Consider the following 138,420-nt stretch of genomic DNA (forward strand, 5'->3'; position numbering starts at 1 on the left):
TAGACATGGAGAGAGGTGGTGGGTGGGAAAACCTGTATTACTATATATACATGAAGATTCAGAAATCTAAAAATAAACACAAATACAAACACACTTGGTGGAAGCTGATGATCATTGCTTTTATATAGTGCCAAACTGTTATGGTTTCTCAGTAGTGGTACTCTTTGACATTTGGGGGGATATAATTCTTTGTTGTGAGAGGCTGCCCTATGCATTGTAGGTTGTTTAGCAGTATCTCTGGGCTCTACCCATTAGATGCCAGTAGCATCCAGCTATGATAGTAAAAAAGGTCTCCAGACATTGCCAGAACCTGCCCCTGGTTGAGAATCACTGCTGCAGAAGCAACTTGTGTTTGGGCATGGGGGATGTGGAGCCTTGAGCTCGGGCACGGAGACTGGAAAGGCCGAGGGGCAGAAGTGTGAGGGTTGTAAGGATACCTGTGGAGAAATGGAAGGAGATGGTAGATGAAGGAAACTGAATGGAATGCTGGGACAGACTACATATGTAGATTCCTAAAGGAAAAAGAAAGGATCTTAGAGGCTGAGAGTCTTTTAGAAATGTAGGTCAGTAGTTGTAACATTTAAGAGGATAGACTTATTTCTCTTAGAAAGTTTTGTTTACTGAGAGGGAAGAAGAGTTGATCAGAAAAAGAAGTGGAGGGGCTGGGATTGTGGCTCAGCAGTAGAGTGCTCACTTAGCATGGGACCCGGGTTCGATCGATCCTCAGCACCACATATAAACAAAGATGTTGTGTCCGCCGAAAAAACTAAAAAATATTAAAATTATCTCTCTCTCTCTCTCTAAAAAAATAATAATAATAAAATGAGAATATTTTAAAAAAATAAATAAAGGCATTGTGTTGTGTCCATCTACATCTAAAAAATAAATATTTAAAAAAAATAAGTGGAAGTGCCTTGAAAGCTATCTTTCTACTTAAAGTTGGATTGATGTCACAAAAGTAAACTTGAATCCCTTGTCCTTCTCAGTGAAGGAGAATGCAGTTATGTAGTTCTTAGAATTTTTATTCCTCACATCATTTGCATACATCATGTGTCCCATGTGCTGTAATATAAAATGAAAATTAAAAATAAAAAGATGAAGAAATATTCCCTATACAGTATTTACTGTATATTAGGCAGAACAAAAATTTGAAGCTAGTTTTACTGAAAATCTCAACTCCAAAAGCATAAGCACGAGCTGGGCACAGTGGTGCACACTTGTAATCCCAGCAGCTCGGGAGATTGAGGTAGGATGGTGAGTTCAAAGCCAGCCTCAGCAATAGCAAGGCCTAAGCAACTCAAGTAAGACTTTGTCTCTAAATAAAATGTAAAATAGGGCTGGGGATGTGGCTCAGTGTTTGAGTGCCCCTGTGTTCAATCCCTGTACTTGCCTCCACTCAAAAAAAAGCATAATCTGTTTTATATAGTCGGCACTTTTTACAATTTCAGTGTCTCTATATATCAGCCTCCTTAAGTTACTATAACTTTCATTTTAGGTATTAAAATTTAGTCCTAATCATTTAAAGCAATCTCATATTTAGTTAAAAAAAAAATTCAGCTACCCTCTGGGGAAAACTAGATCTGTGTTCCAGCTTTCTTTGCACACATCTCTCTTCCGCATGCCTGCTTTTTTAATGGTGAGGTCAGGAGGCTCAGGAAGAAAAACAGGCAATATCTTAATAAGGTGGTTGTGTAGGTCATTGTAGTTTATTTAGTTTACTCTATTGAAGAGACATGGTTATCCCAGCAGGCCTCATGAGAAACTCAAACCCAAAGCAGCCCCCTTACAAGACTTATATCTGTCAGCTGACTCCCTACTGGCAGTAGTGAATTCTTCTGATACATACATACTTCTGGCCAGTGCTTTGTTCTAGCAAGACTCTAGGCCTCAGTCTTATTTATTCTCTGATCCCAATTTTGAAGTCTGTTGGATCAGATAGTGCTGGGTTTCTGTTCTCGAGACTAAAAGGCTTAGGGGTCACTCCAGTTAAACTGGGCTAACTGGGCTGTGCAAAATAACCACACAAGAGACACAAATACCTTTTTCTTTGGGGTTGCTGTGACGCTCCTCTGACCTTAAGGGTCCACAGAAAGGAGAGAGTGAGAGCACGCTGACCCCTTTTACTGAGGAGAATAAGACAAAAGAGAAATTTCTATGGTATAACAACTATGGATCCTATCTTGTGGGATCCAATCTTACACGTGACTGAGTTGACACTCCCCAGCTGGGGGCTGAGGCGCACATCGCAGAAATCTAGAAAGGCTCAGGGGCAGGAGGCCATTCCCCACGCTTCTTGGGGGGGGTGAGGGTCCGGTGTCTGGTTCCCCATGGCATTGTTTCACCCATGGGGCTGTAGCAAGATACACCCATGAACCAGACACCGACCCTCACACCCAAGAAGGTGGGGAAAGCTCTGCCCCTGAGCTTTCTCAGATTTCTGCGACTGAGCGCCTCAGCACCCAGCTGGGGAGTGTAACTCAGTCACGTGTAAGATTGGTCTCCCACAAGATAGGATCCATAGTTGTTATACCATAGAAATTCTCTTTAGTCTTATTTCTCCTCAGTGCTCAAAAAATCCCTCCAGGTTCATAGCATAGGGGCAGGCAACTTTGATGGCTAAGCAGACATCCAAATGGGGAATGGAGATACCAGTCTTCTTTCCTGTTTTGTTATCAGGGATTGAACCTAAGGTACATTCCCTGTCCATCACCCCAACTTTTAAAAAAAAAATCAAATTTTTTATTTGTTGAGACAGGATATCACTGAGTTGCTAAGGCTGGCTCTGAATTTGGGATCCTCCTGCCTCTACCTCCTGAGTTGCTGGGATTACAGGCAGGAGCTCACACACCTGACACTAGTCTTTTTGTCTTGAAGATATAAAAACTCTACTAGTACCATGTGATATTCACAAATGTCGTAAACAAAACAGAAAAAGTATTAACCATTAATGAAACAAATAATTTAACACCAAGTACTTCTTTTTTTAAGACTTCAGAGGGTTGGGGTGTAGCACGGTGGTAAAGCACTAGCTTAGCTTTCATGAGGCCCTGGGTTCCATTCTCAGTTCTGCAAACAAACAAAAACCATCATCTAGATGTTGTGATATGTATATCCAAGAAAATCTTGCTTTTAGAAAAACATAAAGAACTTTTAATAAGGATGAACAACACACTAAAAAGAAATATGGGCAAGAGACTTGAATAGAATATGAAGAGGAGATCCAAAAAGACAAAATTTATTTTTTAAAAGGTGTCCAACTTCATTTATCATCAAGGAAATTCAAATTAAAATTACAATGCCATGCCATTACAAATTCACCACAGTGATTAAAATAAAAAAGAATAACAAATGTTGATGCAGTTGTGAGCAAACAGAACTTTCAAAAATTGCTGATGGGAGTATGTACAGATAAAAGCACTATGGAAAACTGTTAGTAACTGCTAAAGCTGGAAGTGTGCATTTCTCTGTAATCCAGTAATTTTGGTTCTAGGAATGTATCCATCAGAAATGCACACGTGTCCAACATAATTTGTTAATGGCCCTAAATTGGATATCACCAAAATGCTCATCAGTGGTAGAATGGATAAATTGTGGGATACAATAGAATCCTATCTAGCAAAAATAAAAAACACAATATAGATGAATCCCATAAACACAATGTTGAGATAAAGAAGCCAAACCCAAAGTGTATGTAGCATACAATTTGTGCATACAAAGTCCACAAAAAGGCAAAATTACTCTGTTAGAAGCAGGATTAATAGTACACTTTCAGGGTAGGAGACAGTGATTGCCAGAGAGGCTTCTGGGAAGCTGGCACTGCTGGGTACTGGTTTCTTAGTTTTGTTCACTAGTGAAAATGTGTGCCCTTAAGAATTGCATCTTCTGAATATACTTCAACAAAAAATACCACTGGATTTATTTTCACTTTACCAATGAACTACATCCCCAGCCCTTTTTATTTTTTTATTTTGAGACAGGGTCTTGCTAAATTGCTTAGGGCCTCGCTAAATTAAATTCTAAAAAAGAAAAAAAAATTGAATGAGAATTTCTCTTGGTGTGTCTAACTGTGGTTTCAAGGAAAAAAAATGACTCCACAAATATTGTCTTCTCAAGAAGTACCAAATCTCCATGTTCCGTCCCTAGTTTTTTTTCTCACAACAAATATTACCCAAATGTTCAGTTTCTTTTGTCCCCAAGCATATTTAGTAACTCTTTCCCCAACTGTAATCCCAATCATACTAACTTCTGAACAAAGTGTGTGTGTGTATTTATAAAAAATTGTGACAAAAAAACCAAACAAACCCACAAACAACTTAGAATGTCAGAGGTGGAGGATCTGTGAGAATAACCTACCCTTTTCCCCCACCCCCTTTCTCAGCACATATAGAGATTTGGAGTCAAAGGACCAGAGTCTGATTCCATGTTCTATCACACTCTTCTTCTTTTTTTTCCTATCACATACTTGCTTAATGAAATGGGAGGAAAAAATCTCAACTTCTGGAAAATGAAAGGGAGGATTAGCAACCTGGTCTGAAATCATATCAACTCCAAGTTGCCCTTTCTTTATTTATGCAGGAGAAGTTTGCCTATATGTACAAAATGTGTCTGTGCACATCCACTTTACTTTTGACCACGGCAGAGTGTGACACTCTTGGTAGCCATGATTATCATTTTTATCCATACGTTATGATAAAGGTGTTCTCATGGGACAGCTCCTTCTTTCGCCTGAGGAAAAAGAACATAATGGCAACTAATATATCTGTGCTAAATTTGTGTTTCTGATGTGCCTTAGGATAGCCACTGGATTTATTTTCTAATGGATTATCTAAGTCAGTTTTCCAGGTAACCAGCCAAGTTTGTCTCATGATCTGAATCATCATTTCCCCAAAGCTATCAACAAACAGGATGAAACCAAGGAATAGTCAATTCAGTTTTAGAAGCAAGTTTCTGAACGGTGTTGGGACTTCAGAGTTAATAGAGAACCTTACAGGAGTTATAGTGTATGGAAATTAAAATGACACTTGACCTCTTTCCTGCATCTATTTCCTTCTATCTGACATAACAGTTGTCTATTTTTAGGCATCTTTTTATATCAGGAATCTTCATGAAACTCATACAAACTAAAATTACATTGATCACACATAAAATGATGTTTAAGAGTTTCTGGGAAAATTCTCACTCTTCATCTACATTCCAGAAAAAAATTGAGATCACATTGTCATTCAAATCTTTGAAAGAATAGTACCCACTGACTCTAAAGTAAAGAGTGGAGCTTAAGAGAAAGGTCTTTGTGCCTTAGTTTCTTCATCTAGAATTTGATAAGGTGTTAGGAAGGGTGTAATGGACCTAAAGGTTCAGTAAATAATCAATATTTCTACTACTATCATTATTTAAAATTATGTGTTTAAATTTTCTGTATCAGCTGGGTACAGTCGCACATGCTGTAATTCCAGTGGCTTGGGAGGCTGAGGCAGGAAGATTGCAAGTTCAAAGCCAACCTCAGGAACTTAGCAAGCCCTAAGGATTTAGTGAGACCTTGTCTCAAAAAAATAAAGGGCTGGGTATGTAGCTCAATGGTTAGACACTGAGTTCAATCTCTATTATACCCCTCCCCGCAAAAAAATTTGTTTCCTCCTTCAACAGAAAATAAACTCTATGATGCTGGAATCTTACCTGTTTAATACATACAGGCAAATGCTGAATGTGTGTCAAGGAGCATAAAAGTAAAATTTCTTAGTAAGGATGGGATTTCTCAAAGAATTAAAAGGAAAATTTCCTAAGGAACTCTCAAACTGACATTAATTTTTCAAGACTTGGGAAAATTTTGAAGACTATCTAGCAGGACAAGTATATGATGTGGGTGTAAAGAGCAATATAGAAGTATTTCAAGCCTTGTGCAGGGTTAAATAAAATAATAGTATGATCCATTATTTTTCAAACTTATTTGGCAAATCAAGGCTACTGGAGGTTTGTAAAAATTGTCTACATCAAGTTATACCTGCCTATACCAAGAAAAAGGAGGGTAGAGCCAGGCATGGTGGCACATGCTTAAAATACTAGCAGGTCAGGAAGCAGAGGTAGGAGAATTCCAAGTTTAAAGCCAGCCTTAGCAGTGGCCAGGCACTAAGCAACTCATTGAGACCCTGTCTCTAAATAAAATACAAAGTAGGGCTGGGAATGCAGCTCAGTGGTTGAGTGTTCCTAGGTTCAATCCCTGGTACCCTCCCCTACCCCCCAAAAAAGGAGGGCAGGGAAAAACACATAGTGAAAATTTACTATATATCAGTATTAAGTTCTTCACATCACATGGCTATTGTTAAAATTACTTTAACGCCTACATAAAATACATCTTAAAAGTTTCTTATCAGAAAAGTATATTCCTCTAAGATTAAAAACTAGATTAAAAAGAATAAAATTCCATTGCACAAAACAAAACAAAACTTAAGCACTTACTTTGATCATTAAAATGACAGTGGAAACCAGGACCACTTTAACAATGCAAAACGTTAGGTTAATTTTGTTCAGAAAGAATTATTCATAAATGTTAATGAATATTTTACATACATTTACTATAAAGTTAGAAGCCTTTGTGTATTTTTTTATCATAAAGTTGAAAAAAAAATTTGTATGGAGGATTTATCCCAGGGGCACTTTACCAATGAATTACACCTCCAGCCCTTTTTATTTCTTTATTTTGAGACAGGGTCTTGCTAAGTTGCTTAGGGCCTGGCTAAATTGCAGAGGCTGACCTTTAACTTGTGATCATCCTGTCTCAACTTCCCAAGTTGTTAGGGTTACAGGTGTGGGCCACACACAGAAAGTTGAATTTCTGTTAAATTTACTTTCCATTCTTGTAACTATTTACTCATTCACCTGATTATACTTAATTGGTATAAAAGACTATGTTGATTCTGTTTAAATTAGGAACATACTAATTAAATTCCTCTCTAAGTAGTTATCTTGTAGTAATACAGTTGAGCCACTCAGACTAAAACAAACCATCATTCAGTTTGTGCCAGGCACTGTTTTAGCCCCTTGAAAACAGCAATGTAGAAACGGAGAATTCCAATATCATGGTGCTTATTTTCTACTCCAGGAGGCAGAAAACAAAATAATAAATAATTTCAAATAGCGTTTCGAAGAAAAGTACACTTGGCAACGAGGTACAGAATGACGACACCAGTTACAGGTTGGGTCATCAAAGACCTCTCTTGAATTTGAGCTAAGGCCCTAACAAGCATATCAGAAATAAACAGGCTTGTATTGAACGTTGTTCAGGTTTCTTTCTCCTAGGGACCAGATTGTTTCCAAATTTCCACACCTTCGTTTATCCCAAATTATCACAAACACATAAAATCTCTAATTTTATTATATTACAGACGAGAATCTCAGGTTCACAAATTGGGCAAGTAATTCCCAAGTGCGTACTTCTTACTTTCTTGACATTGATTACACAACGGTGTTACAAGGAGAACGAAGAACCATGAGTTCGAGGACTTCTAGGGGAAGTACTGAGGAAGACTCCTTCTCACCTTTCCTCCCATTTCCAACACCATGGCTCAGGCTACAAAGCCCAGTTAAAAGAAGTCAAAGAAAGAAGAGGCATCGTTCCCAAAGGCCGTCGCTTCTCTCACGGTTTTCGTGGCGCTAAAACGCAAATAAGGGGAGTGATGATTTCCAGCCCAGCGCAAGCAAAAGCACTGGTACGAACAGAATACAGGGCAACACCCACTTCCACCGACCGCCACGCCCTCTCGAGCGGGCCGTTTACATAGGGAAGGCTCGCGATTCGCGCTTAGCGCGTTACGTCATTTCCGCTGTTTCCAAAGCGGGCGTCATTAAATATCATTACGATTTCCGGGTCGTTGAGGCCGCCTTAGGCGGCGTAGGCATCCGTGTTTGCTGGTGTCCAGTCTATGGAGGCAGTTGGTGCTGGCGGCGGCGCCGAGGCAGGAGGCGGTGTCCGAGTAGGGGCCTCTGCCCCGCCAGGATGTTACCGGGCTTGGCCGCCGCCGCTGCGGCCTACCGATGGAGCTGGTCCTCTTTCTGCCGGCTTCATCTGCGCCGCACGGCAGCTGCCCGTGGCTCCAGCGACCGCCAGGGTGAGTGTCCCGTGCTGGCCGCTGGTTCCGCGGGCCGGGCCGGGCCGGACTTAGGCTCGGCGCGTCACTTCGGGCAGTGATCACCTTGCCCTTTCCCAACCCCAGAACCTTTCTTTCCGGACTCCGCCTTTAGGGGTCAGCCTGCCCATCCCTCAACGGACGTGACAGGTACTCCTGATCCTGGTGCCGCCTGCAGCCCCAGCCCCGGCCGGCCCGCCGGTCCCTGAAGCTGACCTCTTTGTAATAAACAAAACCTTAACGTGCGCTTCGTGGTGTCGGGTGATGAGCCCCTAGTCAGTCGGAAATGGCGGATCCGCAGAGTTCCTGAGCTTTTTGATCTCACGAACTCACCTTCACTTAGCACTTTTGACTGAGAGATTCTTTCGCTGCTCTCAACTTGGTTTCTTAAATTTCCTAAAAGAAAAGTGGGAGATGTCACACAACATTACGGATTAAGAAGTATGAGGGCATCCCACAGGCATTGAATGAATCCCATTTTGGAGCGCAAAACAAAAGAACTCTCAGTTCATCTAACAGTCCCACTGGTGAAATATTTCCTGGAGCAGTAGTAACCTAGGAGAGGGAAAGGTGGTTCAGATTTTTTTTTTTCTTACTTAAATTTGTTAGAGAGGTTTCAAATGAACATTGAGCTTGTAATCAATCAGTCATACCCTGTTTTTGCAGTAGCTTGACATCAGGAACAGATGGGAACCCTGAGGGAGATGAACTAAATTTGTCCCTAATAGAATCCTCCAGATACTTGGGAATGCAAGGATTATTTACAAAAACATTTTCAAAAAATTAATGTTTGAAAATGTGTAACATGTTGCCACCTTCCAATAGAAGATGGAAGTTGCAGTAATTGGGTTTGTAAATTGGCTTACGTTGTGTGCTGTGAAAATAAATTAGAATATATTTGTCTTACAACTGTAATAAATGTAAAACCTAGTTCTTAAAATATTAAACGGATTTATTTTAACAGTATAGTTCTCGGTGCATTTTGTTAGTGATAGAAAAGTGTAACTATTGAGTTTTTTTTATAGTGACAATATACCTGACTCGCTAATGAACATAATGAATCATCTGGTTATATACTATACTCCAAAAGTCCTCAAGTAATTGTTTCTATTAATCAAACAGTTTGGCATTTTACAATGAAATTACATTTATTGGTTGCTAAATTTAATCTAAACTTAATGTTGGTAAAATATTGAAATAGTGTAATTTGAAATCCCTGTTCTCTTTAGCTGGAAATTATGTACACTCTTTGTCTCATCCATCTGTGAAACATAGATAATAATTACCACTCTAACTAGTCAGGATGACTTTGCAAAGTTCTTTGAAATGTTTAGTACTACAACAATTAAAGTGGGTTGAAAACACTGGGTTTTAAATATAACCATGTTTGTGGGAATTTAGTTTAATACTGAAACACTTTTTAAAAGGGAACCATAATTATAATAAAATTTAAAAACCATGGGCTGCGATTGTGGCACAAGGGCAGAGTGATTGCCTCACATATGTGAGGCACTGGGTTCAATCCTCAGCACCATATAAAAATAAATAAATAAAAAATAAATAAGTAAAAGTATTAAAAAAAAACATTGGGAAAAAATACTATTTGAACTCAATGCCTCTGAGAAGAAAACACTATTTGAAGAACCTTTTTTTTTTTTGGTTGGGAGGAAGGGATCCAAAAAACAGATGTTTTACAAAGTCAGTTTTTGCTTCGAAAGCGCCTATGTGCCTATGTTGCTGAGGAAGAGAATAAAGAGAGGAGGAAACCTTGAGGAAAACAGTTGCTTGATTTGAAAAAAAAAGATGAGGCATTCCTTTAAAGGCAAAATAGTATTCAAGAGCTTTCCTGTACAAAAACAATGAGAACCCCATTCTGAGTTGTTTGGTAGCCATATTTAAAAATGTAAACATAAATTAATAAAATTTCCCAGTATGTTCAAAACATTTCAACCATACAATCATTTTTAAAATTGAGTTATAGGGAGCAGTTCTCATTTCAGGCATGGGAGAGTGCAGGAAATCAAAGGGCAATTGAAGCCTTTATAAACTTAAAAGTATCTGAATCATGAGTTACAGAGAATGGAAACTCCAGTTTTCTTCAATAACTTGATGTCACTACTCTGAGTTTGAAAATTAAGTCAGCTGTTTAAAGGGTTCTGTGTATACTTTACACATTCAGAAGCATTTTTAGCCCCTTCCTCTCAATTATTAAGCTGTTTTACATTTTCTTTCTTTATTAAGTCTTCAGAATCCAGTATTTTACACTTCCAACAATTCTCAGTTTAGATTAACCCACACTTCAAATGCTCAATTCACAGAGACTATTGGATAGTATATTCTTGAGTCAGTATCCCTAATTTATAAGAATTTTTACAGCTGAGCATGGTGGTGCATACTTTTAATCCCAGCTTCGTGGGAGGCTGATGTTGGAGGATCATAAGCTCAAAGCGATCCTCAGCAACACAGCAAGACCCTGTCTCAAAATTAGGAATAAGCACTCCTGAGTTTAATCCCTGGTACCAAAAAAAAAAAAAAAAAAAAAAAAGAAAGAAAAAGAAAAAAAATAAGAAAGAAAATAAAAGAAACTTGTGAACATTCCAGTAGAAAAATGGTCAAAGAAAATAATAAATCAATAAAGAAATTTTATCCGCCGATAGGAATGTACAAATGCTCCAAACACTGAAAAATATAGACATATACCTTTGAAGAATTTACTACTTATTGTCTAGTATGTACCTCATGGGGTATTTGTTGAGTGGGAATCATTCTGCAGAGAGATGCTAGGCATTGTTTTTGTAGGTAGTATTTAGTCCTGAGCAAGACAGTTTCCATCTTTATTGGTCAGATACCCAAAATATGAAGTCTAAACTGCTGTAAAAGAAAAAAAGCAGAGTGATGGACTAGAAAGTAACCAAGAGGGCCATTTTGTTAGTGCTGGCCTTGGACTTTTCATTTCGTGAAAGATGAAAATAAGCAAGCCAGGTTAAAATCTAGGGGAGTGAGCAAACCAGAAAGCAACGTGGAACCATGAGTACTATTCTGGAGCAAAAAGAAATCTGCTGTGCCTGGGGTATGAGGTAGGTGGAATGAAATGAAGTTTGAGAGTTGTTAGACCCTTTTAGGCCACTAGTTTAAAAACAAAAGGCAGTGTTATAAAAATACACTGTGACTACTGGGTGAAGAATGGATTGGAAAGGGTGGAGTATGGATAGAGGAGATAGGGGACTATGAAGTTATTGAGGCAAGCAGGGTTGTGTTAGGATGATGCTGGTTAGCAATGGAGATGAGAGAATAGATTTGACATATGTTTTGGAGAATTAAGTTGATAGTATGTAAAAAGCCTTTAGCAGGATGAATAGTACTTGGTAAATCCTCAATGGTAAATGTTTTTTTTATTGTTTTTAGTTTTTCTAAATGTCAAGAAGAATTAAGATAATAGCGATGCATGCCAAGATGCAGTACGGGAATTTGTTAGCATCACATGTTGTTTCCTTACTCAAAAAAAAAAAAAAAAAAAAAAGACCTGTTCCTTACTGTGTCCTAGAGAAGTCACATCATAGACTGTATTATAAGTTATGATGATGATAAGACCTTGAAAATTTTCTAGATAATTTAGCAATGGATATATTTTTAGTTTATTACTATAGATATTTTTTAGTACAGAATAGTAGAAGGCATAAAGTAAAAATTATACATAATCACAATATTTTACTAGTCACATTTTTAGTAGTCAAAATCATAGTGTATTAGTCTCATGCTTTTATCCTTCTTATTAGAAATTTTTAATGAAAATATAGGGGCCTGCCTTATGTGATCATTTTTCTGCTAGGGAACATTTAAGTTGTTTCTGTTTTTTCTATGATAAATAATACCATGAAGAATAGTCTTTGCATTCTGTACGTTTTTCAAATTCACACTTAGTAACCTCTTTAGTAATAATTATAATAATTATTTAATTTTTATATGTCAGTGATTTCAAAATTTTGGGTAAAAAACTACTGAACCAGTTTTCTTCAGAAAGGCGACTGACATCTGGAAAAGAGGCTACAAGTTTGATTCTTGTCTTGAAATTAGCCAGAAATAAGCTCAAACTCCAAGCAGTAGCTTGATTCTTATCTTGCAATTAGCCAGAAATAAGCTCAAACTTCAAGCAATCTTTTTGTTTTTAGCTAGTGTTTCTGTAGAATCAACATATACCATAGATGTCACTTTGGGAAAAAAGGAATTTCTTTTTGTTGTTTGCAGTCTAAACACAAAGGCCATTTTTTTTTTTTCCCCTGAAACCTAGAGTAAGTGATGGGTGACAAACCAGACTGGAAATAGAGGACAACTGGTGATCAGGAGCAGTGGTCTTCAGGAGCTATGGAGGAAATAACAGTAAAATAAAAGCAGAGAATTGTTTTGAATGACTAGTGATGTTTGTGACTGGACTGATATTCCACAATCTTGATGAAAAACAGCCCTTACATGTCCAGCAATAAGAAAGGCCTTGTCCAGTTTGGTAGACTACTGAGTGCCAAACTAAGGACTGATATTCCATGCATAGCTTATTTTAGATGTCACCTACAAGAAAGGGCAATAATAGTGGTAGTATTTTTTACTACATTACTGCGTGCTAGAATTAATTAGTTCATAATTCTTACAGCAAATGGTTGATTCTGCTGCTGCTGCTGCTGCTGCTTAGTTACTAACTACATTTGTTTGATTGTTTGACTCATATAAGGTCCTGTTTAGTTTTTAAAATATAATCAGTTTTGTGTCTTGATGCCAAATATATACTTTTAAAGTTGCAGATGCCTGAATTTCTACTGAGGGTAAAAATTAAGAACTTTCAGAATAGTTCATTAGGAAGTTAAGATTACTAGAATAGGGTAAAAGATTTGAAGAGACCCCCCTACTGGCCAAGAATGGAACAATTTTAGCATTAATCCAGATAATGATTGAAATGGATTAAAATATATCAAATAGGTTAAACACCACCTTAGGAATTCAGTCCGCAGGATCTGAATTCTAAGAAACTACCAGGACAAAAATTCAAGACAGCTGGTTCAACATAAATATGTTCAGTCAAAAAAAAGAAAAAAAGAGATTCTGCTGGGTGCCATGGTGAACGCCTGTAATCCCTGTACCTCAGAAGGATGAGACAGGAGGATTGCAAGTTCAAAGCCAGCCTCAGCAAAAGTGAGGTGACAAGCAACTCAGTGAGACACTGTCTCTAAATAAATGCAAAATAGGTCTAGGGATGTGGCTCAATGGTCAAGTGCCCCTGAGTTCAATCCCTGGTACCTTCCCACCCACACCCATAAAAAAGACATTCTGCAACTTTAAAGAGAATTAAAAGACATCTTAATATGCCTCTTAGATATATATACTTAAGTATTTATGAATGATATTATTTGCTGTTTGAGATTTGATTTAGTTTAATATGGTAGTGTGTAGATATTGGTACAATTAGACATGTGGCAAGATTTCCCATGAGTTTATAATTGTTGAAAGTCAGTAACAAATATGTGAAAGTTTATTGTACTGTTTTTATTATCTTTGTATATGTTTGGACTTTAACAAAATATTTTAAAAATGAATTTTGAAAAACTAGCATCAGGTCATAAGAAAAAAGTCATCTTCTGAGGAAGGATTTTTTAGGCTGTGGAGTAATCTCTCTTTAAATACTTTAGCACAAACTCTATAAAAGTATTTCATTAATGGATGAGAAAAAGTGTTGGTGCCATATAGTCCTTGTTGAGGAACAGTTATAAAAGTTATTTTGAATAGGACTGAAAAGTCAGAATGCCAGCGTCCCCAGTGAAGAAGAAGCTTATCTAGAGCATGGATTTCTTAGGGGGACTTCTTGAGCTCTTGTTTCACTAGTTAATTTTGCTAACTGGTTACATTGTGCAGGAATCTTCCAAGTTATGTTTTGTCTACTCAGCTTTAGGAAATAGATGCAAATGGCTAAAAATATACTGGACCTCCAGCAATTTGCCAAATAAGTGAAAGTGCCATTGTGGAATATATTTTCCAAGAAAATAAATTCCAAGCCTAAAACTTGAGTGAATAATATTGCCTTATGTCCTTTGTGCTCTTTAAATTATCTTCAGCATTCACAATAAACTGTATTTCTGATGTATTCTCTGTGCCTTTAAGAAAAGGTTTTTCTTTATTTCAGAAGGTATATATTTGCATACACACATACATGAATTAAGATTTTTGCATGATTATTATTAAGTTAGAAAATTTCAGTTCTGAACTGCTCAACCCTTCACTTAGAAAAACTAGATTATCTACAATATGATTTCATCTAAAACTTCAAAGAATATGAATTGTGTCTAGACAGAATTTTTGAGTTCTTTCTAAAAGGGGAATTCTAAGTACTCATAGTAAAAAGGAGAGTCGCCAGAATGTAAAGACATTGCTTTTCTATCACTTTAGTGCAAAGTGGACTATATTCTCCTTTAGTCCTGCAAAGCCCAGGGTCAACACAGAAGCAACAACTGAAGTACTTCATAATTAGTCTTCTTATTCTTTCCTCAATTAAAATATCCATATATAGAGACATCTCACCAAATGTTGATCTAATTATCTGATTAGAAATAAGTGACAATATGAATTAATTAATGTTTATAATTAATTAATGTCACTATAATTACATTAATGAATCTCCAGCAAGTGAAAAGAAGGCAGGGAATAATTTTGAGTAGAAAGCCCTCCTGACACCCTACCGCCTCCATGGAGTCTTCTATTTTGAAAAATACGCCAACTTTAAAAAAATTATTCATATATGACAGCAGAATGCATAACAATTCCTATTACATATATAGAGCACAATTTTTCATATCTCTGCTTGTATACAAAATGTATTGACACCAATTCATGTCTTCATACATGATAATAATATCCATCACATTCCACTATCATTTCTAACCCCATGCCCTCTCCCTCCCTCTCCCACCCCTCTACCCTATTCAGAGTTCATCTATTTCTCCCATGCTTCCCTTCCTTACCCAGCTGTGAATCAGCCTCCTTATATCAGAGAAAACATTCGGCATTTGGTTTGGGGGGATTGGCTAACTTCACTTAGCATTATCTTCTCCAACTCCATCTATTTACCTGCAAATGCCATGATTTTATTCTCTTTTATTGCTGAGTAATATTCCATTGTGTATATATGCCACATTTTTTTTTATCCTTCATCTATTGAAGGGCATCTAGGTTGGTTCCACAGTTTAGCTATTGTGAATTGTGTAGCTATAAACATTGATGTGGCTGTTTCCCTGTAGTAGTATGTTATTTTTAAGTCCTTTGGGTATAGTCTGAGGAGAGGGATAGCTGGGTCAAATGGTGGTTCCATTCCCAATTTTCCAAGAAATCTCCATACTGCTTTCTGTATTGGCTGCACCAAGTTTCAGCCCCACCAGCAATGTATGAGAGTGTACCTTTTCCCCCACATCCTTGCCAATACTTATTATTGTTTGTATTCATAATAGCTGTCATTCTGACTGGAGTGAGATGAAATCTTAGAATAGTTTTGATTTGCTCTTCTCTGATTGCTAGTGATGATAAACATTTTTTCATATATTTGTTGATTGATTGTATATCATCTTCTGAGAAGTATCTGTTCGGGTCCTTGGCCCATTTATTGATTGGGTTATTTGTTTTTTGGTGTTTAGCATTTTGAGTTCTTTATATATCCTAGAGATGAGTGCTCTATCTGTTGTGTGAAGGGTAAAGATTTGCTCACAAGATGTAGGCTCTCTATTTACCTCACAGATTGTTTCTTTTGCTGAGAAGAAACTTTTTAGTTTGAATCTATCCCATTTATTGATTCTTGATTTTAATTCTTGCACCAGCAGAGTCTTATTAAGGAAGTCAGGGCCTGATCCCACATAATAGAGGTTAGGGCTACTTTTTCTTCTATTAGAGGCAGGGTCTTTGGTTTTATTCCTAAGTCCTTGATCCATTTTGAGTTGAATTTTGTGCATGGTGAGAGATAGGGGTTTAATTTCATTTTGTTGCATATGGATTTCCAGTTTTCCCAGCACCATTTGTTGGAGAGGCTATCTTTTCTCCAACGCACGTTTTTGGCACCTTTGTCTAATGTAAGATAATTGTAATTTTGTGGGTTAGTCTCTGTGTCCTCTATTCTGTACCATTGGTCTACCAGTCTGTTTTGGTGCCAGTACCATGCTGTTTTTGTTACTATTTATGCCAACTTTTTTTTTTAGTATGCAACTAGCATACAAAACAAAGAGTATCTGTCTAGATAGATACTTTTTTCAGAATACCCAAATATGAATGTTTTGCCTTTAAGTGTTTTTTAAGTTGCCACATAAATTTACAAATTAGAGAAAAAAAATTTAAAATGTATTTTTTCTTTACAAAATGTTCCTCTATACTTAGGGAGATACCTCCAGTGAAGGCAGATTGTTATTGTGCATCTAGGAGTTGGTGTGAAATTAAAATATATTTTTTTCTTTTAGAATGGCGGAATTTAGTGACAGCTGGAAGTTTTGCATACATGGTTCCCTATAGTCACCCACATATTTGTGTACTGAGTCAAGTAAAGTTGTACTCTACAAATGTTCAGAAAGAAGGACAGGGATCACAAACTCTCAGAGTGGAAAAAGTACCATCATTAGATGAAACAGGTATGTATAAACTTTTAGATCTTTTTTTTTTCCTGTATACTTGAATGGTTTGTGTAAAATTATATGCTCCTTGAATATCTGATAGAGTTTGTAAAAGTAGCCTGACTTGTATTTTCTTTGTGGGATCTATTAAACTGCTGCTTTAATTTCTTTAGTTTTTCTATTTCTTTTTGATTCAGTTTTGGTAAGTTATATTTTTTCTAGGAATTTTTACATTTAAACTGAATTTTTAATATATTGCCATAAAGCTCATAATATTCTGTTCATCCTCAGTTGCACAGATAGTTCTTTTTTCATTCCCAATATCTATCTTATTTTTAAATAAATTGTGTCAAATCTTTGTTTTTTATTATTATTTTTTAAAAATATTTAGTTTTTACTTATAGGTGGATACAATGTCTTCATTTTGCTTTATGTGGAGCTAAGGATCGAGCGCTCTACCTCTGAGCCACAACCCCAGCCCTTTTTATTATTTTTCAAATATTAATTTTTTACTCTGAACCATCATATTGTATATTTATTTCTTTTCATAATTTTTTTAGTTGTAGTACATAATACTTTTATTTATTCATTTATTTATTTATTTAGTACTGAGGATCAAACCCAGTGCCCCATGCATATAAGGCAAGCACACCACCACTGAGCCACAACTCCAGCCCCTCATATTTATTTTTTATTTCATGATTTCTACTCTTTAGTTATAGCCTCATTTTTGCTTGCTTTAGGTTTATTCTATCATTCTTTTATTAACAGTAAAATACTTTGCTTATTAGTAATGAGCCTTCCTTTTCTGAAGTAGGCACATAAACTGTACACTTTCTACAAGTTTTGACAGATATTATTTCTTACTACTTCTCTATTATCTTTCTCTGGAATTACAATTATGCAATATGTTGCTTCTGGAGCAGGTACAGTGGAACAACACACGTAATCCCAGTGATTGGGGAGGTTGAGGCAGGAGGATCACGTTTGAGGCCAGCCTGGGCAACTTAACAAGACCCTGTTTTAAAACAAAAGGGACTAGGGATGTGGCTCAAGGTACTGGGTTTAAACCCCAGTACTGCAAAAGAAAAAAAAAAAGTTGGATTTTTATACTTTGTTTTTTATGTCTCTAAATTCTCTCTTTATATTTTCTGTTTGTTTATCTTTTTGCCTGCATTCTAGATTATTTCCTCAGGTTTACTGAGTTCACTAATTTCCTCTATTTTTTTTTTTTTGACACTGGGAATTGATCCCATGGGTGCTTAACCCCTGAGCCACATCCTCAGCCCTTTTTATAATATTTTTATTGGGGACAGGGTCTCATTGAGTTACTGAGTGCCTCGCTAAGTTGCTGAGACTGGCTTTGAACTCAGATCCTCCTGCCTTAGCCTCCCGAGCTGCTGGGATTATGGGGTGCTATTGTGCCAGGCTCATTTCCTCTTTAGTTGCCTCTAATCTACTGGTTAGTTATGTATATTAGGTTTCCAAATTCAATGACTATGTATTTCATTTCTACAAAAAAAGTTTTTCACCTTGCTTGATCTGTCATTCCTTGTGTGTATTTTCAAGTTTCTCTTTTTATTACTTTATCAAATGTGACTGAAAATGGCTATGTAAAATTCTGATTCTCACTATATTGTCATTTTCCTCTCTATCTTGCTTTCATTTTGTATCTGTTTCTTAACTGTGATTTGCTTATTCCATGCAGTTATTTTATTTTGAAACAATATTTGATCTTTACCTGGATAGAAGATGCTGTCTTTGACTAGAATGTTTACTTTTGCTTCTGCTTCTGTTAGCTGCTGGGTACACAACTTGGGACAATATTAAGTTAGATTCTCTGCTTTAGATTTTTTAGACTCCATTATTGGTGCAGATTCAGACTGCACATGTGAAGGTTTAGGATTGACTTGTTCTTAGGATTTTCAAGGGAGTTTTTGTTTTTTTCCTCCCATACTACTTAACACCAAAGTACAGGTAAGCCTAATTATTATTGCTTTCTGTGTGTGCTATTTATTTCTGGCTCACAGTTAAATTATGTATGTAGCTTTATATCTGGGTATTTCCTGTTTGACCCCCACTTTCATATTTTTATTTAATTTTTTTTACTTTTTGGTACCAGAAATGGAACTCAGGGGTGCATTACCACTGAGCTATCCATTGCCCTTTTTAATTTTTTGTTTTGAGTCCGGTCTTGCTAAGTTGCTGAGGGCCTCACAAGTTGCTGAGACTGGCCTCAACTTGTGATCCTCTTGCCTTACTCTACCAGTAGAGTCCCTGGGATTACAGGTGTGTGCCACTGTACCCAGTACCCCAACACATCTTTAGCAGAACCTAGTCTTATTCTCTGGTCTTCTGCATTCCTTCTACAGCGATGACTATGGAAGCTCAAAGAGTACAAGATTCAGTAGAAACCAGGAGAAAAGGTAGTTTATTCTGTAGAGATCTTGCTTTTATTTCATTTTTCTTTTTTCTGGATTATTTTTTGCTAGATAAGTGATGCATTTTAAAAGGTTTTGTTCCAGGTATGTAGTATGCCATGCAGCATTAAAATAAAGTACTTTGTTTATTGATTTATTCATTAATTCACTCAAGAAATATTTATTGAGTACCTCTTATATGGCAACAAATGAACTCTGAGTTTATGTGTTCTTTATTACTAAAGCAGAAAATTGAGCAGAAAGATATTGTATGGTAAGTACTGTGGTAGGGGAAAATTCCCTTTGGGTTTAATTGTACACTTTCAGCCAGTTTCTTCTTTCTTTTGCAATACAGAACTGCTGGGATAAATATTGTTTGATAGTTGGGTATTATAAGATGAAGGAGTATAGAATGTAATGAGTCTCTTAAGTTCTAGAATTAAGTAGTTATAACACAGTGAATAAAGAAGAAACAGATGATGAGATAATATAATTAGGGATAAAATATAATGCTCTTCTCAGGTAAACACAGACTCGGACAAAAATATTAAGTGTTGATTCCACTGTACAGAATCTTTAAAATTGACATCCATGACTAGTTTTCTTTTTACTCTGTTTACTGGAATAAAAATGTTACATTATTTTCTTATATTAGAAGTAAATTGTTTATTGATGGTTATATTTGTGGTTCTATTTTTCAAGATTTGCTAAGGCAAAATTAGACCTTGTTAGCCATCACATAAGCACCAAGTAATTGCTTGATTGAAAGATAATTTGTATATTTAAGGATTTGAGATTGATTTTTGAATAATTCAAAACACATGGTAAAGTTAGGAACAGCTCATTAAAAAGCAGAGACCTGCTAAGGCATCCTTAAATTTTTAAGGAGCATTGAGATGTTTTAAATTTTAGTAAAATTAGTTTTAATTTTTTCTAATGATAGCAGATGTGAATTGAACAGCTAGGATTTGAACTTAAAACAAATGTCTGGAGATATTTGTGGATAGACTATTTGGTTACTTATTGAAATCATAAAGATTCTACTCTAGTGATACAGCATGAGTTTATTAAGATGGTGGTATGCAAAATAAGTATTCATACCTGTGTTTGAGCCATTTACCAAAACATTCTTATTTGTGCTTCATAACACTATATATTTAGTAAGATCTAGAGAGTTTGCAGTGAGAAAAAATATTCAGAAGTATCTATCGTAGAGCAACTCATTTTGTTTTATGTGATTTGGTTAATTATTGTGAAAAGGAGGACTTTTCTGAAACCTTTGATGATAGACTTCAGTTTTTCAGACACCAATGTATTGAAAACTTAACTACTCTACCTCTTCCCTCTACTTGTCTCTGCCTTGCTCTCTGTTCCCAAAACAAATTTTTAAAAACTTGATAAGTAGGTTCTGTAGAGAAAGATGCTTTGTTTAAAGTTTTATAACTTTATAGCAATAACAGTCATAATAATTATTTAATTCTTCAGTGTCAGATGTTATGGGCTTTAGTTATTAAGAAAGTAGAAGTGTTTTTAAAGTAGGCGTAAGCCTATTTTAATTAACCAAATATGCCATCATAACCCACTTAAGATTTAGTCAGTAGTTAAAACCTTTTTAAGATTTTTTTTGTACATGCTTTAGTAATTGAAACATATTACATACAGTCATTTCCCCTATTATTTTTACTGAAAAATAATTGCCAAGGAATATACCAAAAATTACATGTAAGAGGTTTTTGCTTTTATTTCAGTTTTGCCTTTGTTCGTGCTTAGTCTGTTAATTCTTTCATATGGGTTTTGAAAGAAGGTAAGTCAGTGGTTAGGTAGAACTTCTGATGAAAATATGAATACATGTTTTGAGGCACGCATCCTATTTCTCACTAGAGTGATAGGTAACATATAAAAAGAAAAAAAGAAAATGGAAGCTATATTCTGTGCCAAAAAGAAACAGCAGCAAAAATCTCATGTTATATCCAAGAAATAGAACAGAAGTATCTGGGCTCTGGGTCTGTAAGCAGGTAGTGGTAGCTAGGAATTTGGTTTGTTTAGGGTGATGGATCTACAAGTGCTGCATGAATAGCCAAGTACCGGAGTCACACTATTTGAACTTACCCATGCATCCCTATACATAAGGAAGCTATTCCATTTGCTACCACAGAGGCTGTGTCATATAAGAAGATACAGGTCTAGGGAGGAAGAAAGAAGACTGTTAATTGAAACCTGCTATTTGCTGGAATGGAGACTGAATTGAAGAATAGGACATCCCCCAGCACTGGGTATTGATCCCAAGGTCTCACACATGCTTATCAAGTGCTCTAATACGGAGCTACCTTCCTATCCACTGCCAGCCCAGCCCAGGGGTTAAACTTTCAAACAGGCGATATGTGATCTGGTTCTAGAGAGAGAGATCAGATTGAGTTCCGAGTTTGACAGCATGAAGAAGGGGTGAACAGATATATACTAATTCTCAATGAAATAAAAATAATAACAGGGGCTGGGGCTGTAGCTCAGTGGTAGAGCACTCTCGCCTGGCACTGGGTTCGATCCTCAGCACCACATAGAAATAAATAAATAAAGGTATTGTTTGTATCTACAACTAAAAAAATAATTAAAAAAATGGCGGGCTGGGGTTGTGGCTCAGGGGCAGAGCACTAGCCTTGCACGTGCGAGGCCCTGGGTTCGATCCTCAGCACCACATAAAAATAAATAAATAAGATAAAGGTATTGTGTCCAACTAAGAAATAAATATTAAAAAAATAAAAAGTAATGGCCTGAATTGCTTTAAAATAAGTTTAATATCCTCAGTATAAATGAAGGACTCATTCATTAAAAAGAATGAATACACCAACTAGTCAAAATAAAACCAGAACAAATAAATATGAATAAGAGACAGCTATAAATTTTAGGAATGGAAATATAGTTACTGAATAAAAAATAAGTGGATTAAATAGTTATTGTCAATAGAGAATTAGTAAATTAAAATTCACTTGAAGGTGCAGGGAAAAGCAGAAAGATTTTCAAAAAAATAAGAGCACTTGAGAAGCAGAGGGACTGGGATTGTGGTTCAGTGGTAGAGTGCTTGCCTAGCATATGTGAGGCACTGGGTTTAGTCCTCAGTACCACATAAAAATATACAAAGTATTCTGTCCATCTACCAAAAAAAGCATGAAACTCTAGTTTATATTTAATAGGCATTTCAGAGAAAGAATAAGAATTGGTAGGAGAGAATGGATGAAAATTTTTGTGAATTTGGGAATAACAAATCCTTAATCAAAAGTGTACGTGTGTATGCATATATATCTATATAAACACATACATATGCGTGTGTATTTTTTTTGGTAGTGGCATTGAACCCAGAGACAGTTTATCCTGAGCTACATCCCCAGCCCTTTTTATTTTTTCGTTATATTTATTTACTTTTAAACAGGGTCTCACTGAGTTGCTTAGGGTGTCACCAAGTTGCTGAGGCTGGCCTCAAACTTGTGATCCTCCTGGCTTAGCTTCTCAAGTCCCTGAGATTACAGGCATGCACTCCCATGCCTGGACAAAAGTATGTTTTGAATATTAAGCAGGATAAGTAAAAAGAAATGCACACTAGGCACCTTGTAGAATAATCACAACTTAAAAACCCAAACGAGAAACAAAACAAAAGCTGCCAAAGAGAAAAGTTGAGAATGCTGTAAGTATAGTTGTTGCTCTTTTCCCCCCTAGTTGTTGCTCTTTTCAAGTAGACTTTTTATGTGCAACAGTGTGCAGCAAACAAAAGAGGGGGAATGATTTGGAGTATTATCCATGAAAGAGAGGAAAAATGAATGCTATCATAGAATTTTATAATGATCTAAATAATCATTCTAGAGTGAAGGCAAAATCAACATGTTATCACACATATAAAGATGAATGTTAATGACCAACCCACACACATTAGAAAACTATTAAAGCATATATATCGAGCATGCTACAGGGATACTGCCACATCGATGTTCATAGCAGTACAATTCACAATAGCTAGACTGTGGAACCAACCCAGATGCCCTTCAATAGATGAATGGATAAAAAAAATGTGGCATTTATACACCATGTAATATTACGCAGCACTTAAAAATGACAAAATCATGGAATTTGCAGGGAAATGGATGGCACTAGAGCAGATGATGCTTAGTGAAGCTAGCCAATCCCTAAAAAACAAATACCAAATGTCTTCTTTGATATAATGAGGGCAACTATGAACAGAGCAGGGAGGAAGAGCAGGAAGAAAAGATTACATTAAACAGAGACATGAGATGGGAAGGAAAGGGAGAGAAAAGGGAAATTGCATGGAAATGAAGGGAGACCCTCATTGCTATACAAAATTACATATAAGAGGTTGTGAGGGGAATGGGAAAATAAACAAGGAGAGAAATGAATTACAGTAGAAGGGGTAGAGAGAGAAGATGTGAGGGAAGGGGAGGGGGATAGTAGGGGATAGGAAAGGTAGCAGAATACAACAATTACTAATAGGGCATTATGTAAAATTGTGGATGTGTAACCGACGTGATTCTGTAATCTGCATTTGGGGTAAAATTGGGAGTTCATAACCCACTTCAATCTAATGTATGAAATATGATATGTCAAGAGCTTTGTAATGTTGTGAACAACCAATAAAAAAAAGCATATATATCTTTAAGAGGTGGAATAAATCCAGGGGGAAGAAAGAAGATATGAAATATAAAAGAAACAATGAAGAATAAGAAATGGATACAATGTGTTGAAAAGGTTAAGTATTGATAATAGAAATAATAAATGTTCTTTTAATATTAAATACCCAAATTTTAATCCAGAGTAGTAAGGTGGGGCTGGGGCACCTCATAAAAATAAATAAAGGCATTCTGCCTCTATATAACTACCCCCCAAGATGAAAGAAGTGTTCAGTGGTAAAGTTTTTTTTTCTTATTTCAGAGAAAGGTAGAGATACTGAATAACTATGTAGTTACTTAGAAAATATGTTCAATTAAATAGTAGAAATATAATCTTATAAATTACAACCAGCAATTGTGGGGATAGGGTGGGTGGAAGATATTGAAAATTTGATCAATCTAACAAATGGCAAAAGTCGAAGTAAAAATAAAAACAAAGAAAAAGGGATGGTAAACTGAAAATAGTAAGATGTATCACAAGTACAGATGTATCACAATCAAGTGGTCAGACTTAATGGTGTTCTATATTTAAATACACTCATGTTATAAATATGTATATTTTTTAGTCAACTTTTAGTGTTTTAGTCAACTTTTGGTCACTGAAACCAAAATACCCAACAAGAGCAACTTAGAGGAGGAAAAGTTTATTTTGGACTCATGGTTTCAGAGGTCTCAGTCCATGTTGGTGGACATCGATGCTCTGAGCCTGAGGCCAGGAGGAAGGAGGAAAGCTGCTCATCTCATGACTGCAAGGATGCAGAAGAGAGTAGCCAGGAGGACAATATATGATCCCCAGGGATATGCCCCCAAAGACTCTGTTGCCTTCAGCCATACCTCATCTGCCTATAGTTAACTACCCAGTATAGTGGTAATTTCAAATTATTGATGTGCTGATTAGATTACAACTATCTTAATTATTTAACCTCTGAATATTCCTACATTAACACAGGAGTTTTGGAGGACACCTCATATCCAAACCCTAACAGTTAATTTTTATTTCGTTACATGTTTTCAGAGACTTTGTTTATATTCTGGATCCCGTGTTAGCTCATCTGCTCAAGGATTTTGTTCATGTGATTATCGTCTTAATGTATTATATACACCAACATTTATCCCCCTGTACTTCATCACTCTCACCTGTACATCAAATACAATCAACCTTTTCTTAATTCCTTTTTCCTCTCCTGTTGAAAGTCTAGATACTTCTTTTATTCCTACTCTTCCAAGCTTATCAAAAAGTTCCAATGATCTTCATGTCACTATTAACACGATTCACTTCTAACCTCTTATTTTTTTAAAATAGATTTTCTATGCCTATTTATTTATTTATTTTTATGTGGTGCTGAGGATTGAGCCCAGTACCACACATGCTTGGCGATTGCCCTACCACTGAGCTCTACCATGACCCAGCCCCAACCTCTTCTTTTTTCCCCATGAGAAAAATAAACAAATACCTACTTATAAATCTATTTATTTAGTTCTGGGGAACAAACCCAGGGCCTCACACATTCTAGGTAGGTGGGCTACCACTGAGCTAAATCCCTAGAGGATTGCTAAATTGCTCGTGCTGGCCTCCAGCTTGAAAATCCTTCTGCTTCAGCTTCCCAAATAGCTAGTATTACAGTCATGTACCACTATGCCAGCTTAAATCAAATATTATTTTAAACATAAATATAGGAAAGTGGTTAAGAGTGTAGTCTAATCAAAATGCCCTGGTTTTCAATCCTGACTGTGTCTTGTGTTTAAAGTACTAGCTGTTTGACTTTGGGGGGAAGTTATGACCTCTCTGTGCTTTGGTTTCTTCACAAGACTTATCTCTTGATTTATGACTTATGTCAAAGTGATTTTCTGATGGTTAAATGAAATACACATAAAGCACACAGGAAAACACATGACGCATATTACATGCTGAGTAAATGTTAGCTGTGATTAAACTCTGAAAAAATTTTTTATTGTTGAATGAGAATATAATTTTAGCCATTTAATTGTACTTTACAGTACTGGGAATCAAACCCAGGGCCTTGTACATGCTAGGCAAGTGCTCTATTATTGATCTATATTCTCATCCTCAGGATATAAATTTTAATAAAGGAAAATGTTTTAAAATTTTTTACAGGTGTAATATTTGATACAGGTATACTATAATATCATTTTATTTGTAAGTCAGAAAATAAAATCATTATCTTATAATTTATTACTCAGCCTAACAACTTTCCTTTTTTTTTTGGTACTGAGGATTGAACTCAAAGGCACTTAACCACTAAGCCCCATCCCCAGTCCCTCCCCCTTTTTAGCTATAGGTGGACACAATATCTTTATTTTATGTTTATGTGGTGCTGAGGATCGAACCCAGTGCCCGACACATGCTAGGCGAGCACTCTACCACAGAGCCGCAACCCCAGCACCCCCCCCTGCCCTTTTTTATATTCTGTTTAGAGACCAGTTCTTGCTGAGTTGCTTAGGGCCTCATTAAGTTGCTGAGGCTAGCTTTGAACTTGCGATCCTGCTGCCTTAACCTCATAAAACACTGGGATTACAGGCATGTGCTGTTTGATCACATTCTTCTCATATCTCCATTTGTCCTGTGTATTTCTGCCATCCTGATTCTTGTGTTTAAGTTCCTTGATTTAAAAAGGGGGGAAGGGGGTCCTGTAGCTCAGTGGTAGAGCCCCTGCCTTGCACACTTGAGGCACTGGATTCAATCCTCAGAATCATGTAAAAATAAATAAATAAAGACATTGTGTCCATCTACAACTAAAATTATTTTTTAAAAAAGGCAGAGAATATAGCTTTGCATATTTTTATGCATGTCAGACTATTTAGTTTTGTCTGTTTTCAACTTGGTTGTGATAACTTATTTATTGTATGATTTTTTCAATAAATTTTGTTGCTAAGATTTATCGTAACTATTGGTGTATGTGTGTGATTTATTGATTTTCATGGAGATGGTTATAACCTGCACTGATTTAAACACAGTGTTTAAATCACTGTGTGATTTAAATGAGTTGATACTTGTAAAGTGCTTAGATAGTATTTGGTACATAGTAAGAGCCTAAAGAAAGATAACCATAACTTGTTTATTATTTTTCATTGCTATATGAGGTGATATATGAATACAACATGATTTGTTTGTGTATTCTCTTATGGATGAGCATTTGGGCTGTTTAACACAGAAAAGAATACTTCTCTGAACATTCACATACCTCTTGTGCCCTTGTGTAAGGGTTTCTTGAAGCCAGATATATTGACCTAGGAGAATTGCTGTATTATAACTAATGCTTATGTTCAATCATATTAGATAATGCCAACTTTTTTTTAGTAAATATTTTTTAGTTGTAGTGGACACAATACTTTTATTTTTATGCGGTGCTGAGGATCAAACCTAGGGCCTTGCACGTGTTAGGCGAGCGCTCTACCACTGAGTCACAACCCTAGCCCCAACTTTTTTTTTTTTAAACCAAGGTAATTGTGCCTATATATTTATCAGCAGTGGGTTCTGTTTCCTCCTACCTTTATTTACATTAGGTAGTATCATTGTGTTACTTAGGTTTTCATTGCTGTGTGACCAGAATACCTCACCAGAACACCTTAGAGGAGGAAAATTTATCATGGGCTCATGGTTTCAGAGGTTCAGTCTATGATCAGTCAGCTCCTTTGTTCTGGGTCCAAGCTGAGGCTGAACATCAAGGCAAAAGGGTTTGGTGGAGGAAAGCTGTCAGTTTATCGAAGCCAGGAAGCAGAGAGAGAAGGTGAGTATCCAGGAGGACAGGTTATAATTCCCAAGGGCACACCCCCCAGACATGTATTTTTATCAACCATGCCCTATCCACCTATAGTTACCACCCAATATAGTAGTCCTTTCAAGTTACTAATTCATCAAATGGATTAGTCCATTGGTTAAGTTGTAGCTCTTATAATCTAATTGTTTCACCTCTTGCATTAACAGCAGCAACTCCTGTCTAAACCCTAATGGTCATGTTTTTACTTTTCCTAATCTGTAGTTGTAAAATGGCATTCTGTGTTTTATTTGGATTCTATTAATAATGAAACACTCAGGTTTTAATAAATTTTCTAGTTATTTGTATTTCCTTTTCTGTGCAAGTTTATTCACATTTTTTTTCTAGTGTGCTGTCTTTTTCTTATTGATCTGGGTAAGTCTAAACATTCTTTATTCTAGGGGCTGGAGTTGTGGCTCAGTGGTAAGAGCACTTGCCTAGCATATGTGAGGCCTTGGGTTTGATTCTCAGCATTACATATAAATAAATGATTAAAATAAAAGTTCATCAACATCTAAAAAAATTTTTTTTAAAAAACCCATTCTTTATTCTAATCCTTGTCAGTACTATTTGTCGGAAATATCTTCTTCCAGTTTGAGATTTTTTTCTTTCTTTTTTCTTATTTTTAATGGAATCCTTTGATGAATAGATTTCTGAATTTTAATTAGCAGTATGTGTCCATTTATGATAAAAATATTCTCTGTTGTCACCATGAGGCTATAAATGCACTAATATTTAAGCAATTAATTGACCTGGAATTTCCTTTTGTCTATGGTGGGATTCCAGTTTCATTTAAAAGAAAATTCATTCATAAAAATGAGTGATGGAAGATTAAACAGTTGTCTCAAGACTTTATTAGTCATCTTTTCTACATTGAATAATGTCTCTAGAACTGTTTTAAGTGGAAAGACTCTGTATGTTTGTTTTGTTTCTTATAGGAATGTATCTAAACTTTTACCATTGAATACAGTATTATATGTTTGTTTTTCGCTTGAAAGAAATTTCTTTTGTCCTTGTTTTCTAATAGGGTTTGATATTTGTACGATACTGAATTTTATTAAGTGCTTTTTCTTTAGTTTGTGAAATGATTTTATAGTTTTTCTTCTTTGTTAATGAGGGGAATAAATTGCTTTTTAATGTTTAACTACTTTTTATATCTTAGAATAAATCTAACACAGTCTAAGATATTTTTTATCTTTTTTATACATTGCTAGATTCATTGGGCTAATATTAATTATGCTTATAGGTTTGTGTATGAAAGTACCTTTAATGTAAACTTGTTTAATAAACTTTACAGCAGAAAATATTGGCGCAGAACTCAAAGCCCCACTTAAGCAAGAACCTCTCCAAGTAAGAGGTAAATATATTTTATTCTATATTTTTATTTTATTGATGATTTGAATTAAATATATTACATTAACTTATGGAGATTTTTATAGTTATATTATTTTAAGAGCAATACTTCTATTTTGCTTTTATTTAAATAGATTGACCATAAGAATTTATTCTATTTAAAAGCTTATTTTCTACAGAAGTTTATTTTGCATGTTGGCCAACATCTTCAGCTACATCTTTTTCAAATTCTGGTAGAGTTTGGCCATTCTTGTATGTCTTTTCTAGGAATAATTGAGTTCTGAGGAATTTGTTTGCAGCTCTGTTATGTGAAACAGACTGTTGGTTCCCATCTCCAAAGCAGCTGTTTTGTGGAGGTATCTCTTTGTGATTAGGAGCACTATGGTTTTGGTGTCAAACAAAACTTGGTTCAGTTTGTAACTCTTGAGTTTATTAGTTATTTGACTTGGGCAGTTTGACTTATCTGAGCCTTAGTTTTCCCTCCTATAGATGGCAATAAAAAATGAGACCTCTAAACCGGGTATGGTGGTGCACACCTGTAATCCCAGAAGCTTGACAGGCTGAGGCAGAAAGATTGAGAGTTCAGAGCCAGCCTCAATAAAAGCAAGGTGCTAAACAACTTAGTGAGACCCTGTCTCTAAATAAAATACAAAATAGGGCTGGAAATGTAGCACAGAGGTCAAATACCTGAGTTCAGTACCCTGTACCAAAGAGAGGGGGAGAGAGAGAGACAGAGAGAGAGAGAGACAGAGAGAGATCGATCTAGCTGGGCACAGTGGTGCTCGCCTATAATCCTAGCAACTTGAGTGGCTGAGGCAGATTTGAAGCCACTCTCTGCAACTCAGTGAGACCCTGGCTTAAAACAGAAACAAAAGAAGGCTAGGAATGTAGTTCAGTGGGTAAAATGAGCCTGGGTTTAATCCCCAGTATCAGAAAAATAAACAAACAAACAAATAAATAAGAGACCTCTTTTTTAGGGTAATTTGGGAAAATGAATAATTGGTATCAAAATAGCAGTATCCCAATGGGATAATGTTTCCCTTTTCTCCTCCCTCATAATCACATCCTTCATGGTATGGTATCAAGATTCCCATTTACAGTAATTTGGGTCATGATAAACAACAGGAATTTCTAGATATTTTGAAGGAATTTAGAAAAACAATAAAAAAAGAATCTTCTAAACTGAGATGTGATTTTGAGTTTTAGGGTTATTAGAGCAAAGCAGCTTAGACACCTGGAACTTAGGCAAAAAGAAGTCTAAATTTCCTTATATACTTTTCTCAGGTAAGGTTCTGGGTTTTTGTTTGTTTGTTTTTAAAAATATTCTTATTTTTAAATTTAATTTTAATAGTTAATGGATTATTACAGGAGTGTTTTTGCCCACTGAAGTGATTGATAATTTTAGGTTTGATTGTGTTCTTTCAATTTGGAAGTAGAACAGAAAACTAGGAATCACTAGATAAGAGTATAGAATATGAAGTAAATAAGTGACAATTTGAAATGGAGCTTATGAGGAATTTTTGTTGTATTGTTCTGGCTTTTTTAGATGTTTGCTTAAGTTATCTATTTTTGTCGCATGTCTAATAAAAGTCTTGCTTTCTAAGGACTTGTTAACTTAGAAGAATGTGTAATTTTTAACTCACCAACCATACATAATTAATGCCAGATTGGTATCTGTTATCGATGTCTCTGGCCATTTTTTACTTTTTATGGCAGTTTTAATACTTGATAATAGGAAATTTACCATAAGTTTTAATTGATAAAATTGTTCCTTAGTTTACTTCAGTTTTCACAGTTTACAGTATGTGAAATAGTCCAGTGTCTTTAAACATTTTTGACTGCAAGTCAAACTACTCCTTAACCTAGAAGACAGATTTTTATACATAACTGAATCAAACTTCACAAAAGTACTTATTCTTAAATATATTAAATATTCTTCATTTACATTCTATTTTGACTTTATAAAATGCTGGTTTGTCCCACAGTTTGAAAACACTGAACTAAACTATAATTTTTTCAATTGAAAATTTATTTTTAGTTAGACCCTAAATAACTTAATTGTTTCTATGTTTTAGACAGTTCAGTTTCACAGCTACAAGGTATTCATTAGACAAAAGGTGAGCATTTGAACATAAATTACAAATGAACTATGGAGATAAAAACTGGATGGCTACAAGTGCAATTCTATCCTATTCTGCACTTGTATAATTTTTTTTTTCTGATGCCATTTGGTGCATCAGGAAAATAACTTCCTATGGAATTTATTAGTGAGACCACTTAAGAATCAACATGTATTCTTCAAATATGACTTTCAATGTGCATACTTACATATTTTTCTATGTTTTTGATTTAGTCAAAGCAGTCCTTAAAAAAAGGGAATATGGATCAAAATACACTCAGAATAATTTCATCACTGGAGTCAGAGCAATGAATGAGTTCTGCCTTAAGCCCAGGTACAATATATATTTTTTTAAATGTAGTATTGCGCCCTATCTAAACAATCTGGCCATATTTTTCTTACAGTGTGTTACCTGCTACTATCCATATGTGGAAAATTTCTCCTTGGTTCATCCTAAATTGAAGAAATATTTTTGTTTCAAAAATGTTAAAATTATTAGCACCAGGAATTGTTGTGCACACCTGTAATCCCAGCGACTCAGAAGGCTTCGGCAGGAGGATTTCGAGTTCAAAGCCAGACTTAGCAACTTAGTGAGGCCCTAAGCAACTTAGCAAGACCTGTCTCAAAATAAAAAATAAAAAGGGCTTGGATATAGCTCAGTGGTTAAGTACCACTGGGCACAATCTCCTTTGCCAAAAACAACAAAAAAAATTCAAATTATTAACTTACTAAACTGAATTCTGCCCTAGCATGAGCAAATTCAGACTTTCTCAGCTTCTTAAATTCACAAAGGCAAGTTTTCCAGAACCTCTGTATCACCAAAGAATCTATTGTTATGGTTTGTTGAAATTGTATTTGTCACAGATTTCAAAATTTCTCCCTCCTTTGTGGGCTAATTGGAGAAACAAAATGATGTATCCCTTTTCCATCCCCTGTGGTATAGTATCAAGAAATAAGTATTCCTATAATACATTTTATAACTTTCATAATCATTAATATAACTGATTATAACATTGATGTAAAACTATATTTTTGACATAGGATATTTCATTTGGTTCTCACAGAAATTTTGTGAATTAATTGAATCAGGTATTGCTATCACACATTCTAGACTAAGCTTATTTAGTGAATCAGTAGTAGAGAGTGAGTTAGAATGTTTATTTTTTCAATGCCTGGCCCAAATATTTTTACTAACATGTTGTGGCTGTTCATTTGTTTTAAATCTAGATTTAATTTCTAGAACTTAATGACGTTCTCTAGTCACCAATTTTTATTTGTAGGTTTTTCCATTGCTATTACAAAATTTCCTTAGGAAGACCAGTGATTAAATATAAAATATTTAACAGTGACTTGATGAATATGTAAATTTCATCAAATAAATTTATACTTGTAAATTTTTAATTTAAATTCTTACATGATGATACTCTAAGCCATATTCTTTTCACTTTTAACTTTTTTTTTCATACATTAAAGATTAGCAGTGGTGTGTCCATAAACAAAAAAATACAAACACCTACAAGGGAAATGAATTTCTACACATTATGCTCTGATGTCTGTACTGACCATCAAGAATAATTCTTTTCTTTTTTCTTTTCACTGTCTAAAGACCATTTTTATATATACGAACGCCACCTTTAAACCTGTCTTCAAAGCTATGAAGTATATTCTTTTAAGATGAGGAGCAGTATAGTTGCTTTTGTCTGCTCTTAGTAATCCTTTTCTCCCTCCATTTATTTATTTATTTCAATTAGAGCTTTATGGTTATATATAGTAGTTGGGTTCATCCAGAAAAACTCATACATATATAGAAATCAGCTTCAGTTCATGGTCTCCCCTTTTCTGTCCTGCCTTCCCCCCTGCCTCCCTTTCTCCTTCCTCTACTAGACTTTCTTTGATTGGTTCTTTATGTGGTCTTATTCTTTCCTCCCCTTTTCTTTATTTCACTCTAGCATCCACATATGAGAGAACACATAGTAATCCTTTTAATCTATAAACAATATGCACTTTAAATAAATTCAACATGTTTCTTTCTTCAGTGATCTAGAACAGCTCCGAAAAATCAGACAACGAAGTCCCCATGAAGATACTGAGTCCTTTACTGTATACTTGAGATCAGATGTGGAGGCAAAGTAAGATCATGTGTCTTTTTTTTTTTTTTAAGTATTTATTTTTTAGTTATAGTTGGACACAATACCTTTATTTATTTTTATGTGGTGCTAAGGATTGAACTCAGGGCCTTGCACATGCTAAGTGAGTGCTCTACTGCTGAGCCACAATCCCAGCCCTAGATCCTATGTCTCTTAGAATAAAAATGAAGCCAAATTTGGGATTAATAAAAACACATTTCAGATAAATTCAGGATTTTTTAAATGACATATTTTGGAATAGAATTTTATATTTCCTAAATTTTTACTAGTATGTACTAGTTACCTAAATATATGACAGAATTTATAAGAAAATTTGTTGTTGAGGTTACTCTTTTTATTTAGATTTAATTAGAAAAGTTCCTTAAGTGTGTATTTTTCCAAAAAGACCTTATGCATTGTTGAAAGATTCTCATATTGTTGATTTAGATTTAAATATAATTACAGTAAAGTCCTTAAAATAGTTCATTGGTGATGACAATGTTTTTATATAACAGATCCTTGGAAGTTTGGGGAAGTCCTGAAGCTCTTGCCAGAGAGAAGAAACTGCGCAAGGAAGCAGAAATCGAATACAGAGAACGTAAGTATATTCAACTTAAAGCTAAGTTAATTAAAAAGTAATTTCGGGGGCTGAGATTGTAACTCAGTGTTAGAGTGCTTGCCTAGCACATGTGAGGCACTGAGTTCAATCCTCATCACCACAGAAAAATAAATGAATAAAATAAAGGAATTGTATCCCTCTATAATGAAAAAAATATATTTTTTTAAAAAGTAATTTGTTTGTAAGAATCATGTTTGTGATAACTCTACACTCTTTAGTGCTGGTATATCCTGTGTCTTTGGCTTTATTGGTTCCAGCAAACACCTGTTTTCCTTTTGGGTCTTAATTTATGAAAAACTGGATCTATTTTTTTTTCTTGATAGCTTTTTAAAGATGATGAGAGGAAGAGAAGCCACAGTTTGTGGTTTTCATAAGTTAAAGTACTGTTAAAACTTATTTGATTTAAAGATTATACTTGTGATAGAAGTAATAGAATAGAAGATACCTGCTTTCTTACAGAAAGGTCTATTAACTCAACTACCACGTTAATTAATTCATTCAGTAGATATTTATTAAACACCCACAAGAAGCTGTGCTTGGTGCTTGAGATACAGATACAGATAAGACTCTGAGGTTACTTAACAATGTAGTAGTTTAGTAACAAAATAACTGTAGAGTTTAGATTTAGGATAAGGTAAAATATGTCTTAGAGAATTGATTAATTTACATAAATATGTATTATTAATGATAAAAGGGACACAAGTATGATTAAAAATGAATAAAGAAACAAAAAGAATAAGGTGACTCCTTTCATTTTCTATAATATTCTTTTATTTACCTGCCGGAGATGACTGTTGTTGACAGTTTGGTGTATATCTATTTCCATTGCATTTTAAAATTTATATATACTTATGCTTGTGCATTATAGATGTCAGTGTAATAACTATTTTTCTATATTTAGAAATATATATTATTTATCTTTAAAAAGCTGAGTGGGATTTATGTTTTACAATTTTTTTTTTTTTTACTTTATAAAGAAGGCATTGGTGGCCAGGTATGGTGGTGCATGTTTGTAATCACAGTAGCAACTTTTGTTTTTTTAATATTTTTTTAGTTGTAGATGGACACAATACCTTTATTTATTTATTTTTATGCGGTACTGAGGATCAAACCTAGTTCCCTAACCCAGTGCCTCATACATGCTAGGCAAGTGCTGTCCCACTGAGCCCCAGCCCCATCCTAACTTATCAAGATCCTATCTTAAAATAAAAAGGGGGGTGTGGAGGATGCTGGGGACATGGCTCAGTGGTTAAGCATCCCTAGCTAAGTTCAAGCCCTGGTACCAAAAAGAAAAAAAGAATATGAATACATTGGTGAATTATTGAATGTCATCTGACTTTTTCCATTTTTTTTTTCTTTTTTGTGGTGCTGGGAATTGAACCCAGTGTCTCGCACATGCTAGGCAAGAGCACTACCACTTGAGCTATATCCCTAGCCCATCTTATCTCCCCCAACTTCCACTTTTTTTTTTCACAAGAGACAATTGTGAATATTTATATAGAACTGTTAATAACAGAATTTTAGGGTCAAATTTCATATGGAAATTTTAAAATTTGATTGATCCTGAAGAATTATTCTTGAGGTTACTTCACACTCATAGAGTATGAGGGTGCCTGTTGTATCCTTGTCAATGCTACATACTAACAGTATTTTAACTTTTTATGCATTGATTGGTAGCAGATGACACTTGTTTAATTTTGAATTTCTCTGGTTACTATTGAGCGTTGATTATCTTTTAATCTGTTTACATTTTCTTTTCAGTTATCTGTTAGATGTGTGTCTTTTAAAAATCTTTTTAGCGAGCTTTGGTGGCTTTTAACACAGTTATAAATGTTCTAAATATGAAACATTCTGACTTCAAAATTTATTTTGCCTTTTCCTTTTTAGTGGGGAAATTTCAAATATATTCAGAACTATAGAGGAAAGTATAGTGATCTTTCAAGTATTAATAACCTAGCTTTACAGTCATCAACACATGGCCAACTTGGTTTCTCTCTTAGGAGCCCTCATCTTACTAGATTACTTTCAAATCAGTTCCAGAAACTGTTATCTTTTCATCTGTAAATATTTCAGTATATACCTCTAAAGGTCAGGGTGTTTGTTTTAGTCACTTTGTGTGATGGCAACGGTTGAACTGTTTTACAAAGGTTACCCACTGCTTGCTAACCTGTCAGTCTTAATAATCCTCTCAGTTGGCTCTTGGTTGAAGTTCCAAGGTACTCTCATATAGCTTTAATTTTGTTAAAGAAAGTGAGTCACCTTCTGCAGCTGATTTCTTTTCTTGTCAAAATTGAAAACATTTATATATCTTTTTAGCCGGTCCAGTTGGGAGGAATAAGGAATATATGTGAGATACTTGTGGACTGGAATATGTAGTAGTCACTTATCTACATATTGAATGTAGATTTTCTTGCAAAATCCAAGTCCTTTAAGTCATTGGTTGGTTTGGCATTTTAAAAAGTATCAAAGGAGTAAGTGAATCCTAGTATCTAAGAGCTTTTGGTGTTTCAGAAGAAGCAAACAGTTGTTGACTACCATAAGTATGCTGCACCTAACAGTCACAGAAGTGAAACACTTAATTTCAGTGGAAGAAATACATATTGGGGTCAGATAGCACCAGAAATTTTGATATACTCTTAAATTATTGGGATTTTTTTTAATAGGTACTATTGATACTGGTGGGGTGTCTAGTAGGGGGTTCAGGTTCTTGGCATCCTGGACAAAGAATTGAGCAAGTCTGCAGAAGTAACAGACAGAGCATGTATTTTGTGAAAGTGAAAGTTAATATTCATTAGAGTGAGTGGAGTGGGCTCAGCCGAATAGACTGGCTCAAGACCCCAATATTTGGGCAAGCCTTGTCTTATATCCTAAGCTGTGCTTCTATGTCCTCTCCATACAGACCTGGCTGAAGTACTTGTCCCATTTGTTCCCTTTGGTTACTTTATTTTCACCTAATTAGAATACAGAACCTGTTGCAGGAATTGCCATGGGCAGTAAACCCTTACTGGCAGGGAGTTGTTGTGGTAATGGGATGTATCTTACAAAGGGTCATGATGACTCATTGGGTCTTATACTCCAGCCAGCATTTTTTCTTGTACCCCCATCTCCACCATCTTTACATCCCTTAACACATACCTCAATACTGAGCTAACATGGGATATGATCAAATGTTGTTTGATTTGGGAACAGCATCAATAATTGTTTAAAAAACAAGGCAAATAAATTATTTTGAGTGGATTCCTTGTCTCTTGATAAGTTGACAGATGTTACAGATGGTTACATGTGCTGCTTAGTCTTTGTTATTTAAGAAGTCAATACTAAGTCAGTGCATCTGAAGAATTATCTTTATGAATGATTTTTATGGAACTATAGACATTACTATTTTTAAAGATGTTAAAATACCAATTCTGTAAACCTGGAGTAGAATGTGCTAAGATGTGTATAGCTGATGTTGATAAAAGTCTGTGTGGAGCAAGAAAAGCCTTAGTTGAACCAATTTACATTTATCACTAGGTTTGCATAAAGTTTTTGTCATTAGTATGTACTTTGCAGAAAATACCTCAATCTTTCATTTGTTATTAGGTCAGCCGTATCAACTGTGAATTTTATTCACTCTTGTGATCTTAGCTATTGTTACTCTTCTGTGAATTTTTCATCACATTAGCTCATTATTCTGATTTACCCCTACCCTTGTCATTTCAGTGGTTTGTCAGATTAACCTCAAGTTTTTGATCTTGGGATTAAATATTCAAGACTGAAATTTTTCTAAATAAGAAAGCCCACCCAAAAGAAAATAAAAGAAAGCTCACGGGGCTGGGGTTGTGGCTCAGCGGTAGAGTGAGACCCTGGGTTCGATCCTCAGCACCACATAAAAATAAATGAGTGAAATAAAGGTATTGTTTCCAACTACAACTAAAAAATAAATATTAAAAAAAAGAAAAAAGAAAGCCCACCATTCATCACTATTACCAATCACTGAATAACTTTGAAAATTAGCCTTGTGACAGTCTTGAGATTTCTTAATGCATTCATTGTAAATGCATTAAGGTAAAACAATTCTTAAATATGAAACTTATTTGTTAGTAAAGTCATTTCACAACAGATTCATTGTTTAAATTATATGTAATGTTAAGCTGCTTTATGGACTTCTATACTGTTTAAAGCTAAACAAAAGAAATGTGTAGTGGTTAAAATTTCCCAGCCCAACCCATAGTTCCAGAAATGTTTTTCAATTTTTATTTGTTGCAAGTGCAAAGGAGATTTCCATATTTCAGAATCCACTGAACTGTGCATTTGAAGAGCTTCCACGTAACCTTTAATTGGAAGTGATTGAACTGCTGTATAATGACATGCTAAAAGGAAAATATCAAAGAATTTAATAAAATTCTATAAGTGCTTTCAAAGCAGTGAATATGCTCATTTAAAACCATATGCTTTAAAAAAGGCTTCTGTCATGATTGGTACATGTAGGGCAACTCTCTTCCTTATGCAAAATCCACATCAAGAGATTTTGGAAGCATAATATTTTGGTAGGTGAGCAGCTGGTGATTGTTGATTAAAAATTTTATGCTTATGGATTGATAGTAGTATTTTTTCATGTATGAAATATACAAAATCTCAGATCATTATTACACATGAGCATTTGCAACCAATTTGGGTGATAAAGAACTGATAAGGAGAACTAACTTTTTTTTTCCTTTTTGGTGCTGTGGATCAAAAAGCATGCTCTGTGCTTTGTGCATGGTAAGCATGTGCTTTACCACTGAGCTATGTATATAGCTCTATATACATTAACTTTTTAAATCTCAGTTAAGTAAAATGTTATCTTACTCCCATCCTATTAGTAGACCTTGTATTACCAAAAAAAAAAAAAATTGTACTCACATATATTTATTTTAAATTTTTGTCAAAAAATTAGTGGAGGGACTGGGGTTGTGGCTTAGTGGTAGAGCACTTGCCTACCATGTGTGAGGCACTGGGTTAATTTCCTGGCACCACATAAAAATAAGCAAAATAAAATAAAGTTTAAAAAAATCAAACATTCGTTTTAAAAAATTAGTGGAAATTTATTTTTCTTTTTCTGTAATTATCTTTATAGTATCCTTTACATTGTCTCTTTTTTATATAACTTTGTTTGTTTGTTTTTATGTGGTGCTGAGGATCAAACTCAGGGCCTCAACTATACTAGGCAAGCACTCTACCACTGAACTATAACCCCAGCGCCTTACATTGCCTCTTGGCCTCCAGAGCACAAAATATTTGCTATAGACCCCTTTATAGAAAAAAGTTTACCTACTCCATTTAAATAGTTTCATTAGAATTCTAGCCCACTTTGTTTTTGTGCTTTTGAAGGAGTAACTTGACAAGAGGATAAAATTGGAAGGTCCAAAAAATATTTAGGAGGATTCTACATTCTTTGACTACATTTATGCATAGAATTGAGGCTTTAAAAATGACAATATTTCCTTCCCCAGATGACCTGGCAGAATTTCTAAGTGGAAATTATGAAATAATTATGATACAATTAGTAACATCAGAAAAAAAAGGGACATCTCTAGCAATTGGAGAAATGCAAATTAAAACTGCACTGAAATTCCATCTTGATAATTCAATTATCAAGAAGACAAATAAAAATAAATGTTGGTGAGGATGTGGGGGAAAAGGTTCACTCATACGTTGCTGGTGGGATTGTAAATTGGTGCATTCACTGTGGAAAGCAGTATGGAGAGTCCTCAGAAAACTTGAAATGGAACCACCATTGGACCGAGTTATTCCACTCCTTGATATATACCTGAAGGACTTAAAATCAGCATCCTATAGCATCAGATACACAGCCACATCAGTGTTTATAGCAGGTAAATTCACAATAGCTAACCTATGGAACCAACCTAGATGCCCTTCAACATATGAATGGATAGAGAAAATGTGGTATATAGACATAATGAAATATTGCTTCACCATAAAAAAGAATGACTTTCTTTTGCTGATAAATGTATGGAATTAATAGACTAACATGCTAAGTGAAATAAGCCAGTCCCCAAAAATCAAAGGCTGAGCGTTCTCTCTGATATGTGGGTGTTAACACACAATAAGGATTGTGGGGAGAATAGAAGTTCATTGGATTGGACAAAGGGGGAGTGAAGGGAAGCGAAGGGAGATGGGGAATAGAAAAGATAGTAGAATGAGTCAGACATAATTTTCATATGTTCATATATGAATACATGACCAGTGAAACTCCACACCATGTGTAACTTCAAGAATAGGAGCCTAATTAGAGTAAGTTATATTCCACGTATGTAAAATACGTCAAAATACAGTGTACTCTCATGTATCATATCTAAAAAGAACAAATTAAAAAATAAAATGAAATATAAAAAAAGGGGAAAAGTTTCTTGAGAATGTGGGAGTTTATTATCAAGAGGGGGGACAATTAAACTGTAAGGAGATCAAGGAGAACGAAAGAGAGATGGCATGTAAGGAAAAACAAAGTAGGCAAAGTAATAGTATTTGGATTGCTCCCTTGTTGGCCACTGGAAGCCTCAGGTTGAGCTGTGAAGTCCTTTTGTTGTAACTCTTGTACCATCGCATCCTTACTTTCAGTTACAGTATGATATTGCAGGCTCATCTTTGTATATTTCCTGTCCCAGTTTAGGAATCACCCATTTCTAAAAGGAACCACTTTCACCTTTACAGGAGAATACAATTGAATTTTTTTTTTATTATTAATTGGAAAAGAATAAACTTCCTGGGTATTTTTTTCCTTTGACTTTTATCTTTTGTACTAAAAATACTGTTTCCTAATTTATTAACATAATTGTAATTATATTTGATTTATTCTAGAGTGTATATATACACCCAAAGAGAATAATACAGTTTCAAAATAATAGTAATATTTCTTTCAGGGTGATTTAAAATTTTTGTATTTCTCTCGTTAGTTAGTATATATCCCACTAGGGATGTGTAGTCAGTTTTAAAGTCACTTGAAATTTCTCCTTTATATGAATATATTATCAATTAGATATAAAATTATGCTCATTTATTTCTTTTTGCTTGTGGTTTTTAGAGGCAATTTTATTTTTGTTTTATAATTGTGTAAAACACTTACATGGCTCCAGAGTCAAATCTACAAAGTAAAATATTATAGAGAAATCAAGCTTCATCCCTGTTCTATCTACTTTATTTTCTCCCTATTACATAGGTAACCATGTTTAAAATTTACATTTTTCAATAATTATTTTCACCTTTTTAAAAATAAAATGTACGTATTACACACACACATAAAAAATCATACCACTCACATGGTCCTCAGAAGCAAGCAGGAGTGGCCATACTCATGTCGAATAAAATCATCTTCAAACCTAAGTTAATCAAAAGGGATAAAGAAGGACACTATATACTGTTAAAAGGAACCATTCACCAACAAGACATAACAATTATCAATATGTATGCACCAAATAATGGTGCTGCAATGTTTATAAAACAAATTCTCCTCGAGTTCAAGAATCAAATAGACCACAACACAATAATTATGGGTGACTTCAACACACCGATCTTGCCATTGGACAGATCCTTCAAACAAAAGTTAAGTAAAGAAACTATAGAACTTAATAACACAATCAATAACCTAGACTTAACCGACATATATAGAATATATCAACCATCATCAAATGGATATACGTTTTTCTCAGCAGCACATGGATCCTTCTCAAAGATAGACCGTATATTATGCCATAGGACAACCCTTAGTAAATATAAAGGTGTGGAGATAATACCATGCATCTTATCTGATCATAATGGAATGAAACTGGAAATCAATGATAAAAGAAGGAAGGAAAAATCCTGCATCACCTGGAAAATGAACAGTATGTTACTGAATGATCAGTGGGTTACAGAAGACATAAAGGAGGAAATCAAAAAATTCTTAGAGATAAATGAAATTACAGACACAACATATCGGAATCTGTGGGACACAATGAAAGCAGTTTTAAGAGGGAAATTCATTGCCTGGAGTTCACTCTTCAAAAAAAAAAGAAAAAAGAAAAAACCAACAAATAAATGAGCTCATACTTCATCTCAAAACCCTAGAAAAGGAAGAGCAAAACAACAGCAAATGTAGCAGAAGGCAAGAAATAATTAAAATCAGAGAGGAAATCAACAAAATTGAAACAAAAGAAATCATTGAAACAATTGACAAAAAGTTGGTTCTTCGAAAAAATAAATAAGATCGACAGACCCTTAGCCATGCTAATGAAGAGAAGAAGAGAGAGAACTCAAATTACTAACATGGGATGAAAAAGGCAATATCACAACAGACACTATAGAAATACAGAAGATAATTAGAAATTATTTTGAAACCCTATATTCCAATAAAATAGAAGATTGTGAAGATATCGATAAATTTCTTAAGTCATATGATTTGCCCAGATTGAGTCAGGAAGATACACACAATTTAAACAGATCAATAACAAAGGAGGAAATAGAAGAAGCCATCAAAAGACTTCCAACCAAGAAAAGCCCTGGACCGGATGGGTATACAGTGGAGTTTTACAAAACCTTTAAAGAAGAATTAATACCAATACTTTTCAAGTTATTTCAGGAAATAGAAAAAGAAGGAGCTTTTCCAAATTCGTTCTATGAGGCCAACATCACCCTGATCCTGAAACCAGACAAAGACACTTCAAAGAAAGAAAACTACAGACCAATATCTCTAATGAACCTAGATGCAAAAATCCTCAATAAAATTCTGGCATATCGGATACAAAAACATATCAACAATATTCACATTATCCTCAAAAAAAAAATAATACTTGGGAATCAACATAACAAAGAGGTGAAAGATTTATACAATGAAAACTACAGAACCTTAAAGAGAGAAATAGAAGAAGATGGAAAAATATACCCTGTTCATGGATAGGCAGAACTAACATCATCAAAATGGCGATATTACCAAAAGTTCTCTATAGGTTCAATACAGTTCGAATCAAAATCCCAACAGCATTTCTTGTAGAAATAGATAAAGCAATCATGAAATTCATATGGAAAAACAAAAGACCCAGAATAGCAAAAGTAATTCTAAGCAGGAAGTGTGAATCAGGAGATATAGCGATATCAGATTTCAAACTGTACTACAGAGCAATAGTAACAAAACAGCATGGTACTGGTACCAAAACAGGCGGGTGGACCAATGGTACAGAATATGAGGACACAGAGACCAATCCACATAATTACAGCTATCTTATATTTGATAAAGGGGCTAAAAGCATGCAATGGAAGAAGGAAAGCATCTTCAACAAATGGTGCGGGGAAAACTGGAAATCCATATGCAACAAAATGAATCAATCCCTTTCTCTCGCCATGCACAAAAGATAACTCAAAATGGATCAAGGAGCTTGATATCAAATCAGAGACTCTGCATCTGATAGAAGAAAAAGTTGGCTCCAATCTACATACTGTTGAGTCGGGCTCCAAATTCCTTAATGGGACATCCATAGCACAAGAGTTAAAAACAAGAATCAACAGATGGGACTCACTCAAACTAAAAAGTTTTTTCTCAGCAAGAGAAACAATAAGAGAGGTAAATAGGGAGCCTACATCATGGGAACAAATTTTTACTCCTCACACTTCAGATAAAACCCTAATATCCAGAGTATACAAAGAACTCAAAAAATTAAACAATAAGAAAACAAATAACCCAATCAATAAATGGGCCAAGGACCTGAACAGACACTTCTCAGAGAAGGATATACAAACAATCAACAAGTACATGAAAAAATACTCACCATCTCTAGCAGTCAGAGTAATGCAAATCAAAACCACCCTAAGATACCATCTCACTCCAGTAAAATTGGCAGCCATTATGAAGTCAAACAACAACAAGTGCTGGCGAGGATGTGGGGAAAAGGGTACTCTTGTACATTGCTGGTGAGACTGCAAATTGGTGTGGCCAATTTGGAAAGCAGTATGGAGATTCTTTGGAAAGCTGGGAATGGAACCACCATTTGACCCAGCTATTGTCCTTCTCGGACTATTCCCCAAAGACCTTAAAAGAGTGTACTATAGGGATACTGCTACATCAATGTTCATTGAAGCACAATTCACAATAGCTAGTCTGTGGAACCAACCTAGATGCCCTTCAATAGATGAATGGATAAAAAAAAAATGTGGCATTTATACACAGTGGAGTATTACTCAGCACTAAAAAATGACAAAATCATGGCATTTGCAGGGAAATGGATGGCCCTAGAGCAGATTATGCCAAGTGAAGCTAGCCAATCCCTAAAAAACAAATGCCAAATGTCTCTTTGATATAAGGAGAGCCACTAAGAACAGAGTAGGGAGGAAGAGCATGAGAAGAAGATAACATTAAATAGGGACGAGAGGTAGGAGGGAAAGGGAGAGAGAAGTGAAATTGCATGGAAATGGAAGGAGACCCTCAGGGGTTACAAAATTACATATAAAAGGAAGTGAGGGCAAAGGGAAAAAAAACAAGGGAGAGAAATGAATTACAGTATATGGGGTAGAGAGAGAAGATGGGAGGGGAGGGCAGGGGGGATAGTAGAGAATCAGAAAGGCAGCAGAATACAACAGACATTAGTATGGCAGTATGTAAAAACGTGGATGTATAACCGATGTGATTCTGCAGTCTGTATACAGGGTAAAAATGGGAGTTCATAACCCACTTGAATCAAATGTATGAAATATGATATGTCAAGAGCTATATGTAATGTTTTGAACAATAATAAAAAATAAAAATAAAATAAAATACAAAATTTTGGGAAAGCATATTTATTTTTTTATTGAAGTGTTCAACATTAAGGTAAATTCAAAATTTTGGGAAAGCATATTTATTTTTTATTGAAGTGTTCAACATTAAGAATTTGTTTTTATGTTGGATTTAAGTAACTTATATATTTTTAGGTAATATTTAGAAGAGAATTTTATAAAAGTGTCTTTATGTTGTTGCAATTCCAGGGCTCTCCCCACTCCCTTTTTTTTATTACAGTAAAAAACATAAAATTTCCATCTTAACGATTTTTTAGTGTATAGTTCAGAAGTATTGAATATATTCACATTGTTGTAAAATATCATCAGAGCTTTTTTTTTTTTATCTTGCAAAACAAACTCTGTGCCTATTAAATAACCACTACTCCTTTTCCCCTTCCCCCAAGTCCCTGACAACCATCATTTACTTTCTGTTTCGGTGCATTTAACTAATTTAGATGCATCATATAAAGTGGAATAATATCTACTGGTACACTGATGGACATTTGGGTTTCTTCTCCTCTTGGGAAATATAACTAGTGTGCTGTTATGATCATGCTTGTTCATACAGCTTTTCAAGACCCTCTTTAGTATTCTGTTATTTATATTCCTAGAGGTGGGATTTCTGGATTATATGGTAATCCTATTGATTGATTGATTGATACTGGAGATTGAACCCAGGGGTGCTTCACTGCTTAGCTACATCCTCAGCCCTTTTAATTTTTTTTTTTTTCTTAAGATAGATTCTTGCTTAGTTGCTTAGGACCTCACTTGAGTTGCTGACGCTGGCCTCAAACTTCTGATCTGGACTGTCTCAGCCTCTCAAGTCACTGGGATTATAGGTGTGCACCATTATGCCAACTGTTTTTAAGTTTTGTTTTGTTTTGCAGTAAATAAACAAATTAACTATTTTAAATTGATGATATAACAAAGAAAAATAGAATTATTTCAAATAACTTTTTTATCATGCTTTTTTAATTTTAAGGGATTTATTTATTCTAAATAGGTATATATGACAACAGAATGCACTTTGATTCATTGTGCACAGTTGTAGCACAACTTTTCATTTCTCTGGTGGTACACAATGTAGTGTTGCACCATATGTGCAGTTATACATGTATCTCATGTAATGATGTTCCTCTCATTCCACCATCTTTCTTGCCCCCATACCTTCTCCCCTCACCTCCCCACCCTTTGCCCAATCACAGTTCCTCCTTTTTTCCATGCCCTGCCCCCAGTTATGGATCAACATTCACTTATCACAGAGAACATTGGCCTTTGGTTTTTTGCGATTGGCTAACTTCACTTAGCATTATATTCCCCAACTCCATCCATTTGCCTGCAAATGCCATAATTTTATTCTTTTTAAATGCTGAGTAATATTCCATTGTGTATGTATGTCACAGTTTCTTCTATCCATTCATCTGATGAAGGGAATCTAGGTTGGTTTCACAGTTTAGCTATTATGAATTGAGCTGCTATAAACATTGATATGGCTATGTTACTAAAATATGCTATATTTTGGGTATAGATCAAGGAGTGGGATATCTGGGTCAAATGGTGGTTCCATTCCAAGTTTTTTTTTCTTTTTTTTTTTTTAGTTAATAGGTGGACACAATGACTTTATTTTACTTTATGTGGTGCTAAGGATTGAACCCAGTGCCTCAAGCATGCTAGGCAAGCTCTCTAACTCTGAGCCACAACCCCAGCCCCATTCCAAGTTTTTTAAGGAATCTCCATGCTGCTTTGCAGATTGGTTGTACCAATTTGCAGTCCCACCAGCAATGTATGAGTGTGCCTTTTCCCCCACATCCTCACCAACAATTATTGTTATTTGTAGTCTTGATAACTGCCATCCTGACTGGCATGAGATGAAATCTTAGAGTAGTTTTGATTTGCATTTCTCAAATTGCTAGAGATATTGAGCATTTTTCGTATATTTGTTGATCAATTTTATATCTTCTGAGAAGTGTCTGTTTAGCTCCTTAGCCCATTTATTGATTGGGTTGTTTGGTTTTTTGGTGTTAAGTTTTTTGAGTTCTTTATATATCCTGGAGATTAGTGCTCTATCTGACATGTGTGTGGCAAAAATCTGCTCCCAAAATGTAGGCTCTCTCTTCACCTTATTGATTGTTTCTTTTGATGAGAAGGTTTTTAGTTTGAATCCATTTCATTTATTGATTCTTGATTTTATTTCTTCCCCTTAGGAGTCTTGTAAAGGAAATCAGGGACTAATCTGATGCAATGGAAGATTTAGGCCTACTTTTTCATCTTTTACACACAGGGTCTTTGGTCTAATTCCTAGGTCCTTGATCCACTTTGAAGTGAGTTTTGTGCATAGTGAGAGATAGGGGTTTAGTTTCATTTTGCTGCATATGGATTTACAGTTTTCCCAACACCATTTGTTGAAGAGGCTATCTTTTTGCTAATGTATGGTTTTGGTGCTTTTGTCTAGTATGAGAAAACTGTATTTATTCTGTACCTTCTATTCTGTACCATTGGTCTACATGTCTATTTTGGTGCCAATAACATGCCATTTTTGTTACTGTAGCTTTGTAGTATAGTTTAAGGTCTGGTATTATGATACCTTCTGCTTCACTCTTCTTGCTAAGGATTGCTTTGGCTGTGAATTTCATGATAGCTTTTTCTATTTCTATAAGGAATGACATTGGCATTTTAATTGGAATCCCATTGAATCTATATAGCGCTTTGGGTAGAATGGCCATTTTGACAATATTAATTTTGCCTATCTAAGAGCATGGGATATCTTTCTAGCTTCTAAGGTCTTCTTCAGTTTCTTTCTTTTTATCGCTTCTCGGCCTTTTGGCTAAGATCAAGTGCAGTTTCTTTCTTTAGTGTTCTGTAGTTTCATTGTAGAGGTCTTTCACCTCTTTTGTTAAATTGATTCCCAAAGTTTTTTTTTTTTTTTTTTGAGGCTATTGTGAATGGGGTAGTTTTCCTAATTTCTCTTTCAGAGGATTCATCACTGATGTATAGAAATGCATTTGATATATAGATATTGAATTTATATTCTGCTACTTTGATGAATTCATTTATTCTGGAAGTTTTTGGATGGAGTTTTTTGGATCCTCAAAGTATAGGATCATGTCGTCAGCAAAAATGATAGTTTGAGTTTTTATTTTCCTATTTGTATCCTTTTAATTTCTTTGGTCTAATTGCTCTGGCTAGAGTTTCAAGGACTGCGTTGAATAGAAGTGGTGAAAAAGGGCATCCCTATCTTTTTCCCATTTTTAGAGGGAATGCTTCCAATTTTTTTCCATTCAGAATGATGTTGGCCTTGAATTTAGCATAGATAGCTTTTACAGTGTTGAGGTATGTTCCTACTTTCCCTAGTTTTTATAGTGTTTTGAACATGAAAGGCTGCTGTATTTTGTAAAATGTTTTCTCTGCATCAATTGATATAATCATATGATTTTTGTCTTTAAGTCTGTTAGTGTGATGTTACATGTATTGATTTCCAAATGTTGAATCAACCTTGCATCCCTGGAATTAACCCCACTTGATCATGGTGCACTATTTTTTAAATATGTTTTTGTATGTGATTTGCCAGAATTTTATTGAGAATTTTGCATCTATGTTCATCAAGGATATTGGTCTCAAATTTTCTTTCCTTGATGTGTCTCTGCTTGGTTTCAGTATCAGGATGATATAGCTTCATAGAATGAGTTTGGAGGGGTGCCTTCCTTTTCTATGTCATGGAATAATTTGAGAATTATTGGTATTAATTATTTCTTGTAGGTCTTGTGGAACTCAGCTGGGAATCCGTCTGGTCCCAGGCTTTTCTTGGTTGGTAGGCTTTTGATGACATCTTCTATTTTCTTGATTGAATTTGTTCTGCTTAAATTGTATATGCCCTCAGTTTGGGTTGGTTATATGCCTCTAGAAATTTGTCAGTGTCTTTGATGTTTTCTATTTTACTGGAGTATAAATTCTCAAAATAGTTTCTAAATTGTCTTCTGTATTTCAATAGTATCTATCATGATATTTCCTTTTTCATCACGAATTTTATTAATTTGAGTTTTCTCTCTTCTTTTTGTTAGGGTGGCTAAGGATTTGTTGATTTATTTATTTATTTTTCATAAAACCAGCTTCTAGTTTTGTCAGTTTTTTAAATTGTTTCAGTTTCATTGATTTCCGCCCTGATTTTAATTATTTCCTGTCTTCTACTACTTTGGGTGTTGGTTTGTTCTTTGTCAAGGACTTTTAGATGTAATCTCAGGTTGTTTATTTGTTGACTTTTTCTTCTTTTAATGAATGAGCTTAATGCAATGAACTTTCCTCTTAGTACTGCTTTCATAGTGTCCCAGAGATTTTGATAAGTTGTATGGGAGTTCTCATTTACCTCTAAGAATTTTTTTTAATCTCCTTCCTGATGTCTTCTGTTATCCATGTGTCATTCAGTAGCATATTATTTAGTCTCCAGGTGTTAAGAGTAGCTTCTAGTTTTTATTTTATCATTGGTTTCTAATTTCATTCCATTGTGGTCAAATAGAAAATAGTGTCTCTATTTTTTTGTATTTGCTAAGACTTGCTTTGTGGCATAACTTTTTAAGTTTTTGAGGAACATCCATATTTTCCAGAGGGATGTTTTATATTCCCACCAACAATGCCTAAGGATTTCAGGTTCTGGGTATTCTAACCAGAACTTGTTTCCTATTGTTGTTTCAATTGTAGCCATCCTATTAGATATTAGGTGATCTCTCATTGTGTTTTCATTGTATATCTCTGATGTTTGGTGATGTTGAATATCTTTTCATCTTTTTGTTAGTTTGTTTGTATGTCATCCTTGGAGAAATGTCTGCTAGTCCATTGTCCAATTTTTAATCAGGTTGCAAATTCCGATTTCTTATGATAACTTGATATTATTGCCAGCAGCTAGTAGAGCATATTTAACATATTTAAGTAGTTAGTTGTGTTAATCTAAACTGGTAAGAATATGTATGACCTAAATTTATTTTCTTAATTCCTTCAGGGCTGTTTAGAAATCAAAAGATATTAAAAGAATATAGAGATTTCTTGGGAAACACCAAGGTAAGGATATTTTGCCAATGTATATATGTGTGTATTACACAGTAAAATACTAATTTTAGTCCATTATGAAGTTTTAGCATGTCTGTAATCTTAATCCAAGATTTTCTTGAGCACATTGTATTTAATAAGTATTCCTTTCTGGCTTATTTTCTTGAACTTAAAAAAAAAACAACTAAATTTGGACATAAGTTTTCTAAGCATGTAGATGTAGGCAAAAGCGACTTTATTTTCTCAGATAGTAACAAGATTATATCTCTCATATACATCCTTAATTTCTTTTGTCTATTTTTCTACCCCTAACTCTGGTTGAACAGTCAGACTGTTAACTCTCTGTTTCCCCAAGAATCTCAATCCTTGGAGGAGAAAATTACTCAGCCAATTTGATTGTTCTTTCTTTATTGTTTGACTATGCAAAATCAGTGGATCTCAATATTATTTAACAATCTTACTAAACTTTCATAGTACATTCATTCTTCCGCTCTGTGAAATACCTACTGCATACCTTTTTCTCTCTTCTCAAACTCCGTATAGCCTCACTCTTCACTCTTTTTTTTTTTAAGAGAGAGAGTTGGGGGGGGGGAGAGAGAATTTTTTTTTAATATTTATTTTTTAGTTCTCAGCGGACACAACATCTTTGTTGGTATGTAGTGCTGAAGATTGAACCCGGGCCGCACGCATGCCAGGCGAGCGCGCTACCGCTTGAGCCACATCCCCAGCCCTATCACTCTTCACTCTTAAGCTTTTGACCTGCTGAAAAACAGACGTACCAATGATCTGACTTAAATTGGTTCCATTTATATTTTTTTTTATTTTTATGATGGTGTAGAAGCATACCTATATGATTTCTCTCTTTCAGTACCTTATTCAGTGAATTTTATGAGATATGCAGAACTTCATTATAAAATAGGCCTTGTGTTAGATGATTTTGCTCAACTGTGTGCTAACACATTAAGGTGGGCTAGGCTAAGCAGTGATATCAGTAGGGCAGGTGTGTCGAATGCATTTTCAACTTATTTTATGCTTTTCAGTGGGTTTATCAGGAATTAACCCCATCATAAATCAAAGATCATCTGAAAATTAATAAAAATATATCATTTTTTAAACTGGGGATTTAACCCAGGGGTATTCTATCCTGAGGTATACCCACAGATAATTTTTATTTTGTGAAAGTTTCTTGCCCAATTGCTGAAGCTGGTCTTGAACTTGCAATCCTCCTCCTCTGCCTTCTGAATTGCTGAGGTTTGTGCCATCACACCCAGCAAAGTACCTCACTTTTTCATCACAAAATTTTTTGACTTATCTACACCCTTGTCAAAATACCAAGCTTTCTTTCCTACTAGAAGTAAGTAATATTAGGACAAATATAGGAAGTTTGCCTTTCTTATCCCATCTCTTCCTTTCTCCTGAACTCAATCTAATTGAACTCTTTTCCATCACTCCACTGAAATGACTTTTCCCAAGTCATCGAGATGCCAAGCAGTCTGTGCCCAGAGCTCACTTTCCATTTAAACTTAGCTGGAAGGGATCTCCTGTCAAGAAGTTATTGCCATATCTGGGGAAAAGGCTGCATATGCAAATTGTCTTCCTTCTTAATGGCATTTGAGACACTGCTCCCATTTTGCAACGTTTACAGTTTAACAATGATGACAATTAAACCCTGTTTTTCTCCACCCCAGTAATGCAATGAGGGTATAGATTTTCTTTAGTAGTAGAATCTTTGTGTGTCTATGAGCCAGCATTGTCATTCCTGTGCTGCAAGTGCTGCTGCCACTGCCTTTCTGCTGTGGAATAAATAATTTAAGCCAGAGACACCTGCCTCCTGGGAAGTGACTTATATCCTTATGCCTGTTTCACATGAACTATCATCCTCACCATATTTTTTTAAAAGTAGCTGTTGACTTTTGTGTCACCAGAGGTCTTTTGAAGACTTAATATGCCTCAGTATTTGAAAACGCCAGGTTTTGAATAGAATTCATTTCAGTTATACCCCCCACACCTTTGAGTGTGGTAAGTGGATAAAACTAGTACACCAATTCCCTCAGTGGTTCCCCTGTTCCTTTTAGGAACGTTCACTCTCACACTAAGGTTGTTGCTTTCCTACACTAGAACATATAAGGCTAGTTCTTTTTGTTAGGATTAAATATCTCTTTATTTTTTAATTTCTGCCCCAGATACTTCTTTTTCCATTATATTATTCTTTGTCTCACAGTAATTTCAAGAATAAGATATACAAAGTCACAATGTTCTGGGTCTGCCAAAAGCATTCTCGTACCAAAACAATAGCTAACCCTCTGATAATCCAGTTGTATATTGTCCATTTAAAACATTTTCTTTTCTATTTTTTTTTTTTTTTTTGGTATCAATGATTGAACCCAGGGACGCTTAACCATTGAGCCACAGCCCTTTTTTAATATTTTATTTAGAGACAGGGTGTCTCATTAAGTTGCTTAGAGCCTCACTAAGTGGCTGAGGCTGGATTTGAACTTGCAGTCCTCTTGCTTCAGCCTCCCAAGCCACTGGGACTACAGGCATATGCCACTGTGCCTTGCTCATTTTCCCTTGAATATGTTCTACTTTGTTGTGCTTTCTCTTAGAATCCTAATTCTGTGAGTTTCTTAAGTTAGTCCTTTAGAACATTGGAAGTACATTTATCTCCAGCTTAAATGAGTAAGTGCCACTTTTCCTGTTAGTCCTCTCTGAAATCTGTCCTAATTTTCTATACTTGTCTCAATCCAAAAGAAACTTGTTAATTGTAAAATTTTTCAAGTATAAACAAAAAAATAGAAAAAAGAGATATCAGATATTCAATAATTACCAACATTTTGTAATCTTGATCTTGAAAAAGGGCAGTTCTATTTATATATTTGAGACAGGGTCTTGCTAGGTTTCGGAGGCTGGCCTTGAATCAATTTGCAATACTTCTGCCAAATGGCTTTCTGTATCACTGGGATTACAGGCATGTGTCACACCCAGCTCCAGCTGCTTTTATTATGGAATTTATAGGTAGCTTTTACAGGATGCTTCTCAAGAGTATTGTGAATCCTGGCTCCCTATGATCTCTTTATTTTTTCAGATTTTGATTCTCCTGTTAGACACACAATTATTATAAAGGTATCCATACTAGCCCTTCCTTATTATTCTTTCTGCCCTTGTTACAACCAACATTTTCCCCTTTTCTACAATATTCTTTAGCTCAACAAATCTCTTTTTTTCCTTATTATAGCATTCTATTCTGATCTTAAAGATCTCATTTCCCTTTCTTCTTGTTTTTTTCCCTCCCTTAAATTCTCAAACCTTGGGATGGGAATGTGGCTCAGGCGGTAGCGCGTTCGTCTGGCATGCGTGCGGCCCGGGTTCGATCCTCAGCACCACATACAAACAACGATGTTGTGTCCGCCGAGAACTAAAAAATAAATATTAAAAATTCTCTCTCTCTCTCTCTCCTCTCTCACTCTCTCTTAAAAAAAAATTCTCAAACCTTTCTTCTAAAGAAATCTTTATCTTCTACCTTAGATAGCATGTTTTTGTTATTTGTATGCATTTTTTAACATTCTCCTCTCTACTCAACCAAAGGATACAGTACATTCTTGTTATAATCAAACACATACTCTCTGCATTTATCAATAAGCAGTAGAACTTAGAAATCTAGATCTATGATCAGAGTTTATAGCTTACAGATCTTAGTGCAGATTGAAACCCCACGGACAAGTTTTATTTTGTATAATTCCTTCTCTTAGTCTTGAAGTACAGAACTAGGAGTACCTGATGCACATTTTTTTTAATTTATTTTTTTTTCTGTTTTCTCTTTAGTTTTTAAATTTAATTTAATTTTTTCTTCCCACATTTTTTGTTGGTGCATTATAGTTGTACATACTGGTGGGATTATTTATTATTTATTCATACACGCACACAATACACAATATGACAGTATAATTTGGCCAATGTCACTCCCTCACTCCCTTCTTTTATTCCATGAGCCCTTTCCTCTACTGATCTCTCCTTTTTTTTTTTTCATTTTCATGAACAGATAGAAGATAAATCTTTATTTTACAGTTAAAATTTATACAAAATTCAAGTCCTGAAGTATTTTTTCCCTCAGAGGAAAGTTCTAATGTTTAAAAAATTTGTGAGAGAATAGTGTATAAAAGTATTTTTACTTAAAATGTTGAACCTTTGCACTACTTATAAATGAAATCAAACCTTTTGCATCTAACATTATCTTGCCATTCAAGAGTCAAGTTTCTAAAGCTGGAATACCATTGCCAAGTAGTGGTATAAAAGGAAGGACAGTGAATTTTACACATACCTTGGATCACACAACACTGTGCAGCCAGTTGATGGTTTCTGGATAACATTTAACAGTGATATGATAAAACACAGTTACGTATAGAGTCCAGTGATTGCCATTTAATCAAGACTTCACTTCTTCATAAATTTTACCATTAATAGAGAAAACATCCTTCCAAACAGAGTCATTGAATCTTTATTGTTTTAACAGCACACAGTTGTTATAAAGGTATCCATACTAGCCCTACCATAAAATTAATTAATAAATATGGAATTAATAATAAATAAGGAGCCACAGGGAGTTATTTTCATGTTCTGCATCTGTGCACACTTGCATAATGTGGCGCCTGTGCTCATGATACTGTAGAAGCAGCAGTTTCTAACTTGTCTTAAGTGGATACATTGGAAAGTAATAAATAGCCTCATAAAATACTACACTCTACCTGTCACAGATGAATACTACATATTTTTCATAAAGTGTAGACAGTTCACACTGTTTCTCAAGGCAAGGCCTTTTGCTCTGGTGTTCATATGGAATTTTGGAAATACTCTTTAAAATCCTGGCTTCTAGAACTGGGTGAAAACACCATAAAAGTGCAAAACAAGCAAATACACAGCCCTCAGAACAAAAACATTTTGCTTCCCTAATGCCTAAATCAGAATCTTTTCTCAGTTTTTTCTGCAATATCAGGCCAACTTGGATCTATAGAATTTAAGTTGTTATAGACTGCCCTGTAGGACCTCTATTTCATTGAGGTCCAGTCCTTCTCTTTAAGACCTGTTGGTGCTTGCCTACAGGGGACAAAATTGCCATAAGTTATGGTAACTTAGTAAGAATCAAATTTTGCTTGGCATGACCCACTAAAACCTTAAATTTCGCCCCCTATTTGTTTTTCTCAAGGATCCAAGCCCCAGTACTTTAGATTTTAAATACTTTACTTACTTGGACTTATTAAGTTGTAGCCAGCTCCCCACCCTGCTACTTCTTAGGTAGAGCTGGGGAAGAACAGAACAGAATGTATACCAAATCCTAAAGGAAAGGAGAGAACAAACTAAGCATGCCCAGCATTCCGTCACAAGTTTATCAGTTTACCTACCTCATTCTCAGGAGGCCAGTAGGAGGAGGGGAGTGTACAATGCCAACAATATGGGAGTAGCGGGAATCCCTCTTTATGGAAATCAGAGAAGTAAGGAAGTATCAAATACACTAGCAGGTATTCTTCCTTGGAACACATTGTTCTCAAGAATCCTAAGAATCTCTAGCATTTTTTCCCCTACTTTATTAATCCCTCTTCCTCAGTTTCCTTTGCAGAGAACTCTTCCTCTTTATCCAGACTGCTAACATTAGAGATTCATTAAGGGCCTTTTTTATATTTTAAATCCATTAGCAAGTTCCATTGGCATTTTCTCCAAAATACATTCCTAGTGTAGCTGCCTCTCACTGTGTTCTTTAATTGAAACCTTAGTCTAAACCATTCTTCTCTCCTACCTGGAACATCTTTCTAATTAATCGCTCTATCTTTTGTTTTTTTGTCCATATCATAAACTGTATCTTTTAAAAACATAAATCAGACTATGTCAATTCTCTGCTTAACATTATTCAGTGACTTTCTTTTTTTCCCACTAGAATAAAATTCAAACTAAGTAAGTAAGGAGTCTGCAGAGTCCTGTGGGATATAGCTCCTGTTTCTCTGGCCCCAGTTCCTACTATTTTTCTTGCTTCAGCCACCGTGGCCTTATTTTTGTCCTTTGTACAAACCAAGCTTATTTCTGTTACAGTCTTTGGACTTTCTCGTCTCATAATTGAGCCTCTTTCCCTGACTACTTGAACTCTTCCCCACCCATTGCCATATTACTTCTCTTTAATTTGCTTTATTATATTCATTACTATTTGATGTTAGGCATTTGTGATCTATGAGATTTGTGAAGGCAGGAACTCCCTTCTTGTTTACTGTCATGTTCCAGCATCTGGAACTGTGCCAGGCATAGAGTAGTTGCACAATAAGTATTTCCTGAGTAAATGGTGGAAGGAAAAACATAAAATACTTTAATAAAGGTGTAAAGTACAATAATAAATTTATAGTAGAGTATTTCTGTGTTGATTATCAAGGAAGGCTATCAAGGAAGAAAGGTGACACTTGGCTAGACATGGAAGAGAATAAAGAGATTGCAGTGGAAAAAGAAGGTAATAACAAAAAAAAGTAGGTAATAACAAAAAGTAGGTAATAATAATAATAAAAGAAGGTAATAACAATCCAGGAGAAGGAAAAAGTATGAGAGAAAACACAAGGAGTATATATTCAAAGAAAGGCAAAAAAAGAAAGAAAAAGAATATAGTTCCCCTGAATGTTTCCCTACTTGCTTTGTTTCGTTTGTTTTGCTTTGTTCTGGAATTTAACACACTATTTTCAGTTGAGGTCTTTTGTCTTGAGAGAATAGTCAGAAGTTGAAGTAGAACAGCAGAGTCATTGGCTTTGGCTGTTTCTTTTTGAAAAGTTAAGAAGTTGCTTAAGAAATGCAAAATTTGTAGAATATATGAATTTCAGTTCAATATATTTTTATCACTTTATTACTGGTTTCTTTGGGGCCCATTTGGATCCTTTCTGGAAGTAGGCATGACATGAATTACAGGGAAAACACTTAAGGTCTTTTTCTAGCTGCATTTTTAATTTTCTTCTGACCAATTTTTAAGAGGAAATTCTGAGGGAAAAGAAATAAGTAAACCCTAGTTGTTGAGAGGTTTTGATAGAAGACAAATTTTCTACTGTGTCAGAGTATTATAGTGCTTTTGTGGGAGATTTTGGAGAGGTTTTGTTTTTGTTTTTGTTTTTATAGCCACGCTCCAGAACAGCATCAGTGTTCTTTAAGGGACCAGGAAAAGTGGTGATGGTTGCCATTTGCATGTAAGTACTGAAAAATAAACTTGTAAAAATAGAAATATATTCTTTTTAATGTGTGTATGCTTGAATATATAAAGTTATTACTTGGTAGGGAGCTATAGAGTTAGAGGTTCATGTTGTTTTAGGAAGAATCGAATAAGCCTGTATTGTTAGTAAAGCAGTGGGGGAAGAGTAGGAGTCCACAGAGGCAGGCACTCACGCTTATGCTCTATGTACTTTTGATATTGTTAAGATCTTCATTGCTACCTGAAATTGTTTATTTTCACTGAAATTGGTAGAATCTCTTTTAAAATGTTAAATCGGCCAAGCTTATTTTTTGAATAACTGAACCAACCTAGGTTACAGATACTAAAGAATATATTCATGCTTGTTTTCTCCCATTTACCTAGAAGAACATAATTATTGATTTTTTTCTTTTTCCGTCTGTCTTCTTGATTCCTGTTACATTGCTTACCTTTTATTCATTTTGCTAATCACTTTTTTTTTTTTGATACTGGGATTTAACTCAGGGGCACTTCTATCACTGAGATACATTCCCCAGCCCTTTTTATTTTTTATTTTAAGACAGGATCTTACTAAGTTGCTTAGGTCCTCACTGCTGAGGCAGGCCTCAAACTTGTGATCCTTCTGTCTTAGCCTCCCAAGTCGCTGAGATTGCAAGCATGCACCACCACGCCCAGCTGATCAATCTATTTTAAGCTGTATAGCCAGGCACAGCCGCTTACACAGTGGCATAAACCTACTGACTCTGGAAGCTGAGACAGGAGGCTTGAAAATTCCAGACGAGCTTCAGCAACTTAGCAAGGCCCTAAGCAACGTAAAAGCATTAATTCTATAATTCATTAGTTCTTTTATTTCTTAAAAATATGTATCAGAAACTATAAGAAGACCTGGATATGTAAAGATACAATGCATGATTCTTTAAGATTTGCAGGGGTACTAAACTAGAGCAAGGCATTTACAATAATGTAAACAAGGAATGATGATGTCATGATTGGACACATGGAGAGACACAGACAGATTCAGTGGGTACTTAAAAAATATGGTCAAAGATGATACCCAAGTTTCTCTCTTTAGGCATTGAGTAAATATTGTTCCATTCACTGAGAGAATGCTAGAAAGAGGGCAAAGTATGGACAGAGAAAATATTTTAGTTTGAGGTATCTGTAGGTCAGATGTAGGTGATCAATCGGACTAGTTCTTTTTTTTTTTTCTTTTTTGTAGCTGTAGATGGACAGAATGGGGTTTTTGTTGTTGTTGTTTTGTTTTATTTATTTTTATGTGGTGCTAAGGATCGAATGAAGTACCTCACACATGCTAGGCAAGCGCTCTGCTACTGAGCTACAGCCCCAGCCTGGATTAGTTCTTTTTGCTAGTAAAATAGTGATAGTAATTATAGCTCTCCTTGATAGAGGAATATGTATAACATCCATAACCTGGTTAGTATAGTACCTGGTGCATAAAATATACTTAATAATCATTATTGTTAATGTATATTGTTCTAAGCTCAGGAGAGAGAACTAGGTTAGATATTTAGAGTCAAAAATTATCAATATTCACATTAGTATTTAATTATTCAAATGATAATTAAAGCCATAGAAGTACTGAGATCATATGGGGAATAGTACATATAGGGTGAAGAAAAGCCTCCATGAGAAATCCTTGAAGAATGCTGACTTTTAAGAAATAGGTGGAGGAACCTCCACTACAAAGTTGTGTCTTTGGTTCTCTGTCTTTGGACATATAAGAATTAGCAGTAAAGAAATATAGATTTGGAAAAGTCTGAGGGCAGCTCATTCCCCATGGGCTTATGATCAGTCACCTCACATAGAAAAGGGAAGGAAAAAAACGTGGAGGAAAAAGAGCCTTCAAGGGAGAGAGGAACAGTGAGGCACAGGGTAGGAAGAAAGCCAGGAGTATCAAAAGTGGCAAATAGAGGTTAAGGAAAGTACTAAAATATTTCTAGGACTTTAATAACAAGGAATAGTTGCTAGTATTGATAGGAACAATCTAGTAGGATGTTGAAGAGAGGAGACATTGTGGTAGTGAACCAGAGACTTAGTATAAAGTGAGGAAAACTGAGACCATAGAAATAAATTAGATTTTTTTTCCCAATAAGTTATCTTCCCAGTGTGGTGGCCTCTGCTTGTAATCCCAGCTACTTTGGAGACTGAGGCAGGAGTTCACAAGTTTGAGGTCAGCCTGGGCTATTTAGCAACACCCTGTCTTAAAATAAAAAGGCCTAGGGATTTAGTTCAGTGGTAAAGTGTTCTTGTGTTCAGCCCCCACTATTGCAAAAAAAAAAAAAAAAAATTCTGAAGTGAAGGAGAGTGGGAAGAGGAAAGGATAATTGGAGATGTATGATTTTCTTATTTACAAAATGTGGGTGTTAATATTTGTATTATGGAGTTGTAATATAGCATGGTAGGTGACAAGCAGAGTGCTTGAGATCAGCCATGCTAGTCATTACTGGTGGAATCTGAGCCCCTCGTTTTCTCTGAGGTAATCCTATTTATTTGAGCATTTGGGTCTTCTAGTTTTTGACCCAAGGCTATATAGTCTAGGTTTGTCCTCAACTCTGGCATCTCCCTGCTCATCAGAGGCTTACCAAAGTCTTATCTTTAATGCTGGCTTCCTGGACAATATCAAATGCAGATTCTCTTTTACTTTTCATCTTGTCCAAATGCAGAATACCCTCTTTTCTCTCACATTCTCAAAATACGTTTAAGTAATTGCTTACATATATTGTGCCTCTTTATGTGAGTACTTAATGGTACCATAAACTATATTTTTCAGATTTGTACTCTTGTTATGTGAATGGTAATAATTTCTTTTAAATTTACTTTTAATGGACTTCAGTCAATTAAATAAGCTTTTGGTGAAAATTTTTAATCTAAATCTATGATAAATTGTTCTCTCTCTCCCCTAGCAATGGTTTAAACTGCTTCTTTAAATTCCTTGCCTGGATTTATACGGGTTCAGCAAGTATGTTTTCAGAAGCTATACACTCATTATCTGATACTTGTAACCAGGTGAGGATAAAAGCTTTTTTCTTTCTAATTTTAAAATACATTTTTAAGCTTTAGTCTGAAAGTTGATATATTTAAAAACAGTGATTCCTATAGTTGGTTTATGGTAGAAAAGAAAAATTGTTTTACTTTTGAGTGATTAAGTACAATTGGCTTTCTATATCTGTGGGTTCTATATCCATGGTTTCCATATCTTAAGATTCAACCAAAAATACTAAAAAAAAAATTGTATCTGTACAGAACATGTACAGTCATTTTTCCTTGTCATTCTCTAAACAATTTGGTAATTATATACATAGCATTACACTGTATTAGGCATAAGTAATATAGAAATGATAAATAATATAGAAATGATTTTTTAAATGAGATTTTAAAAATTTTTTAAATGATTTTTTAAATAAACATTTGTAAGTTATATGCAAATTATACTATTTTATATAAGGGATTTGAGCATCCAAGGATTTTATTATCCTTGAATTGTCTTGGAATTAATTCCCCAATAATATAGAGGGTTTTCATATTATATTTTAAAGCAGATCATTGGGCTCTGAGAACATCCAGCAATGGAATGTGAAGTATAGCTATCAGTTACGAAGTGATTACAGGTTTCCTAGAAGAAATTCTTACATTGAGTAGAAATTTGTTGTCTAAATGAGTTCTTAATGACTCTAAGAGTCAGTAAATCACGGTTTTGAGTAAAGATATAAAATAGTGGGAAATTACAGTCATATGAGTTAAGAAGACAGAAATGAATGTTCAGGGAATCTGAAGTGGCTCCATTACAAAGCAGAATTCAATAGAGAAAGGAACTAAATAAGACAAAAATCTGTGGAAGTCTTATATAGGGATTTCCTTGAGTTGAGTCTTCGCTGAATGTTAATTCACACATGTGTAAGGTGTAGACATTAGTCTGGGTAAGAAACCATCATGGAGCAGCAATAAGCTGAGTAAGTCCTAGAGCTCACACAGGACTGAAATACATTCAAGTTCTGAGAGGTGAGATAAGAGGGTCCCCATTAATACCCATATCAACAAAAGGCTCTTACCATAATAGTGGAGATAAATTACCCTTAATTGTAAAGGCTATTTTAGTAGAACCCTTCCTAACAGACCTCCCTAGATCAAACTGATATGCAGACAATTTAATAACTTGTCAGAAGAAAGCCCTACACTCTTTAAGGAAGATAGGGAAATCCTAACATTCAGTATAACAAGTATTACATGCACAGTGTTTAGCATACAATTAAAAAAAAAAAAACTACTAGATGGTCCAAGGAGCAGGAAACTTTGACTCATAATCAGGAAAAAAGTCAGTGAGTAAAACAGTCTATTTGATGGATGATAGAATTAGCAGACAAGGGTATTAAACAGTTATTACCTATGTTTTTGCATTGAAAATAAATGTGAATGTAATGAGAAGAGAAAGGGAAGATATGGATAAAGAAATGAAGATTTTTGAGCTAAAAAGAAAAATGTCAGAAAAAAATTCACTGTATAGAATTAATACCAGATTAGATAATGCAAAGAAAACAATTAGTCTTGAATTTGCAGTACAAAACATTCTAAAACCAGAGAGAGAAAACTGGAAAAGAAGAAGAAATCCATAGTAACCTATGGGATAGTATCAAGAGAACTTGATCAACTTTTAAGGAAGAAATAATAGTACATAGACTTTCAGAAATGGAGAAGGAAATTCTTTTCAACTTCTTTAATGAAGCAGAACTTTACAAAATCATTACAAGAGTAAAGAAAAATAGAGAGACCAGGATCCCTCATGAACATGCTTCAAAAATCTTTAAAATACAGTCAAATCTAACACTCTGTAAAAATAAGTATAATCTAGTGACTATAATTCCAGGAATGTAAGGTTGGTTTAATATTTATTATCAGTAAGTTTAGAAGGTTAATATGCAGCTACCAATGCATTTCTACTACCAGAAAATCAATGAGAGAAATATGACTCTTAAAAATTTCCATTAGTAGTACCACAAAATACTAAATAAGAAATCTAATAAAAGATGTACAAAATCTTTATACTGAAAATTATAAATTCGGAGAAATTTTAAAAGATTTAAAGAAATGGAGAGATAATACTATGTTCACATGGATTGGATGCCATGGGATTAATATGTAAAATTTTCCTAAAGTAATCTGCAGATTTAATGTAATCCTAATTATAATCCCTACAGGCTTTTTATACAAATTGGCAAACTGAATAAATTTTAAAATTTTATTTGGAAATTCAAAGAATTTAGAATATGTAAAGCAATCTTGAAAAGAAATTCAGAGGACTTTAAGTCAGATAAAGCTTAATAACTAGAACAGTGAAATATTGGCATAAGAATTGATAGACAAGTAGCCATGCACAGTGTCACAGGCCTGTTGTTCCAGCAGTCAGGGAGCCTCAGGCAGGAGGATCACAAATATAGGCTAGCCTGTGCAATTTAACAAGACTCTTGTCTCAAAAAAGGGCTGGGGATATAGCTCAGTGATAAAGTACTCATAGGTTTAGTACCCACTACTAGGGGAAGGGGACAGAAAAAATTGACAAATAAAACAGAATTAGAGATTCTACCAACAGATTCACATTTACAATTGACTTCTTTTGGTGGGGGAGATTACTGGGGATTGAACCCAGGGGTGCACTGTTCCTACTCCCTGCCCCCAGTTTTTAAAACTGTGAGACAGGGTCTCCCTAAGTTGTTTAGGGCCTCGCTCAGTTGCTGAGGCTGGCCTTGAACTTGTGATCCTCCCACCTCAGCTTCCTAAATTGCTGGGATTATAGGTATGTGCCACTGTGCCCAGCACTAGCTGACTTTTGAGGGAGGTACCAATGCAGTTCACTGAAGAAAGGAAAAATTTTTTCCCTTTTTTAACAAACACTACTAGAAATTTTAGATATCCATATGGGGACAAAAGGAACCTTGACCCATAGTGTGTACAAATCTGAGGGTTGGGTCATAGGCTCAAATATAAAAGCTAAACTGAAGATTCTAGAAGAATCTTCTAGACTCTTGGGTAAGCATAAACTTTGTAAATAGGGAATAAACTATACCATAAAAGTTTTTTACAAATTAAACTTCATGAAAATTAAAAACCTTTTCTTATTAAAAGATACCCTGAAGAAACTGAAAAGGCAGCCTAGGATTGTAGCTCAATGATGGAGTGCTTGCCTTGTACATGTGAGGCACTGGGTTTGATCCTCAGCACCACATAAAAGTAAATAAATAAAGATATTGTGTTCATCTACAAACTGTAGTGGAAAAAAAAAAAGAAAGAAACTAAAAAGACAAGCTATAGACTGGGAGAAAATTAGTCACAAAACATATCTGACAAAGAATTGATGTCTAAAATAAAGAACTTATACAACTTGGGAATAAAAGATAACTCATTTTTTTTAAAGATTAAAGTTTTGAACAGGTATTTCACAAATAAAGATACATGAGTGGTGGTCAGTAGATACATGAGAAAGTGCTAATACTTTTAGTCACCAGGAAATATATACTAAAACCACAGCAAGACCCTCTGTTCATCCACTATAGTGGCTAAAATTAGAAAGCCAGTCAATCAGATGTTAGTGAAGATAGAGAGCAGCCAGATCTCTTAGACATTGCTGGTAGAAAGTAAAATGGTACACTGTTGAAATGTTTGGCATTCTCCTATAAATATATGCCTTTCCTGTTGACCCAGCAGTTGTACTCCTAAGTATTTACTCAAGAGAAATGGAATGAATGTCCACAAAAGACTTGTATGAGAATGTTTATAGAAAACTGGAGTCAATCCAGTGCCCATCAACATCAATAGGTATAAACAGTCAATGAAATATTATCTGGCAATAAAAAAGAATGAACTACTTATCTATTTGGTAGCATTATGCATCTCAATACTGAAAGAACGTGAACACAAAAGAGTACTTATGATAAAATTTGAACTTTAATTTAAATTATTTTAAATGGTTGCATCTCTTGTGGGGGAAGATTAAAAAGAAGCATAGGGGAACTTTTGGGGATGATGGAAAGGTTCTGTCTCAATAGGAATATGTTACAGAGCTGTGTACATTTGTTAAAACTCAAAAAACTATAAACTCAAAATTTGTGTATTTCACTGCCTGTGAATTTTTTCTCAAAAATAAAAATTTTTATGCCAAGCATGATGGTGCACTCCTGTAGTCTCAGCAACCCATGAGGCTGAAGCAGGAGGATCACAAGTTTGAGCCAGCCTCAGCAACTTGGCAAGACCCATCTTAAAATAAGAAATAAAAAGAACCTGGGGAGATCCAACATGGCGGCGGGTGGAGAGGCAGCGTTTTCAATACCCCCCCAGTGATGGGGTCATAAAGACGCATAGATAACACTTAGATTCTACCAACGGAGAATCTCCTAGCAAAATCACACTGAAGAGAGACCGGCCGGGAGCTACTAGGATTTTTTGAAGCGACAGATTATCCCAGAGGATCGAATCCCTGCCAGGAGACGCAGAGGTCCAGATCCGCCAGCCACAGTTCACGCACCTCGCTGTGGCTGCCGGCCCGTCCGCCAGCAGCAAACGTGACTGGGTCCCGCTAGCCTCCAAGACACAGCTTGGCAGGAAGAAGTCTTTAGCCAAGCCTTCATGAAATAGCAAGCTGGGAGCTGAAGCCAACCGGGGACAGACCAGTCCCACCCCTCCCTTCGGACACTCTGGCAAGGAGCCTGGGGCCTGCCATAGCAGCGTCGGAATTCCTTCCCAGCAGAATCCACTTTAGCAGGTGTGTGACTCCCTCCCCATCCAGATACAAGCAGCCAGGAAACTTCATGGACCTCTCAGGGGTTGTGTCTGTAGGGAAGCAGAGGGGATCCCCGACCCCCAACCCCCCATATCACCAGCGGTGACTCCCAAGGTCTTAGCCGCCAGTTTACCACAGCACTGGGCCTTAAATGGGACATGCGGTGGGGCTGCAAGTGTAACTAGATCTCTGGGGAACCGCTTCTGGTGAACAGAACCTGGCTGGCTGGCTGGCTGACAGGAGGAACGGGGGTAAGGGCCAGAGAAGTGAAATGGCTCTGGACTGACAAGTCTGAGAGATTCCCAGGAGACGCCTTACAGGGATTGCTATGGGCAGGTAGACAGCAGAAGCTCTGCTCGGAGGGCACAGCTCCACCTACTGGAAGAGAAGAAAATGGATTTTTAAGACTTCAATATTTTTTTTTCTTCTTCTCTCTCTGTTCCTTTCTCCTCTTTTCCTTCTCTCTTTCTTTCCCGTTTCAAGTTTTATTGTTCTTTTTATTCTCCTCTAATCTATCTATCTCTCTCTCCTTCTTTCTTTTTAAGAGCACCTTCATTCCCCTACCCCCCAACTTTCAACTCAAGCAGTACATCTTCCATTACATGTAATTGTCTAAATGCAAATAGGTGAATGTCTGGAGGCTGTCTATAGGGCTCCTAAGTACCTACCTACTACCAACACCCTGATCCAATTGCCTATTAGTATCCACCTTCAGTAGAGCAATCTTCTAAAGTAGCCAAGACATACTAACCCTCGTACCATCATAGCACCTAATCTAAACATATAGTCCTAAGAACAAACAACAAATCACTATATGCATATAGAACCTGGAAGCCTTTTATGAATTGAATGAATCAGGTTTAAAGTACAATAAAGCCCAACATTTCTAGACATAATCTCCCACCACAAAGGAGAGTTGAGAGATATACAAAGCCAAAACAAATGTATAGAAGAAAGCAGTTACAAAGCAGTCAAACAGAGCTGGAAAGTAACGTGAACAACATGAAAAAACAAGAGAAAAAAGGACTACAAACAATGCAGGACAACTTAAATCTACAGGAGGACGTAGAAGCATCAGAAACATGGACAGGGAAAGAAACCAAGGCATACCTAACTCAGATGGAACGGAATATTAGAGAAGACATGAGACAGCAAGTCCAAGCATTGAAAGTATATTTTGAAAATGAACTAAACAAATTCAAACTGCAAAGAACAAGCTTTACCAGGAGATAGAGATTTAAAAAAAAAACCAAACAGTAATCCTAGAAATGCAAAAAACCATAAACCAGATTAAAAACTCTAATGAGAATATTACAAATAGACTAGATCAAGTAGAAGTCAGAACATCAGATAATGAAGACAAAGTTTATCAACTTGAAAAGAATATAGTCAACACAGAAAAGATGCTTAAATCTCATGAGCAATCTATCCAAGAGATATGGGATCTCATAAAAAAACCAAATTTGAGAGTCATTGGGATAGAAGAAGGCACAGAGGTTCAAACCAAAGGAATGGACAACTTATTAAATGAAATAATCCTAGAAAACTTCCCAGAGATGAAAGATGCCATGGATTGCCAAATCCTAGAAGCCTACAGGACCCCAAACATCCAAAACTGTAATAGACCAACTCCAAGACATATAATTATGAAGATAGCTAACATACAGAACAAGGAGAGAATATTAAAAGCTATGAGAGAAAGGAGACAGATTACTTTCAGGGGTAAACCAATTAGGTTAACGACTGATTTTTCATCACAGACTTTGAAAGCGAGAAGATCCTAGAACAACGTATTTCAAACTCTGAAAAATAATGGATTCCAACCAAGAATACTGTATCCAGTAAAATTAAGCTTCAGATTTGACAATGAAATTAAAATCTTTCACGATAAACAAAAGCTAAAAGAATTCGCAGCCAGAAAACCAGCACTGCAAAGCATTTGGAGCAAAATACCACAAGAAGAGGAATGGAAAATAGTGCCCAAAACTAACAGTGGGAGGTATCTCAGTAAAGGGGGAGAAAAATAACCAAAGAGGAAAAACAGCCAAACTAAAATAAATAAATAAATAAACATGACTGAAAGTACAAACCATATTTCAATTGTCACCTTAACTGTTAATGGCTTAAATTCACCAATCAAGAGACATAGGCTAGTAACCTGGATTAAAAAAACAAATCCAACAATATGCTGCCTTCAGGAGACTCATATGATAGGAAAAGACATACACAGGCTGAAGGTGAAAGGTTGGGAAAAATCATACCACTCACATAGCCCTCGGAAGCAAGCAGGAGTGGCCATACTCATATCCAATAAAATCAACTTCAAACCTAAGTTAATCAAAAGGGATAAAGAAGGACACTATATACTGTTAAAAGGAACCATCCACCATCAAGACATAACAATTATCAACTTGAATGCACCAAATAATGGTGCTGCAACGTTCATAAAACAAACTCTCCTCAAGTTCAAGAGTCAAATAGACCACAACACAATAATTATGGGGGACTTCAACACACCACTCTCGCCATTGGACAAATCCTCTAGACAAAAGCTGAACAAAGAAACTATAAAACTCAATAACGCAATCAATAACCTAGACTTAACCGACATATATAAAATATATCAACCATCATCAAGTGGATACACATTTTTCTCAGCAGCACATGGATCCTACTCAACGATAGACCATATATTATGCCATAGGGCGACTCTCAGTAAATATAAAGGTGTGGAGATAATACCATGCACCATATCTGATCATAATGAAATGAAACTGGAAATCAATGATAAAAGAAGGAAGGAAAAATCCTACATCACATGGAAAATGAAAAATATGTTACTGAATGATCAATGGGTTACAGAAGACATAAAGGAGGAGATAAAAAAATTCTTAGAGACAAATGACAATACAGACACAACATACCGGAATGTATGGGACACAATGAAAGCAGTTTTAAGAGGGAAATTCATTTCTTGGAGTTCTTTCCTCAAAAAAAGAAAAAAACCAACAAATAAATGAACTCACACTACACCTCAAAAACCTAGAAAAGGAAGAGCAAAACAACAGCAAATGTGGTGGAAGACAAGAAATAATTAAAATTAGAACAGAAATCAACGAAATTGAAACAAAAAAAAAACATTGAAAAAATTGAAGAAACTAAAAGTTGGATCTTTGAAAAAATAAATAAGATCGACAGGCCCTTAGCCATGCTAATGAAGAGAAGAAGAGAGAGAACTCAAATTACTAATATACGGGATGAAAAAGGCAATATCACGACAGGCACTACAGAAATACAAAAGATAATTAGAAAGCATTTTGAAACCCTATATTCCAATAAAATAGAAGACAATGAAGATATCAATAAATTTCTTAAGTCATACAATCTGCCCAGATTGAGTTAGGAAGACACACACAATTTAAACAGACCAATAACAAAAGAAGAAATAGAAGAAGCCATCAAAAGGCTACCAACCAAAAAAAGCCCTGGACCGGATGGGTATACAGCGGAGTTCTACAAAACCTTCAAAGAAGAATTAATACCAATACTTTTCAAGCTATTTCAAGAAATAGAAAAAGAAGGAGTTCTTCCAAATTCATTCTATGAGGCCAACACCACCCTGATCCTGAAACCAGACAAAGACACTTCAAAGAAAGAAAACTACAGACCAATATCTCTAATGAACCTAGATGCAAAAATTCTCAATAAAATCCTGGTGAATCGAATACAAAAGTATATCAAAAAAAATTGTGCATCATGATCAAGTAGGATTCATCCCTGGGATGCAAGGTTGGTTCGATATACAGAAATCAATAAATGTAATCCACCACATCAATAGACTTAAATAGATGCAGAAAAAGCATTCGACAAAGTACAACATCCCTTTGTGTTCAAAACACTAGAAAAACTAGGGATAACAGGAACTTACCTCAACATGGTAAAAGCTATATATGCTAATCCTCAGGCTAGCATCATCCTAAATGGAGAAAAACTGAAGGCATTCCCTCTAAAATCTGGAACAAGACAGGATGCCCTCTATCACCACTTTTATTCAATTTAGTTCTTGAAATACTAGCCAGAGCAATTAGACAGACAATAGATATTAAAGGCATAAAAATAGGAAAAGAAGAACTTAAATTATCGCTATTTGCGGATGACATGATAATATATTTAACAGACCCAAAAGGGTCTACAAAGAAACTGCTAGAGTTAATAAATGAATTCAGCAAAGTGGCAGGATATAAAACCAACACGCATAAATCAAAGGCATTCCTGTATATCAGCAACAATACTTCTGAAATGAAAATGAGGAAAACCACTCCATTCACAATATCCTCAAAGAAAATAAGATACTTGGGAATCAACCTAACAAAAGAAGTGAAAGATTTATACAATGAAAACTACAGAACCCTAAAGAGAGAGAGAGAAGAAGATCTTAGAAGATGGAAAAATGTACCCTGTTCATGGATAGGCAGAACTAACATCATCAAAATGGCAATATTACCCAAAGTTCTCTACAGGTTTAATGCGATGCCAATCAAAATCCCAACGGCATTTCTGGTAGAAATAGATAAAGCAATCATGAAATTCATATGGAAAAACAAAAGACCCAGAATAGCAAAAGCAATTCTAAGCAGGAAGTGTGAATCTGGAGGTATAGCAATACCAGAGTTCAAACTGTACTACAAAGCAGTAGTGACAAAAACAGCTTGGTACTGGTACCAAAACAGGCAGGTGGACCAATGGTACAAAATAGAGGACACAGAAACCAATCCACAAAAGTACAACTTTCTTATATTTGATAGAGGGGCTAAAAGCATGCAATGGAAGAAAGATAGCATCTTCAACAAATGGTGCTGGGAAAATTGGAAATCCATATGCAACAAAATGAAACTGAATCCCTTTCTCTCTCCATGCACAAAAGTTAACTCAAAATGGATCAAGGACCTAGATATCAAATCAGAGACTCTGTGTCTGATAGAAGAAAAAGTTGGCTCCGATCTACATATTGTGGGGTCGGGCTCCAAATTCCTTAATGGGACATCCATAGCACAAGAGTTAATAACAAGAATAAACAGATGGGACTTACTTAAACTAAAAAGTTTTTTCTCAGCAAGAGAAACAATAAGAGAGGTAAATAGAGAGCATACATCCTGGGAACAAATTTTTACCCCTCACACTTCAGATAGAGCCCTAATATCCAGAGTATACAAAGAACTCAAAAAACTAAACAATAAGATAACAAATAATCCAGTCAACAAATGGGCCAAGGACCTGAACAGACACTTCACAGAGAAGGACATACAATCAATCAATAAGTACATGAAAAAATGCTCACCATCTGTAGCAGTCAGAGAAATGCAAATCAAAACCACCCTAAGATACCATCTCACTCCAGTAAGATTGGCAGCCACTATGAAGTCAAACAACAACAAGTGCTGGCGAGGATGTGGGGAAAAGGGTACACTTGTACACTGCTGGTGGGACTGCAAATTGGTGAGGCCAATTTGGAAAGCAGTATGGAGATTCCTGGGAAAGCTGGGAATGGAACCACCATTTGACCCAGCTATTGCCCTTCTCGGACTATTCCCTGAGGATCTTAAAAGAGCGTACTATAGGGATACTGCCACATCAATGATCATAGCGGCACAATTCACAATAGCTAGACTGTAGAACCAACCTAGATGCCCTTCAATAGATGAATGGATAAAAAAAAATGTGGCATCTATACACAATGGAGTATTACGAAGCACTAATAAATGACAAAGTCATAGAATTTGCAGGGAAATGGATGACATTAGAACAGATTATGCTAAGTGAAGCTAGCCAATCCTTAAAAAACAAATGCCAAATGTCTTCTTTGATATAAAGAGAGCAACTAAGAACAGAACAGGGAGGAAGAGCATGAGGAAAAGATTAACATTAAACAGAGACAAGTGCGGGGAAAGAAAGGGAGAGAGAAGGGAAAGCATATGGAAATGGTAGGAGACCCTCAATGTTACACAAAATTACATAGAAGAGGTTGTGAGGGGAAAGGGGGGGGAAACAAGGGAGAGAATTGAACAACAGCAGATGAGGTAGAGAGGGAAGATGGGAGGGGAGGGGGGATAGTAGGGGATAGGAAACGCAGCAGAATACAACAGTCACTAATATGGCATTATGTAAAAACTGAATGTGTAACTGATGTGATTCTGCAATTTGTATTTGGGGTAAAAATGGGAGTTCATAACTCACTTGAATCAAATGTATGAAGATGATATGTCATGAGCTTTGTAATGTTTTGAACAACCAATAAAAAAAAATTAAAAAATAAAAATAAAATTTAAAAAAAGCTGGGGATGTAGATCAGTGGTAAAGTACCCTGGGGTTCAGTCCTCAGTACCCCCTAAAAATATAGATAAAAAATAAAACTTATATACAAATGATGTTACTGAGTAGAAATTCTATAACATTAATATTAGAATTAGTATTAATTTTTAGAAATTTGATAAATAATCTTCTGCTTTTATTTTCTAAAAGGCCTACTTTTTAAAGAAATTCATCTAAAATATTTAAAGACAAAATGGTGTGATGCTTGGGATTTGTTTCAAAACATTTATGAGGAAATAGATATGAATTACATTAAATAGATTTGGTCATATATTTATAGTTGATGATGCTTAGAAATGGATGGGTTGAGTCTATTGAAATGGTCTGTCAGATTTTTTGAATTGTTTTATCTATCCACCCATCAGTATATTAGAAAAGCAAAGTGCAAAAAGACATGTAAATTGCGATAAAATATTTAAGCATGAACACCACTTTCTGAAATAGGGCACAAACATATTCACAAAAGCAATATAGAAGCTGGATGCTCACCTATAATCCCAGGAACCCAGGGGACTGAGGCAGGAGGCTCAAAAGTTCAAGGCCAGCCTCAGCAACTTAGCAAGACTCTGTCTCAAAATAAAAGGACTGGGGATGTAGTTTAGTGATAAATCATCCCAGGGTTTAATCCCCAATACAAAAAGAAAAAAGGATAAATTTTAAAATGTACATAGAAATAAAGATAAATGTGTGTGTGTGTGTGTGTGTGTTTGTGTAGAGAGAGAGAGAGAAAGTGTCTGAAATGTACTCCAGACTCTTAAATAATTCCACCTCCTGTATTACTTAAATTTCTTTAAAGTGAGCATGTATTAGTTTTGTAACTAGAAAAAGAAATGAATTTTTGTAAAGGAATAAACAAAATAAGAAAAAAATAAGTTTGAAACCATGTAGTATTAAGTGCTTTAAGAACTCCTGAGGGGCTGGGGTTGTGGCTCAGTGGTAGAGCGCTCACCTGGTATGCGTGAAGCACTGGGTTTGATCCTCAGCACTACATAAAAATAAAATAAAGATATTGTGTCCACCTAAAACTAAAAAATAAATATTTTAAAAAAAGAACTCCTAAGTGAAGAGTATGCCTTAGAGTTTTCAAAAAGCTTCAGTGAAAAAGATTTTAATTGGACCTCATACAGTAGATGGAAATTGTATCTCTCATATCCTTTTGAACACTGTTCCTTTTGAGATCTATAATAACATTTCTAAAAATTTAATTATTTGCAGTATTTTTATGCCGTATTTTTTCTTTACTTCTGAGCAACAAAACACTTCTAGCTTTAAATTAGACCTTTACCTCTAATGATGATTTAGTTTCACAATTTGAGAGTTTGAAAGCTTTTCTGCTAAATAATATACAGCACATTATTTAATATTAACTCACATGAGTTTATTGAACACTTGAGTTTTCAGTGTAGTGAGTGTTTAGAAGAAGACACACTCCTTTGTCTTGTAAGCAGGTCATATGCACTAAAACAACTAGAAAGGAGCTGGGGTCATTGCTCAGTGGTAGAGCACTTGCCTAGCTTGCATGAGGCACTGGGTTCGATCCCCAACACCACATAAAAAAACTAAATTAAAAAAATAAAGGTTTTGTGTCCATTTACAACTAAAAAATTTTTTAAAAAACAAAAACTATAAAGATCTGCCAAGACAGCATGTAACAGCTGCATGTATAGTAATGAAGGAATGTCAAAGGGAAGGTTTGATTATGGAGCAGTGAGCACTGATGATGCTTCTTTGCCACTAGATGTTAGTACTATGTTGTACTGGTTATATATACATTAACAAGTGTGGGGTATGTGTGAAAGATAAATGTGCAGGAAAAAGTCTAGAATGACACTTACCCAACATAACTGTGATTCTACCTTACCTCTGAGGGAGAGCAGGATTACGGATGAACTATGAGGTCTGATTTTTATATGAATATATGTGGCACAAATTTTGATTTATAAAATAGTTATTGAGTGCTGGGGTTGGGCTCAGTGGTAGAGCATTTGCCTAGCATGTGTGAGGTACTGGGTTCGATCCTCAGCACCATATAAAAATAAATAAACTAAAATAAAGGTCTTTTGATAACTAAAAAATCAAAATTAAAAAAAATTATTGTTGATATCCCAGACTTTGTTACATATGCAATCTGAATATTAAGGATTTTAAAATGATTAAATCCTCATCAAATATTTCATAAGTATTATATACATATGTATACATGTATATATACATTCATAGCATAAGGTGAGTTCATCACTATTTTAATGTACAAGTTTAAGAGATCTATATTTCTATTTAGGATACTAGGGATTGAATTCAGTGGCACTTGACCACTGAACCACATTCACAGCCTTATTTTGTATTTTTTGTTTTGTTTTTAAAATCTTTTTATTGATTTTTAAAAAATAAATGACAGCGGAATGTGTTACAATTTTTACTACACGTATACAGCACAGGTTTTCATATCTCTGGTTGTATATAAAGTATGTTGATACCAAATCGTGTCTTCATACATGTTTTTTGGATAATGATGTCCATCACATTTCACCATCCTTGCTAATCCCCTGCCCCTTCCCTTTCCCTCCCACTCCTCTGCCCTATCTAGAAGTCATCTATTCTTCCTGCTCCCCTTCCCTACCCCACTATGAGTCAGCCTCCTTATATCAGAGAAAACATTCACCATTTGTTTTTTAGGGATTGGCTAACTTAGCATTATCTTCTCCAACTCCATCCATTTACCTGCAAATGCCATGATTTTATTCTCTTTTATTGCTGAGTAAAATTACATTTTGTATATATGCCACATTTTTTTTTTATCCATTCATCCACTGTAGGGCACCTAGTTTGGCTCCACAGTTTAGCTATTGTGAATTGTGCTGCTATAAACACTGATGTGGCTATGTCCCTGTAGTATGCTGTTTAAGTCCTTTGGGTATAGACCGAGGAGAGGGATACCTGGGTCAAATGGTGGTTCCATTCCCAGCTTTCCAAGGAATCTCCATACTGCTTTCCCTATTGGCTGCACCAATTTGCAGTGCCACCAGCAATGTATGAGTGTGCCTTTTTTCCCATATCCTCGCCAACACTTATTGTTGTTTGTCTTCATAGTAGCTGCCATTCTGACTTGAGTAAGGTGATATCTTATAGTAGTTTTGATTGCATTTCTCTAATTGCTAGAGATTTATTTTGCATTTTTTAAAAAATATTTTTTAAGTTGCTGGTGGGCCTTTATTTATTTATATGCAGTGTGAGGAATTGAACCCAGTTTCTTACCCATGGTAGGCAAGTGCTCTATCACTGAGCCTTAACCCCAGTCCCATATTTTGTATTTTATTTAGAGACAGGGTCTCACTGAGTTGCTTAGCAGCTCGCTAAGTTGCTGAAGCTGGATTTGAACTCAGATCCTCCTGCCTCAGCCTCCTGAGTCATTGGGATTACAGGCATGTGCCATCGTGCCAAGCTATATGTTCCTTTTAATTTACTCCCATTTTCTTAGTTTAATTCACTGAAGAGTCACCACCTGTAATTTAGATAATTCACCCCACCTTCCTTGGGAATCCGTTTTTTTTAAAAAAAGGGCTTGTAATATTCTGTGTATTTATGGTAGGATTTCCAATATCAAAACGTAAAAATCCAGTATCTATTTGTTTCGACCATTTTAAAGATGCTTTATTCTTTATAAATTTTTTAATAATTTTTAATAAAACTCATCTTTGAGAAATTTGGTTATCTGGAAGCCTTATATATCTAATTATTTGGTATTATACTGAAATACAGGAAGGTCCTGAATCAGTCAATTAAAATTATATAGGGCATTCATGTAGATGTTTTGCATTCTTATTAAACAAATAGTTCTAATGAGGTAGATAGTTTTATAGATTTCTAAATTCACATCAAAGTATAATGGATGGTACTTACTGCAAGCAAGCATACTTATATTGAGAAGTTCCAATGGATAACTCTTTAACAACATATAAAATTCAGAAATTAGAGAAGGGAAGGAAAGGTGAAGGCAAGAAGGAAAGGAGGAAAGGGGGGAAAGTGAGAATCTGGCTATTAGAATTAAACACAAGTTAGCAATTTACCATGTTTAGTTTTTGTTTTTTAAGAAATAAAACTTTGAGTTGGGGTTGTGGCTCAGCGGTAGAGCGTTTGCCTCAAACGTGCAAGACCCTGAGTTTGAACCTCAGCACCACATACAAAAATAAACAAGTGAAATAAAGGTGTTGTGTTTAATAAATATTAAAAAAAAGAAAGAAAAAAGAAATAAAATTTTGTGTGGGTTGCATACTGAGGATTGAATTCAGGTCCTTGCACATGCTAGGCAAATACTCTTATCTCAGCTATACTCCCAGCCAAGATATATAATCTTAGTTATTATAAGTTTTTCATCTTTATTTCTTCCTTTCTATTCCCCAGATAATCAGTGCCCTGTGCACAGCACATTGATGTGTGTATTTCCTGTGCATGGTTTTGAGTTTTACTACAAATATATATTCGTATACACAGTGCATACTGTCTAAACTTTTTACTACTTTTTGTTTATACAGCTATAGTAGTTATTTATCTTGTAAAAAAAATAGATACTGCAGACTATCCTAACAAACTTGAATTATAAACAGTTAAGTATAGGTTACTTCAGACCTTTTCTTGTGTTTTATAAGTAGTTTATTAAAACTACAGAACATGAGTTTATATTCTATGTACTGCCTAATTTGCTTTTCTACCTGCTTCCACTTTGTAGTAGGTCTAAAAGCTGTTTCCATGTCAGTATAAAAAGCTCTGCCCCATCCACATTCTTTTAAAGTATCGTAAAAGTAATTTAAGGTTTATTACTTGTTTTCCAAAACTGATGGATTTTAAAGTTGCTTTTGTGTTTTTCGTCTTTATAAATAGTGTTGTTTTGAGCCCTTTGAGATTCATTTATTTTTCTGAGTACCGAAAACTAAAATTGCTGGGCCATTGGACATGTGTTATGGAGTTTTCTTGTTGTCAAAATTGGCTTAATCATATAATATTTTCCATCTTGCTAATGATTATTTACGCTTTTTCCTTCTTTTCCATAGGGTTTACTAGCATTGGGCATCAGTAAGTCTATTCAAACACCAGATCCTACTCATCCGTAAGAATATTACCTTTTTGTTTCTTTTCTTTTCTTTTCTTTTCTTTTTTTTTGGCAACAAGTTATTGAAATCAAAGGAACTAAATTTTAGAAATCTCCTGCAATTTATATATCTGCAATTTGTAAAAGATCTGGCCATTTCTTCCACTGTAGTATCTAAAATGTAGGTCTAACTGTTGTGCCTAAATAAATTTAAGGTATAAGTGAATATGAATTTTAAATTATTTTAATGCTTTGAAACACAGCATGAAGATCTTTTGTTCTCCACATTCGATAACAATAAAGCATTTATTTGGACCTTAGAGTTCTGTTTTATTTTGGTCCAGGAAGCATACTTCAAATGTAGACTAATAGGCTGCCCAGTTTAAAGTTTTGCAGATAACTTTCATTAAATATATACTTATTTTAATCCTTTTATTTTTATTTTAAAATATCTTGTTAATGTTTTAAAATTACATATTTGTAAAATGAGTATACATTTTAGAATATATTATTTTGAATCATATCAATTATGTGATAGTTTTTTCTTTTGCTTTTAACAACCATCTAAAATAAAATATTTGAATTTTACATGCATCATTATGTTACTAGTTTTATCAATAGAATTTGATCAATCTTAGGATGAAAAAAATGCACTTTGACTGGGTGCAGTGGCACACACCTATAATCCCAGCAGCTCAGGAGGCTGAGGCAGGAGGATTGTGAATTCAAAGCCAGCCTCAGAAAAAGCAAGGCACTAAGCAACTCAGTGAGACCCTATTTCTAAATAAAATGCAAATGGGGCTGGGGATGTGGCTCAATGGCCGAGTGCCCCTGAGTTCAATTCCTGGTAACCCCCACAATGCACTTTTATTTCTGTGAAGGTGTCTGTATCTATGCTTTATAAATGCCTTTCCTTACTTGAAAGAAAGCACTCCTGTTATAAATAATAACATTTTGAATATACTATAATAATTAATCAGCTAATATAAAGAACAACTAGTTCCCTAATCTGCTAATTGTAATAGAAGATTAACTATTAGTAATAGCGTTACGATCTCCAAAAAAATTTTTTCCTGACCATTGTTATATGCCAAATATTTTAAATCAGAAGGTAAAAATTTTCAATTTTATGTTGTGAAAATTTCTTCTTAGGCTATTTTAGTTATTTACTTTAGTACTGCCCAGTAGAATGTTCTGCAGTAATAAAACTATTTTTTATCTGTCTACTACTTGTGATTATTGAGCACTGGAAATAAGTCCAGTGCTAATGAATAATTAAATTTTGATCTATATTTAGTTTTAATTTAAATTTGAATAGTCACATGTGGGTAGTGACTTAGCACATTGGACAGTACAGATCTACATGATAAATTTTTCAATAAGAGCCTAAAATTTCTTGAAAACAACTGAAATGAAATTATACCATTTAGCCAGGTGTGGTGGTGCAGGTCTATAATCCCAATGGCTGGGAAACTGAGGCAGAAGCATCTCAAGTTCAAAACCAGCCTCAACAACTTAGTAAGGCCCTAAGCAACCCACTGTGACCCTGTGTCTCTATAAAATATTTAAAAAGCTGGGGATGTGGCTTAGTGGTTAAGCACCCCTGGCTTCAATCCCCAGTACCAAAGGGGGGGAAAAAGTTATACCACTTAATTTAGATCCTAATTTACTTTAACTTAAATAAATATGTATATACTATATTGCTTTGTAGGAAACTTTGGAAGTAAGTTTTTCTAAATCAAATTGGTAAAACGAGGAATTTTCCTGTGGCAAAATTAAATCTTTTTTTTTTTTTTAAAAGAGTAGTTTTGATTGAAAATTCTTGTTTGAATTTGCATATGCCAAAAGGGTACAGTAGAATTTGGGTTTGGGAGTAAACTTCCCAGGAATTATTCTTATGAAGAAGTGATTGTTTTTCTCATATATATTTAACTTCTTTTTATGATACTTACACTAAAACAAATTAATGTACATTTGAAACAAAATGCTTGGAAAAAAATTACGATTTTAAGAAATTAGCCATAGAACCACCCAGAAAACTGAAGCTCTTGGTTCTAGTAATAGTTAACAGTTACTGTTTGCTAAACTATTCAGAAGCAGCAATAAATTGAATATACTGTTTAGTTTTGAGCCTCAAATTACAGGTAATATAAATCACAGGTTGATCACAAGACCAAAATATTCCATTAGAAGCTCTATTACAAGGATATTTAAATGTCATCCAATTGATTAAACATCTGAATGTATTTTTTAAAATGTTTATTTTTTGTTTTAGGTGGTCACAATATCTTTATTTATTTTTATGTGGTGCTGAGGATCAAACACCAGTGCCTCGTGCATGCCAGGCCAGCGCGCTACCACTTGAGCCACATCCCCAGCCCCACTGAATGTATTTTTTGAAAATTAATTTTGATAACATAATGGTAAAGAAGTCCTAGTAAATCAAAATACACTATATCGAAAAAGAACTAGAAAATATCTAATTTAAATGACATTCTCTTTACTTTTATATTGCTTTCAAAGATCTTGTAGTTTTTTCCCCATCTTATATTTAGCTTTTCTGTTTTGTATTTGGCACTTAATATTTTGTTTAAATATAAAACTTTTAACATTTTGATGTTCTAAGAATGTTTTTAAAAAAAGTATTAAACACATGTTTTGCAAATTGTATTCTTTTAATTTTTCAGGTATGGATTTTCAAACATGCGCTATATTTCTTCACTAATTAGTGGTGTTGGTATTTTCATGATGGGTGCAGGACTCTCTTGGTACCATGGAGTTATGGGATTGCTTCATCCTCAACCAATGGAATCCCTTCTATGGGTAATCCTCTTTTCTTTTCTTCCCTCATTTTTGAAGTAATATGACTTAATGACTTAAGCACGGTAAAATGCCTTTGTCATATTAGTATTAAAGAACAAGAATAACATACCTTCTTGATTGTGTGATGTAGGGTAATGTATCTGTAGCTATTTTTTTTTAGAGTAAGACATCTAAATCTATATAATATTTTGTGATATTAAACAGAAGGATCTCTATATGGAAGGTTTTTTTTAAACTTTTTCTTTTAGTTATAGATGGACATAATATATTTATTTATTTATTTATTTATTTTTATGTGTGCTGAGGATCGAACCTAGTGCCTCACATGTAGTAGGCAAGTGCTCTACTACTAAGCCTCGACCTCAGCCCCATAAGGAAAATTTTTAAGCCTGACCTTGTTGATTAGAATCTTTGGCAGTTCTTTTAACTTCTGTTTGAGTTGCTGTTGAAGAACAAACACACCTCTCTTCTCTTTTAGTTTTTAAGAATAGTCTCATGTCAATAATTAAAATATCCACTCTTATGTTACTAGTCATAAATTGGAACAGTATTTAAAAGTTAAAGTATCTCCTTTTCTCAATAAGAAGCCTGCCTGCACTGAGGGATTGGAAAGATAGAAGGATGGTCCACCTTCTGTATGGCCTTGCCTAATCTCTTTTCCTTCTCCCCTTCCCTAAAGGCAGCTCCAAGGTTGTGATAGGAGACAAAAAAGTACTGACACAACAGTTTTATTTTGCTTTGATTTCCCCTGGCCTTTGTAGATGTTTAAAGCTTTCTTTGTCTTTCATGAACATTTCCTGGAGATTACAATACTTGGCTGCTCTGACTAGCTCCCCTGACAAGCACAAATTACATAGCACTTCCTCTAACTCAGACATATTTGAGGTTGCCCTGCAATTGGCAAGAATACCTTTGTTACAGTTTATCTTTTTCCAAAAGAGTCCATTCAGGGCTATATATCTGGGTCTTACGTTTAGCCTTTTTTTTTTTTTTTTTTTTTTTTTTGTATTGGGGATTGAATTTAGGGGCACTTTACCACTGAGCTTCACCCCATGGTCCTTTTTATTTTTTTATTTCAAGACAGGGTCTCACTAAATTGCTGAGGCTGGCTTTGAACCTGTGATCCTCCTGCCTTAGCCTCCTGAATTGCTGGGATTACAGGCCTATGCCACTGCACCCAGCTAGACATCTTTTAACATGCCTTCTGTGGGAGTGCAAATTTTTCCCCAAACATAATCACCTACTCTGCTGACACAGCTGACATAGTCTTGCCTTGAGATTTCTTGTTCATCGGAGCTTCAGACATGGTATCTCCAAAGTCCTGGAACATATATCAAGCTTTCTGAGCAACCTCAACAGCTCAACTGCTTGCACTGAAGAAATCTTGACTTTTGATATCCTTAACTTCCAGCTCTTCTTAAATAGACAAGTGGGTATAGAGCTGGGGTTGGGTGTAGTCTAGAGAATAGAGGTCTCAGATTGGATCTATCTTCTGTGCAAAGACTGGAAGTACTAACAGTACTTCATTCTAGAATGTAGGGATACTTTAATTTTGTTTTCTGTTATGGGTCATAGACTAAGACAGAGTCTCACTTAACATGTATGTAATAACAAGCCTTATGTATGTAATAACAAGTCTATTAAACATGGTATATAATAGCAAGCCTATTAAACTACGCTTATTTACATTTGTTATTGACTAGTTTCCCACAGTTTTTATTGGTTACTTTCTTAAAATTATACATTTCATATAGTGAAAGTAAACAAATATATCTCCTCCAAAGATTTGGCCACTTTGTAGATATAATGCCTCTTTTTTTATTTTTTAGTCAGAAATATCTTTATTTATTTTATTTTTTATGTGGTGCTGAGGATTGAACCCAGGGCCTCGCATGTGCTAGCGCTCTATCGGTGAGCCACAACCCCAGCCCTAATATAGTGCCTCTTAATATCTAATTTGCACATCATTAGAGATTAATGAGATCAATTTTCAATTGTTTATAAATTTTAAGTTTCTAATAACTTATGTGTCTCTGAGTAAACAAACAAGGTTGCATTAGACTATGGCTCTTTGTTAAATAAATAATAGGTTCCACATATCATAAACCAGTTTATTAGGAATTATTTTGAGATCTTTGTCTCTGATATATGCTTTTTCATTTTATTGGGTAATAAATATGTCTCGAATCAAGAAAAAGGTGAAAGGATTAAAAAGAGTTATTAGGAAGTTTAGCTACTATTTTAATCATAGTAGCAGTATTCTAGTTCTTGTTCTATCATTTTCTTTATATTCAATCAAGTCTCTGAATTTTGGAAAATGCCCATTTTTACAATAGGATTATAAGGGTTTGGGGCCAGGTTTGAAACTTTTAAAACCTCTGTTTCAGGAAAGCGTAGGTGTTTAGAAAGGTATGTTGAAAATTCTATAGTTGTTTGGTTTAAATTTTATTTAAAATTTTTAAGAAAATTTAAGTATGTCCTGGACTGCAAGGAAGTACTGCTACCAAAAGAAATAATTGATTATTTTTTATAACTAATTGCCTTTCTGAAACAGGAGTTTTTTCATACTGGACATTCAGACAAAATCCAGAAGTTATTTGAATAGGAGTGTGGATCTTAACTGTGTCTGGGGTCCACAACCCCAGATTTCCAGTGTTTGTGTTTGTATGTCATTGCCCTTGTTTGAATTGTTTCTTGTCAAAGATCCTTACCATCTAGCTTGGATTTGAATTTTTCTGTTTTAGATATGACAAACTTTATACATGAAAAATTGTGATTCTTGAGTGAAATACTGAATGTATGTTTTAATATTTATTTTCTAGGCATATTGTATTTTAGCAGGATCATTGGTATCTGAAGGAGGTATGTGCCATCACAAAGTTTCACTGTATAGGGATATATATTGAGCATTCCATTGCTATAGTTTAAGTTCTGTTGAATAAAGAAAACTGTGGAATAAGGTTTATCTATTTTTAGGAAAAGAAGTCTTTATATAATATACTGTGGTTGTTCCTGTAATGGATGTGACAAGAAGAAAGTGTGCTTTGTTCTTTAGTACTGCATAATGTACAAAACATTGGAGTACAATATAAAAATATAATCATACTAGAGTTTTAAACACTCAGGTTTTAAAACTTCAGAAATACACACTTATAATTGTATTATGACATAGAACTGCTAATATGGAATGAAACTTTTTAATTCACTGCTATACCCCTGAAGCATTGTCATTTTGTATGTGTGGCATCCCTTTGTCTGGTTTTTAAATTATATAATTTTTAATTTACAGATCATATTTGTATGTATTTATGGGGCCCCTCATCTTTGATGGCTATAAAATGATGTTAATATCACCTGCTTCAAAAGACTGGGAGGCTCAAAACTGACTATGTTGCCAGGTGTGGTGGTGCACACCTGTAATCGTAGTGGCTCAGGAGGCTGAGACAGGAGGATCATGGGTTCAAAGCCAGCTTGAGCAATGCAAGGCCCTAAGCAATTCAGTGAGACCTTGTCTCTAAATAAAATACAAAAATGTGGCTCGGGGAATGGGTGCCAATCAGTTCAATCCCCAGTAACAACAACAAAAAAGTGACTCTGCTTAGGTGGTACCTGCCAAATAGTGGCTATGCAATAAATTAAGTCTGTTGTTATACTCATTTAATGATTATGGTTTAGAAATATGAGATTCATTTTATTATAATGATTAATTGGAGTCTTGATAATGAGTTAATATAGAACTTTTCTTTGTTGCCAACCCTGCCATTAAAGTGTTATGCTTATTATTAATTTATCTTTTGAGAGTTTGGAGGTGTGAAACCTCTTCCTTGCTGATATGAGTGCTTTTCTTTCAGCAACACTTCTTGTTGCAGTAAATGAACTTCGTAGGAGTGCTCAGGCCAAAGGAATGTCATTTTATAAATATGGTATGTGTTTTAGAAGCCAGATATCAGTGTCTCCTTGTTTATTTTCTTAAAATGATCTAAGGCTATTGCTTTGTGCCACTTAGATGGATATAAAATATATCTCAGTGTTTTCCCTATGTGACTCTTACTGAATAAATCAGCCATTTGGAAAAATGTGCACTTGGAGCATTTGGATACTTTCTGTTTGGATTTGACTTAAGTAAACTACTGTATTTCTGTATATGATTACATAACCTGAAAAAGTAATTTGACTTTATGTGGCATTTATTGTTGACATTTAAGCCAAAAAATTATGTTTATATTAAACAGAATTTTTAAAATTATGGTCTGTCATACCTTTTTATCTTAGTTTATAGTTTGATTTAAAATAGATGCTTACAAAAATGTCCTCTGATAGTAACAAGTTAGATTTTTTACAAATTTTCTTATCTCTTTCTTCATGATTAAGTAATGGAAAGTCGTGATCCTAGTACAAATGTTATATTATTGGAGGATACTGCAGCAGTTTTGGGAGTGACAATAGCAGCCACTTGCATGGGTCTTACTTCTATAACAGGTAAATATTTCTTAAATTACAGATATATTTATTTGTACTACTTCTCAAATAAACGGGATTTTTTCCTTATATCATTGAATAATTTTAAACTAATTGTTAAATATTAATTCCATGCTAACCAATTATTTATGTAAGATATTTGGGCAGTAAAAGTATTCAGGTTTCTCTGAGTTGCAAGTTTCTCTAATTTAAAAATAAGGAATCCTTGGGGCTGGGATTGTGGCTCAGCGGTAGAAATCTTGCCTAGCATGGGCGGGACCCAGGTCCGATCCTCGGCACCACATACAAATAAAAGCATAGTGTTGTGTCCATCTACATCTAAAAAAAAATGTTAAAAATAAATAAATAATAAATAAATAAATAAAAATAAGGAATCCAGTGCAGTGGCACACTCCTATAATCCCAGTGGCTTGGGAGGCCGAGGCAAAAGGATCACAAATTCAAAGCCAGCCTCAGCAACTTAGGTCCTGAGCAACTTTGTGACACCTCATCTCAAAATAGGGATGTGGCTCAGTGCTTAAATATCCCTGGGTTCAATTCCCAGTAGCAAAAAAATAAATTAATAAGGAAAGGTATTAGTAGAAGATTTCTATAATACTCTAAACCCTTGTGGCTATAACTTTACCTATAAAAGTATAACATTTGTCCTAGTAACTTTATAAGTTTATTAAGATAGTATGAGAGAGAACTAAAAAAAAAAAAAAAAAAGCCAGTAATTCTAATAAATAGATATTGTGGCTCTTGTTCACTTGTCTTTTCCTATTCTTAAGTCCAATTGTAAGTGTTATTGCCTTTATATTTCCTTAATTCTAAGTTGGTTCCATCTTCATTTTGATAGCTAGTTAGGTCTTTTCAAGGGCCAGTACAATACAGGTAAGTCAGAAAAACTATTTTATTTTCTAAAATGAAAGAACCATTTGGTATGAAAGGCTTAATATGTAGAGTTGGAATTCTCTTGGAATGGAGCTTCTTCCATTCTTTCCCCTTTGTTCTTGCAAATAATTTTAGGTGATTGGCTTCCAGTTCTGCAATGTTTCTTGAAGTGGTCTGAAATACAAATTGTTCTTTCTCGTTTTGAATGTACCTCTTGAGACTAAAGGAGCATTTTCTTATGTTCACTGTGATCTGAAATATTTCTAAAAGTATTGATTTTATATCCCTTTGTTTTTCTGGTTGACCTATAGTTTGGGGTCTTTTTTTTGAACATAAGTTATTTGTGAAAAATTATTTAAGTTTGGATTTGTAAAGAGCATATTTGATCTTGAGTTCTACAAACCTCAATAGATTATGCTTTATACACTTAGAAGAGATAAGTGAGTTTATTTTTTAATATTATATTTTGGCTACATGTTAATAAAACTAGTATATAAATTCAGATTTCTAGTAAATAATATATTTTATCAAGCATTAAAAGTTAAATATTATTTTGATGACATTTTTTCTCTGGAATAAAAAAGACTTCTAATTATAAAAGCCATGTAGGTAAAATTTTTATAAAAATTTAAACTGTAGCTTGGCATTGTGGTGCATGTAATCCCAGCAGCTCAGGAGGCTGAGGCAGAAGGATGGCAAGTTCAAGGCCATCCTCATCAACTTAGTGAAACCCTGTCTTAAAAAATAAAAAAGAGCTGGGGATATGGCTTAGTGGTAGAGCACTCTTGAGTTCAATCTCCAATAATGCCAACAAAACAAAACACTGGAGGGCTTGGGGAAACACAAAATGCTAAACCTCACCTTCAGAATTTTTTATTCAGAAGGTCTGGGATGACATCTGAGAATTTTTATTTCTACCAAATTCTCAAGTGTTACTGATAACTCCTGTTACAGGAACCAAACTTTGAGAACCACTACTTTGTGGTACTAGCTAATTATTATCCTTGGTTGAATAAGATCACCCATGTCATATTCTGTAGTTCTTAATTTTTTCACAGGATTTTGATAGGAAGGAGGCACAAGAAGTTTTTATTTCTTTCAGATTTTGATTCCACAACAGTTTTTTTAGAGTACTACCTATATATCTAAAAGAAATTGACTCTTAATTATATTATTATGTATCTGGTATGTCTTCTGAAAATACTCTGAACCTTGACCTATATAATGACCAGACACAAGAAACAGGTCCTAAATAATTAAGCTCATAACACTCTTAGGTAATATAAAGCAGGTTGTACTGTTTCCAATTTTGTAGTTTAGTCAAACTATTAGGAGTCATTAAATGAGGTGACTAAAGGAATTGGGAATTAATTTTATATCCCTTTGTTTATTAATTGTGATTGTTTGCTCTCTAAAGTCATTGAAATAATAGAAAATGTTAATTCACTGATTTCTTACATGCTTTATTTAGGCAATCCATTGTATGACAGCCTAGGTTCGTTGGGTGTGGGCACCTTATTAGGCGTGGTCTCAGCATTCCTCATCTACACCAACACAGAAGCACTCTTGGGACGATCCATTCAACCAGAGCAAGTTCAGCGGCTTACTGAACTCCTGGAGAATGACCCATCAGTAAGGTTAGCCTTATTCTAGTAATGTTGTCAGGACTTATAAAAACATTGAAAGACTGGAATGTTTGGTTCCGAAGGAAGTTTTGGATTCCTAACCTTTGGAATTTTCTAATCTATTACTTTTCAGAGTTATTGTCTTGGAAGGAAGCAAGAACACTTAGTTTCCTTTTAAATTTTGTATTGTTTTTATTAAAATAAGTCATAGTCAGATGATATAACGAGAATAGAAGTTTTGCAAAGTAGAAAGTTTTGGATCCTTAATGTGGAACCACTTAAAATCAAACCTTTATATTTATATTTACCTTATATTTGTATTGTAATTATAAGTTGAATATATTAAATGTGAAATAGTATTTATTCATGGGGAAATAATTACCAAAGTAAATGTAATTTATATTGGTTTTGAAAATGTACTTTTAATATATTTAAATTTTTCCTTATATTATTTTTATATTTTTATTTATTTAGTTATTTCTTTTATTGTTATTTCTTTTATAGTGGTAGATACTGAACCCAAGGCCTCACACATTACTAGTTAAGTGGTCTACTAGTGATCTTTCCCCCAGTCCCTATCTTTTAAATTGTGTAAAACTAACTAAAGTACTGAAGACTTAGGAGATAACCAGAAGAGTTGTACTGTTTCCAATTTTGTAGTTTAGTCAAACTATTAGGAGTCATTAAATGAGGTGACTAAAGGAATTGGGAATTAATTTTATATCCCTTTGTTTATTAATTATCATCGTTTGCTCTCTAAAGTCATTGAAATAATAGAAAATGTTAATTCACTGACTTCTTATATGCTTTATTTAGGCAGTCCATTGTATGACAGCCTAGGTTCATTGGGTGTTGGCACCTTATTAGGCATGGTCTAATAAGGATTTTAATCCTTATTAGAAGAAATATTAGAATTCTCATGGTGTTTTTTAGTGAAATTTAGCAGCAGTGTGGTTTCATAATGAAGTGGAAAACCAAAACTTTAAAATCTTAATTTGAGTGGCTTGAGGTATAGCTCAGTAGTATAGCATTTGCCTAACATTCTTGAGCCCTCGTTTCCATTTCCAGTACCACCAGATTTAATTTGTTATCCCCCTGCCCAGTGTCTTAAGATGGTAGGTTAAATTTTGAATTTGATATGTTACTTCTTTTTTTAATATAGACATTCATTTCTAGATATAAATTTTCCTTTTAAACACTGCTTCTCTGTATCCAGAAATTTTGATATGTTGCATTGTTTTGATTCATCTCAAAGTACTTTCTTATTTCCTTTTTTTAAAATTGAATTTTTTCTTACTATATGTTTTTTTTTGGTTGTGTGGTTTGTTTGTTTGTTTGTTTGTTTTAGGTACTAGGAACTGAACTCAGGGACACTTAACTACTGAGCCATATCTCGAGCCCTATTTTGTATTTTTTTAAATTTAGAGACAGGGTCTCACTTAGTTGTTTAGTGCTTCATCATTACTGAAGCTGGCTTTGAACTCACAATCCTCCTGCCTCAGCCTTCCAAGCTGCTGGGATTCCAGGCATGCACCATTGTGTCTGGCTGTATTTTTATTGTTAATTGACACATATATATGTTTATGGAACACAGTATGATATTTCCTTCTGTGTCTACACCTATTAGCTATTTTGCAGTATACAATTAATTGTTGGCAATTACAGATACTCTATTGTGTTATAACATTTGAAATTATTTTGTATCAAACTACACCCCTGTACCAATTGGTCATCCTCTCTCCAACCCTCCCTAATTCTCAGCATTTAGTAATCACTACTGTGTTTCTATAAGAATAACCTTTTTAGTTTCCTCATACAAGTGAGAACATGTGGGTTTTTCAGAGTGTGCATATTTTACTTATATTCCACTATGTATACATATCACATTTTCTTTGTATAACCATTGATTGATGCCTAAGTTGATTCCATATCTTGACTGTTGTGAACAGTGCTACTATTAGCATGAGGGGGGGGTGTTGTAATCTTTAACATATTGTTTTTCCTTTTTGTTTTTATTTTGTTTGGGGGTGCTATTTAGGAGTGTTTTTTAATTTCTAAGTATGTGTGAGTTTCCCAAATTATCTATTACTGATTTCTGATTTCGTTCAGTTGTCATCAGAGAATATACTTCTTATTATTTCTGTCCTTTTAAGTTTACTGAGGCTTTTTTTATGGCCTATATATATTCTATCTTGGATCATATTCTATGTGCACTTGAAAAATGAATATATAGATGTTTGTTAGGTTTATTTGGTTTATAGTGTTCAAGATTTTAGTTTTCCTGTTGGTCATCCTGACTTGTTCTATCCATTAGAAGTAGGGCCTTGAAGTCTCTAGCTATTATTGTTGAATTGTTTGTTTTTTCCTTCATTTCTGTTTTTGTTTCATTTACTTTGGTGCCCTATTGTTTGACATGTATGCATTTATATTTTTCATATATTATTTACAATTAATATCTAAAAGATTGGCCAATCTGAAAATTTCTGCAAGAATGAAAATCTGTGGATTAAATTATTTGAGAAAATAAAAGTAATCCAGAAAATTCATGCAATTTTTAAAATAGTATAATAGTTACTTTGCTCTGTGACAAATTAGCTCAAAACTTAGTGGTTTAAACAACCTTTATTATCTGTTTCTATGAGTCAGGAATTCAGGCTCTGCTTGTGTATGGGTTCTCTACTTCAGGCTTTTTCAGACTATAATCAAAGTGCCATGTCCTAGAGAAGGAGCTACTTCTAAGCATATTTAACTTAAGATTGTTGGCAAGATTGAGTTCTTTGCCACATGGACCTCCCCAACATGGCAGCTTGTTAAATACTGCATGCAGACTGATAAGGCAGTAGGAATTGAATGTAAACAAGAAAAAAAGTCACAGATTAGTTAACTGTTGGAAATGACATCTCATCACTTTTCCATATTCTCTTTGTTCGAAGCAAAGCACTAGGTATAACCCATATTCAAGGAGAGGGGGATCACACAGGATACAGGAGGTGGGGTTCTGTCATTGGGGAGCATCTCAGAAATACCTGCCCCACTTTCCCATATGCAGTTATATATAAGAACATGAGAAATGTGTTGGGTGCTTTAATGCATGCTTGTAATACCAATGACTCAGGAAGCTGAGACAGGTGAGTCACAAGTTCAAGACCAGTTTCAGCAACTTTAGCAAGACTCTATCTCAGAAATTTAAAAGAAGAGAAGATGGGGATGTGGAGCTACCCCTGGGTTCAATTCCTAGCACTAAGAGACAAAAAAAAGGACAACAACAACATGGGGGTGGGGGCGGAATCAGAATATATTTACTAGCTACTACTTAAGTTTTAATTAAACAACGAAATGTATTAATACTTTGTGAGGACTGAAGTAGATGTGCCTTTGAAATAAATGAATAAATTACATATTACTTCCTACCAGTCTGGACAAGTTTTATTTTTAACCTGAGATTATATAACTTTAGAAATTATTTATCCTTATTTCACCCTAGATAGTTGATAAATACAGCTTCTTTATTTATTTGGATAAAAAATTTTGGACACAGTAACTTGCTCAAGATCATTCAGAAATTAGTGTGAAGTGCAAAGTGCTTATAGTCTCACTTAAGCTTCTTCTCTAGTACATCTCTGTGTTCTCAAGATTCAGAGTGTTTTGTTATTTCTTATATATCCAGTGAAGAAAAGATATTATGGGATCACCATTGAAAGAAGAAAATTTCTCAACTGTTTTCTAGGAAAGATTTAATTCTTAAGGGTTAGGGCAGGAGGAATGAAAAGTAGTTATAGATGAGCATCCACTTTACTTTCTGAGAGGCAGATGATATAATATAAGGACTCCAGGCTTGGATATTTAAAGAGCTAAAGTGTTAGGGAGTCCTATTCTATTAGTTACTAGCTGACTTACCTTGAGCAAGTCACTTATGCCCCTCTGGAACTGCTTTGTTATCTATAAAATGAAGATATCACCTTACCTATTTTATGAAAGTCATTTATTAAATGCCTACCTTATGTTTGATACTATATTAAGCATTATATATATATGTGTGTGTGTGTTAGCTCATTAGTCCCCTCATCAATCCTATGTGGCAGTTATCAGTAGCTCATTCTAAGAATTTTTCTCAGAGTTGTACAAAGACTATTAAAGAAGTTTGTGAATATAAAAGTTGTTGGTAGGGCTGTAGTGTACCGGAGTAGTAGAACACTTGCCTAGTATATGCAACATCCTGGTTTAGATCCTCTGCATCCCACATACATGCAGAAAAGTAATTAGTGTGCTTTCTATGACACCATTATCAGCAACACATTTTTTGTAAATGGTATTTAGGAAATGACTGAATGGATATATGGGACAAAAGGTTTGTGAGATAACAGCAACATTTTAGAAAAACAATTTAGAGTTAGTGTTCTTAATACCTGAGCTTTACAACTTGCATGTATGGAATAATAAAATAATATTTGTTATATTTGTACCATTGTATGAAATATGCACAAAAAAACTAAACATCTAGTGAAATTTAGTAAGTGATACTTAGTGGTGAATTCTCTGAAGCTATCTTAGTCCTTATTCATCATGGGTAGGAAAAAATCAAGAATTCTAGACTTTTTGCCATTAGAGTATATATGTGTATATGTATATAAATTTGTATGCATTGTTATTGATTGCAGGGCAATTCATGATGTTAAAGCCACAGATCTGGGATTAGGTAAAGTAAGATTTAAGGCAGAAGTAGATTTTGATGGACGAGTTGTTACAAGATCATATTTGGAAAAACAAGATTTTGACCAAATGCTACAAGTAAGTTTATGTGTCTGTAATTTTCTTATATATCCTATGCTTAGAAAACTTAAATTCTAAGTAAATAAAACTTTTTCTGTTATTGATCTTAAACTCACTTCAGCTGTCAACATCTTAGATTCCAAAATTTGATAGAGAGCCTTTTATTTACTATAGAGTAGGTTGGAGGAGACAATAGAAGAGCAGACTTTTGAAGTTATTCATGCTTGCTATATGCCAGGCCATTTTAGCTGTTTTAACTTATTTACTCTTAACCCTGAGAGGTAAAGAAATAACATTTCATTTTAAAGTATAGGTAAATTAAGACAGATTAACTAACTTGCCTGAAGTTTCAGAGTCTTGTTTATGAATTTAGATCTCTCAAACTCCAGAATGTGTGCTTTTTTCTTTATATTAATCAGGCTCCTCCCACTTTTATTTGAAGTTTTGCTTTCCATGCTTCAGTTACCCACAGTCAACCACGATTCAAAATATTAAATGGAAAATAACAGAAATAAACCATTCATAAGCATTAAATTGCTTTTCTGAGAAGTGATGAAATCTTGTGCTGTCCTCCTCGGACATGAATCGTCCCTATATCCAGCATATCCTTGCTATCCATGCTGCCCACCCCCACTTTGGCAGTTGAGAAGGAAGAAGGGGGCCACATTCACATAATTTTTATTACAGTATATTGTTACAGTTGTTCTATTTCATTGTTAATTTTTGTTGTTACTCTTTTACTGTACCTAATTTATAAATTAAACTTTATCTTAGGGGTGTGTGTGTGTGTGTATAATTATAGTTTTATGTATCTCCTGGGATCTTGAAATTATCACTGTAAAAAGGGGACTGCTGTAGTTTAAAAGATAATTTACAGAATATAATGAACAGTGTAGATTATCACCATGTGCCTTTGTCACTTGTTAATATTTTGCTATATGGGTTGAGTATCCCATCTCAAATATTTCAGATTTCAGAAATGTTTCATATTTCAAAGTTGTTTTTTGTTTGTTTGTTTTTAAGATCATTTGCATAGACTTGGATCAAACATCCCTAATATGAAAATCTGAATTGCCTTTTTGTCATCACTCAAAATTTCAGAGCATTTTGGATTTTTGGACTGAGGGGCTCAACCTGTACTGTTAGCTTAAGATCTTAAAAACAGAGTAAAGCATTACAAAAACAGCTCAAGCCAGTTTCTCTTCCTAAATCGCATTCTCCTTCCTTTATTCCTAGAATTAGTTATTATGATGAATTTGGTACCTACCATTTCCATTCATATTTTTATATTTGTCATCATGTTTTAGCATAATATAAAGCAACATTTTGGATGTTTAAAAATTTACAGAAATGATTTCATATTGTATGTATCTCTCTAAAATTTACTTAACAGCATGTTGTTATATAATATGCTATATGAATATGCTGCAATTTATGTGTCCTATCTGCAGTCGATAGGCATTATATTCTTTTAAATGTTAAATTATTAAAAAAAAAATTCCATGATGGCATTCTCATACATGCTTCGTACTTTATATATGCGTAAATTTCTTTAGGGTAGTATACAGATAGCTAGGTTTAAAATAGGTGAGAGCCACTGAGCATACATTCTTGTCTTCAACTTCCAAAGGTATTGCCAAATTTTTCTCCAAAGTATGTTGATTCAATTCCCACCATCAGCATACCAATGTTTCTGTTGCTTTACATTCTTACTAGATTATATTGACAGGATTATCTTTCTTCAGTTTGTTATAGTACATTCTAGGAGGGAGGCTATCAGGGATTGAACTCAGGGCCACTTGACCACTGAGCCACATCCCAGCCCTATTTTTTATATTTTATTTATTTTTTCTTTTTTTATTAGTTGCTCAAGAAAATATAATGATCTTGACATATCATACATTTGATTCAAATAGGGTATGAATTCTCATTTTTCCACGTGTACAAATTGCAGGATCACATTGTTTATACATCCATGTTTATATGTACACAATCCTAGTGTCAGTTGTATTCTGTTGCCCTCCCTCCCTCCCCTCCCCTCCCATCACTATTCTCTACCCATTCTACTGTGACACTTATCTCTCTCTCTTTTTATTTCTTCCCTTCCCCCTCACAGCATCATATATGCATTTTGTGAACCCATGAGGGTCTCCTTCAGTCTTCCGTGCAATTCCCCTTCTCCTCTTTCCCTCCCACCTATTTTTTGTATTTTAGAGACATGGTCTCACTGAGTTGCTTGTCCCTTCACTTTTTCTAAGTCTGGCTTTAACTCACCATCCTCCTGCCTCAGCCTCCTGAGCTGCTAGGATTACAAGAATGTGCCGCTGCGCCCAGCTATTATAGTACTCTTTTCCTTTGTGCTTTTTATCTTGTATGATGAAGCCTTCATTATCCCATTTTCACAAAAATACTCTCTTCTTCTAAAAGTTTTATGGACTCCCATCCTTAGGTCTTTAGTCTAATTGGAGTTGTTTATTTAAAGAACTGAGGTAGAAATTGTTTTAACCTGATTTGTGAATACTGTTTTATATTTTATAGTGCTTTTGTATTTTTATAGCTCTTTAGTATTTTATAGAGCTACCTCTGTGTAGCATTGTACTCAATCTTCTGGAACTGAGTTTCTTGGGAAATAGGTGATCCATTGCCTGTATCCTAAAGTTTTTTAAACTTTTTATTAAACTTATCAGTGTTTGTCATAAATTTCTAAAAGGAATTATCAGTGTACCACTGTGATTTTTTTAAATTTTATTTTGTTTTTCTGCTTTTATTTTCTTTACAGGAAATTCAAGAAGTGAAAACTCCTGAAGAGCTAGAGACCTTTATGCTTAAACATGGAGAAAATATTATTGATACATTAGGAGCTGAAGTAGATAGACTTGAGAAGGAACTGAAAGTAAGATATATACATTCATTATAAAAATATCGTATTGAGGGGACTGGGGATGTGGCTCAAGTAGTAGCGCACTCGCCTAGCATGCGTGAAGCACTGGGTTCGATTCTCAGTACCACATAGAAACAAAATGAAGATATTGTGTTCACCTATAACTAAAAAATAAATATTAAAAAAAATTGTATTGAGGGCTGAAGGTTGTGGTTCAGAGGTAGAGTGCTCGCCTAGCATGCATGAGACACTGGGTTTGACCCTCAGCACCACATAAAGTAAAATAAAGACATTGTGTCTACCTACAACTAAAAAATAAATATTAAAAAATAATATATTGATAATGGCAACTATTTTTTGAGTATTTACTCTGGGCTACATATATCACATGCACACTCTTTTTTTTTCATGTTTCTTTTTTTTAAATTTTTTTAGTCATACATAACAGCAGAATATATTTTGACATATAATACATACATGGAATGTACATACATCAATCATATTGTCTATTCTATTCTGCTGCCCTTCCTATCCTCCCTACTCCTCCCCTCCTCTCCCATCCTTTCTCTCTATCCAATCTAATGTGACACACTTTTTTTTTCTTTTTCTCATTACAACATCATATATGTATTCTGTATAACAATGAGGTTCTCCTTCCATCTTCCATGCAACTCCCTTTCTCCCTCTTTTTTCCTCCCACCTCTCTTCCCTATTTACTGGTAGTCTTCTTCTCATGCTCTTCCTCCCTATCCCATTTTGAGTCACCCCCCTTATATCAGAGAAGACATTCGGCATTTGTTTTTTAGGGATTGGCTAATTTCACTTAGCATAATCTGCTCTAATGCCATCCATTTACCTGCAAATGCCATGATCTTGTACATGCACACTCTTAAACTCCCAGAAACCCCATAATGGTTAGCTATTTATAGGCAAAATGATTAGGTTAGACAAGTTGGATAACTGACCTGAGAAAGTAGGGGAATTATGATTTGAACCTGTTATTCAGTTCCAAAAACTGTATTTCTAACCACTGTTCTGTTTGCTTAGTTTCTAAAATAGCAAAAGGGTTTTTGTTTCTTTTTCTTTCTTTCTTTCTTTCCTTTTTTGGTGCTGGGGATCAAACCCAGGGCCTTATACATGCAAGGCAAGCACTCTACCAAGTTTTTTGTTTCTTTTTAAATAAGCATTTTGAAAGTTCCTAAAGAAAGATAAAAGGGAAACTTTTGAATGTGATCAAAAGTTAAAACAAATAAAATATGACCTTAAAAATACACATTTAGGCAGGACTAGGGATATAACTCAATTGATAGGGTGCTTGCCTCACATGCCCAAGACCCTGGGTTCAATCCCCAGCACCACCAAAAAACAAAACAAAACAAAAATTTACACATATAGGGATTGAGGTTGTGGCTCCTTGGTAGAGCATGTGTGCCTAGCATGTGTGAGGCACTGGGTTCGAGCCTCAGCACTTCATAAAAAAATAAAATAAAGGTATTGTTTCCATCTACAATTAAAAAATATTTTAAGAAATATACAGACACCTTGATTTTAGTCCACCTGATTTATTTGATGTTTATTTGTATTAATTTGGAGATTTTAGTTGTGTTGCTGAACTATCTGATCAGGTTGCCTTTAAAAATGTCTCTGTTCTTAAATTGCCATTTATTGACATTTGAGTTCTATTTGTTCACAGTGCATAAACACTTGTAAATGACCTTTAATATATAATATAGTTGGTGAAGGCAGTGCATTTTCTTCAGTTGATGTTGACCATTCTTTAGTTTTGTTAAAAAACTGAAGGAAAAAAAAACTACTCTGCTTTACTATCTTTGTGAATTTAGATATCTGATTACATTAATAGTAAAGAAGACTTTGTTAATATTGTTGGCATTATAGTTTACAAAGTTACCTGACATAATTTTAGAAGTTTTTAAATGAGCATTTCTCAAATATTTTGGTCCTAGGACTCTTTTTATTCTTAAAAATTATTGAGAACCCAATATCTTTTATTTGTTTGAATTATAGTTACTGATATTTTCAAATCACACATAAAACTGAGAAATTTAATAATATTTATCCATTCCTCTCTATATAAGCATGTTACTATATATAATATTTTAATGAAAAATAATTTTTCCAAAATGGGAAGAAAAATAGTTAAAGGAGTGATATTATTTTACATTTTTTTAAAAATTCCCTTATACCTACCAGTAGAAGATAGAGTTCCATATCTGCCTCTGCATTTAATGTGTAGTGATTTGATTATTTTGGTTGAAGAACATGAAGAAAAGGCAGGAATATTCTTACAGTCTCTTAACACAACTGGAATATTATCTTTTGATGCTGTATCCATATCTGGCAACAAATCTTATCGGTGAACTTCTCACAAGTTACTTGTGCAGTTAGGGGGCACTGTCTATAAAGACTGCCCTTGCTTCCAAATTCCAATTGTGAGTTTTGAGAGTGCCAGGACTACCCAAAGGTCTGATAATTCACTTGAAGGACTCCCAGAACTCATTGAATGGTGTAATTCTCATAGTTATGGGGTTCATTGTGGTGGTGGTGATGGTAGTAGTTGTACTAGGGATAGAATCCATGGCCTGTCATATGCTTAGCAAACGCTCTATCCCTGATTTACATCCCCATCCCCATTGTCAGGGTTTAATGTAGGGAAAGAATACATATTAAAATTAGGCAAGGGAAGAAGGACATAGGATAGAGAGCCAGGAAAGTTCCAAAAGTTGGAGCTTCAGTTGTCCCTTTCCTGTTGAGTCATGTTTCCTGGCAGTGGAATGTAATGGTAGCATGGAGTGTTGCCAACTAGGGAAGCTCGTGAGACTTGATGTCTATAGGTTTCATTGAGGACCATGGTTGACTGCTTGAGTGAACCCTTTGACCTCTACTCTACCAGAAGTAGTAGGTAACTGTGGAACCAAAACTACAAAATGGCCAACACTCTCCAGATAAACAAAGACACTCTTAGGACATTTCATGGGTTTAGAAACCATCTCCCAATGATTGAAAGGAAAAAAAAAAAAAACAGTTATTTTTTTAGGTAAGATTAATTCTCTAGTATGCATTGCTATGCTAATATCTATCAGTCTGTCTTTGTATTCTGAATGTATCTTTTACCTGTGCATGATTCTATAGCATAAATTGGTATACTGACTTATGCAGATCCTTTGAATGGTGTTCATGTTATTTTTTAAAAATCAGTTTATTCAGTTCACAACTCAAGCAATCACAGGAGTACTTTCTTGTGATATTATACCTCAGTATGATGTAGGGCTTTATACTTCTCAATTTTTTTTTTGCTCATTTTGGGCTTAAATCTGTTAATAAATAAGCAGCCTCATACAAGTGAAGTGTATGAGTACCTTTTGAGGTGTTAGGAATGTCTTCTCTGCACTTTCCCCACTCACAGTTTCATATGCACAAAAATATACATGTGTACATACACAGGCAGTCTTTCTGAGATGCTAATGAATAAAATCCCAGGAGTAGTAGACTGCTTTTTTGTTGTTGTTCTAATTAGTTATACATGATAACAGAATGCATTTTGATTCATTGTACACAAATGGAGCACAACTTTTCATTTTTCTGGTTGTATGTGATGTAAGAGTCATACCACATGTGCAGTCATACATGTACTTAGGGTAATGATGTTCAACTCATTCCACCATCGTTCCTGTCCTTTCCCTCCCTCCCCTTTGCCCAATCAAAGTTCCTCCATTCTCCCCACACTCCTTTCCCCCCACATTATGGATCAGCATTCACTTATTAGAGAGAACATTCAGCCTTTGGTTTTTGGGATTGGCTTACATCACATAGCATGATATTCTCCCAGTTCCATCCTGCAAATGCCATAATTTTATTTTCTTTAAATGCTGAGTAATATTCCATTGTGATTATGTGCCACAGTTTCTTAATCTATTCATCTGTTGAAGGGCATCAAGGTTGGTTCCACAGTTTAGCTATTTGTGAATTGAGCTACTATGAACATTGATGTGGCTGTGTCACAATAGTATGCTGATTTTAAGTCCTTTGGGTATAGATTGAGAAGTGGGATGGCTGGTTCAAATGGTAGTTTCATTCCTAGTTTTCTAAGAAATCTCCATACTGCTTTCTATAATGGTTGCACCAATTTGCAGTGCCACCAGCAATGTATGAGTGTACCTTTTTCTCCACATCCTCGCCAACACTTAATGTTGCTTGTATTCTTGATAATTGTTACTCTGACTGGAGGGAGATGATTTGCATTTCTGTAATAACTAGAGAAGTTGAACATTTTTTCATATATTTGTTGATTGGTTGTATATCTTCTTCTGAGAAGTGTCTGTTCAGTTCCTTAGCCCATTTATTGATTGAGTTATTTATTTTTTTGGTGTTAATGTTTTCAAGTTCTTTATATATCCTAGAGATCAGTGCTCTGTCTGATGTGCATGTAGTAAATATGTTCTCCCATTCTGTGGTCACTCTCTTCACATTATTTATTGTTTCCTTTGATGAAATATACTTCTCCATTTTGTCACAGTATTTTTTTAAAAATTTTTTTAATGTGCTGAGGACTGAACCCAGTGCCTCACACACATGCGAGGCAAGCACTCTACTACTGAGTCACAACCCCAGCCCTGTATCACAGTATTTTTAAAAGTGGACTGTGTAGTGAAGTTTACAGTATTTTTAAAAGTGGACTGTGTAGTGAAGTTTAATAAAATTGATACATTTTACTAGTTTATGAGGGGTATTACTAGTTTATGAGTGGCTTTTTTTCCCCTTGAGTATGTGGCAGTAAAGGAACACATTAACAACTAATACAGTTCCATTTGCCTTGAACTGTGCAAAGGTGCCAGTGGTTTTACCTACCATTGTTTTTATGCCATCATAGGAAATAGCAGCATCTTAGTTATGTATTATTTACTATGAAAAGTTTTAACTTTAGAGTGCCCCTGCAAAGGTCTCATGACTCCCAATAATGCTTGGACCTCGAGAACCATTGTTCTCTATAAAATGTGAGGTGATGATTATATTGAGCAGGGTAACACAAAAAAGAATAACACTTTGTTCTTCAGTTTTAGTTACTTGGCAAGGAAAATAATGAACTAAATCTTTATTTGTTATACTTTAAAACAATAAATCAAAAGTCATATTTAAGAATAATTACAAATTGTTCATTCTCAGGTGTTATTTACTCTTAATCATAGCAAGATAAAGATTATTGTTTGTTTAGCTAACTTTGTTGTTTAATTAAATTCTATTAAATTTTTACTAGCGTATTTGAATTATATAAGTCTTTCATTCCCCAGTACTGCCAAAAAAAAAAAAAAAAGGAATTATATTAGTCTTTTAAGTCAAAGAGCTAAGTTTAACCTGCATGTTCAGGTGGAACCATCTTTGACTAAGATAACAGCATGATTAATCTTAAGTCAGAGGAAAGTTCTTCATAGTTGCAGTCCCAAACCAAAAAAAAGGAGTACATGAATAGAATTTTTTCTACTCGTGAAAATAAACTGATTTTCTTTCAAAAACTGAAATTTTATATATTGAATAGTCTCTCATTTTTAAATATCTATGGTGTCCTTCTAATTTTAGTTTGTAATTACTGTTGAATTACTTAATGTTATTGAATAATTAACAAATTACTAATTAATAGTTACTTTCCTTGTTTTGACTCCATGGAAACGGGACAACTGAAGCTCAATGTTTGAACTTTAGTAATGCTTCTTTTTAATACTATAATTCTGCATAGCCATTAGCCATCTCTTGAGTAATTTCATTGAGTTTTAGAATAGGTGATATTTTTGGCTTAAAATTCTAACTTGGGGCTTGGGTTGTGGCTCAGTGGTAGAGCATTTGCCTGGCATCCATGAGGTACTGGGTTTGTTCCTCAGCACCACATATAAATAAAAGATTTTGTGTACATTTAATACTAAAAAAATGTTTTAAATTCTAGAACTTGCCTAATTTTATATAAAGATATTAAAAATAATAAAATCTAATTATAAATTCTGATACTATAAAGTGGAAGTTACAAAATTTTTATAAAATTGTAAAAAGTATCTATTTTTAAAATATTATTTTGAAGTTTTTTGAACCATCTGTTTTAATTTTTTTCCTTTTGTTCTACCTTTATGTTTTAGTGTGGGGGTTGACCTGTCTTCCCATCCCTTCATGAAGTTTTTTATATTTGAAATGATTTTTTTTTTTCCTGCAAGGGAGATGAAACAATTCCATTGGAATTAATTCAGTGGGAGACTGCCATAACATTTGTAAATTCCTTTAAGTAATGTTTCAGTTAAATGCTCTGCTCTTTATCTGTGCTCTTCTAGTTGCATTCTCCTAATGGCATTTTCCTGACTTCAGCGTTGCAAGTAAAATCACACGATTTGGTTTTTATCTCTGTATGAGTTGTTGAAATAAAATCTGTCTGTGATCAGTAAAATGGTCCAGTTCACATTGAGCAGTACGTGAGACATAGTAATTCCAAAAGTATTTATTGAATAAAAGAATGAAAATTTTAAGTGGGGCACTAATTATTGATTCTTTAGTTCTGTGTAACAAATACCAGTTTCTATTATGCCCGTGATGTCTTGTTATAAAGTAAACATTAAATTTTCAGGATATTAATACTTTTTCTTTTATGCATTCATTCAGCAAATGTGTGTGCATACATTTTGCATTGTGCACATATTTTTTACAAATGTTGTTAGTTTTCTATCTGAAACCTTATTTTAAAAATTAGAGAAAATTAACTTTGGGGGTTCTTTTCCTTGAGATAAGATTTTTTTATCACAGTGATTTTAGATAGAATAATACCATATTTCTCAAGAACATCTAAATATTTGATGTCATACTGGGATAGGTAAGGGTTTCTTTTTTTTTAAGAGAAAAAAATAAAAATTTTTTATTCTATTTAAGAAGTTCTGGAGACGGAATAGTGTCAGGTAAAAAAAAAATTGAGAACAAAACTGTTCTCTATGTTTGGGTAGCCCTGACCACTCTCACCCTAGGATCCAAGAAGAAATTACCCCCAGGCACACTTGAACAAAACTTAGTTACAAGAAAAATTCTTGGGTACAGTTTTTTTTTAAGTGTTTTATTAGTTGTTAGTGGACCTTTATTTATTTTATGTGGTGCTGAGAATCGAACCCAGTGCCTTACACATGCTAGGCAAGTGCTCTACCACTGAGCCACAATTCCAGCCCTCTTGTGTACAATTAATAAAATGCTGTGGCAGAGCTAAACTCTAATGTTAACACCAGACTTCAGTTTTTATAACTTAATTCCTTTAGGATAAGTAATACACGTGGCCCCAGGATATTAGTTTTTAAACTAGATGTTATTAATCTTGACTGATCATTGGAATGACTTAGAACAGTTTTTTTTCCCGTTAATTTAGTTTTACAGTTTTTATCAAATAATGCACAAAGTTCATAGTCACACAGAACAGAGAAGCTTGTAACAAAGATCAGAATCACCTGCCTCATTCTGCTTATTCCTTAATTCTACTCTCTGAGATGGCTGTTTTTAATATTTGTAGTATTTCTTTTTGTTTATATGCCATATTTCTATGTAAGTCTTATACTGCTTCTCCTGATTTAACATTATTTATTTCCTCTTTGCTGGGTATAGCTTTTATATACTCCTTTTGTATACTCCTGAACATCTTCTAATCTAATTGGGGGACATTATCCCCCAAATAGAGTTAGATATGTCCTTCCTTTATATACCCTTAGTAAAAAGAAGCCTAAACCTTTACTTTACTCTGTAGTAGCAGAGTATTAACTTGCCTGCTTACTTATCTAGACCCCTTACTAAACATAAGTTTATTGAATACAAATACTATTTTTTGTTATAGAATTGAAATTCCTTAATCTAGCATATGGTAAAATTTAACAATCTGATTGCTGCCTGTCTTTTTAGCCCTTCTTGTAGTCTCTGTGCCAACTCCACCATAGTGCCACAATCTACTTTCTGGGCTCTCTTCCTTTGCTCATACAATTTTATTTTCCTACCCAAACACTCTTACTCATCTCTCTGGAAGACTTACCACATATGTGTCTAACTTAGATTATTATGTCTTCAGTTAAATCTTTCTGGATTTCATGAGCAAAAATAACGGGACTCTCATTTTTATTCCTAGTGTTTAGTATACTGTAATAGTTAGGAGACTGTATTAAGGCTTGAAATCTATCCCCATTCTATCATTTACTAAGATTTTGACCTTACATTAGTTAATTTCTTCAAACTTCAATTTTTCTAGGCATAAAATGGAAATAATAATAATGTTATGATAAGGATTTTAGAATACACACATCTGTACATAAAACCTGTAGCACAGTACTTGAAATGAATAAGTGCTCACTAAACATTAAATGTTATTCTGTAATACTTTATATCATAGGTGAGAATTGCTTCACTTATCTTCATGGCTGACCTAAGTCCATTAGGGTCAATATCAGTCTTATTTAATTATCATAGCTTCACTTTCTAGCATAGTACCTGTCCCAAGACTAAACGGATTGTTATTGACATCCATCAAATGAGTGGTTATGAATTCATTGTTTCTTATTACAATTGTTTTGCAGTGATTTTTGTTTTTATCACAAAAGAGAGCATATTTCTAATGCTTTGGCAATGCTTGGCACATACAAGATCCTTAAAGCATTTTGCATTTCTTAAGACATGAACAGACTCAGGGTGGTAGAACCATTTACTGTACTGTTTGTAGTGTGTCTGTTCACCTCTTCGACTTTTTTCTTATGCAAATATTTCTCTGGTTAGTATGCTATAGTAAAATAGTTTGATCAAATGTTTCCAGTAGCTCTAGTGATCAAAAGAAATTTTTTTTAAAATAGAGGTTTTATTTTACTGAATAACGTGATAATTTTTCTTTCCAGAAACGAAATCCTGAAGTTCGGCATGTAGATTTGGAGATACTTTAACCTTGATGGGGTCTTGGAAATGAGCTTGTCAAGCCATTCTACAAAGCATGTTTTCCTGCTTCTTCCCATACTAAAGGAGTCAGCGCCATTCAGAAGCCATTTCCTTTTTCAAGACAGAGGAAATATTTTATGTAAAGAGCAATTGAACAGGCCACAGAACTAAAACTTCTTTCTTCTAATCATGTTTTTTGTGCTTCAGTAGGGGACATTTTGGTTATTTCAGTTGTTCATAATTTCATTTTAGCCTGTCAGTGTGTATTATACCTTGCAATCATGTTTCCTTTCTTCACATTGGTAAAAAAATAAGTAGTATCCATAGGATTATAACTTTTAATTTTGTTCCTACTGAAGATTTTACTCCATCAAAATCTGCCAATCTTGACTATTCTGGCTAAATTTGGTTCAAGGTTTATAAACAGTCACTCTTTTTCAAAGTCTGTCTTTCCTAATACAATGTAGAAATTACTTCTTTCTACGCACCTTGTTATTTTGACCTGAGCATTGAGAAGAGTCCTTCTTTCCTAACCTATACTCTTTATCCAGATATTCATTCCAGAAGTGGTTTAGTTATTACTGAATTAAATGAAGACATTTCAGTACTCTTTTATATCATAGAAGTTACCGTTTTGTAAAAATTTCTCATTTCTCTTTTTTTCCCTTATTTGGTTTAATTTTTCTAAAGTTAAGAGATATAAAGTAATCCTAAACATTTCCATAGGCCAGTGTAATGGTTATTTCTTTTCTTTTCTCTCTCTCTTTTTTTCTTTCTTTCTTTATTGGGGGGGGGATAAACTGGCTTCAGTACTGTAATGTTTATTTTCTGGGAGATAATGCATTTATAAGCATTTTAATATTCTGCAAAATGAACTAGAAATATTTATAATTTTACAGACAGGACAGCATTTCATTTTTAATTTATTTAAATGGAGGCACTACTTATGTAAATTTGAACTGTGGGATATTTCTTGCTTTGAGAGAGAAGTAAATCTCTTACACTGAAACTTATGTCATGATTTTGTATCATATGGTAGTCGTCAGTGTATCTGTGAGTTTCTTGCAGTTACAAGTGGGCATTCAGCATAATATATTGGGCTATAACATATTATTGTAAGTAAATAGTTTTCTAATGACCATAAAGTATCAAAGTGAAGAAAACATGTAATTCAAGTAATTAAAAATTTTAGTGAAAAACTACAGCTGTCTCCATCAAAACAAGTCATATGCACTTTAAAATGTCCAGGTAACAGTGAGCATTTTCATGCCAGAATGGTGGCTACTGATCTTTGCTGAGTGAGACCTCCAGACCTAACTACCTGTGTGAGGTCAGGGTCTTAAAGCTAATATGGAAGTTTATAAATTATAGCAAATTGTAATCCTGGAAACAAAAAATAAATCTTTGACTAAAGGGTTTGTTTTGGTAATTTTTAATCTAGTATTGTCATTTACTGGAAGATTGTGAGAATTGACATTGTACTTCTTTTGGTAATGCTCTACATTTTAAATAAGGTAACAATTCAGTTTTATTTTTAATATATAAAATTGTTGAGCTGGGGATGTAGCTCAGTAGTCAAGTGCTTGCCCAGCATGCATAAGGCCCTTGGTTCAGTTCTCAGCACTAGAAAAAATAAATAAACACACACACATATATTTCCAAATATCTAACATTTATCATTTGATTATCTGTTCTTATACTTTGATTCCTCATCCCTAGTTTTTTAAATCTTTATTATTTACCTGTTATGATTACCATGCTATACATTTTGCCTTCTTTCTCCATCCCCTTTCCCACCTGCCATTTGTTACTATATGTCATTGCTACATGAGATAGTCCAAATTACATACAACTTCCTACAAGTAAAATTACTCTTAGATTTTTCACAATTAGATAAGAATAATTAACTTGTTTTTTAAGAGACTATCAAAGTTGATGCTCAGAAGTTATTCCAATTTTTTTTTTTTAAGAATTCTCTAGAAAAGGCCAATTTCTACTATGTCTTCAGATTTTCTAAACTGATTTTGGTTGAGGTCATACTATTCTTAAGTAATTGAAAACTTATGTTGCTGTTTTTTTCTACTTCTAATGTTTTAAAGTTTGTTTACATAAATTTGACACAAAGGAGTGCAAATGTCTAGAAATTTTGAGGATTGCTGTGAAATCAGGAAATGTGTTTTATCCTTTTTTTCTTTTTTCCTTTAAACTAGAGTCACATTGCAAATTTAAAACCAGGGGATTTGGGGCCTCTTTCTTTAAGACAATATCTTGTTTTACCAATCTCTTGTTTCTGTCTTTTAAGTCTTCCTCTGGTCCTCCATTGCATTTGAACATTTAAAGTATATATATATATATATATATATTTTAGTTATAGTTGGAAACATTTCTTTATTTTATATTTATGTGATGCTGAGGATCGAACCCAGTGCCTCACACATTCTAGGCAAGCACTCTACCTCTGAGCCACAATCCTAGCCCTAAATTTTTTTTTAAACTTTTTTGGGTACCAGGGGATTGAACTCAGGGGCACTCAACCACTGAGCCCCCATCCCTGGCCCATTTTGTATTTTATTTAGAGCCAGATTCTCATGAGCCACTGGGATTACAGATATGTGCCTTAAGTATATGAATTTTAATGTTTTCAAGGGAAATATTCTTTGTTGGAGAATAATTACAGAATTAATGTTGGACAGAATGGAGGAACAGTCAAGGACCCAAGTTGTGATATATCTGTTTTCAGCTTTGGCTGTTAATGAATCTCTAGCCAACTAGACATAGCAGCCCCAAACTTTCTTAATAAGTACATTTTCAGATTATGGCCATGGGAAGATAAGAAGTGAGGACCTATTTTTAAGTGGAACATCTTGGTGGTCATTAGCATTCAATTTCTGAGAACTATGTTCTGGACATGTACTAAGGAATCTGTGAGAATCAGACTGGAGATTTTTTTTAATTTTTCAAAAACAAAATCTTTGTACACACACACACACACACAGAGAGAGAGAGAGAGAGAGAGAGACTCTCTCTCTCATTTGCCCCAAATCACCCAAAATAACAAAATGTCATAAGTCAGGTTTTTCAACATACAGTTTTCACTGTTCTCATAATTATCTCATAATTTGGATAATGCTTTTGCTAAAATTACACCCTCTAAAGAAAGGCTTATGTTCTAAATCTGATAACTTTTGAGGTAGAATGCTGGGAACTAGAGAAAATTGCAAAGGCATTTGGAATTTATATTATCTTCTTAGATTGCATTTGTCAAGCCTTGGCAGCATTTCTTTTAAATGTGATGACCCCCAATTTGCCAAACTGTCAGGAGTCAGTGAAGCAAGGAATTGAAGGTAAAATGTTGATTCAAAGATTGTCTCCCCTAAATCCCTCATCCCTGCTTCAAAATGGAACTTTGGAAGGCATTTATATAGAAGATTGGTCTGACAGCCTTTATATTTGCATTTTTTACTTGCATCCCTAGACTTGGTTTTATGGTAAAAGAAATTTTTCATTTCTATTACATTATAATTCATTTGTCTGATTTCATTGGCAGATTAAGATGGTACTGGTCCCTCAGGATGCTTTTTTTCCTTAATAAAACATCATATGTAAATAAGAACAACTCAGTAATTTGGGACACTTCCCCCCCTGCCCCCCATAAATGAAGATTTGTTAAACATAGATGTTTCTTTACCTCATGTACTAAGAATTAAACTGTATTATATGGTACAGTCTACCCTAAAACTTATGCCTATGTTTTTTGAACAGATTTTTTTATTCAGTATGCTTGTTAATTTGTAAGGTTTTCCTGGTTTTTCAAAACTACACTTTAATTATTAATATACTCTATGATGTCATATGTTTGGTAAAATACAAATCCAAAAAGTTATATCCCTTAGTGATATGTATTGTGCAATTTGACAAAATTAGATTGCTTAATATTTTAATTAATTTGTGTGTATATGTAACCAGAGATCAATCCAGAGCCTAAGCATGTGTTCTACCACTGAGCTACACCCCCAGCCCACAAAGCTATTTCTTCTGAGATGTGTTTAATATCTTATATTTAAATAAAAACACCAAAAGGTACATCCTAGAGCCAGCCTATACTGCAGTTCAAGTTGAATTCTATACTAATCCTATAGGAATTCCAACTATATTTTTTCCCCAGAGAAACTAAACAAGAGTAATTATTCAAAGTAATTTGGCATTTGGGGAGGGTATAATTCCCTCTTTATATTCAAAAATCTATTGAAAATAGAAGCAAAAGAGTTTAGAATTTGCCTAGTCAAATACAGAATCCTTTGTATTCAAGTATTTACAGAAGCTTTAAAATAAGAGTTAAAAGTAAAAACACACCTGTTTGTATTAAGATAGTTACCAATAGGATAATTTAAGCTCTTTATGCCAGGTCTTGTTTATGTGTATCAACACTTGTAATCCTCACAAAGAGCCAGTGAAGGGCTGTTATTCACATTTTTGCAAATGAGGAAACAGATAAAGTAGTTAGTGTCTGAGGCCACTCAGCTGTTAAGGGACAAGTCAGGATTTGAATTCAGTGTGGTTCTCACTCAAAGCATATGAAATAAAATGTTAATGGAAGGTAAGGCATTGCCAGTCATTTAAGAATTATTTATAGGCCATCCTAGAGACCATAGGCTAAAGATTATATTTAGTTCAATTGTCAATCATTGATTTGAACCAGGAAGAAATAAAAATTAAGGAAAGATGTGGAATAGCATTAATCGAAAATTTTGCAGTTTTATGATGCTAAGGATTGATTTCGGGGCCTCACACATGCTTGCTCACTGAGCTATACCCACAACCCCAAAATTTAAAAAAATAAAATTGTATAGATAAAACATTCATGATTCAAAATTAAGATTCTTCTCACATTGTCCCAACTCTGACCCCAGCTACCCATTTTTTTTTTACCTAATAACAACTGATATTGTAAGTTTGTGATGTATCCCTACAGATATTTGACATCAATATTCTCACACACGTTTGTTACGTATATTTCCCCTCTTCTATGAATATGGCAAAATACTGTATACATTAATAAACTTTCTAATTTACCTTTCAGGGTTGGGGATCAAACTCAGGGCCTCATGCTTGGAAGGCAAGTGCTTTCTACTGAGCAAAATCTCTAATCTCTGTCTCATAATTCAAAAAGTGCACAATTTCCGGAGTTTTGCATTCACTTAAAATTACTAAATATTTAAGTAGATGCACATTATAGTGTTATGATTTGCTGCTATTAATGTTGGGCTATATTGAATAAAAATCCACTTCTTTAGTTGCATTAACCATATTTTCATATGCTCATCAGCCACCCTTGGCTAGGGTCTACTATGTTGGACTGTGCAGATAGAGAACATTTCTGTTCTCTATTTAGGACTCTTTTGATGTGGTAGATTAAAGTAATACTAATCTAATATTTGAGATCATCTTTATAGTGTCCAACAAATAGTGCCCAGATTTTTGTTACTGAAGACAAGGAAAGAAATTATAGTTTAGCTCTTCAGAAATGTATTGATATAAATAATTAGTACTTGGGCTCTAACTTAAGGTTACCAGCTGGTTAGTAAAAAGTAAATTTCTCATCTTGAAGTGTTTGAATGTGACTTCATCTCTCATAATCAACATACCAAATATTAAGAAAGAAGTCAACCCTAAAAATGTTATTGAGTCAACAAAAATTCTTACCCAGGGGGCTGAGGCTGTGGCTCAGGGCCAAAGCTCTTGTCTCGCCTGAATGACGCACTGGGTTTAATCCTCAGTACCACATAAAAATAAAGATACTGTATGTTTATCTACAACAAAAAATATTTTTAAAAATTCTTACCCAGATTCATAAATTTTGTGATTCTGAGTGTTCATGTTAGCTTACTAGGTTGTTGAGCAAATGACTAAATAAGCATGAAACCATTCATCACCAAAAGAATTCAGAGATGAAAATATGGGCTTTGTGGGCCCAGGTGGTGAGAAAGGAGGAAGCTTCAAGTTATTCACAAAATATAAATTCCTGGAAGTGTAAGTAATTCTAAATCTATATTTTTAAAGGTTAGAGGAGTTCACAATCTAGAGAAATCTTTCTGTAATATGCTTTTATCTGCTTTAAGTCCTGTTTGAAAGAAATTGACTCTAGCTTATTCCTGGAACTACTAGATTATATTGCGATCAGTAAAGAATTAAGGGATTGGGTGATAGATGACCTGACAGAGACCCCACTTGAACTTCCAAGGAATTACTCAAATTGATCCAATTTTCTCATAACACCCTCTGTGTGTATTTAAAAAACTGTGTCAAAATTTGTTGAGTACTTATAATAGGCCACCTGGGATTTCCTCTAGATGCCGTTTAAAACCTCTGGAAGAAGGAAGCTGAAGGCAGAACTGTCGGCCAGATAAACTGAGTTATTCCTGTGGGTCAAGGGGGTGGATGTCCCATACTGCTCAGCAGTGTTACTTCATGCCTGTGGCCTTGGGATCACTAAAACCTGCCTGGATCAGAACCAAGCAATTGTTAACCTGTCACAAGCTAGAGATGGCTAGGCTATTTCTGGTACAGAAGATGTTGCAGTCCTACTTTGAGAGGATAGTTATTGGGAAATATCCTGGGCAATGCCTATAAAAAATAATTTGCATGTGCTTTTCCTTGATCCTTTAAGCTTCCTAATTAGGTAGATCTTCACAGAATCCCTGTGTTTTAATAAACACATTTATTTCTCACATCTTTGAAAGGCAAACAACAATCTCCTCCTCCCACAAAAAAATCAAACCTAAGAATAAAAAATCCTTCAAAGCAAACTTAAATGCAACAATGTCTCACTTATTTTTCTATTTATGTACTTTACCTTATAGCAAAACTCAAAAAAGAGTCAACCATACTCTGAATTTGATACCCAACACAGTAAGGTAAATTACAAAGTTGATTAATGTGTACTTTATTTTGCCATCTTCATAGAATGGGAAATATACATAATAAATGTGAGAATACAGATGTCAAATATCTGCAGGGACATCACAAGCTACTTTCTCTGAAGCCCACTCCAATCTGGTTTTTGTCAGTGTCCCTGCACTAATCTGACCTTGACTTCTTTGCTATTAAATATGATGGTCAATCTTAAATTCTCTTTCTGCTTGACATATTAGCAGCATTTGACATAGCAAATCTTTTGTTTCCTGAAATTTGTTTTCTGGACTGTCCACCTACTTTTCTGGATGCTCCTTTTTAGTCTCTTGCAAGTCCCTCATTCTCTAACTCCAAACATTAGAGTGTCCTGGTGCTCTCTCTTCTTTGTCTATATTCATTCACTGATTGAATTCTCTACCTTCAATCTGGGACTCATACCCCATGGCCTATTTGACATCTCTTAGGAGGGGTCTGTATTATATGGTTGGTCCCAATTATTCACTGCCCTTATGTAAAAATGTACTTCTGTTTTATAATCATTCCATTGCCATATGATTTGCAGTTAACTCTCTGTGGGCAAAGTACAGTTATTTGCCCCACTGACATTGGGTTTAGTCATGCAACAGACTTGGTCCCACAGAGTGAGGGCATAAGTGATATATGTACATCTGAGCAGATGTTTTAAGAGCTATTGTATAATTCTACAATCAGTGTTTTTGCAGTTCTATGAGAATGCCGTGTTCTACATAGGGGCTATTCTTTCAGACTAGATACTGAATGAAAGACATGAAATGACCAACCCATAAACAATGCCATTTGAGCATTAGATCTGGGGCAGACTAATATGTCAAATTTGACATATCCAAAAACAAAACTCCCGATTTTCTCACCCCCCCTTCCAAAACACTTCCTCTTCCAAAACATTTCCTTCCTTATAAGTGACTTCTTCATCCTTTCATTTGCCCAAAACCTTGAATTCATGCTTGGATCCTCTCTGATTTTCATGCAATGGGTGTTTGACACTTTAGCAAAATTCACTGGTTTTACCTCCAAAATAATTCTCGTCATCTCTATTATCTTAATGTCAGTTATTATCATTTCTTCTCTGAACTACTGAAATAATCTCTTAACTGGTTTCCATGATGAACCTAGCCCACATATTCTATTTTCAGCACAGCAGATCATGATCTTTTGAAAATATATCCAACCATGTCATTTCTCAAAAATTTCCTATGGTTTTTCATCTCACACAGAATAACAAAAGTACCAGCCAGACTTACCAGCTCCTCCATGATAAGTCTTCCCTCTGCTCTCTGACCTTATTTTCTACTCTTTTTTATTGTTCAAGCCAGAATGGCCTCATTTCTGCTTTTCCTATATTCTATGCTTGTTCTCAACTCAGGCTCTTTGCATTTTCTGAAATATTCTTATTTTGTCAAATTTATCTGTTTGACGAAATAGCGTCACCCTATCATTGAGGCCTTTCCCACCACCATTTATGAAACAGCAAACCATTTCAACCCCTCCTCCCAAATCCTCTTTCCTTGCTTTATTTTTTTATTGGTTGCTCAAAACATTACAATGATTTTGACATATCATATATCATACATTTGATTCAAATGGGATATGAATTCTTATTTTTACCACGTGTACAGATTGCAGGATGACTTTGGTTATACAGCCACATTTATACATACTGCCATACTAGTGTCTGTTGTATTCTGCTGCCTTTGCTATCCCCTTCCTATTCCCCCTCCCCTCCCATCATCTCTCTCTACCCCATCTACTGTAACTCATTTCTCTCTTTTTTTCCCCTTTCCCCTCACATCCTCTTATATGTAATTTTGTATAACAATGAGGGTCTCCTTCCATCTTCCGTGCAATTCCCCTTCTCTCTCCCATTCCCTCATACCTCTCGTCTCTGCTTAATGGTAATCTTCTTCTCATGCTCTTCCTCCCTGCTCTGTTTTGAGTTGCCCTCCTTATATCAAAGAAGACATTCGGCATTTGTTTTTTTAGGGATTGGCTAGCTTCACTTAGCATAATCTGCTCTAATGCCATCCATTTCCCTGCAAATGCCATGATTTTGTTATTTTTTAGTGCTGAGTAATATTCCATTGTGTATAAATGCCACAGTTTTTTTTACCCATTCATCTATTGGTGGGCATCTGGGTTGGTTCCACAGTCTAACTGTTGTTAATTGTGCTGCTATGAACATCGATGTAGCAGTATCCCTATAGTACGCTCTTTTTAGGTCTTTGGGGAATAGTCCAAGAAGGGGAATAGCTGGGTTGAATGGTGGTTCCATTCCCAGCTTTCCAAGGAATCTCCATACTGCTTTCCAAATTGGCCGCACCAATTTGCAGTCCCACCAGCAATGTACAAGTGTACCCTTTTCCCCACATCCTCGCCAGCACTTGTTGTTGTTTAACTTCATAATGGCTGCGACTCTTACTGGAGTGAGATGGTATCTTAGAGTGGTTTTAATTTGTATTTTTCGTGTATTTATTGATTGATTGTATATCCTTCTCTGAGAAGTGTCTGTTCAGATCCTTGGCCCATTTGTTGATTGGGTTATTTGTTTTTTTATTGTTTAATTTTTTTGAGTTCTTTGTGTACTCTGGATATTAGGGCTTTATCTGAAGTGTGAGGGGTAAAAATTTGTTCCCAGGATGTAGGGTCCCTATTTACTTCACTTGCTGAGAAAAAACTTTTTAGTTTGAGTACGTCCTATTTGTTGATTCTTGATTTTAACTCTTGTGCTGTAGGTGTCCTATTAAGGAATTTGGAGCCCGACCCCACGAGATGGAGATTAGAGCCAACTTTTTCTTCTATCAGATGCAGAGTCTCTGATTTGATATCTAGCTCCTTGATCCATTTTGAGTTAACTTTTGTGCATTGCAAGAGAAAGGGATTCAGTTTCATTTTGTTGCATATGGTTTTCCAGTTCTCCCAGCACCATTTGTTGAAGATTCCTTGCTTTATTTTTGACCACAGCATTTATTACCTGACATACCATACTTTTGTTTATTTTCTGTTTATCTCTGCTAGAAACAAGACACATAGTAGGAACTTAATAAATAACTACTCAACAAGTTATTAAGTGGTTCATGCATGATGCTAGTCTCTAGGGGTTACAAAGACAAAAAATGCTGACTTGGCCTACTGAGGCATTCAGAGCCTCCTCAGTTTTTAAGAAGGGACCATACAAATGATTACAGTACAGCATGCTTTTCAGATTATCATTTAAGTGGATTAATCTTCACACAGTGAAACCAGATTTATGAGCTAGACACTCTGATACACTGCTGACTTGTCTACCTGGAGGGTATTTTTGCAGTAGATATTAAGATCCTGGAAAATAGCCCTACCCTTTGATCTAGTCATTCACTTATAGAAATGAAGCCTAAAAAGATAAGAGTTGCTTCAATATGTCAAATTTTAGGAGAATGGTTGAATAAATTAGGGCATATTGGTAAGAGAGAATACCATAGTTCCCCCTATTTGTGGTTTTGTTTTTCAAAAATATTGACTAAAAACATTAAATGGAAAATTCCAGGAATAAGTCATGAGTTTTAAGTAGTGTTATTGGGAGAAGCAGAATGAAATCCCATCTCACAATGACATCACTGTTCAAGCTTTGTTCCACCTGGCATGTGAATCATCTATTTGTCCAGCATATCCATGCCATATACACTATAGCCTCTCATTAGTCAGCAAACATCTTGTTAATCAGACCCACTGTCGCAGTATCACAGTGCTTGTGTTCAAGAAACCCTATTTTTCTTTACAATGGTCCCAAAGCACAGGAGTAGTAATGCTGGCAATTTTATTAAATTATTTTATTAAAATTTCATGTTATTATTATTGTTATTCTCTTTCTATGCCAAATTCATATATTAAACTTTATCAAAGACATGTATGTATGTATGGGGAAAAAATAGTATGTATAGGAATTGGTATGATTTGAGGGTTAAAGCATCCACAAGGAGTCTTGGAACATACCCCCTCATACATAAGACAGGATTACTCTATGATTTCTCTTTTTAAGCATTTTTGTTTTGCAGAACATTTAGTACTGTGGCAAAATGCTTATGATAGAGAAAAATGTAAGAATTTCACAAACTGTTACTGGTAAGTTTTGGGATTGGAATGGGACACCAAGAAAAGTTTTTATGAGCAGTTATTATTTTTTAACTTTAAAAAGTACTCAAGATTCATTTTTAGTAAAAGTATAAAAACAAGATACACTACTACACTCACAATAATCCCAATTATACATATAGAAACACATGGAAAGAAAACATACTAAATACTAATAATGCTCATATATAGGCAATTTTTCTTTTCTCTACCATTTACAGATTTCCTACAATGAACTTATTTTTTATAATAAGAATTTGAAAGGACATAGAATTCTTCAATCTTGAAATAATTAAGAACATTAGAGGTATATAAACTAAATGTGAGAATCCATAAATTACAGCCTTAACTTTTACCTCCTTTCACTTGGACATTGAGAACCAAAAATTTTAAAGGGAAAAGACAAAAAGAACAGGTTTCCTTAAAGAACTTTAAAATTTGTTTTTAATACCATTGGACTTTAAAGCCTCCCATGGTAAATTCCAACTCTGGTAATAAGGGCATATATTGTTGAGACTTGACATGGTCATTTGCTTAACTCTTTATTTAATCTGAAATGATCTTGGATCTCACTATGACTCATAAAAGTGAAAGGATCTATTTGTCAAAGAAGAGTAGGATAGTCATTTTAGTAAATTGCAGAACTGAAAAATAACAGTTGAACTTAGCCTTTAATTATTGAATTCACTCAACATAATTTTTTGAGTGCCCATGCCTAGACACAGCTCTACCTGATAACTACCAAAGCATTAAGGGTAGTAAAGTAACCCTGAGGAAGTGCCCTTGAAAAGCCAGGCACAGATAAAGCACAGGAGTGAAGAGTGCTCTAGGCAATAGGGACAGCATGTATATATATAAATATGGCTGCTGATTTTCAGTTGATAGCTGTGTCTAATTAGGCTGATAGAATCTTACTCCAACAGGAGTATCAGAATGCATTTTCATTCCTGAGGACCCTTCCCTTGGTGTTAAATAAAACAAACTGTCTTCAGCCTTCAATAACAAATGAATTCCATTTTGCTATACTTCTGCTGGATCTAAAGAATCACAATAGATAAGAGTCTCACACCATTTTGAAATGGTATAAATAGTGTCTCTAGTGGTTCAGCATATTTAACTTGTTTCTTTCTAAGTGTGGCTTCAAAATATTGTTCCTTGCTGTAGTTCTGAATTGTGATTTATTCATTTTCAGTAGAAATATTAAATAAATCTGAGAAAACTCTGAAACTGATTTTTATTATAATTCTCTTATTGAATTTTAGTTGTAGCTTTAAGATGATTTGGTAAGAGATGAAAGGCAAGGTGGCTGTTAAACTAAGATTGAAGCAATTTAAAAATTTATAGGCAGTTGTATTTGATATAGAATTTCTCCATTTATTCTAAAGTGGAAAAAGTTTCGACCCGCAGAAGGAAAGAAACAGATATCACAGCTGTTTTCCACCTTATTTGTTCCATGGGACTAGAACTGTCCACAAACTTGCCAAGTTTCTTCTGGGATCTCCAGCCCTCCTTGCTTCCCTGAGACCCTTGGGACTTCCCGTGTCCTGAAAACAGGCCTAGCACAGCAATAGGACCAACCCTCAGGGTTTAGCCATGTCTCAGATTAGAGTTTCATTTACTAAATTTTATGATATCTATCTCTGATCCAACTACACTTTGCCAAAATGCTTTTGAAGATGTATATTACAAAATAATTTTGGGATTAACTTTTTCCTTAATAAAGACAATCATTGCCAAATAAGGGGTGCATGAAAGGAAAGTGACCACAACACTCGGAGCGACCAAGAGATCTTTTTGCAGCAGTGCAAAAGAGGAGAAGAGAGAGAGAGAGAGAGAGAGAGAGAGAGAGAGAGAGAGAGGAGAGAGCATGCACGCAAGGGAGACAGAGAGATCAAGAGAGAGAAATAGAGCAAGAGAACAAGAGAGCAAGAGAGAGAGGGGCCCAGCAGGAGGGAGTTTTTATAGCCCAAATCTAACTGGCCTCTGGGTCTGCAAGCTGCCTTGTTGGCACAAGGCGGGGTTGAGTGTTCAGCCTTGAGTGGGGGTTGAATGTTGAGCTTTGACGCAAACAGGTGATAAAGGACCAGACAGAGAGGGGTTTGAGTGCGTGGGCCATCCTGCAGCTAACATTTGTTCAGCCTGTCCTGCAGATAACATAGTTCAGCCTGTTCTGCACCTAACAGTGCATACCTGTAATCCCAGTGATTTGGGTGTCTGAAGCAGAAGGATTGCAAGTTTGAGTCCAGCCTCAGCAATTTAGGAAGACCTTGTCTCAAAATAAAAAATGAAAATGTGTGGCGATGTGGTTCAGGAGAGAGTGTGTCCCTAGCATGTACAAGCTCCTGGATTAAAAAATAAAAATTAAAAAAGACAGATGTGGACTGGGGTTGTAGCTTAGTGGCAAAGTGCTTGCCTTTCACGTGTGAGGCACTGGGGTTGTTCCTCAGCACCACATAAAAATAAACAAATAAAGGCATGCTGTCTACCTACAAATACAAAAAAAAAATTAATAAAAAATAAAAATAAAAAAGATGTTACTATTTACCAGAAAAGAATGTCCTTATTATTGTTTCATTGGCATTTTTAATTATATTGTCTTTTCATAAGATTCTCTAGAGCTTTGCTTCTCAAATAGTAACATGCATCACAAATCACTTGAGAATCCGGTTAAATGCAGATTTTGTGGTTCAGTGGGTGTACAGACCCTATATTCCTGGTGATTACTGATGATTCTAAAGCTGCTGGCCCATTAACCACACTTTGGGCTCGGGTATATCTCATATCTTACAATAGATCTAAAGATGTATGGATCGTGATTGTGGTGGTAAAACTGAAGCAGCTTTGTAAAGAAAAGTTATTGTGGGCTGGGGATGTGGCTCAAGCGGTAGCGTGCTCGCCTGGCATGCGTGCGGCCCAGGTTCCATCCTCAGCACCACATACCAACAAAGATGTTGTGTCCGCCGAGAACTAAGAAATAAATATTAAAAATTCTCTCTCTCTCTCTCTCTCTCTCTCTCTCTCCTCTCTCACTCTTTAAAAAAAAAAAAAGAAAAGTTATTGTAAATTATCTTGTAAAGGAATATATTCTTACCTCCTTTACTTTAGAATAACTCTGGAATTGTATTCACAGTATAGCCACAAAAATAATGTCAATAGTATTTTGATAAATATTTAAAATTATTCTAATGATGTTACCATCCTTAGGATATGTTTGGGACACTTGCTACTTGTTTAAAGTATAAAAGGGTCAATGAAATGATTGAGAGCTTCATCTTTTGAAGAAAAATTTGATGTTTCAGAAGCAGTTAAAAGAGTTGGACCTAAGACTGATGAATATGGTAGATGGGTAAGTGGGCTATTATTTTGGGTCAAATATAGGGAATACTATGACAATATTTATTTTATGTTTGTGGCTCATCAGTTCATTTTGTAGGAGGAGCCCTATCATTCTTTGAACATTATTAAAATAAGTTCATGTTCTTTCAAGGTAATTACTATTTTTAAGAATAATACCTGAAGATATAAATTCTGATGGGTTGATTAAAGAAATCAGTCTTAAATGCTATCATCTTGGCTCATTTTAAATATTCTTCCACCATAAAAAGAAACATCCTTCTTGAGGTCATATATATAAGTCATAGGGCTTTAAGACATATTTGTTTTTAAATTCTACTCTATATGTGTGACCCTTAGTTAAATTGTTCTACATCAGTTTGCTAGTAAATAAAGATAATAACAATACCCAGGATCATGTATATTATATATAACATGTAAAATAGTATATTGTTTTACATGTACATAATAAGAGCCCAATAAGCCTTAGCTGATATTATTATCATTATTGAAAGTATTTCTAATCATTCATTCATATAATCACTTAATGTGTGCCTTCTCACACTAGGAAATTGGCAGAGGGGGGGCCACTAGAGATTGAACTCAGGAGCACTTAACCACTGAGCCACATCCCCCGCCCTATTTTGTATTTTATTTAGAAGCAGGTTCTCTCTGAGTTGCTTAGTGCCTCACCATTGCTGAGGCTGGCTTTGAACTCACCATCCTCCTACCTCAGCCTCCTGAGCTGCTGGGATTACCGGAGTGCGCCATGGTGCACATCTTAGGCATTTTTACATATATCTTAATTCTTATACTTTCACTTCTTTATATGAAAAATGAATTTCTATTGAATTGTCTTCTACTGTAAACAGTAAAATTAGAAAAAATAGGCAAAACACTGTTTACAGACGTTGAACAGAAGGCAGTGCAGGATCCCTGGGAGAAGATGGAGAACAGAAGAGGTAACTAGGACCTGGTGACAATCTGCTGCTGGAAACATTTTCTAGGCTGCAGCACAGATAAAGGTGACTAATCCAAACAGAGCCTGGAAATCTTGCTCAGTGGAAATTACACTGGAGTTCAAGAGAGAATTTGTCAGGTATAGTATTAGAAAGTAGGGCCGGGGATGTGGCTCAAGCGGTAGTGCGCTCACCTGGCATGTGTGGGGCCAGGGTTCAATCCTCAGCACCACATACCAACAAAGATGTTGTGTCCGCTGAAAACTAAAAAATAAATATTGAAATTCTCTCTCTCTCTCTCTCTCTCTCTCTCTCTCTCTTAAAAAAAAAGAAAGGAAGGAGATACAGAGAGAGAGAGAGAGAGTGCTTTATGTATTTGGAGAGAGATTCCCATGAGTCTTTGGTTGAGTCTTGATGTGAAACTCCTTAAAACTGAGAAACATCCATTGAATACTAGTGGATAAAAATTTCCAGAGATCATACAAATCTAACAATTGTTTTTTTTTCAATCAGAAGAGGAAAAATGTTTAATAGATTGCTTAGAAGAATCATAATAGTGCAATTAAATTGGCCTTAGAATAAAGCCTTCTTTGGGCCTTCCTAACATAATGGCAGCATCCAAAGAATTAAACTGATCTGTAATTTAATTGCATGCCAAAACAAAATCCAATACTTTATCAAGGAATACAGCCAAATCTAGTATTCAAAACAACATAAAGTTCAGAATGTCTATGATCTGATCAATAATTCCAGAGGGGAAAATGATCCATAGCTAAGAGAAAGAGCAATCAATAGAAAGAAGCAAAATAATGGAGATGAAGGAACTAGCAGAGACTTTAGAACAGCTATATAAATATAAATTTTTCCAAGAATGTAAATGAAAACATGAACATAATGAGCACAGATGTGAAAAAATAAATATACATACATATATAGGGAGATATATATATGTGTGTGTGTGTGTGTGTGTGTGTGTATAAAATAACAATTTCAAAATGGAACTCCAAGGAATAAAAAATACCATGTTATGGTTTAGATATGGTATCCCCCAAAAGCTCACGTGTGAGACAATGCAAGGAGGCTTGGAGAAGAAATGATTGGGTCATAGCCTTAACCTAATCAGTCAATTAATCCCTGATGGTATTAACTGAGTGGTGACAGGCAGGTGGGTATGCCTGGAGGAAGTGGTTCACTGGGGGTGTGGCTGTGAAGTATATATTTTGTATCTGGAGACTGGAGTATCTCTCTGCTGCCTGATCACCTTGTGAGCTGCTTCTCTTTCCCACACTCTTTTTTTGCCATGATGTCCTGCCTCACCGTGAGTCCCGGAGGAACAGAGCTAGCCACTTATGGACTGAGACCTCTGAAACTGTGAGCTCCCAAATAAATTTTTCCTCCTCTACAGTTGTGCTGGTTGGGTCCTCTTAGTCACAGCAGTGAAAAAATTGACAAAAATATACCATGTCTGAAAAGAAAAGTGCCCTGAATGGAATTAATTGCAAATTAACCACTGCAAAAGACAAGTTGAGTGGAAGTTGGAGCAATATATACTATCCAAAATCAAGCACATATAGGAAAAAAAAAAAGCAGAATCCATGTAACCTGTGGGGAAATAATCAGTCTAATTGCTATGCTATTTAATTACCATAAAAAGTTACAAGAAAGGCTGGGGTTGTGGCTTGCCTGTGCAAGGTGCTGGGTTTGATCCTCAGCAACACATAAAATAAATAAAATAAAGGTATTCTGTCCATCTACAACTACAAAAAAATTTCAAAAAATAACAGATTTATTGTCATACAGTTCTATAGGTGAGACTTCCAACTAGGGTTTCACTAATGTGGCTTTCACTGGGCTCCATTTGTTTCTTAAGACTCCCGGGAAGAACCCATTGCCTTGCCTTTTCCAGCTGCTGGAGGCTGGAGGCTGCTTGCATTCCTTTCTTGGACTCGTCCTCCATCTTCCAAATCATCAATGGTGTGGCTAGACCTCATATTTTATTACTCAGACCTCTCCTTGCTTCCTTCTTCCACTTTTAAGGACCCCTGTGATTACATTGGGACCACCCAGATGTTCCAGGAGAAATTTCCTGCTTTTTTTTTTTAAGTCAAAAATACCTTTTTTGCCAGATGTGGTGGTGCATGTCTATAATCCCAGCAGCTCAGGAGACTGAGGCAGGAGGATCACGAGTTCAAAGCCAGCCTTAGCAATTTAGGAAGGCCCTAAGCAATTTAGTGAGACCTGTCTCAGAATAAAAGGTAAAAAGGGCTGGGAATGTGGCTCAGTGGTTAAGCGCCCCTGGGTTCAATCCCTGGTGCCCAAATTAATAATAATAGTAGTAATAGTAGTAGTAATAATGATAAATTCCTTTTAAAAATCCCTGGTGCTACTACCAATATCTACGGGTAAATGAAATGATGTAATGAAAATCAAAAAGCTACAACTAATCAAGGACCTCAGGAATATACACCAATTGACATTACATTGCGTTAATCAATAGCTGCACTTTTAGTAGATTAGCTATGACAGTCCTGCACACACAAAAAAAGTTTCCTGTTTAAGCTGCAGCAATTTTTCTGACTATGGGACATTATTCTTTCTGTAACAAATCTTTGCAGTTCACCTAATATTTGGAACAACCATCTCAAAGAAATCTGAAGCCTTCCTGACAACAACTAGCTTTTTCTCCTGCTAAGAACTGTAGCCCTTTTCTGCTGCTTTTAAAACTTTCTATTACCAAATTCACCACTTCCACCACCAGATCCATCATCACCACCCAAATCTCCCTGCTTTAAGGTCCTCTTCTCTGTATTTTAAAATTATTATTATTATTTTCATGATGCTGGGGATTGAACCCAGGGCCTTGTGCATGCGAGGCAAGCACTCTACCAACTGAGCTATAACCCCAACCCCTCTTCTCTGTATGTTAACATGGCCACAGATGCAAAGATTCCCATGTGGACATCTTGGGTGAGACTTCCAAGATGCCTTCCAATTTGTAAGTAAAATGTCAGAGGAGAGGAGAAAGAAGGCATGATAGAAAATAAATTTGAAAAAATATGGACTGGAATTTTTTCCAAATAAAATTAAAAATATAGATCTACCAATTCAAGCATTCAAATCCCAAGTAGAAATGTAAAGAAAAATCACACTAAGATACATCATAATCAAACTTGAAAGACAGGGATAAAGAGAGAGACTTAAAAGCAGTCAGAGATAAAAAGGATACATGTACAAAGAAGCTCAGGAAAGAAACCCTTAAATATGAAATACAGGAAACGTCCTGTATTAGGGTTCTCCAGAGTGGCAGAACCAATAGGAGACAGATGATAGAATATAAATGATAGATGTGATTTACTGGGGAAACTGGCTGACATGGTTATGGAGGCTGAGGACTCTGACAACGTATCTTCTGCAAGCTGGAGACTCTGTGGTGCTCATTGCATGGCTTAGTCCAAGTCTGAAAATCTCAGAACCAGGGATACCAGTGGTGTAACTCTTGGCCTGAGGCCAAAGGCCTCAGACCCTGGGAGGGCGGGGATTGCTGGTGACCAAAGGTCACAGAACCTGGACTTCTGATGTCTTAGGCCGGAGAAGGGTATCCCAGCTGCTAGAAAGGGTGTAGAATTTGTCTTTCTCTGTCTTTTGTTCCATATGGACTAGTAGCTGATTGACACCCCCCCTAAGATCTTCCCCATTTAGTCCACTGAATCATAAGTCACTCTCCTCTGGAAACACCCTTACAGACACAGGGACAAATAATGCTTTACCAGCCCCCTAGGTATTCACTCCTCATTCAACTGACACCTAAAATTAGCTCTCACACTTCACATTAGAAACTATACAAGTCATGCTGGTTCCAGTGGCACATACCTATAATTTCAGCTACTCAGGAGGCTGAGGCAGAAGGATCATAAGTTTCAGGCCAGCCTGGGCAACTTAGTGGGGTTCTGTCTTGTTAAAATATAAAAAGGGGTCTGGGGTTGTAGCTCAGCTGTAGAGCACTTGCCTAGCACATATGAGGCTCTGTGTTTGATCCTGAGCACCACATTAAAATAAATAAAATATTAAAAAATTTTATATATATATATATGTATATATACATACATACATACATACAAAGGGCTAGAGGGTATTGCTCAGTGTTAGAGCACTTGCCTAGAATTTATGAGGCCCTGGGTTAAATCCCCAGTACAAGAAAGAAAGAGATGGAGAAAGAGAAAGAAAAGAAAGAGAGGAGAAGAGAAAAAAGAAAAGGAAGGAAGGAAAGGAAAAGAAACTCTGCAAGCCAGAGGAAAATGGAATGATATCTTTAAAAACCAGAAGGGATGAAGGCACTGAAATATGCAATTAAACATAAAAATATTTTCTTATTTAAAAACGGTAAAAGTCACCTCGTTAGCAAAACTAACAATAAAAGGTAGTGTTTATCAAAAAGAGAAAACACCAAAAGAAATAGTATACTGAGGCTTTTATACCTATAGCAGCATGCTATGACTTGAAGGCAAATGGTGATAAGTTGAAGATACACACTCTAAACCTATGAACTCTATAAAAGAACCACTAAAAAGAGAAAATGAGGTATATCTAATAAGCCTACAAAGGACATAAAATGGAATAATAAAAAAATTCAAAACAAGGCAGAAAAATAGGAAAAAGAAGGAAAAAAAGAGATGGAACAAATAGAAAGTAACATCAATGTGATAGATTTAAATTTAACTATAATCTATAATCACACTAAATATAAATGGCCTAAACACATAAAAACAGAGATCATTAGATTAGATTTTAAAAGCTAGATCCAATTATACAATGCCTATAAAAAATCATGGTGATTATAATGATGCCCATAAGTTAAGAGTAATAGGATAGAATGATTTATACCATTCCAACACCAAAAGAAAGTTAGAATGGATATAGCAATATCAAAGTATATATTTTTTTAAATTACCAGGGGGTAAAGAAAGACTATTTCATGATTAACGGGTAAAGTTTTTAAGGGTCATAATAACCCTAAGTATTTTTCTGTCAAAATATTGAGCTTCAAAATACACAAAACAAAAAGGGATAGAACTGAAAATAGAAATTGATAAATCCACAAAATAACCATTTCACAATAATTATCAACTATCAACTAACTTAACACTACCAACTAATTTCACCTAGTTGACATTTTATAGCACCTTCCTTCCAAAACCAGTGGAATTAACAATCTTAGATTCTCCACAGTGAGGGACTAGAGTGAGATGCTGTTAGGAACCAGAAACACTGCTGCACCACACTGTCCCATGGAGCATAGCTAGAACAGTCTAAGTCATTCTCCAGCAAACCTCTTCAGATCTTTAAAAGCTTTTTGTTGTGTGCATCCTTTTTTTTTTTTTACATACATATATATGAGTATAGTGTACTATGAAAATGTTAGAAATATTTTATAGCATTTTGTTAGTCGTGTTGTTGTTGTTGTTGCTGTGATGAAAATACATAGGAAAGGTAGCAGAATACAACAGTTACTAATAGGGCATTATGTAAAATTGTGGATGTGTAACCGACTTGATTCTGCAATCTGCATTTGGGGTAAAAATTGGGAGTTCATAACCCACTTCAATCTAATGTATGAAATATGATATGTCAAGAGCTTTGTAATGTTGTGAACAACCAATAAAAAAAAATTAAAAAAAAAAGAAAATACCTGATAAGAACAACTTGGAGGAGGAAAAGTTTATTTGGGCTCATAGTTAAAGAGGTCTGAGTCCATGGATGACTGGCTCCGTTGCTGAGAGCCTGAAGTGAGGCAGAATATCTTGGTGGAAGGGGATGGGAGAGGAATGCTGCTCACTGATGGCAGCTGGAAAGCAAAGAGAGAGAGAGAGAGAGAGGATGAAGCAGGTAGAAGAAAAGTCCCAGGGTACTCTTCTAGGGAAGTACTTCCTCCAGGTAGGCCCCACCTCCCAGTAGACCATTCAGCAATCAATGGTCTAAAGCAATCCATTAGATTAGTAATGAGGTCATCTAATCATTGTCCAAAAGTCTCACCTCTGAACTTTGCTGCATTGGAGACCATGCTTTCAATGCATGAGCCTCTGGGGGACATTCCAGATCCAAACAATAATAAGTTCTACAATACGCCAAGTACAGGACTAGAGCTGAGAGTCTGTGGGGGCTACAGGTTGAAGAATCACACAAAACCTGACAGGGTGGAGGCACCTGTTCTAGTCAGCTTTCTTGCTGCTGTGACTAAAAGACTTGACAAAAACAATTTTAGAGAAGGAAAAGTTTATTTGGGGGCTCATGGTTTCAGAAGTCTCAGTCCACAGGCAGCAGACTCCATTCCTCAGGGCGTGAGGTGGGGCGAATCACCATGGTGGAGGGAAGCAGCTCACATGATGATCAGGCAGCAGAGAGTGAGACTCCACTTACCAGCTACAAAATATATACCCCAAAGGCAACTCCCAAATGACCCACTTCCTCTAGCCACACCCTGTCTGCCTTCAATTTCCACTCAGTGAATGCCATTAATTCACTGATTGGGTTAAGGCTCTCATAATCCAACCATTTCTCCTTTAAACTTTCTTGCCTTGTCTCACATATGAGATTTTGGGAGACACCTCACATCAAAAACTTAACAGCAACTGTAATCCTGGCTGCTCAAGAGACTGAGGCAGGAGGATCTCTTGAGTCTGAGTTTGAGGCCAGACTGAGGAAAATAGCAAGACCCTGTCTCAAAAAATGAAAGAACCACACAGATACATTAAATTCTAACATTGTCATATTCTATGTAGGAATGGAATACCATGATACAAAATAGGATAATCTATCTAGAACAACATGAGGAGAACTAGGAATTCCTCTGCCCCACAAACATCTGAGAGAATGATGACCCTAGTTATGTTACCTGTTTTCCTTTCAAATTTCTGGAATTTTCTTGTGGTTATTCATTGTTATCTACATATCTAATATAAATAGCTATTTCTTGTTTTATCATACTCTGAAACTGTCACAAAACTACCAACGTAAATAAACAGGCATCTATCATTTTAGTTTCATACAGAGTCATTTCAGTCCCTAAAACCCCTCTGTGCTCCCTTTATCCATGCCCCACTCCCAGCCCCTGAACACACTCTCACCCTTTCTCTGCTTCCATAGTTTTGCTGTTTCCATAATGTGTTAGAGTTGGTATCATATAGGCTTTTCAGATCATCTCCTTCACATAGTACTATGTATTTAAGCTTCCTCCATGACTTTTTATAGCTTGATGGTTCATTTCTTTCAGTGCTAAATAATATTCCATTTTCTGGAATAGACCATAGTTTTTGGTCCATTTATGTACTGCAGGACATCTTGGTTGCTTCCACATTTGAGCAATTAAGGATAAAACTGCCCAGTATGATGACAAACACCTGCAGTTCCAGCAAAATCAGCAGAAGGATTTCAAGTTCAAGGCCATTCTGGTAATTTAATGGTAAGTAAATTAAAATAAGAAGAGCCAGGATGTAGTTCATCAATGGAGTACCCCTATATTCAATCTCCTGTGGGGGGGTGGAGAGTGAGAGAGAGAAAAGCTGTTATAAACATTTGTGTATAACTTGTGTGCAGGTTGTGTGGATGGTAAGTTTTCATCTGTTTGGGTAAATGTCAAGAACATGACTGTGAATGGCAGAGTATGTTTAGTTTTGTAAGAAACTCCAAACGTTTTGCCAAAGTGGCTATGCCACTTTGCAGTCCCACCAGCAACGCCTGAGAGTTTCTGCTGCACCACATCCTCCCCAGCATCTGGTGCCCTAGGTATCCTGTATTGGGGCCATTTTTATAAGTAGGTAGTGACATCTCATGGTTGTTTTAGGTTTCATTTCCATAATCACCTCTCCTGGGGAGCATCTTTTCATAAGTTTATTTACCAACTGTGTATCTTTGGTGAGGTATATTTTAAGGTCTTGGGCCCATTTAAAAAACTGGATTGTTTTCTCATAGCTGAGTTTTAAGAGTTCTTTGTGTACTCTTGCAAACATTTTCTTTTGCAAGCATTTTTGTCTTCATTCTATAGCTTGTATTTTTATTCTTTTGAATGTGTCTTTTACAGAACACAAGATTTTTAATAAAGTCCAGGTTATCACATCTTTCTTTCATGGATCATGCCTTTGGTATCAGATCTAAAAAGTCATAGCCAAACCCAAGGGCATCTAGATTTTCTTAAATATTATCTTGTAGAAGTTGTGTGTGTGTGTGTGTGTGTGTGTGTATATATTTATATTTATATATATATTTATATTTATATTTACTTTTTTTGATGCTGGGGATTGAAACTTGGGCTTTGCATGTGCTAGGCAAGCACTTGACCACTGAACTAGTGCGCCCCCCCCCCACCACCACTTTTAGTTTTACAATGTAATTCTTTGATCTATTTTGGGTTAATTTTCAGGAAGGTTAGAAGGTCTGTTTCTAGATTCATTTTTTCGGCATGTGGATGTTCAGTTGTTCCAGCACCAATTGTTGAAATAACGACTTTTCCCCGTTGTATTATGTTTGTCCCTTTGTCAGAAGCAGTTGACTATATTTATGTGGGTCTATTTCTAGACTTTTTTATTCTGTTCCATGGATGTATTTGTCTTTTTTTTTTTTTTTGCCAATACCATACTGCTTTAATTACTATAAGCTTTATAGTGAGTCTTTAATTCAGGTAATGTCCATCCTCAGATTTTATTCTGATCCTTCAATACTGAGTGGGTTATTCTGTTCTTGTCTCTCCATGTCAACTTTAGCATCAATTTGTCAATATCCACAAAATGTCTTGACTGTGATTTTGTTGAATTTATAAATCTAATTAAGAACTGACATCTTCACAATACTGAATGTTCCTGTTCATGAACACAGAATCTCTCTCCATTTGTTGAGTTCTTTTTCCAGTTTTGTAGTTTTCCTCAGATAGAACTTGTACATATTTTGTTTGACTTATACCTAAGTATGTAATTTTGGGGACTACTAATATAAATGGTATTGTGTTTTTAGTGTCAAATTCTACTTATCTATTACTGGAACAAGTGATTTATTCATTTATTTTAAAGAGACAGAGACAGAGAGAGAGAGAGAATTTTTAAAATATTTATTTATTTATTTTTTTAGTTTTCGGCGGACACAACATCTTTGTTTGTATGTGGTGCTGAGGATTGAACCCGGGCCGCACGCATGCCAGGCGAGCGCGCTACCACTTGATTTATTTTTCACAAAATATTTCTAGGGTGGTCTCTTGAGCAGGAAGGGCCATCATCTGCAATTATTTTGAAAGTTATTCATTCTTTCCACACTGTTAAAAGAGTGAGTTTAAAATTTTTTTTCTTTTTAATATTTTTTAGTTGTCAATATTTCTTTATTTATATGCTGTGCTGAGAATCGAACGCAGGGCCTTACACATGCTAGGCAAGTGCTCTGCCCCTGAGCCACAACTCCAGCCCTAAAAGAGTGATTTTTAACAATGAAGATTTACTATGAACTTTTCATTATAACAGTCTTTTGCCATAGGAAAAAAAGCTCAACCAACTCTTCAGGCACTCCGTTTTTTAATGGATGCAGACCATTGTTAAAAGCTATAAGATAAGCTGGAACCCATGTAACCTACAGCCCATTAAGAGGCACACTAAGATTCTCTCACATTCATCCTGAGCTGTTCATGGGAGAAATCGAGCAGGGCTTAGTACCAAGATTCCCTTCCCTGTTTGACCAGGACCTGTCCTTACAGGGGGCTATTTCTGATTCTCTCCAACCAGAGGCCACCTATGGGAACACAGGGACCAGCTGCAGCAGATGTGAAATGTGCCCTAGCTGCTCTTTGGAAATCATCTCATACTCTTCCTCTATATCCCATCTTTTTCTTGGTGATAGGGATCTGGGGTCACAGGGTCAGGGTCCAGGAGTGACCACTTGCTTAATTGGCCCAGGAGTGATCTTCAGATGTTTAAAATAAAATGAAATACAAAGCCATTGATTATTTTATGGTCACTTAAATTTATAAAATAGCTTTATTTTTAGGAACAAATTTAAATGGCCACATTTTAAATATTCTCCAGAAGTATTTTCATGGTTAGGCACTTAGTACCTAGGCAATAGAGACATCTGCTCACTGCACAGATATCCTTGCACAGACTAAAGACACTCAAACAATTCCATTTGCTTTCCTGATTAGACCAAAGGGGAGGGAGCGGAGGACAGGGACATGCAGGGAATGATGGTGGCTGAGCCTGCAGTGTGTGCCTGCTTGCAATATAAATGGGCAAGCTTGTCTGACTAGCAGAATGAGAAAGATTGTTTCTAGCACACAACCATTGTCCTTTAAAAATGTCTCCTTATAAGTTTTTTTTTAGTTACTGTTTTAAAATATTTAATATGCCAGATTAAAATTTGGCATAATTTTGAGAAGGCATTTGCATTAATTTTGGGGGTATTTTGGGGAGCAAACGGCTTCATTGTAACAATGATTATAGCACAATGCTTTATTAATAGCAGAATTTTCATTTTTGGAGCAGGCTCATCCATTTGTTTTTCTGATACTCTCTTTCTGGACTAATAATGTGAACATTTCATTTTAACATTTTGGAACAGTATGTTTTGCTACAATGCCTTTCTATAAAGACAAGTGTTTTAAGATACACCATTAGGGAAAAAGTGATTTTGTGCAAAGAGGGTAGTGGGAGATCTCAACATGGAAAATGTTATGGTTTGGTTCTAGAATGTTCCCCAAAGTCGTTTTGAAAACATGGTCCTCAGTGTGGTGAAGTTCAGAGGCAGGGTTCTTGGGAAATGATTGGATCATGAGGGCTCAGATCACACAGGTGGATTAATCCACTGTTGACTGAATGGATTGCTGGAAGGTGGGACCTAGTTGGGGTCATGCCCTGGAAGAACTTACTCTCTCGGCTTCTGGCTGCCATGAGGTGAGCAGCTTTCCTTTACCACACCTTTCTGCTATGGTGTTCTGCTTTACCTCAGGCCGCAGGCAATGGAGTCTGCTTATCATGCACAGAGACCTCTGAAACTATAAGCCAAAATAAACATTTCCTACTTTGTTTGTGTAAGGTATTTTTGTCACAGACCAATTCTTTAGGAATTGAAGAACTTGGAATTTCTTAGAAAAATCCTTAGGTTTTTTTTTTTTTTTAAATGAGGAATGAGTTCTTAGTTTTGATCTTGACTCAAAAGTTCACTCTTCATTATTTGTCAAGATAGACTACATTATACTTAAGTGATGAATTAACTCCGAGACCTCAGTACCTTAAAACCACGGCTACTTCTCACTCTCACGACCACCAGCACCACCCGACCACACCCATCTAGTTCAGTCACCTCTGTCAATCCACAGACCTGTGAAAATTAATGTAGTTGTCTCAATCCACTGAAGTTGTGGGTAAATCGTTACACAATTATTTAAGAGTTCTGTGGTAATAGCTGACTAATATACATGTTCAACATGGCAGAAGGAATTAGGTTGTTGAACATTTTTTTTAAAAAATTCTTTAGGTTCCAAACCCTAGAAAAATTTGAGAATTGCTTTTATTTATTTATTTATTTATTTATTTTACAGTAGAATGCATTTTGACATATTGTACACAAATGGAGCATCATTTGTGTACAGTATCATTCCTCTGGCCAAGAATTGCCTATATGCACAATGAAGAAAAAATTTTCACACAAACAAAATACTGCCTTAGAGTTCTTGAAATATTGAAATTCAGCCATAACAAAAGCAGATGTGTAAAAATTTCAACTTCTGGAAATCATTCGTAAAAACAACTGATATAACAGTTAAAAAAAAAACCAAAAAAAACCCAATTACTTCCCAGCTGGGCACAGTGGCTCACTCCTGTAATTCCAGCCGCTCGGGAGGCTGAGGCAGGAGGATCGTGAGTTCAAAGCCAGCCTCAGCAACAAAGAGGCACTAAGCAACTCAGTGAGACCCTGTCTCTAAGTAAAATACAAATAGGGCTGGGGATGTGGCTCTGAATGTGCCTGAGTTCATTTCTCAGTGTACACACACACACACACACACACACACACACACACACACACACACAAAATAGTTTCAGATGGATCCATTGGAAGAAATAGTTTGAGATGTTTTTGCTAGCGCCTTGGGGGTGAGTGGCAGGAAGAGGCAGAGATGTCTCATTTTTGAAGTTAATTTGAGAATCTGACTGCTACAATTTATGTTCTAGGAAGCATTCTGAAATAATCTCAACTTCAACTATTTCCATGTAGAAATAGGTAGTTTATAAGAAACTTGAGCAGGTTACTAGAACTTTCTGTGCCTTACTTTCCCATAAGTGTAATAGTAGTTATCTGTTGAATCAGAAGATCTTCAAATTTCTTCTGCCCACAACTTCTCACACAATTACTAATGATACTGCAAATAAAAAGGTTTCCTTTATAATTTTCACCAGGATTATGCACTTCTTTGCTTAGATTCATGGGGACGCCCTCCATTGACATATCTTTACAGGAAAATGTGAAAGGATGAGGAAAGGCCCCAGTCTTTACTGACTTTAAGCTACCACGCATTTCACACATCAGTGCCTAATTTTGACTTTGACATTCTTCTGTACGTGCAGAAAAGGTCTACCCCAAATGTACCAGAAACTGAAAGGGTAATTATTTAGCATAAAATGTTAATTCAAAACACAACATAAGCCACAATCACACATAATTATGGTTTTCAAGTGAGCTGAAAATCCTTCTGTATTGCCAGGAAGGAGAAAAAAAAATCGGACAGACTAGATACTCTTACAGCCAGACTCTTCGCATCTCAGCAGGGTTCAGACTTCTCCCTAGAATCAGTGGACAGTGAAAAGTCTGTTTTAAACCACACTGTTAGGAAGTGAATCCTCAATTAAAGAGAAAGAAGTCTATATCTATAGTTCTATTTTTCTGGTCTCTCTTCTATGAAACCTCTTGGCCTACTTTTTATTAGATTTTCATTTTAAGTACTGATATTCTTAAACATTTTTGTGCCTTGACAAATTTTTATTTTTAATGCTAAAAATGAGAGGGGGGAAAAACCCCAAATTAATCTGGTCTAAAAAAATTTTTTTAAATGTTTATGTTTATTTTTAAACCACAGTTTAACCCAATTTGATAAAATTTGACAATTTTTATGTACAAAAACTAATAGATTCTATCTTAGGTATCTTTTATCCTGCCCCACTTATTTATTTATTTATTTATTTTGGGGGGGTAGTGGAGATTGAACTCAGGGGCACTCAGACCACTCAGCCACATCCCCAGCTCAATTTCATATTTTATTTAGAGACAGGTGTCACTGAGTTGCTAAGTGTCTCCCTGTTGCTGAGCTGGCTTTGAACTTGGGATCCTCCTGCCTCAGCCTCTTTAGCTGCTGGGATTACAAGTGTATCCACTTCCGGCTTAAAGCAGCAATTTTTTTCCTTTTTCATGTCAACTTTATTTCTAAAAATAAGATGCAAGCATGTTTCTTTAACATCAGGACTGATTATCTTGGACTGTTGGCATAGACAATGAGACTGTCTCTATGGAGCTTTAGGACTGAACCAGAACTCTTTTTTTAATATGTATATTTTAAATTAATTTTATTTTTTAGATTCAATATTTTTAAAAAATTTGTTTTAGTTATACTGTTATACTTAACAGTAGAATGTATTTTGGAAAATCATACTTAGAGTATAACTTATTCTATTTAGGGTCCCATTCTTGTGGTTGAGCATGTTGTGGAGTTACCCTGGTCGTGTATTCAAATACAAGACTAGCAAAGTTATGTCTGATTAATTCTACTGTCCTTTCTATTTCCCTCCCCACTCCCTTCCCTTTGTTCCCCTTTGTCTAATCCAATGGATTTCTGTTATTCTCTCCCCACTCTCCCTTGTTTTGGGTTAGCATCAACGTATCAGAACATTGAGCCTTTGGTTTTGTGGGATTGGCTTATTTCACGTAGCATGATATTCTCCCGTTCCATCCATTTACCAGCAAATGCCATTATTTCATTCTTCTTTGTGGCTAAGTGATATTCCATAGTGTATATATTCCACATTTTCTTTATCCATTTATCTGTTGAAGGACACCTAGGTTGTTTCCATAGGTTGGCTATTGTAAGTTGAGCTGCTATGAACATTGATGTGGCTGCTTAACTGTAGTATGCTGTTTTTAAGTCCTTTGGGTATATACTGAGGAATGGGATAACTGGGTCAAATGATGGTTCCATTCCAAGTTTTTTTTATATATTTATTTTTTAGTTGTAAGTAGGCACAATACCTTTATTTTATTCTTTTATGTGGTGCTGAGGATTGAACCCAGAGCCTCACGCATGCTAGGAGAGTGCTCTACTTCTGAGCCACCACCTCAGCCCCTCCATTCCAAATTTTTTGAGAAATCTGCTTTCCAGAGTGGTTGCACCAATTTGCAGCCCCATCAACAATATGTGAGAGTACCTTTGTCCCCACATCCTCACCAATATTTATTGTCACTTGTATTCTTTATAATTGGCATTCTGACTGGCACTGGAATCTCTGTGTAGTTTTAATTTGCATTTCTCTTATTGCTAGAGATACTGAACATTTCTGTTTCTTCTTCTGTTAAGTGTTTGTTCAATTCCTTTACCCATTTATTAGTTGTGTTATTTATTTTTCTGGTGTTAAGTTTTTTTGTATAATGCTCTATCTAAGGTACAGGTGGTAAAGATTTTCTTCCATTCTGTAGGATCTTTGTTCACATTCTTTTTTTTTTTTAACTGTGTGCATTGTTACTTTTATTTTATTTTTATGATTTTTCTTTTTTTTATTGTTGGTCGTTCAAAACATTACATAGTTCTTAATATATCATATTTCACAGTTTGATTCAAGTGGGTTATGAACTCCCAATTTTACCCCGTATACAGATTGCTGTATCACATCAGTTACCCTTCCATTGATTTACATATTGCCGTTCTAGTGACTGATGTATTCTGCTGTCTATCCTATTCCCCTCCTCTCCCCTCCCCTCCCCTTTTCTCTCTCTACCCCCTCTATTGTAAATCATTTCTTCCACTTGTATTATCTTGTCTTATCCCTCCTTTCCTCTTATATGTAACTTTGTATAACCCTGAGGATCACCTTCCATTTCCATGCGATTTCCCTTCTCACTCCCTTTCCCTCCCACCTCTCATCCCTGTTTAATGTTAATCTTCTTCTCAAGCTCTTCGTCCCTACCCTGTCCTTGGTTACTCCCCTTATATCAAAGGAGTCATCTGGCATTTGTTTTTTAAAGATTGGCTAGCTTCACTTAGCATAATCTGCTCTAATGCCATCCATTTCCCTCCAAATTCTATGATTTTGTCATTTTTTAATGCAGAGTAATACTCCATTGTGTATAAATGCCACATTTTTTTTTTTATCCATTCATCTATTGAAGGGCATCTAGGTTGGTTCCACAATCTTGCTATCGTGAATTGTGCTGCTATGAACATCGATGTAGCAGTATCCCTGTAGCATGCTCTTATTAGGTCTTCAGGGAATAGACCGAGAAGGGGAATAGCTGGGTCAAATGGTGGTTCCATTCCCAGCTTTCCAAGAAATCTCCATACTGCTTTCCAAATTGGCTGCACCAATTTGCAGTCCCACCAACAATGAACAAGTGTACCCTTTTCCCTGCATCCTCTCCAGCACTTGTTGTTGTTGGACTTCATGATGGCTGCCAATCTTACTGGAGTGAGATGGTATCTTAGGGTGGTTTTGATTTACATTTCTCTGACTGCTAGCGATGGTGAGCATTTTTTCATGTACTTATTGATTGATTGTATGTCCTCCTCTGAGAAGTGTCTGTTCAGGTCCTTGGCCCATTTATTGATTGGGTTATTTGTTATCTTATTGTCTAATTTTTTTGAGTTCTTTGTATACTCTGGATATTAGGGCTCTATCTGAAATGTGTGGAGTAAAGATTTGTTCCCAGGATGTAGGCTCCCTATTTACCTCTCTTATTGTTTCTTTTGCTGAGAAAAAACTTTTTAGTTTAAGTAAGTCCCATTTGTTGATTCTAGTTGTTAACTCTTGCGCTATGGGTGTCCTATTGAGGAATTTGGAGCCCGACCCCACAGTATGTAGATCATAGCCAACTTTTTCTACTATCAGACGCCGTGTCTCTGATTTAATATCAAGCTCCTTGATCCATTTTGATTGTTCACATTCTTGATGTTTCCTTTGCTGTGAAGATTTTCAGTTTGATACCATCCCTTTGTTGATTTTGATTTTACTTCTTGTAGGAATTTTATTGAGGAAGTTGGTTCTAAGTCTACATGATGGAGAGCTGAGCCTACTTTTTCTTCCCTGTGGTCTAATGCCTAAAATTGGATTCACTAAGGGTTGCGTTTTGTGCAGGGTGAGAGACAGGGGTTCAATTTCATTCTATTACATATGGATTTCCAGTTCTCCCAGCACCAAGTGTTGAAGAGGCTATCTTTTCTCCAACCTATGTTTATAGCAACTTTGTCTAGGATGAGATAACTGGACTTTTTTTTGTGTGTGTCTCTGTCTTCTATTCTATGCCATTGGTCTTCATGTCTGTTTTGGTGCCAATACCATGCTGTTTTTGTTACTATAGCTCTGGAGTATAATTTAAGGACTAGAACCAGACAAGGGACCCAAGCATGGCAAGGGCACTCAGGTGTGTATTTTGGTCTACTTAAGCCAAAACGGAAGATGAATTCACGTTTGATCACTCAAGCTGCAAGTCTTAAAAGTTACTATTTTATCAGACTAATCATTGCACTTCTTTACTCAGTTTTGGAAGTCTTACTATGTTCAAAGATCAGTTTAAAGGAACGGGTAAAATGTGAGCTCACGTGGCATTATACTCCCTGCATCAGCTTTGTGGCTTTACCACTTCTCCTGTAACACTGTGATGTTGCATATATCTCTTTAAGTATCAGTTTCCTAGTCCATAGGGTGATATTAGAGCTTACCTCCTTCATGGGGTCATTAAGAAGATTCAGTGTGATAATGAACTTAACCCAATGATTTAATAAATGTTGACTACTCAAATTATTAAGAATTAAGGTGTCCTCTATGCAGAGTCAACCCTCAGTATTTCATCGAGGTGGAACCAGAGATCTTTGAACTGACTCATCCCCACTGTTGTATTGAAGATCTTCCCTTTCTCCCTTCTCCACCTTGCTGCTTGTTCCAGGACGCAGCCGTGAACGGACATTAGTGGGTTCCCTAGCCCTCTGGTTTCCAGTATTCAGCTAGAGAAGGGAAGGAAAAGTGCTGAGAGCCATAGCCAAGTAGGAATGACTCATGGCAATTTCCTTGTCAGCCTACCCAATGTTGCTTAGAGGGAGGACTCTCCATTGTGGAAATGGGCTTGCCTTGGACCCAGGTCATTTGCAGTGACATTGCATGAATGTTTGAGAGTTTTGGTTTGAAAGGTGATCTTGCTCAGGGATTGGGGCGGCTCCGGGTTTAGGGGTGGATCCTGCTGGATTAGGGTGGCTCCTGCTGGGAATAGGGCGTATCCTGCTGCCTCAAGCGGCCCGACTCCTTGAGTTCCCGTGGAGTTCTCGCGGGGTTCTGAGAGTATTTGGTATGCAGAGCAAGGTGGAGGGTGTGTATTTTCCCCAGAACCTGCGTGTAGAGTGTGGGGGAGAGTTCGGGAATAAAGAGTTGCTGTTTGAATCTACAAGGTTTTTGTGGTGGCTCGGTTATTTTGTGCCCAGCCAGACTGTGGCAGAAGACGACCATCAATTCCCCTAGCTCCTTCCCCAAAGGGTCTGCAAAGTTTAATCATGCTCATTACAGAGACCACATTTCCTGGGAGGGAGGCCTTTAATCCAGGCCACCAACACTCCTAGCCTGTCCTCCTCAGGCAGTCAGACTATGCCCTATTAGAACTGGGTCTGGATTCTATGCTTTGACCTGTATTATCAGCCCACACTGCTCATGCCACTGTACCACGTGTCTCTGTCAAACTCTTGGTGTGTATCCTTCTCTATGTGAGGTCTGCACAACTGCTTTAAAAGTGTGTGTGGGGGTGGTGCTGTGATTGTGGCTCAGTGGTAGAGCACTTGCTGACATGTGTGAGGCACTGGCTTTGAATCTCAGTACCACATATAAATAAATAAATAAAATAAAAATCTATCAACAGCTAAAAAAAATTAAAAAAAAAGTGTTCAGGGGGAAGAGAAAAGGAGAAATACCAATTCAACCAGGATTTGGAAGCTCACCAAATCATACGTGAATTCTTTCTCTGCACTGGCATAACTATGGCTGAGATGGTCAAATTTAACTATTGGTATGACCGGCACAGGCTCAGTGACACTTCTTTTCAGTTATTTTACAACTGATCCAGCCTTCTGCCTATACCTTCATTTCGGGGAACAAGTTGTCCAGTAGAACTCATAATCTTTCTCATTGTGAATAGCTCTTTGTCATTTTTCTCTTGAAGAACTGAATCAAGTATACAGCCAATCAAGCACACCAGGCTCTTGATAAATATTGCATCAAGGGATAATCAATTTAAGGGGGAATATATCATATTTGGTTCCTTATGTAAATAGTCTGTTGAGCAGCAGTCTCTAAAATTTGCTGATCTAGTATTTTGACTATTATGGACATTTCATTCAGAATGAAATACAATATACCGTCTTCCATAAACTCCACGTTTTCGAGGTTCATCCATGTCGTAGTGTGCTTTCCGTCAGCCCTTCACATCATGTTTTCAATTCTCCTGCTTGAATATACCCATGATTGGAATTTCTTAGTCATATAACTTTTTCCTCCTTCTGGCCTTGGGGATTGACCATGCTACTGCCCTACTACTGAGCTATGCTGCAATCCCCATCCTTTTTTGCAGTATTGGGGATTGCACCCAGGGTGCTACTACACTCAGCTACATTCTGGGGCCACCAGCCACCTGCTCTGCCATCCACTTTTTAAAAAAAATTGAGACCAGATTAGCTTCAAATGGGATCCTCCTGCCTTAGCCTCCAGGGTAGCTGGGATTACAGGTGTGTGCACCCACACCCAGCCCTATGGTTAATTTTTAAAGGAACTGGCAACCTGTTTTCCAAAGTAACTGCACTGCCTTTCATTCCTACCAGTAATATGAGGATTTTAATCTCTCTACATGCTCACTAAGTTTTTTTTTTTCACTTTAGTTATCTGTAATAGTTTGAATGAGGTGTCTCCCCAAAGGTCCTGTGTGGATGTAGCAATATTCAAGAGGTGGATTATGAGAGCTGTAAATTAATGTCCATCGTCACTTGAATGGCTAATAACTATAAGCAGGTGGGACCTAGCTGAAGGACACGGGCATGCCCTGAAAGAGTTCATGTTCCTCTGGGTCCCTTCCCCTTTGATTCCTGGCCAGCCATGAATGGAGCAGTGCTCCTTTGCCAATCCCTTCTGCCATGATATTCTGCCTTGCTTTGGGGCCACAGCAATGGACTTGGCCTATCATGGACTGAACCTCTGAAACCATGAGCCTGAAATGATCTTTTCTCCTTCCTAAATTGTCAGGTATTTTGATCAGAGCAACACAAAGCTAACACGTAATCTTGGCGAAGGTGATGATTAATAATTCTGAACATCTTTTCATGTGCTTATTGATATTTGCATACCTTCCATGAAGGACACAGTTTCTTTGCACATTTTTTAAATGGTCTATTTTATTGTTGAGTTTTAAGAGTTCTCTCTTTTGCATATCAGATTCTTACCAAATAAATGACTTGCAATTACTCTCATTCCAGTTTTGTTGATTTCAAATTTATCGTTTTTCTTATTGCTAACACAGTATAAACTCAATATTGAAGAAATGATTGCAAAACCAAGACCATGATTTGCTGATATCTTTGTTTCCTTAGAATATTAAATCCTATGACCCATTTTGAGTTGTTCTGTATCTGGTGTTGAAGTAGGGGTATAATTTCATTCTTTAGGATGTGGATATCCTGCTTGTCACAATACCATTTGTTGAAAACACCATTTTTTTTCCCCCAATGAACTGTCTTGGCACCCTTATTAAAAACCAACTGACAGATAGGACGGTTTGCTTCTGTTGGCTATCTGGGTTCCTTGTGTTTCCATGTGAAATTTAGGACAAGCTTGGCAATTTCTGCAAAGTCAGCTGAGATTCCAACAGAAATTGTGTTGAATCTATAGATCAACTTGGTGAGGACCGTCACCTTGGCAATACTGAGATTTTTACTCCATTACCACGGAGGTATCTCTCCATTATTTAGGACTTTTAAATTTTCTTCCAATTATTGTTTCACATATTTTGGTATTCAAATTTGGTGCATACTTTGTTGAATTTATCCCTAAGCATTTTGTTCTGTTGCTATAATTGGAATTTCTTTCTTGATTTGATTGTTCATTGCTAGTGTGGAGATATACAATTGATTTTTACATATTGATCTTGTATCCTGCAACCTAGCTGGAACTATATTTTTGATCAGCAGCCTTACCCTAGTGTGCCTTGCTATAATATATTCAGCAGCTCGAGTTATTTGGTAATTCTTTTAATGTTTGATAAACTTAATTTCCTTTTAGTTGGTATTTCAATTCTAACCAAAATTATTTGGAGTACTGCTTTCTACCTAAAACTATTGGCTAAAATTTTGCTCCTCA

General features: G+C 35.3%; 1 protein-coding gene and 2 non-coding genes across 4 annotated transcripts; all 3 read left to right on the forward strand.

The window, feature by feature from the left end:
• Window positions 1-7,837: 7,837 nt before the first annotated feature.
• Slc30a9 (solute carrier family 30 member 9) lies at window positions 7,838-103,880 on the forward strand. Of its 2 annotated transcripts, XM_013356254.4 has the most exons (19): window positions 7,838-8,102; window positions 16,598-16,765; window positions 19,120-19,173; window positions 28,911-28,970; window positions 31,320-31,419; window positions 33,122-33,214; window positions 33,727-33,809; window positions 49,585-49,643; window positions 56,766-56,833; window positions 59,760-59,862; window positions 76,042-76,097; window positions 78,767-78,902; window positions 81,725-81,764; window positions 82,754-82,825; window positions 83,274-83,381; window positions 85,726-85,891; window positions 90,538-90,667; window positions 93,429-93,542; window positions 102,431-103,880. In XM_013356254.4, exons 1-19 carry the CDS (start codon window positions 7,991-7,993, stop codon window positions 102,473-102,475), a joined length of 1,767 nt encoding a protein of 588 aa, XP_013211708.2. In that variant the 5' UTR covers window positions 7,838-7,990; the 3' UTR covers window positions 102,476-103,880. The 2 variants fall into 2 exon arrangements, with proteins under 2 accessions (XP_013211708.2, XP_005320005.2); XM_005319948.5 differs by lacking the exon at window positions 19,120-19,173 and having other exon boundaries at window positions 7,839-8,102.
• Window positions 38,268-38,404, forward strand: LOC120892485 (U11 spliceosomal RNA). Its single transcript, XR_005737202.1, has one exon. It is a non-coding gene; the product is annotated as a U11 spliceosomal RNA (small nuclear RNA).
• Window positions 58,532-58,661, forward strand: LOC120892483 (small nucleolar RNA SNORA38). The gene has a single exon (XR_005737199.2). It is a non-coding gene; the product is annotated as a small nucleolar RNA SNORA38 (small nucleolar RNA).
• Window positions 103,881-138,420: the final 34,540 nt, after the last annotated feature.

This window comes from Ictidomys tridecemlineatus, chromosome 9 (assembly GCF_052094955.1).
Source record: "Ictidomys tridecemlineatus isolate mIctTri1 chromosome 9, mIctTri1.hap1, whole genome shotgun sequence".
In the NCBI taxonomy this organism is placed as follows: Eukaryota; Metazoa; Chordata; class Mammalia; order Rodentia; family Sciuridae; genus Ictidomys; species Ictidomys tridecemlineatus.

Excerpts from the sequence above, each read along its gene's own strand:
- Slc30a9 (XM_013356254.4), top strand. The coding sequence starts at position 7,991 with ATGTTACCGGGCTTGGCCGCCGCCGCTGCGGCCTACCGATGGAGCTGG. Across the intron at positions 16,766-19,119 it reads ACCATCATTAGATGAAACAG|CGATGACTATGGAAGCTCAA; the intron begins GTATGTATAAAC and ends TTCCTTCTACAG. Across the intron at positions 78,903-81,724 it reads CAATGGAATCCCTTCTATGG|GCATATTGTATTTTAGCAGG; the intron begins GTAATCCTCTTT and ends TTTATTTTCTAG.